The 144,179-nt window shown below is 45.3% G+C and overlaps 1 protein-coding gene across 1 annotated transcript; it reads right to left on the bottom strand.

The window, feature by feature from the left end:
- Positions 1–54,077: 54,077 nt before the first annotated feature.
- PGM2L1 (phosphoglucomutase 2 like 1) lies at positions 54,078–134,989 on the bottom strand. Its single transcript, XM_054015907.1, has 14 exons — positions 134,599–134,989; positions 105,115–105,282; positions 88,533–88,639; positions 79,412–79,496; positions 76,771–76,854; positions 75,579–75,772; positions 74,766–74,955; positions 74,492–74,589; positions 73,516–73,696; positions 69,723–69,816; positions 67,168–67,297; positions 64,387–64,576; positions 62,776–62,909; positions 54,078–60,074 (listed from the first exon to the last, which is right to left on the bottom strand). Exons 1-14 carry the CDS (start codon positions 134,695–134,697, stop codon positions 59,972–59,974), a joined length of 1,857 nt encoding a protein of 618 aa, XP_053871882.1. The 5' UTR covers positions 134,698–134,989; the 3' UTR covers positions 54,078–59,971.
- Positions 134,990–144,179: the final 9,190 nt, after the last annotated feature.

The following is a 144,179-nucleotide window of genomic DNA, read 5'->3' as shown; positions in this document are numbered from 1 at the left end:
AAAGACGTCATTTAGCACTTCTGCCATTTCCATGCTTTCGGTTGTTGTTTTTCCCCCCACATTGAGTAAAGGGCCTACCTACCCTGTCCTTGTTCTTCCTCTTGCTTCTAATGTATTGGTAGAATGTTTTCTTGTTACCCTTTATGGCTCTAGCTACTTTAATCTCATTTTGTGCCTCGGTCTTTCTAATTTTGTCCCTACATACTTGTGTGTTATTTGTTTATATTCATCCTTTGTAAATTGACCTAGTTTCCACTTTTTGTAGGACTTTTTTTTTTTTTTGAAAAGGTGGACAACAAAGAGTCTTGAAGGGTTTCCTTGAGTCTGAGGAGAGACAAAGTGGTCTTATTGGATAACCAGGATTCTAGGTTACTGACCTCTGGTTAAACCAACTTCCGTCTTCAGAGGGGTGGTGGAGCCTGGATTGATCCCAAGTTAAAATCGCTCTCCCCTGTGTTACCTTGGCTGGACTGCTTTACCCGACTAACAGAGTGCTGTCCCCGGCTTCAAGAGCCCACGCAAGTGTCTAGAACACTGAAATTAGGAGGCGTGCACACTCAGGGGTGGGGTAACTGGTAAATGTAAGTTAGTGATGTTTCATTTACTACTGTAAAGGGCATTTATTAACTGATGTATTGAAGTGTCCCCTACTGATTTAAAGTGGTTGTGAGATTTTCGTTAATCTCAATCTGTTATATCCTGTTTTTCTAAATTGTTAACTAAAGGTGTGTTAGCGGTAGTCTAAGAGTACATTGGTTGTATATTGTTTATAATTGGTACTTTTGGGTTAGACTCATAGCACAGACTAGCTCAGGTTTATTCCTGAGACACGCCAGTTAGTGCGTACGGGACCCAGCCAGGCAGAGGCACTTGGATACTCGGGATCTCCTTTGCTGTCAGCAGCATCAGGTGCCCCAACAACATGTTGCCTGTTCCTGAGTAACTCAGGCAGGAAAGGGGGGTTACAGATGTAAAACCACAACGTGTTTGGCTAAGCGCCTCTTTGGCTGTCTCTGCCCATACTCTGCACTCCTGCAAAAGGGCTGAGTGCTAAGTTGTTACAGCCTCCCCTTTGGAGCCCTGTGATGCTGTTGCTTCAGGACTTGTGACAAATCACTGCAGATTTCGGTGGGGTCAAGCCAACCAAGGTGTAGCGAGAGCAGACATCCTCTTGAGGGGCTGGGAACAGCTGATTGCAGCAGTCCCATTCAGATAATAGGGAACGCAATACCCCTCCTCAGAAAGGGAATGCACCAGGCCCGCACCTGGCCTGAGGTCCCTCAGGGAGGCTCTGGCATTTCGCCGTCTCTGGGTGGGTTCTGGCCACAGCCAGGCCTGTCTTCAGGGGCTAGCACAAGAGGTCCACTCTCCCGCCCAGCCTCCCCTCAGCTGAGCTGGCCTTCTCCTTTGAGCAGCCCCCTCCAAGCCTGACCGCTTCTGCCGGTGAAGTGCAGCGGGGCTGGCTGAGTCCACAGCAACTCACTAACCCCTCCCTGGCCAGTGTGGGGTTTGTTTGCCCCATTTTAGGCATTCCAGGGCTGCCTGCCGCCCACGCACAGAGACTTGCGGGATGAAGGCTTGGAGGTCACAGCTTTCATTCACTCCCAGCCATAGCAGGATTTGAGCTGTGTGGGAAAGGCTCTGCACCCCTTTAGCAATTCCACCCAACTCATGGCCCTTCAAGCATTTCCTAGCTAGACCTCGCCTTCCCACCTCCAAAGCACAGAGCAGCCCTTGTGCCTGTTTGCCCTGCAACTGCCCTGTGGGAGCCTTTGCTTTCCTAAGCAAGCCTTGGAGCCCAAGCTCTCTACTGGGTGAGCGATGCGTCGTGGAGGCTGGAGCTGGCAGAGGATGCCACGGAGATTAATTTCTGCCTATCATGTGGGCTGGGCACCTGTGATAAATGAAGGGGGTGTAGCCCCCGTTTATGAACACCCAGCCAGCCAGTTAGCTGCAAAATCCCTCTTGGTATCTGTTCTCTGCTTGCTTTACCTGTAAAGGGTTAACAAGCCCACAGGTAAAAGAAAAGGAAGTGGGCACCTGACCAAAAGAGCCAATGGGAAGGCTAGAACCTTTAAATTTGGGAAATAAACTTTCCCTTTATCTGTTGTTCTCCGGAGATGGGACTCGGAGCAGCAATGCTGTGTAAGGCATGAACCAGGTATGAAAATTCATCTTCCATACCTAGAAGAAATTATTTGAATAGGGAATGTTTAGTTAGACACAATCAGGCTTATTTATTTTATTTTGGCTTGTGGATCTCCTCTGTGCTAACCCCAGATCCTTTTGTTTGTTTGTAACCTTTAAGCTGAACCCCCAAGAAAGCTATTTTGGGTGCTTGATTTTTGGAATTGCTCTTTTAAAATCTAGCAAAAGCCTAAGTTCCAAATGTATTTCTTTCTTTTTGTTTTTAATAACATTTACCTTTTTTTGAGAACAGGATTGGATTTTTGGTGTCCTAAGAGGTTTGTGCATATGCTGTTTGATTAGCTGGTGGCAACAGCTAATTTCCTTTGTTTTCTTTCTCAGCTCTTCCCCAGAGGGGGGTGAAAGGGCTTGAGGGTACCCCACGGGGAGGAATTCCCAAGAGCTCCTTTCTAGGTTCAACGATGTGGGGGTTTTTTTGCACTTGGGTGGTGGCAGCGTTTACCAAGCCAAGGTCAGAGAGAAGCTGTAACCTTGGGAGTTTAATACAAGCCTGGAGTGGCCAGTATTAATTTTTAGAATACTTGCAGGTCCCCAGCTTCTGCACTTAAAGTGACAGATTGGGGATTCAGCCTTGACAGCACCCCATTTTGGAGCCCTCAGCAAGCAGTAGGGTAGGGGGTGAAACAGAGAGCGGGGGGACAGAGAAGAGACCAGCCCTCCCTAGCAGCCAGAGATGGGGCCAGAGAGAAAGCCGAGGCAGGGTTGTGTTTAGCACTATTGAATAGTCCTGAGACACATTAGAACATCAGCAGTTTATCAGTAGCACCGAGCCCAGAACTCCACTCTGCTGGGCCCTGTCTTTATTAGCCAGTTCCTCCCCACACAGATTGATGTCACGTCGGGCACAAACAAGGTTCCACCAGCCCTGTCTATCCTGGACCACACTTTGCATGCCCTCTGTGTGGTTAAGTCCCATTATTTCCCTCTCTGAGTAGCATTTGACAGAGGGATTCTTTTGGTTGGCCCCCTTGGCAGGTTCTAGTAGTAATGATTCCATAGTGAAGGTGTAACCAGATTTCTACTTTAAGGTAGATTTACAACACATGCTTCACAGCCACCTCTAACCTCTTCAAACAAGCTGCTTTTCACCTAAATTTTCTCATGCATGTTCTTTTTCCATGGGAGAATGGTTTTGTAAAGTTTGAAGCATCTTGGGTTAGGCATCTTGGAGCTAGCTGGGTACGGAAAATGAGAGTTTGCTTTCACTTTTGGAAAAGAAATTTTCAAGTTTTGGGGAATTCTATCTTGATGGTCTAGGAACTTCATCCTCCTTGATTCAGCCATGCTCAATGAGAACTAGCGCCTTGGAATACTTTTAGGAAAATTGGGTCACTTGTGTTGAGTTCTTTGAATCTTTGAGAGCTCTATCACGTCTGGGCAGAGTTTACATATTTGCATAGGTCTCCCTTGAGAGTTCAGTGAGAACGATACTGAGGCTACCACACAGCATTTTAGAAGACACTATTAGATTCTCAAAGCCACCTAGGAAACTTGGATACTCAAATCCAATTGAATCTGGTGGGAACTGGGCATCCAAATCCCTTAGATAGCTCTATAACTCTCAGCCTTAAGGCACAGATAGTGTTGTTTTTAAAATAGAATGATTAGTGCAGAGAACACAGGTCTGAGCATAGAGTTTAAGGCCGGAAAAGACCACTCGGTTTGGTCTGACCTCCTGTCCATCACAGGCTACCAACACCACCCAGCACCCACACATTAAACCCAACGACTGAAATTAGACCAAAGTATTACTGCCCACTTGGCTGCTAGGTTGGCCCATGACAGGTGATGGCCCATGAAGGTACTTTGCTCTCCTCTGGCACCCTCCACTTGAGGATCTCAAAGTACTCTACAAACTCTCATGAATAAAGCCACCCAACTGCCCTGGGAGATGGGGAAAGATTAGCCCCATTTGAGTTATGGGGAGATGAAAGATTAAGGCCAAACTCTTTTAAAGTAGTTACTGATTTTGGGTGCCCACCATGGGATATCATGGGCCTGGTCTTTAGAAGGTCCAAATCAAATATTCACCACTCTGGCTGAAGCCAAGTGGAGCGGCAGATGCCAAGCGCCTCTAAATATCGGGGCCCGTGGGGTCTCAAGCGAGGCACTCCAATTTAGACACGTGAAAACTTTGGCCTGAGTGATTTGCCCAAGCTCTCCCAGGACATCTAGGGTGGAGCCAGGGTCAGATTCAGGCCGTCTGCCTCCCTCTCCTGCGCATTAACAAGATTATCCTTCCTTCTACCAATTCAGGGAAAGAAAGAGGAATCAGGTTCGTCCTTAGGTGAGACTCATATACCTGCTGTCTCTAGCATTCCTCCTCAAACCCAGAGGTGTAACAAACAAACACAATAACGTAGTGTCTTGATCTTCTACAGCTTGACATTTTTATTTCCACTTAAGCAATACACAAGACAGATGATCTCAGCAGATACACTTGGCAGGGCTTTAAAATGAAATAATTGCACTATCAAATGAAAACTATTAGATCCACAGGTTAGTGCGGCACCATCTCTCTGGGAGAATGGGACTTTTTCTGCCAGAGGGGAATAAGAATGTTTCAGCAAAGCCGTTTATTACACAATAACACTCACTAATCACAGTCCGAGACACGCTGGTAAATAACCGGCGTTGGGACGAACGTGGCTGAGAAGCACCAGGGTTCCAGCGAGGGCTCTGCACTTTCTGATCCAGCTTATGGGTCATGGCGAGCCCTCTGAGTTCACGCTGAGTGTGCCCGAAGGACAGACGGCAGTGAGAGAGTAATGGGCCACAGACTGCTACAATACCCTGCACAAAGAGCCCCACTCTTTGGAAGGGAGCTCAAATGGGCCAGGGATCAAGAACCCTGGGGTCTAGTCCAAGCTCTGTCACTGGCTCACTGGCCTTGTCTACACGAGCATTTTTCTCCAGCTGTCCCACTGCTACACCACCACTGGCACAGTCCACTATCCTACACAAGCTGCCGGTGGGTCAGCCCCGGTGCTCTGCACAGGATTACATGACGCTGGGGTTAAGATGCTGAGGGCCGGTCCATTCTAGCATCCACTGCTGTTATCCCTCTTGGAGCTTGTGATGGGGCGTCCACCCCTCGCAAGGCTTGAGGGGGTTAAGGTGGCCAGGTGGGTCAATTAACTCCCTGGGCTGCACGTGGCAGCGGAGCCAGGGAGCAGGGGTTGATTAAATGAGGTTTAGCTGGCCAGGAACAGGAGGGGCCTGGATAAAGCCCAGGAGCTGAGACCAGAAGGAGTGGCAGGGAAGGAGTCTGCAGCCGCCCCTGGGAGAAGGGAGGTGTGCCTGGGGCAATAGAGCTAGGTAGCCTACAGTTACTCCCTGGGAGGAGGGAGTTTGGGCTGACAAACCGAGCGCAGGGGGAGAGCCAGAGAGGTAGGGAAGGCAGCAGAGTGCGGGGTAGGGCAGAGCTTGGCTGCTGATTAGTGTGCCCCTGAGCTGGAACCCGGAGCAGAGGGTGGTCCCAGGCTCCCCTACCAGCCACTGGGGAAGTGGCACAGACCAGACAGCGGAGAGTGGACTGCCGGGGACAGTTCACTCCGAAGGACTTGGATACCCTGGAAGGGGTGGACCATAGTGACCTGGCCGTGGGGGCCAAGTCACGAACAGGAAGTGGCAGCTCCGAGAGCGAGAGGGTGCAGGGTAAGAGAGAACGACGGGTGGTGAGATGGCCAGAGGAGGGCGCAGCAAAGAGCTAATCCTCAGAGCGGCCAGAGGAGGCGCCCTAGGGATGAGTGGACCCCATGACAGAGCTGTGCAGGTGGCGGTACTGTTGGGAAACTTCAAGAAAATAGTGTGATCCTGGACAATTCACCTGGGGCTCAGTTGTGTGCAGCTCCAGCTAGGGAGTGCTGTGGAGATACACACACTGAGAGCAGTGGGAGGTGCAATCCCTCTTGGAGTTCCCTGGAGGAGGGCGGGGATGGGGAGCATGTCTGCTTCTACACCAATACCAATGCTGGACACTTCCTCCTGCACTTCTGGCCAGCTCCAGCATGTGAGGGTCTGCGAGTCATGGCCCCACCTTCCCATTTCCTGCTTTGCAGCGACGAGCATCTCCGGGGCCCTCAGAAGAAGCAGTCACTGCATTCGTTCCTGGCCCCACTGCAGTGGGACAATGGAGAGGGAAACTTCTTGGCCCAGACCCACCAAGGTATCTAGGTAACTAATTCCCACTGATTTCAATGGGAGTGAGAGGCCTAAATACCCACGAGGAGCTGGGCCCTTGTGCCTTGCTTTCTTGTGCATGTGGAGAATGCCTGAGCACAATCCAACCCTTAGTTTCTCTGTGTCCTAGTTGACATGGGCCCACTTTGTTGCACTGGCAGAACTCCAATGAAATCAATGGGATTGCAGCGGGTCACCAAGTGATCAGACATGACAGAGGTGGCCACAAGGTAAGCACAGAGATAGATCAGCTCGAGGATTAGATACAGTCCTATGTGCTTCAGGAATGTTGGTAAAGTACGGAAAGAGTCTCAGAAAGGACATGACAACTTTGGTAAGTGCAAAATGTCCATCTCCCCCTCGACTAAATCTATCACCGGAAAATCCACGCTGGTACATTGCGTTAAAATACTGCAAACGACCAACATATTGAATTAAAAAAGGAATACGCGTTAATAAAATCCTGGCCTTAACAGTCTCTCGCAGTCAACTTCAAGTGGGTTCCACAAGTGTATTTCCCTTCTCGGACGAATAGATGATAGCTGACAAGGAAGCAGCCACTCGCTGAGGTTCTGCCAAGCGAAATTCATGTGCATGTCAGCTCCATCTTTCTATTAAAAAGCAAAACCACTGTCAATTTGGAAAGTGATTCCTCACCGGCAGAGCAGAGGTCAACGTCGTTGGCCAGGCCATCTTGGGCTGCAATGACAGTTGCCAACTTTCACGCGGTAAATAAGCACCCGACTTTCACAATAAGCCAAATCTCAAGCTAGCCCCATTTTAAAACAAGGCCAAAACAAGCCAATCCCTAAGAACCCCAACGCTCTATGTGACTAGATCCCCCCGGCGTGCAGCCTGGACTGTGGTGGACCCACTGTGCACCCATGACTCTCTCCCCCCCCCCCTTTCCCCTGCTTGCCCCTTGCCCCTGCTTGCTGGGAGCCAATCAAAAAACAGAAGCAACAAGCTACAACAAGCAACATGCTACAAGCCAAACAAGCTACAAGCCAAAAACTAGCCAACAAGCAACTCACAGGGCAATTAAGCCAAAAACAAGCCCAATTTCTGCATTTTTTCTGCAGGTTTGGCATATCTGGCTGCAATCTCCTCAGCTCCTGGAAATTCATTTGGGACAGTGCTTTGCGGGGACAGGACACCATGGCGCTGAAGGGAGCGGTGCTGGTTATTCGATACGTAGCGCCCCCCCTGCGGAGCCAGCACTGAGTAAATACCACAGCATGTTTCGGGGTTGCTGCACTGATGATAGTGCAGCCTCTTGGATGAGACATAAAAGTGAGGGCCTGACCACATATGGTCATTTCAGATCCCACTGGTCTTTTTATAAGAGGAAGGGTGTCAGCCAAATTTCAACCTGGATAATTACATCTTGCCTCACTGAATTCCCTCTGCAGTTCCAAACACAAAATATCTTCACTTCCTGTCCTAAACTACTGTACAGTGTTGCTGTGTGCTGTTAAAAAGCTGATGCATACTACCCCGATGCATACAGTGTGCCCTTGTTGCCAAGAAGGCTAACGGCATTTTGGGCTGTAGAAGTAGAGGCATTGCCAGCAGATCGAGGGACGTGAGCATTCCCCTCTGTTCGACATTGGTGAGGTCTCATCTGGAGTACTGTGTCCAGTTTTGGTCCCTACACGACAAGAAGGATGTGGAAAAATTGGAAAGAGTCCAGCGGAGGGCAACAAAAATGATTAGGGGTCTGGAGCACATGACTTACGAGGAGAGGCTGAGGGAACTGGGATTGTTTAGTCTGCAGAAGAGAAGAATGAGGGGGGATTTGATAGCTGCTTTCAACTACCTGAAAGGGGGTTCCAAAGAAGATGGATCTTCTCAGTGGTACCAGATGACAGAACAAGGAGTAATGGTCTCAAGTTGCAGTGGGGGAGGTTTAGGTTGGCTATTAGGAGAAACTGTTTCACTAGGAGGGTGATGAAGCACTGGAATGCGTTACCTAGGGAGGTGGTGGAATCTCCATCCTTAGAGGTTTTTAAGGTTAGACTTGACAAAGCCCTGGCTGGGATGATTTAGTTGGGGATTGGTCCTGCTTTGAGCAGGCGGTTGGACTAGATGACCTCCTGAGGTCCCTTCCAACCCTGATATTCTATGATTCTATACCCCAGAGGAGCTAAGTGACTGCACTGATGGGAGGGAAGGCCTTGCTTTGACATCTTGGGCAAACTATTTAACCTCTCTCTGCCTCAGTTTCTCCACCTGTAAAATGAATATATTTGCATACATAAAAGGGTCACTGTGAGGCTTAATGAATGTTTGTAAAGGGCTTTGGGACCCTGGCAATAAATGCATTATGGCAATGCAAATTATTGCAAATTGGGTTTGTTTAATCTGGAGGTTGTTACAAGGAGGAGGGAGAAAAATTGTTCTTCTTAACCTCTGAGGACAGGACAAGACGCAATGGGCTTAAGTTGGAGCAAGGGCGGTTTAGGTTGGACATTAGGAAAAATTTCCTAACTGTCAGGGTGATTAAGCACTGGAATAAATTGCTTAGTGTCCATCACTGGAGATTTTTAAGAGCAGGTTAGACAAACACCTGTCAGAGATGGTCTAGATAATACTTTGTCCTGCCATGAGTGCAGGGTACTGGACTAGATGACCTCTCGAGCTCCCTTCCAGTTCTATGATCTGCAGACAGTTATGTCCTTCCCGCTAGTCCTCGTTTAGCCAAGCTGTTCCTATTTACTGCTATTTCTTCATAAATTTATCCTGTAAGAGCCTTTATCATTTTGTTGCCCTTTTCCACAATTCCTTCCTGTCAGTAGACATCTTCCCGGTACAGAATAACCCATACCAGAAGGTAATGTTCTGGAATTGGTCTCCCCAGAACCAGAGAGAGATTTTACTTTAATTCCATTATCAGGACGTCTGGTAAACAAGATTTCCGCAGGGGAACATATTAATCCGTGTTAGAGTATCATGAGGCACTCTCAGCAGGAAAGGACATTCTATGCTCCTCAGAATGTAAACCAATGAAATTCCAAGAAGCAGCTGAAATTAGTATTAACTATAATATTGGTCCCGTTTATTTTAAGCCTAGACTACAGTATCAGAATCTGAGTTGGTACAAAAACAACAATCCTGGACAATCTCCATCATCACAGTGTAAGAATAATATTGTTGCAAATGGAAAATATGAGTGTCAACAAATTTAGAGAAGCTTACTTTGGAAGGGGACTTGGCCAGGATCGGACTCTAGGACTGTCCTAGATAGCAGTGTTCCCTGTACCTGACACTTGAAATGAGCCAGGCTGGTTAATGAAGTGCTTTATTTCTTATTTGCATAAATTCCTCACACGGGCCCCGCTCTGAGTCAAGTGGCATTCATTGTAAACCTCTAATTGGATTTCTCTTCAGATCGAAGCTCTATTTATTTCTGTAGTGAACATAGTGTTTTACAGACACACTATAACCTCCCAATGGCATCTTTTCTCACACCTTGATCCTGCAAGCACTCCCGAGGATACGTAGTGCTTATTACTTCCTTGGAATTAGTCCTGGCCATCAGGGTTTGCAGGGTCAGACCCTCTGGCTGAAGCACGCCAAGGAAGGAACTGAGGAAGGGGTGCACCATCATTTGAATGGGTTGGTGCAGCGGATATCTTGGTGGGGCTGGATTTTAGCGCCAGACTCTCTGGAGAGATAAGGGTGCAGGAACAGCTCTGGGCCTGGGAAGCCCCGCCCTGGCAGCAGGGGCTTAAAAGGGAGTCACGTCAGCACCCAGCAAGGAGGCAGGAAGAGAGAGACAGGAGCTACGCCAGGGGGAGGAGAGCTGCACCAAACCTGGATTCCCCAGCCTGCAGAGGCACATGGGCCAGGTCAAGGGACAACCGCCAGCCATGATGCACCCCAAAGATACCTTCCTTACCATGCCCAAGAGGGCCCCTGGGTTGTCACCCAGTGGAGTGGGAGGGCCTGGGTTCCCTTTCCCCTGCCACCACAGGCTCTAACCACTAGGCAAGGCCTCACCTACTCACACTAACCTAAATCTCCCTTGCTGCAGATTAAGCCCATTGCTTTGTGTTCTACCTTCAGTGGACATGGAGAACAATCGATCCCTGTCCTCCCTATAACAGCCCTTAACAGATCAGGTTCCCCCAAGTCTTCTTTTCTCAACACTAAACACGCCCCGTTTATTAACCTTTCCTCATAGGTCAGGTTTTCTAAACCTTTTATCATTTTTCTAGCTCTTCTCCGGACTGTCTCCAATTTATTCACAGCTTCCCTAAAGCGTGGCAGGAGAGGGTCGCGGCGCAGAGCATGTGCCGAGCCCTGGGATATGGCCCAGCAACGGGATGGCAACGGTTGTTCTGCGGCAGCCACAAGAGTCTCACTCTGCTGCATATCGCACAGTCAGACGTTTGTCCCTTCGGGCCTGGATTCCTGCAGCTCCCTCCCCACCATGGTCTCACTCGCTGCTCTCCACACAGCCGCCTGTTCAGAATGCTGCTCCCCCCACTCAGACCCTGCAGCTCTGCTCCCCCACACACACACACACCCAGCAGCTCCCTCCCCGCCATGGTCTCAATTGCTGATCTCCACACAGCCGCCTGTTCAGAATGTTGTTCCCCCCCACTCACACCCTGCAGCTCTGCTCCCCGCCCCCCCCCCCACACCCAGCAGCTCCCTTCCCACCACAGTCTCAGTCACTGCTCTCCACACATCCGCCTGTTCAAAATGCTGCTCCCCCCCACTCACACACACACCCAGCAGCTCCCTCCCCGACATGATCTCACTTGTTGCTCTCCACACAGCCACCTGTTCAGAATGCTGCTCCCCTCACACTCACACCCTGCAGCTCTGCTCCCTGCCCCCCCCACACACCCAGCAGCTCCCTCCCCGCCACAGTCTCAGTCACTGCTCTCCACACAGCCGCCTGTTCAAAATGCTGTTCCCCCCCACTCACACACACATCCTGCAGCTCTGCTGCTGACACACACACATACACCCTGCAGCTCTGCTCCCCCCACTCACACACACACCCTGCAGCTCTGCTCCCCCCACACACACACACATCCTGCAGCTCTGCTGCTGACACACACAGCTTGCAGCTCCCTCCCCTTCATGGTCTCAGTCCCTGCTCTCCACACGACCGCCTGTTCAGAATGCTGCTTCGGCTCCCCCACCCCTCCGCCACACAAACCCTACAGCTCAAGACAAGTCAACATGACTGTCCTTGTCTGCAAGGCCTCCCCTGCTGGACCCCTAGCTACCGCCATGATCTCAGCTTACCCAGCCCCTCCAGTTGCTCCAGTTCTCTCTGCCGTTCTTCTCAGTGCAGGGCTCCAGACAGTTCCCTTCTTTCCTCCTCTGCTGGCATCTGACCCTTAGCAGATGCCAGCCCACCTCCAGAGAGCATCTGCCACCCTTGCCAATTCCCCACCCCATCTCATCTCTGCTGCCTGTAATCCGTGCACTGTCAGCCACTTCCCCCCACTCTGCATCTATTATTCAAGCTTCTCTTCTCTGCTGTCCCCAACAACCCCTGCTGGGAGGTTACCTGGTAAGCTGGAACTGGAGGGGTTGTAAGAGATTTGTAGGAACCACTAACATTAATTCTTCCCATTCCCCTGGCACTTTCCAGTCGCACAAAACCAGAATTATTAACCCCATTTTACAGATGGTGAAACCGAGGGATTAGAGGTCAAGTGACTTGGCTAAGGTCACAAAGGGAGTCAGTGGCAGAGCCTGGGCTACAACAAGGAGTCCTGTGTGCAGCCCCACTAGGCCAGGCTGTTTTGCATTCTGCTCCCAGAGAGGAGTCCTATCAAATTTATTAGGGACTAATCCAAGCGGGTTGTATGGGCATGTAACAGAGTTCCATAACAAATATTCCAAAACTTCCCAGAATGACACCCCATTCCACTGGATGGGTTAAAAACTCTATAGCAGGTATATAGCGGGAATATAATTCCGTAGGGTTCAAAGCACTTTTGAAAGACCCCTAATTGGGTTTATTCCTACTAAATTCTATAGGACTTATGGAAGAGGGTGAAACAAAAATAAGTTAGTCTATACTTTTTCTTCTCTCCCCACAAGAGAGGGTGTCACAAATTACTTTCAGAACCTCAAGGAACGTCCATATACCTCCTGGCCCAGTCAAAGTTTTCTCAACTTCTGAAGGCTGTGTGCAGAGGCTTAAAATGAGAACGAAGGTTACGAGAGAGCGTCCTTTGCCACCCCCAGTGGTATCCCAGAATGCTTCCCGTACAAGACTAATGGTGGTATATGGTGTAAGTGACAGAAAACAGCAATAGAAAGACAATGCATGGCAAAGAGATGCCAATGATCCGTCACAGGAGAAAAGAGAGAGGTACAGACAAGAGACAAAAGAGGTGTTTTCACACAAGGTTTGTAAAGCGTCAGAGAGCTGGTGAAGCAGAGAGACTCAGAAAGGCTGTTTCAGATGGCAAACGCTGCTGGGGAGACGGCTATTGGACCAAAAGGACTGGAATTGTAGGATGGAAAAGTGAGGGGGCTGGGAGGGAGTGGGAGGGGCAGTGGGCTAAAGCCAGCCCACAGAGTTTTAAGGACAAGGAGGGGTAGGCCGTGAACCCGGAGAACAACTGCAAGGGGCCAAATTCACCACTGGCTTCACTGCAGCTCCAAATTCCCACCATTGACCTCTTTGGCATGTAAAATTAGAACCACAGAAATAAGTAGCAGAGGTGGAAGCTTGACATGATGGTGGGGTCTTGCCTTTAACCTCGCCCAGGTGTCCTGTAACCTCAGTTTCAAGGCTCCGTATGGCAGGTGACAATGAAAGAAGCAGTGAGATACCAGCACGTCCGCGTGAGACAGAGCACAGCTGAATGTCAAATGAGTGATACGCTTTGGCAGCTGAAAGAGTTGACTAGCATACACCATCTGTAGCCATGTCCTTGTGGCATAACACAGTGGTGTGGGCACAGTGGGAGTTGGAAGATCCAGAATGCAAGAGGATGGGGAAAGCTGATCGCTGGGAACTGTTTGTCTGAATCAAACGCCACCGTTCGCCGAACATCATATTTTATGGATGACCGGAGTGATGTCAGCTATGCGGCATATAGGTGCAAAGTTGGCTGGGGCATTACGTTGGTTTAAAAACATTATGTTCCTGCGATTAGCCATAAAGATTTGTTCATCTGAAATAGCTGTGCACAGCGGTGGCATATTGATTTATCCACCCAGCGATAGCAAGAACTGCAGAGTGAAATGCGTAGGAGACAGAAAGTTTCTCCCTTTTGACTTTTGGTTTTATTCGGTAGCTTTTTCATTTTGTTTGGAACAAGTGTAAGAGGCCTTCGGGAGCACTTGTAAGTGGTGTCTTAAGAGGAATCCTACAAGTTTTTAATCACACTTTCCCCCCTGTGGGTCAGAGTTTTAGACTCACTGAACCAGACCCCTGTTTATTATGATGGCAATTTCCCAAATGCAATTTGGAGCAGTTTAGGTATCGAAGGAATTGATTTGCAGATGGAGCCAGGTGCATTTCAAGGTCCGAGTTTCAAACAGACACACACGTTTTACCCCTATGATTGCTTGTGGGTACAATTTAAATACATAAATGACTTAATTCCCTGCATTCACCTACAAATTGGATATTCAGAGATGCTAATGGAGCCAGCAAATAATTGCAAGTGCAAAAATGGGGGCCAGAGTTTAGAATTCTGGCCCCAAATCTGCGAACTAATAAGCAGCATCTATTGCGTTTACATAGCAGCTTTCATCTGAAAACACAGACTTTACCCATAACTCACTGCAAACTCTTAACTAAGGGCTACTGTAGACTGAATCAGACTCTTGTGTGAATATGTAAGGGGCAAGGAGAAGGCACAAGGAGCACCCGTGTTCTCCTGAGCACAGGAACTGCTCCCTCCTAGCATGCTGGGGGCACCCTCTGGCAGAGGGAGGAAGAGATGGGAGAGGAGCAAAGCTGTCCAGGCACAGAGAAAGGAGCGGGCTTCCTGCAGCTTGGCACTGGAACTCCGCCCCAGCCGGAGGCTTTCACAGATGAGTGCAGGAAGCACCAGCCCATGACAGCAGGTATCTCAAATGAAAGCGCAGTCCCTGGAGCGTCGTTTCATCGGGGGGCCATTATGAAACAAGTTGCGACAAGTCTTCGAAAATCTGTGATCTGCCAATATCGTAATTCCCGGTGACATCACTGACCCAGATCTGATGGGGCTGTTTTGATCTCAGCCACATCTGGTTCCAGCTGGGAGAGCGGATGAAGGAAAGGGGATGCCAGGTGCTGAGTCTCGGTGACAGACATGGCCAGCAGATGTAAGAGTGTTTTGATCAGTGGATGTTCTTTGGCATAGATTTTGGAACCTATTGGTTCAGCAGATGAGGTCTGGTCCTATTTCTCACACAGATTGACCAAAGAGGTCGGACTCTCGCTCTGTGATCTGCTGCTAACCCTTCCCTGCTATGTGTTTGGCTCCCTCACTATTTCCTCCTGCAGAGGCACCATGGAGAAGACCATGACATTACGAGCCTATTGGAGTGAGGTACTTGCATTGTATAGACACGGCATTGATATGTCAACATCTTGGAGTGAACCTCTAGGGGCAAAAACCCCCTCCTGTTTCCTGCAGCATGGGCCAACCTGGCTCTATCTCCCCTGGCTTCAATGGCATTACAACAGGGATTAGTTTGGCCCTATAAATGTAGCTGAATTCAGGCTTTGGTGGTGGAATTCCCCATTCAGCTTCCAGGGCACAGCTGCCGTGCAGCCACTGACTCAAGTTTAAAGGCCTTTCAGTATCTCCTGTGTAAACGTGCGGGACTCACCACTGCGGGGCCTCCTGCTGCTCATCTCAGGGAATTAGCTCTTTTCCAGCCTGGGCGCCCTCTGCAGGCTGGTGTCCCACTTGTTTCCAGCCCTGTATCCCTCCCAGACCCCGGTGCCCTGTTATCTGGGGTGCTGCCCCTGGCAGTAACCCCTCACTCTTAGGGTCTCCCCTCCCCAGGGAACACCCCACTCCCTAGCCCCACCTCACCTCAGTCGTAGGCTACTGCCAGTCACCAACTAGCCTCCACTCCCTGGGGCAGACTGCAGTATAAGCCACTCATCACAGGCAAGGGTTTTTTTGGACCTGCTGCCTTTCTCTGCAGCCCAGTACCTCTGTGGTGCCTTGGACAAGGCCCTGCAGCCTGGGGAGTTGCCAGCCTGGAGTTCCCCAGCCCCTCTGGCCTTTCCACAGCCCTGCCTTACTCTAGTGTAAGCAGAGTCAGGATGAGCTCTACCCTGACATCTGGTGGTGAATTATGGCGAGTGTGGAAAAGAACTCCAGGGGCTGATCTTGTTTGCATAGGCACACCCACTCGCCTGGCATGAAACCACAGCAACTCAAAGTGGTTACTTTGGCTGGTGTGGGATCCCCAGTTTTCTCTGTTATTGGGGCAGGAAGAATAAAGTTTTGTTACCCTAATTCTGTGAATCAAGGCCAGTGGAACTGTTGTATGACAGAAGGACTGAGTGAGTCCTTCACCATTACCTAAGTAGCACTTGCTTGACAAGGGGCATGGATTACAAAACACAGTGACTTGAGAGAGGATGGGGGATAGGTATTTGTACTTGATGGTATATGTCCCCAGCTGAGGGTTTGAAACACCAATTGCACTACCTTTTCTCTCCACTGTTGAATGTCAGAGCTAACTTTGATTCCATTAGGAGTCTAGTTACAGGCTGCTGAGCTGAATTCACTTTGGGCCAATGGTGCACTAGCACTGGGGCTCCACTACTATGAGTTGAAATCACAAAAGAGCTGAAGTTATTAAGAACTGAGATCACTGAATGCTGTGTTAACTAGTGGGGAGCCTGAACCTATATTGCTAAGCAGCTGGTGGAGCCATTTGTGGGGATGACTGGAGGAGCAGCGAGCGGCACGGAGCCTTGCAGGGCCAGTTGGAGCGGCCCAAGGAACGGCGAGCGGAGCTGTTTGCAGGGATGGCTGGAGCGGCTCACAGTCGGTGAGCGGAGCAGCTTGTGGAACGGCAGGAAGTGGACTGGCTCGTGGTGAAGGCTGTGGCGGAACCCCACGGAGAGACGGCCGGCCGGCCTCGGATCACATAGGGTGCCCCTTAACACCTTGCGTGCCCCCCCCCTTTTACTCTGGGGCTGCACTGACCAGGGACAGAGACTTTGGGGTCTGTTGGACTTTTGGGACTTTGGGTGGTTGCTGGACCCAAGAGACTTTGGGGGTGTTGGACTTTGGGGACTCTGGGTGATTTTTGGGTTGCTGGATTCAAGAACCAAAGAGCAAGGACACAGCCCAATTTGCTGGGGTGGGCTTTTTGTTCATGATTTGTGTTATGAATCCTGTTTGTGGTGTTTTTCCAATTTAATGCTGATTGTCGTTTACCTCATGTTATTAAACATTTTCTGTTACACTCAGACTCCGTGCTTGCGAGAGGGGAAGTATTGCCTCTTAGAGGCACCCAGGGGGTGGTATGTAATTGTCCCAGGTCACTGGGTGGGGGCTTGAGCCGGTTTTGCATTGTGTTATTGAAACGGAACCCCTAGATACAGAACCCGGCTCTTGTTGCTGCCAACTTAGATGGGCAGAAGGATTACACTAGTTACCCTGAGCTTCCCAGCAGCCAGCCCCCTCTCTCTCTGAAAGCAGAGAGAGTCTGTCTCTGGTCCTGGCTTCCCTGGCCTTTATAGGGCCAGCTGGGTCTGTTTGGGGCGTGGCCACAGCTGAGACTGTTTCCCCAATCAGCCCAGCTTTTCCTCCTGCCCCAGCCCTCTCCAGAGCTGTCTTAAGCCCTTCCAGGCAGGAGCAGGTGACCACCCCGCTACATCCTGTCTGTGGCAGTTAGACTCCGGGCTGCATCATTATCTCCCAATTAGAAACGTCCATATTGGAACAGACTCTCCCCCGGTATCCAGGATACCAGCTGCTTCAGAGAAAGGTACCAAGCCTGCAGAGAGCACCCAGACAGCTGGAGACTGGGGCTAGGTCCACACTACCCGCCTGATTCGGTGGGTAGAGATCGATATTCTGGGATTGATTTATCCTGTCTCATCTGGACGTGATAAATCGATCCCAGAAGCGCTCCCCCATCGACTGCGGCACTCCTGCTCGCCGAGAGGAGGAAGCGCTGTCGACGGGGGAGCTTGCCTGCGCCGCGTGGACCCGCAGTAAGTAAACTTAATTCAATCTAGGAAACGTCGACTTCTTCAGCTACGCTATTCTCGTAGCTGAAGTTGAGTTTCCTAGATCGATCTCTCCCCCCACCCACCCCCAGTGTGGACCAAGCCTGGGGGACCTTTGTATCTGATCCAAACTAAGGATCGGTTTGTGTCCTGAAGCCTGAGGACCCGGAGCCCGTGACATTTTTGTCCTAGCTAGTGTAGGGCCAGATGCTCAGCAGGTGTAATTGGTGTAGGTCCATTGAAATCAATGGAGTTACAAGGATTTACATCAGCTGATGACGGCTCAGAGAGAGTGCCTGCAGGCGGGATGGGAACGGGCAGGAGGGGAATGCAAGTGGCAATGGCAGCATAGCCAGCCCCCTTTAAAGGGTTTTTGTTGCCTGCTTGTCCTCTATCCAATGTTTCCAGGCTTGAACCGGTGGCTCTAACAATATGCTGTGTTGCTCTGCGAGTCTGCAAAGGCCGATTGTGGCAAGTAGGTGAAATCAGCTCATTAGAGGCTCTTATTTCCAGCCAGCCAGGCAGTTTCTGAAGCCCGCAGTCCATGAACAACATCTCACTTCTCTAGGTGTAAGTGCACTGCATACCCTGTCTTGGTCACAGTCTGGAATGATGCTGCCCCCACTGGTTGCTCACCAATCCAGGATGGTGGATTCACCCTTTCCTGGGGCAGTTTGTTTCTTATGTGATTGTTTTCCATGGGCCTGTGTCGTTATACGATGTTACTGAAAGATGTACGCTGCTGATCTTCCTGCATGATCTTCCACATCATTCAATGCAGCCTGTTTTTAAAGAAATCACGAGTGTCCAAACACCTGTCAGGAATGGTCTAGATCAGCGGTTCTCAAACTGTGGGTCGGGACCCCATTTTAATGGGGTCGCCAGGGCTGGCGTTAGACATGCTGGGCCCCAGGGCCGAAGCTGAAGCCCGTGTCCCACCACCCAGAGCCGAAGTCTGAGCCCCACCACCCGGTACCAAAGCCCAAGCCCAAGTCCCACCACCCGGGGCCAAAGCCCGAAGGCTTCAGCATTGGGTGGCAGGGCTCAGGTTACAGGCCCCCCGCCTGTGGCTGAAACCCTTGGGCTTTGGCTTCGTCCCCTTACTCCCCCTCCACCTGGTGTGGGCTCAGGCTTTGGTCCCCCCTCCTGGGGTTCTGTAGTAATTTTTGTTGTCAGAAGGGGGTCGCAGTGAAAGAAGTTTGAGAACCCCAGGTCTAGATAATACTTAGTCCTGCCATGGATACAGGGGACTGGACTAGATGACCTCTCGAGGTCCCTTCCAGTCCTATGATTCTATAAGTGATAAAGGTTCTCTTTTTTGGAGCACTTACAAGCATCAGCAGACGTGATCGAGTGCACAGAAATGTCTAGCAAGGGGCCAGCACTGGCTGAAAGGAAGGCCTTTCAGGGTTACCGAAGGAAGGGTATTCACAGCATCATGAAGGCCGTTCATCTAATCCCATCACTTCCTGGCACATGTGCTCTAGGGCATGGATCCAACCAATTTACAGGCAGCATGCCATTCAGGCAGATGGGCCAGGGGATGTGTCTTTGCTAATCCAGCTCTGATCTGGATTATCTTTCAAAAAACTGCTTTCGTGGCCCCTCTAAGCACATTTTTTGCACATCTGGAATAGGTGGAATTCTGGGATATTGTGAGGATGGAGCCTGAGGGGAGGCAAATGGAGAGAAAGAGGAAAATAATCTCCTGTCTGCAGGTATGCTTGTTGTTTTATTTGGGTTCCCCCCACCTTGTTCTGGAGACTCCATCAGGAATGGTTTTATCGTCCTCCTCTCAAAAGGTCTAATTTTTTTTGAAGAGGGAGTTAAAGACAATTAGACGTAGTTCTGAACTAAATTGTCACAAAGGATGGGCATAAAAGTTAGTTGGATTTTCACAACTGCTGGGAACAAGTTCCATTTGCCTTCAGGTTGCCAGCAGGTGGCTGGGTTTGTCCCCTCCCCTCCCCACTCCCATTTCTATCATGTTCACCTTGCTGCTGGCCTGTTGTAGCGCTACTAATGTGTAGCATTAGTAACTCCCCAGCACCTCCATGACCTTTCAGTACATAAACACAACAAAGCTAGATACAGATAAGACAATATACTTGGTTCATCCATATAGTGTTAGATATTAAAAGAACACCTTCCGTGTTCTCTAATTTCTTAGGCACTCAGATACCACAATGATGGGCTCAGAGGAAGAGCCTAGACATAATAAATTAGATAGGGTAACTGGGAGTCTGGATAACGCATCTGGCAATGGATATTTGTAAGTTTGTGGCAGCTGTTTTTTACCTGACGTTTTCTGGTTTTCACCTCATGTGCAATTTTTGTCGATTTCTCAGACAGAGAGATCAGAGGTGTTCCGATCGTTGTGTGATGGGCGCTCGTATAAGAACATGACTGACAGATACGACTCTCTGAAAGGATTATCCTTCAGAACCATTCATTCAGACATGTTCACATTTTCCAACAACTCACCAGCTTGATTTTTATCAATTCCTATTTTTAGAAGATCTTTGTCACTTCTAATTATTCAAACTCCTTATCGACGCAGTGGAACAGATTCTGATCTTAGCGGGACATAAATCCAGAGTAACTTCATTGGGATGCATTATGCCAGAGTAATTGAGATCAGGATCTGACCCACTTCTATAGAGCTTTACATTAGTAGATCTCAAAGTTCTTTAACAAGGTAGGTGAATATTATCTCCATTTTGTAGCTGGAGAAACTGAGGCACAGAGAAGCTAAGAGACTTGTCCAAGGTCATATAATAGGTCAACAGAGCCAGGAAGAGACCACAGATCTGACTATTCCAGAGGTTTTCAAACTTTGGGGTGCACCCCTGTAGGGGGGCACAGAGGAACATTTGGGGGGGGAAGCAGCAACACCAGGTGATCTCGGGCTTCAGCCTGGCAAAGCGGGGCTCAGACTTCAGCCTAGCACAATGGGCCTCAGGATTGCCACGTCCACCCTGACCCACCTCTTTTAGTCTGGACTCGGGGGATAGACCAAAAATTGTAACTCAAAGAGGGGTCTCAGCTCAAAAAGTTTGAAAACCGCCAGACTATTCCATTGCAACAGCACATAATTTAACATCGGAAGTGAGTTTTTTTGTTCAGCATCTTGGGATTCCACCACATGACAACCCCGCGAGGCGTTTTCCATACAGTGTTCGTTCTGTTTGGACAAATGCCCCTGTGAGGTGATTGACTTTCATTCAATAGGTGCCATGCGTAAATGAGACACACAAGCTATAAGAAGGGGAGAAAAACAAATGCTCTCTTTCCCCAAGTCTAGCACGGTGTCCTCTTCTCAAGAGACTGTTAGCCCTCCACACTACCTGCCACCCAATCAAAAGACACATGACAAGCCCCACAGCAATCAAGACCACACACAACTTGGGTGTCCCTCAGTCACATTTCTCTGTTTCCACTCAGTTAAGTCAGTCTGAATGGGACTGGTCTGAGCTTCTCCAAGCAAACAGGATTGTCACAAGAATCATAGAATATCAGGGTTGGAAGGGACCTCAGGAGATCATTTAGTCCAACCCCCTGCTCAAAGCAGGACCAATCCCCAAACAGATTTTTACCCCAATTCCCTAAAAGCCCCCCTCAAGAATTGAACTCACAACCCAGGATTTAGCAGGCCAATACTCAAACCACTGAGCTATCCCTCCCCCAAGAGTGCTGTAAATGGAGTTCATGCCACACGTTTGTAGTGACGTCCCCCTCTGCCTCAGTCTCAGAGACCATCCTTACTCAGGAACAGCGTCTGTCTGTCTTTTGTCTGGCAATGAAACACTACAAGTTGTTAGGGGCTTTTCAGACTAACTTCAGTCTTGTTATTTTTCCTCTAACAAATGTACTGTTTCCATGACCGGAGGGAGAAGAAAAAGGCCCTTCATAACACGAGTCGTGTTAAGCACAGTACAAATGTCCATCTAGAACCGACGAGACTAGTCAGTGAAAAGGGCCACACGTATGCAAGACCAGGGTCTTTTCAGAGCAGTGTCTGCTATGGCTGCACATGCACCCTGTGCCTCCTCGCCCTCCCGTACAACGGCATAACGGGTGCAACCCTCCCTCATGTTGCTGGAGGGTCCAAAAGTTATAGGAGGGGCAGCTTTGTATTGGCCGAGGGTACAGGACTCTGGTGTCCTGACTGAGCCTTTCCCTTGTCACAGGCGTGCATGTGTTAGTGTCCCTGTGCCCCATTGGTCAGGGCGCTACTCCGGTGCTTTACTGACAATAAACCTGGCCGAGCGCCCTCGCCACCAAACCGTGCCTGTGATGTTTCTTTCTGAGTAATACTGAGTTCTGCTGAATCAGTAAACTGCGTCCTCTGCTCGTGCAGTGAACACAGAAGCTCCAAGAACAGCAGCACCGAGCAGCTGTAACAACGTCGCCACGGCAACAACACCGCACCTCACTAACAACTGTGTGGCTCTCACTGGCAGAGACTGGCGAACAGCCTCCCCTCTGGCTGGTGGAAATGAGGCTTTCCAGCTGTATCAGTCACCGTGTTCGCAGTACAGCTCTTCTCGATTTAATATCAAGCCTGGCTACCACATCAAGGTCATAATGTTTGCCAAAAGTAAATGGGTCGCTCCATATTGTTGCCTTGCATGCTCTCGGAGCCTGGCACGGTTCTGAAGAAGGCTAAAGATGTACCTGGGCCATGGTGGATGGTGCCTGGCAGAGGGAGAAGTTTACCAGCCATGTGATAGCAGGTGAAAATACACTCAAGAGACTCTCTGATCAGATAGCTTGGCCTTTTGATGGGCCAGATATGGCGACAAAGAGGCAGTGAGAGAGCCTGAAAGGTTTGGTCCCACTACGGCAGAGCTTTTCAAACTGTGGGGCGTGCACCCGTGGGGGGAGAGAGGTGGAGGAACTTTTTGAGGGGAGGCACAGTGTGCGAGGCATTTTTTACTTTTTAAAAATTATTATTGCATAATAAGAACAAGACACTGACAATTACACACACTGAAGTACGATGGGTAAACATTTTGCAACTGATTTACTCAGATGGACTTTTTTGGCCGATACAAGGCTGCTGATGCAGTACACAGGAGTGTGTTACAATGTAATTAATTCTAAGCCGACGATCATATCTATAGCCACAACTACCTTTCCCGCCTTCCGGTTTAGTATATCCTATCCTGTCGTTACAACCAGCAGCTCTGCAGTCCTTATTCCGCTGGTGAGTTTGATATTTTTTCATATCATTACGTGGTGAAAAATGGATCGGTACTTATCACCAAAAGCTGGTAGTGTTCCGAAACGAAAGGCAGAAGCTGAAGCGGCTTAACGTCGATACAGAGAACAAATCTGCAAAAACAAGAAAGCCTGATGAAGCATATTGGGATTTGGTTTCACTTCCATTGCAGATAACGGAGAAATTAGGCCTCGGTGGGGTGTGTGCAGTACCTTTAGCAAACGATAGCTTGAAGCCAACAAAATGAAGATTCCATTTAGAACCAAAACATAGTGAACTGGTAAGAAAGAACAGAGATGTTTTTGAATGAAAGCTACAAGAACTAACAAACAAAAAACACAATGAAAAATGTGGTATCCAGCCTTGCAAGTGCTTCAAAAGCATCATAACAAGTTGTGTACCACATTGCCAAGAATAAAAGCCGTTACACAACTGGGGAAAAACTGATTCTCCCAACAGCAATTGACATTTGCAGGACGATGCTTGGTGACAGTGTGGCAGAGAAGTTAAAAATGATCCTGCTGTCAGACAACACAGTTAGCCGCCGCATCTCTGACATGTCGGAAAATATCAATGCACAGCTGATCTCTCAATTGTAATCCAGTTTATTTGCAATCCAGTTGGATGAAACAACAGATATATTGAAAGAAGCTCCTTTAATTGCTTACATTCAGTACTCTCGCGAAACATCAATATTGGAAGATCTTTTTGTTCTGCAAGCCAATTAAGATGCATGCAACTGGATCTGAACTGTTTAACATTTTTAAACAGCTTCCTAACTTCTCACAAGTTGAAGTGGGAAGCCTGCATCGGAATCTGCATGGATGGAGCCCCTTCTATGTCTGGAGGTACAGCAGGCTTGAAAGCCAAAGTGTTTGAAATTGCTCCACGTATCCCATGGACTCATTGTATGATACATCACGAAGCCCTTGCAACTCGAAACATGGATCAGGAACTTACTGAAGTCCTGAGTTCTGCTATTAAAATAGTGAATTTTATCAAGACACAGCCCACAAAGGCATGTCTCTTTGCAATGCTTTGTACAGAAATGGCAGCGCAGCACAATGCTTTGTTGTTTCATGTGGAAGTCAGGAGGGTAGCCAAGGGGGAAAGTGTTGCAACGCGTTTATGAATCAAAAAACAAAGTTCAACTTTTCCTAATGGATTTGAATTTCAGCAACACCGAGACATCATGCGATTCCCCGCTGGCTTGTGCTTTTGGCTTACCTTGCTGATATTTTTGACAAACTGAATTTGCTAAATGTCTCATTGCAAGGAGCAGAAAGTACCATTTTTGACCTGCACAACAAAATATCGGCATTCAAGAGAGAGCGAGATTTCTGGAAAACAAAGATCAAAACTGGCTTAAGCGTTCCCTTCACATTGTTAGCTGACACTGTCGATGAAACAGAACCTGAACTATTGAGTGTGATGGAGCCAATCAAGAATCATTTGACTTCTCTCAGAGCCAGTTTGGGTAGATATTTTCCCAAAGGAAATGCACCCTGAATGACTGGATTATCCAGCCTTTTGTAGCTGAGGCAGTGACCTTGCCCCATCTCTCTGACATTCAGGAGAAGCTGATTGAACTTCAGAATGAGAGGACACTGGACATTCAATTTAAAAAAACAGTCTTCGGGGGATTTTGGTTGAAAGTTGTGTAACCCCTTTGGGGTTTAGAGAGCATGGCCCTTTAAATCTTTTTCCTAACATGGAGGGGGAGAGTAAGAAAAAAGAAGGGAAACTCCAGGGGGCAGCGCCGGAGCTCCAAGGAGAGGGGGAGGCAGCTGCAGGCCCTGGAAAAAAGGAAGCAGCAGAGAGAACCTGCCCGAGGCCTGAGACGACCGGGCTGATCGGGGACACCCCAGGACAGGAGCCAGGAGGAGCACTGGGCCAGGGAGGAATCGCCCGAGAAGGACAGGCCGGAGCTGGATCCAGTATCACTGCTGCCCAGAGCTGCATGGGGCTGTGAGTACTGGGGCTTGGGACTCTGCATTGGGGACAAGGAGGGGCTGTAGCTGGTTAAGTGGGGCGGTGGTCGCTCTGTGTGGCTTTGCAGAGAGCGGCAGAAGGGGGCACCGGAGGGGTTTGTTGGGGGAAGGTTCACTGGCGCCGAAGACGACCAGGAGCACCCAAGACTCAGGACTGGACTGCAACTTTGCTCAGGGCTCCTGAACTCTGTGTGCAGACACATTGCTCAGTGTCTGCCCTTCCAGACTGTGCTACCACTGGGCCTGTGGGGCCTTGGTTTGGATGCAGCCCTGTTCTACTGCTCCCCCTATATTTCCCCTTGTTGTTTTTCTCCTCTCATCCCTCTGTAAATAAATATTTCCCTTGTTACATCCACTGTACTTTTCCTGTGGGGGTGTGTGTTCACTCTGGGGGTTTGGAACAGGTGCCCCTGGGGTGGAAGGGATTTCTCCTGCTGCATTCCTGCGCACGCCTTCTCTTGGCCAGAGCTGCCTGCAGAGCAGACTCCATCTTGGCCACGAGGGCGCTAAAGTTACGGTTGGCTCAGAACATCCTGCTTTGTCAAAGTGTGCGATCAAAGCTCTTTCACCATTGGCTGTGCTAAAGACAAAGTACCATTCGAGCCTGGAAATGGAGCCCGACCTCAGAGAGTCGGTTTCAAAAATCTACCCACACATTGATAAACTGTCTGCAGAGAAAAAGCCACACCCTTCACATTAATTGGTAAGTATCTGTGTATTTGAAACCTACATGTGTAGGTAATGTAATTAAAGTTGTGTTACGGTCTCTGTTAGGTTAATGAGTAGGCTATCAAGCACACTTTTGCATGTGTCTATTTTTTGTCTGGATTGGGGGGCACAACCAAAAGTTGTAACTCAAAGGGGGGCGTAGCTCAGAAAGTTTGAAAACCTTCATTGAGGCAATAAAGCAAAGCTCTGGATATGTCCAAAGTACACCTCTACTTCAATATAACGCTGTCCTCGGGAGCCAAAAAATCTTAATGCGTTATAGGTGAAACCAGGTTATATTGAACTTGCTTTGATCCACCGGAGTGCGCAGCCCTGCCCCCCCAGAGCACTGCTTTACCACGTTATATACAAATTCGTGTTATATCGGGTCGTGTTATATCGAGGTAGAGGTGTACGTAGCGTCTTTTCTCCCAGTGTCATGTGTGGCTTCGGGAAGAAGACAGGCGAGTTAATCGACTGGGTCAGGTAAAATTTTGAGACCACTTTAGGGACCAACTTCAGGTGTGGTCTGAACACCACCTTGTATCTTTGGAAGGAGGTCTGGTCGGAAGGTTTAGAACTCTATCCTCTGTGCTAAGGTAATAGCCACTAGAAATACCATCTTGAGTGTCAGATGGGGTCCTGAGCAATCAACAGCAGCTCAAAAGGAGACTCCAGGAGCGTTAGGAGGAGAATAGTAAGGTCCCACGTGGAAGCTGGGTCTGTTACCAGTGGGTGAGTATGCAGGAGGCTCTTGAGGACTTTGGATATTATTGGATGTGAAAAGATAGAGCACGACTTGCCAATATTGCTGCAAGGTGGATCTTGAGAGCTAAATGCTAGTCCAGAATGTTTCAAGTGCAGCATGTAGTCAATGAACTTTGGTATCAGGCCCACGACTGGGTCTAGATTGTGTTGGGCTGCCTAAATGGAGAATAGTTCTTCTTAGAGGAAAGTTTCCTACTGGGTATGAGACTCTCTTGAACCTGTAGGGATCAGGCTGTGTCAGTAGTGCTCAACCAGCCATCATCCAAGCTGTCAAGTGTAATGACTGCAGCTCTTGGTGCAGAATCTGGCTATGGTCTGAAATATGATGTCTGGACAGGGTGGGAGATGTATGGACAGCTGCCTGGACAGCTGCAACAGGTGTGACAGCCAAAACTGTCTCAGCCAGTAAGGAGCTATTAGGATCATTGTGGCCTTATCCCATCTGATCTGGGATATTTCCCTGGGGATCAGAGGAATTGGTGGTAAGGTATAGAGGAGTCCTCAAGACTATCATAGGAGAAAGGCCTTTAGCAATAAGCATGGGCTCATGCCTTCTCTGGATCAGAAGTTTGAGGATTTGCTGTTGTCCTCTGTGGTGAACAGGTCTATTGTGGGAATTCCCCATTGATGGTCCATCTGCTGTATGATGGACTTCTGAAGTGACCACTCGTGTTTGGTTATCTTGTGTCCGCTCAAGAAGTCTGCCAGGTTGTTGCTCATTCCTGGAAGATGCAGAGCCAATGGAGTTACTCTATGTTGATGACATCATGGCAATAGCTCAGAGAGGATGAACGAGTGCCTCCTTGCTTGTTCATGCAGTGCATTGCGGGTGTGTTGTCTGTCAAGGTCTGCATTGTGGAGACCAATCTGATGGTGGTGAGCTCCAGGACATCCATATGTAGTTTCAAGTCATCCTGGAACCAGGTCTCATGCATCTGCAGATGGTTCAGGTGGCTCCCTAACCTGTCCCTGGGGTGTTTCTGGCAGCTGACATCATCACTGAGGTGGCCAATAATGGAATTCCCTTTCTCAGGTTCTCTGAGTCCAGCTACCAGTCTGAGTCTCACAGGGCTTGGGCAGGACTCTGACAATCTTATAGATTCATAGATTCATAGATTATAGGACTGGAAGGGACCTCGAGAGGTCATCGAGTCCAGTCCCCTGCCCGCATGGCAGGACCAAATACTGCCTAGACCATCCCTAATAGACATTTATCTAACCTACTCTTAAATATCTCCAGAGACGGAGATTCCACAACCTCCCTAGGCAATTTGTTCCAGTGTTTAACCACCCTGACAGTTAGGAACTTTTTCCTAATGTCCAACCTAGACCTCCCTTGCTGCAGTTTAAACCCATTGTTTCTGGTTCTATCCTTAGAGGCTAAGGTGAACAAGTTCTCTCCCTCCTCCTTATGACACCCTTTTAGATACCTGAAAACTGCTATCATGTCCCCTCTCAGTCTTCTCTTTTCCAAACTAAACAAACCCAGTTCTTTCAGCCTTCCTTCATAGGTCATGTTCTCAAGACCTTTAATCATTCTTGTTGCTCTTCTTTGGACCCTTTCCAATTTCTCCACATCTTTTTTAAAATGCGGCGCCCAGAACTGGACACAATACTCCAGCTGAGGCCTAACCAGAGCAGAGTAGAGCGGAAGAATGACTTCTCGTGTCTTGCTCACAACACACCTGTTAATGCATCCCAGAATCATGTTTGCTTTTTTTGCAACAGCATCACACTGTTGACTCATATTTAGCTTGTGGTCCACTATAACCCCTAGATCCCTTTCTGCCATACTCCTTCCTAGACAGTCTTTTCCCATTCTGTATGTGTGAAATTGATTTTTCCTTCCTAAGTGGAGCACTTTGCATTTGTCTTTGTTAAACTTCATCCTGTTTAACTCAGACCATTTCTCCAATTTGTCCAGATCATTTTGAATTATGACCCTGTCCTCCAAAGCAGTTGCAATCCCTCCCAGTTTGGTATCATCCGCAAACTTAATAAGCGTACTTTCTATGCCAATATCTAAGTCGTTGATGAAGATATTGAACAGAGCCGGTCCCAAAACAGACCCCTGCGGTACCCCACTCGTTACGCCTTTCCAGCAGGATTGGGAACCATTAATAACAACTCTCTGAGTACGGTTATCCAGCCAGTTATGCACCCACCTTATAGTAGCCCCACCTAATTTGTATTTGCCTAGTTTATCGATAAGAATATCATGCGAGACCGTATCAAATGCCTTACTAAAGTCTAGGTATACCACATCCACAGCTTCACCCTTATCCACAAGGCTCGTTATCCTATCAAAGAAAGCTATCAGATCTTAGTCATGTGGTGTTTGGCAAGGGAATACACCAACCTCAGCCATAGGTATAGAGGCCACAGGTGAAGCCTGGTAGTGTCAAGTATGTATAGACCAACACGTGACCTAATAGCCCTGGACAGATATGCACCATCATCGTCAGATTTGATCTTAGGTCATTCACCATTGACCGGAGGGACTAGAACCTGTCCTCCAGGAAGTAAGATCTTACTGAATGAGTGTTGATCAGGATCCCTAGGAACTCTATCGTCTGGGATGGGGTTAGAGATGATTTCTTGTAGTTAACCAGGAGGCTGAGCTTGGTGAAGACGTACTTCAGGGCTTTTGCAGTCTCTTGCTGGGATCTGCCTCTGATCAGCCCCCTCATTTAAGTATGAGTAGATGTGAATGACCTTTCTACTTATATGCGCCACCACCACTGTCAGCGATGGACAGGAGGAGTAGACTTTTCTCTAGGAGCCATACCAAAGACTATGGCACTCTTGGTACCAGGCTCTCACCAATACCAGTATTGTCTTGATACCAAGGTCATTCACAATTTTGGGAGGGGGATACGTCCAGCAGCATCAGCAAACTCTGCTGGCAGTACTGAGGCCAAAGGTTGCCTTGCCAGTGCTGGAGTCATTGCCGGGGAGCTTCTTCTCTGTGCTGTGATGAGAGATGGTTCACTACATTGCTTGGGGCTCAGTGGCTTTGTCCCTGGAGGCCTTACATGGCATGGTCTTTACAGGTGGGAAGGAACAGAGCTCCATCTGGAGTCTCTGACCCTGAATTCAGGATGGCCTCTCCCAGTGTGGGGTTTCAGTGCTGATGTTGTTGGTTTTGGTAGCATTTATTTTAGCAACTGGTCTTTCCGTGCAGGCTTCTCTGCACTGGAGATCAAGTGACACTTTTGGAATCGAGTGGCCGCCGGTGGGAAGTTCCAGTATGTTGCCTTGTGTGGTTCCTGGAGTCATACCTGTCTCTTCAGGATCTGAAGACAGCTTCATAGATTGCTCCAGCAGGTGATGCTTCAGTGGAGCATCTTGTGACTTGCGAGTCCTGAAAGAGAACAACCAGCTTGTCAAGCATCTGTCCAGTACACGGCTCCCTGCTAAACAGAGCAGGCATCTGCTGCGCCCATCTTTTAATGGGATCAAATCGCCACAGAAAGGATAGGGCTTAAAACCTGAGCAGATCTTCTATAGGTTGGAGCAGATCTTCTATAGGTTGGAATTGAGGAGTTCTGATCATTTTTTCAGGATTTAGAGATTAGCCAGCGCCAAGGACAAGCAGGTTGGCCACTCGCTAGGTTCCATCTCACTGCCACAGGCAGCAAGAGGAACTGGAGGAAAGCAATGGCTATTCTGCCTTTTGTGCCCTCACAAGCGAGTACAAGGATGGACACGGTGCATGTGCAGCTCTGATGGCCACTGCTATTCAAAAGGCTCCAATCTCGTGTGCACAAGGCACATGTGCACCCACCGCAGGATCCACACGGACACGCCCTCGAAGAACTCTCTCTACTGCAGGAATCAGGGGGTGAAATTAGACAGCCTGTGTTATGCAGGAGGTCAGGGTAGGGAATCATAATGGTTCCTTCTGGCCTTAAAAATCTATGAGTTAACATGAATGGAGCTGGCAGGTCAAATCTAATACAGTTCCTGGAGAACTGTTCATACCAAAATGCTTAGCAAATTATACTCACAAAGGACCATTACAAGTACGACCCTCTTGAAGGCACAGTGCTCACTGGGCAAGCTCGTATTCATGTGCAGCGTATCCCCCGCCCTCTCAGCAGCAGTCTGCGCTCACTATTGCCTGTGAAAATGGCCATCTCCCACTGCAGACTGCAAGCTCTGTGACATGTAAAGGGTCACTGTGCAGAAGCTGTGATTTAGTTGGGGATTGGTCCTGCTTTGAGCAGGGGGTTGGACTAGATACCTCCTGAGGTCCCTTCCAACCCTGATGTTCTATGATTCTATGAAACCAAGTCACAACAGACACAAGCTACAACCACCATGGTCTGAGAGACCTCCTGACCCTGTCTGGACGGAGCCTGGCTTATCTGCCTTGGACTGAGCTGATGCTGCCAGTATTTGAAACCAAGTGAGACGTACTGGGCCAGCCTCTCAAGCCTGTATTTTAGTGCTACCGTGTTGCCCACAACTGGCAGCTGACAGGCCTTCCACTTCAAGAGCATTTACTACGTCTTCTGCTTCACACTGCCACATGCAGCTGTGTTCGTTCATAGTGTCAGTGGATGCCAACTGAGAGTTGACTGAGATCATGCTTGGCTCCCATACACCAAATCTCTCTCCTCCCTCCCCCTTGGATGACAAGTAGACTGTGCCACATACGCTGGCTGAATCAGAATCATGGGACTCCTAGCTGCTGCCTGTCTGTGTCATCCCCTTCACCCATGTCAGGCGATGGATATAGCCTGAGATAAAGGGGGCACCACGGACCCCCCCAAGTGACTCTTCTCCTCCCTAGATCTTGCACTGACAGCTGAGCAGTGACTCCTGCCCTGTTCCCTGCTGCTTATCACTGTGCTGGTGCCCCTTCCGCCTGTGGGTCCTAGACCCCAGGGATCTTGCCTTGGTCCTCTCTTGATCCCTCTGCTGGCTCATGACTGGGATGGAGAGTTGTAAGGCCTGCTAGCTCCCTGCTCCCACACTGGCAATGTGAATGAAGGTGGAGAGATTAGCATTTGATCAGCCCACGAGGCCCAGCGCCAGGGGTCAGGATCTGGATTAGGAAAGCACAGAGCATGTGAGCACATGGCCAGACAGCTGGCCAGCAGGGCCCAGCTTATGACAAGTAGCGACTGTAGGAATGAAACATTCCTATTTCATGAGGATGACAACGCAGAGTGGAAGGCTGTCACGTCCTTCCTACTAGCTGGCATTTGGATAGCCCAAAACAGTGAGCCAGGAAGGATGGACACATGAATTGCACCTGCTGATCTACAGCATCTGGGCTGAACTTGGCCCATGATGTTCGTCTGGTGATTTGGGTTCAGCTCTCCGTGCAAACAGGGCCAGCATGACATTTCACCTCGTCACAGACCCACCTGATCACTCTAACCTTCTCTCCAGTCTCATAGAATCATAGAATATCAGGGTTGGAAGGGACCTCAAGAGGTCATCTAGTCCAACCCCCTGCTAAATTCCCAACTAAATCATCCCAGCCAGGGCTTTGTCAAGCCAGGCCTTAAAAACCTCCAAGGAAGGAGACTCCACCACCTCCCTAGGTAACCCATTCCAGTGCTTCACCACCCTCCTAGTGAAATACTGTTTCCTAATATCCAACCTGGACCTCCCCCACTGCAACTTGAGACCATTGCTCCTTGTTCTGTCATCTGCCACCACTGAGAACAGCCGAGCTCCATCCTCTTTGGAACCCCCCTTCAGGTAGTTGAAGGCTGCTATCAAATCCCCCCTCATTCTTCTCTTCTGGAGACTAAACAATCCCAGTTTCCTCAGCCTCTCCTCATAAGTCATGTGCTCCAGACCCCTAATCATTTTTGTTGCCCTCCGCTGGACTCTTTCCAATTTTTCCACATCCTTCTTGTAGTGTGGGGCCCAAAACTGGACACAGTACTCCAGATGAGGCCTCACCAATGTCGAATAAAGGGGAACGATCACGTTCCTCGATCTGCTGGCAATGCCCCTACTTATACAGCCCAAAATGCCGTTAGCCTTCTTGGCAACAAGGGCACACTATTGATTCATATCCAGCTTCTTGTCCAAATAACCCCAACTATACATACACTATGATGGGGGCTAATTTAGCTACAACAAGTCAGGAAAAAGATCTTGGAGTCATTGTGGCTAGTTCTCTGAAGATGTCCGCGCAGTGTGCAGAGGCAGTCAAAAAAAAAGCAAACAGGATGTTAGGAATCATTGAAAAGGGGATAGAGAATAAGACTGAGAGTATCTTATTGCCCTTATATAAATCCATGGTATGCCCACATCTTGAATACTGCATACAGATGTGGTCTCCTCATCTCAAAAAAGATATACTGGCATTAGAAAAGGTTCAGAGAAGAGCAACTAAAATGATTAGGGGTTTGGAATGGGTCCCATATGAGGAGAGATTAAAGAGGCTAGGACTTTTCAGCTTGGAAAAGAGGCGACTAAGGGGGGATATGATTGAGGTATATATAATACCTCAATATATAATACCGAGGAAGGACTGCTAGGCAGAGATGGCGTTCACCTTTCGAGGAGAGGGAAGACCCTATTCGGACACAGACTGGCTAACCTAGTGAGGAGGGCTTTAAACTAGGTTCGACGGGGACAGGTGAGCAAAGCCCACAGGTAAGTGGGGAACATGGAGACCGGGGAAATGAGTCGGAAACAAGAGGGAGTGTGGGCTATATTGGCAGAGAGAAAGGAGAGTCAGGAAAAAACTGGGAGGAAAGATCAAACCAGTATCTTAGATGCCTATATACAAATGCGAGAAGTATGGGGAATAAGCAGGAAGAACTGGAAGTGCTAATAAATAAATACAACTATGACATTGTTGGCATCACTGAAACTTGGTGGGATAATACACATGATTGGAATGTTGGTGTGGATGGGTACAGCTTGCTCAGGAAGGATAGACAGGGGAAAAAGGGAGGAGGTGTTGCCTTATATATTAAAAATGTACACACTTGGACTGAGGTAGAGATGGACATAGGAGACGGAAGTGTTGAGAGTCTCTGGGTTAGGCTTAAAGGGGCAAAAAACAAGGAAGATGTCATGCTAGGCGTCTACTACAGGCCACCTAACCAGGTGGAAGAGGTGGATGAGGCTTTTTTCAAGCAACTAACAAAATCATCCAAAGCCCAAGATTTGGTGGTGATGGGGGACTTCAACTATCCGGATATATGTTGGGAAAATAACACAGCGGGGAACAGACTATCCAACAAATTCTTGGACTGCATTGGAGACAACTTTTTATTTCAGAAGGTTGAAAAAGCTACTAGGGGGGAAGCTGTTCTAGACTTGATTTTAACAAATAGGGAGGAACTCGTTGAGAATGTGAAAGTAGAAGGCAGCCTGGGTGAAAGTGATCATGAAATCATAGACTTTGCAATTCTAAGGAAGGGTAGAAGGGAGAACAGCAAAATAGAGACAATGGATTTCAGGAAGGCAGATTTTGGGAAGCTCAGAGAGCTGATAGGTAAGGTCCCATGGGAATCAAGACTGAGGGGAAAAACAACTGAGGAGAGTTGGCAGTTTTTCAAAGGGACACTATTAAGGGCCCAAAAGCAAGCTATTCCGCTGGTTAGGAAAGATAGAAAATGTGGCAAAAGACCACCTTGGCTTAACCACGAGATCTTGCACGATCTAAAAAATAAAAAGGAGTCATATAAAAAATGGAAACTAGGACAGATTACAAAGGATGAATATAGGCAAACAACACAGGAATGCAGGGGCAAGATTAGAAAGGCAAAGGCACAAAATGAACTCAAACTAGCTACGGGAATAAAAGGAAACAAGAAGACTTTTTATCAATACATTAGAAGCAAGAGGAAGACCAAAGACAGGGTAGGCCCACTGCTTAGTGAAGAGGGAGAAACAGTAACAGGAAACTTGGAAATGGCAGAGATGCTTAATGACTTCTTTGTTTCGGTCTTCACCGAGAAGTCTGAAGGAATGCCTAACATAGTGAATGCTAATGGGAAGGGGGTAGGTTTAGCGGATAAAATAAAAAAAGAACAAGTTAAACATCACTTAGAAAAGTTAGATGCCTGCAAGTCACCCGGGCCTGATGAAATGCATCCTAGAATACTCAAGGAGCTAATAGAGGAGGTATCTGAGCCTCTAGCTATTATCTTTGGAAAGTCATGGGAGACGGGAGAGATTCCAGAAGACTGGAAAAGGGCAAATATAGTGCCCATCTATAAAAAGGGAAATAAAAACAACCCAGGTAACTACAGACCAGTTAGTTTAACTTCTGTGCCAGGGAAGATAATGGAGCAAGTAATTAAGGAAATCGTCTGCCAACACTTGGAAGGTGGTAAGGTGATAGGGAATAGCCAGCATGGATTTGTGAAGAACAAATCATGTCAAACCAATCTGATAGCTTTCTTTGATAGGATAACGAGCCTTGTGGATAAGGGTGAAGCGGTGGATGTGGTATACCTAGACTTTAGTAAGGCATTTGATACGGTCTCGCATGATATTCTTATCGATAAACTAGGCAAATACAAATTAGATGGGGCTACTATAAGGTGGGTGCATAACTGGCTGGATAATCGTACTCAGAGAGTTGTTATTAATGGTTCCCAATCCTGCTGGAAAGGCGTAACGAGTGGGGTACCACAGGGGTCTGTTTTGGGACCGGCTCTGTTCAATATCTTCATCAACGACTTAGATATTGGCATAGAAAGTACGCTTATTAAGTTTGCGGATGATACCAAACTGGGAGGGATTGCAACTACTTTGGAGGACAGGGTCATAATTCAAAATGATCTGGACAAATTGGAGAAATGGTCTGAGTTAAACAGGATGAAGTTTAACAAAGACAAATGCAAAGTGCTCCACTTAGGAAGGAAAAATCAATTTCACACATACAGAATGGGAAAAGACTGTCTAGGAAGGAGTACGGCAGAAAGGGATCTAGGGGTTATAGTGGACCACAAGCTAAATATGAGTCAACAGTGTGATGCTGTTGCAAAAAAAGCAAACATGATTCTGGGATGCATTAACAGGTGTGTTGTGAGCAAGACACGAGAAGTCATTCTTCCGCTCTACTCTGCTCTGGTTAGGCCTCAGCTGGAGTATTGTGTCCAGTTCTGGGCGCCGCATTTTAAAAAAGATGTGGAGAAACTGGAAAGGGTCCAAAGAAGAGCAACAAGAATGATTAAAGGTCTTGAGAACATGACCTATGAAGGAAGGCTGAAAGAATTGGGTTTGTTTAGTTTGGAAAAGAGAAGACTGAGAGGGGACATGATAGCAGTTTTCAGGTATATAAAAGGGTGTCATAAGGAGGAGGGAGAGAACTTGTTCACCTTAGCCTCTAAGGATAGAACCAGAAACAATGGGTTTAAACTGCAGCAAGGGAGGTCTAGATTGGACATTAGGAAAAAGTTCCTAACTGTCAGGGTGGTTAAACACTGGAACAAATTGCCTAGGGAGGTTGTGGAATCTCCGTCTCTGGAGATATTTAAGAGTAGGTTAGATAAATGTCTATTAGGGATGGTCTAGGCAGTATTTGGTCCTGCCATGCGGGCAGGGGACTGGACTCGATGACCTCTCGAGGTCCCTTCCAGTCCTAGAATCTATGAATCTATGAATCTATGAATCTATAATAATGAATGGTGTGGAGAAAGTGAATAAGGAAAAGTTATTTACTTGTTCCCATAATATAAGAACTAGGGGCCACCAAATGAAATTAATGGTCAGCAGGTTTAAAACAAATAAAAGGAAGTTCTTCTTCACACAGCACACTGTTAACCTGTGGAACTCCTTGCCTGAGGAGGTTGTGAAGGCTAGGACTATAATAGGGTTTAAAAGAGAACTGGATAAATTCATGGAGGTTAAGTCCATTAATGGCTGTTAGCCAGGATGGGTAAGGAATGGTGTCCCTAGACTCTGTTTGTCAGAGGCTGGAGATGGATGGCAGGAGAGAGATCACTTGATCATTACCTGTTAGGTTCACTCCCTCTGGGGCACCTGGCGTTGGCCACTGTTGGTAGACAGGATACTGGGCTGGATGGACCTTTGGTCTGACCCAGTATAGCCATTCTTACGTTTTTATGTTCTCATGCTCTTATGAGCTTTCTAATGACTAAAACTGAATCTTAGCAAGCTACAATCTTTGCCTAGGCAGTTTTCTTACTTACATCAAGTTACATCAAAATGAGTGTTCCCATACTAACTATAATGCGAGTAATCAATTAAGGTGGGCTATTATCAGCAGGAGAAAAAAATTTTTGTAGTGATAATCAGGATAGCCCATTTCAAACAGTTGAGAAGAAGGTGTGAGTAACAGTGGGGGGGGGGGAAATTAGCATGGAGAAATAGGTTTTACTTTGTGTAATGACCCAGCCACTCCCAGTCTTTTATTCAAGCCTAATTTAATGGTGTCCAGTTTGCAAATTAATTCCAATTCTGCAGTTTCTCGTTGGAGTCTGGTTTTGAAGTTTTTTTGTTGAAGAATTGAGACTTTGAGATCTGTAATTGAGTGTACAGGGAGGTTGAAGTGTTCTCCGACTGGTTTTTGAATGTTATAATTCTTGACGTCTGATTTGTGTCCATTTATTCTTTTGCATAGAGACTGTCCAGTTTGGCCAATGTACATGGCAGAGGGGCATTGCTGGCACATGATGGCATATATCACATTGGTAGATGTGCAGGTGAACGAGCCCCTGATGGTATGGCTGATGTGATTAGGTCTTATGATGGTGTCCCTTGAATAGCTATGTGGACAGAGTTGGCAACGGGCTTTGTTGCAAGGATAGGTTCCTGGGTTAGTGTTTTTGTCGTGTTGTATGTGGTTGCTGGTGAGTATTTGCTTCAGGTTGGGGGTCTGTCTGTAAGCGAGGACTGGCCTGCCTCCCAAGGTCTGTGAGAGTGAGGGATTCTCCTTCCACAAATCAGATGTCAAGAATTATATAAGAGTTCAGGCAGGGCCGAAATTGCTCCCTGCCTGCAGGTTACTTTTATTGCAGTAATTGGACAGCACTGTGTATTAGGTGATCCATAAAAAGGTTAGTGAGAGCTCAGACATGGTTAAATACCAGTGTCTGTCCTTAGATCACTAACCAACCGGTATGTAGTAAAGCCTAGTGGATCCAGCACTAGACTAGGACAGAGGAGATTTGGATTCAGTGCCTGGCTCTAGCCTGCTGTTGTCCGTGGGCAAATCACTTCTTTCCCTATGCCTCAGTTTTCCACTCTGTAAAATGGGGAGAATGGTACTGGCATTCTTTGTAAAGCACTGTGAGATCTAAGGAAGAAGAGTCTGATATAAGAGCGAGGTGTGGTTATTTATTGTAAGTTGCGCTGATGATGTAAAGCTTCCATCTTACATTTCATTGGCTGAATGTACTGTCATTCAATATAAGAAACCCCTGACGATTTCTGCTCTTTCCGATGCAGATAGTTGAACACAGGTTTTTAACAGAGCCGTCCTTTTCCCAGTTGGCCTCCACACTCCTGCTATTAATTCAGACCCACCAGGCAAGTCCCCTCTCCCGCCACACGACAGCACCCAGTTTGGCAGCGTGGCTGCTGGCCCCAGTGCTGATGGAGAGGGGAGCTGAAAGCCGTGCTCCGTAAAATGCCCTGTGCAAATATAATTGCTCATCTGCTAAAGCAGATTTCCCTCAGTGATTTTAGAGTCACTGGAAATGGAACAACTGAAGGGATTATTTCATTAACTAAATCAGGCGTGCGGCATTTCAAAGCACATCTTCCCCCTACAGAGGACACAGGGAGCTGGAGAGAGCTCGAGGGGAGCTGCCCTTTCCGACCCCGCTGGCAAAGGGAGATTACAATCTCCAGTGTTGTGGTTCTCCAGTGGCAGAACCTGAATGGTGATGAGCAGGAACTGCTCCCCTTGGCTGGAGTGGGGCTCCGGGGGTCGGGCTCTGCTCCCAGCTCAGGAAGGCAGGGTTACGCTCACTGCATCACTACAGGCTGACGGAGCCATTTGCTAGTCGTCTGGCGAATGCAGGAGGAAAAACCATCACTGTGACTCCTTGCTCTCCACTGGCGTGTGGGAGTATCAGCTCAATCCACACAGGTAGAGGTATGAGCAGCAGGATCAGACCCCAAAGCACCACGGGGGACCAGACTAAGGGCCATTCCTGGAGCCTGCCAGTAAAATCTAAAGGGAAAGTCTCAGCTCTTTTGAAACTCCGCCTCGAATCGGGCCACGGCAAAGCTGAGCGAGAGGGAGGGGACACGCTGGCCGGGGTTGACCCAGGCATTTATAATTCATTTAAAAATAATACGGCCTCAATCCAACCCTGGGCTCTGCCTCCAGCCCGCTGCAGTGTGACACTTCCCACACCTGTGGGGCTCCGAGTGGCACCCTGAGCTGTCTTTCAGCTGAACGGCAGAGTCCTCCAAGCTCCCCCTTTCCCTGGTCCAGGTAACCGCACGTGCTGGAAAGATGGGCATGAAGGGCAGTGGGGACACGGCCCAATCCGGAGCCACGCTGGAGGAGAAGGGCCTGGAAGGTGGCTGGTTTTCACATGGTCACGGTGGAAAGAAGCCTCGCCTGAGAGCAGCCCAGGACCCCCGCTCCATGCACTTTGGAAGCATCCCCACCCGGGCCCGTCAACGTTATCTGCTGCAGCCATTAAGAGGAGACCTGAGCTTTCACTGCTTCCCTTGTAGCATTGTTAGTGTAGTCCAGCCCCAGAGGTGTGCGTGGCACTTACCGCCTCGGCGTGATCGCGCCCTGCCCCAAGATGCTTCACTTCAAGGGCCCAATCCCACTATTCATGATTTCAGTGAGGCCACTCCCGTGAGCAAGGGCTGCAGGATCAGGTGTTAAGTTAGACATGACACCCCACAATAGCCAGAGGGCAGTGAGGGGGCTATAGGAGCAGGTCCCCAGGTATGGAACATCCCACTGGAGACTAGATCCAGTCTGGCCCTAACAGATCCAAATGCTAGATTCCCCTCTCTGAGTCCTTCTCCCAGAAGCTGTCTCTCCTTCAGCCTGAGAGTAGAAGGCAGCAGTGACACACGTGCTCCTTATTACCTAGCCCATGCAAACTAGATCACGGCTGAGCACTGAGCACAGGGAGTGAAGCAGACCCAACAACAAGGGGGAATCCAAGATGCTGCAGAAAAACCCAGTAAAATCCAGAACAAGGGGGAATCCAAGAGAGCCAGGAGGCTCGATGAGAGATGTGAAACCTCATCAGCAGAACTGTTTTAGGGGAAGCGGGGCAATAAATAAAGATAAACAGGCAAATGGTCGTTAAACAACCACCCAGGGCTAGGAAACCTCATCTCAACTCTTCACTGAGAAATTCATTCTTGAGAGCAGAAGTAATTCTGTAGCTACTGGGGTGCCTGCCCTCAGAACCAGTGGTTGTGCTTTGGATGTGCCACTGAAAGCCCATAGGAACCATAACGCCTTGGGGACATCCAGCCAGATCCCTGGACTCTGGAAGAACCCCAGGAGAACTTGGCTTCAGAAGATCCAAATAATTTTGCACAGTGCCCACTGCAGGCTAGGTCAGGCCTAAAGGGAGTTCTATGCAACTGCTCGTAGGGTGCAGGCATGGGCAATTAAACACTCAGTGATGTATCTCACTATGGGGCCCCAGTGCTTTGCCCTATGGAGCGCCCAGTCCATGGGGTCACAACAGGAATGCTGTCATCAACTGGGAGAAGGGGCAGCACTAGAGGGGTATTTTGATGGATGTACTTTGTGTTTTGGACACCAGCCGGGTGGCCAATATATCCTATTGTCACGGGGAGTTCCAGAGCTGCATTGTCAGGGTTCTTTCCAGGGCCCTCCCAGGGCAGCTTTGGCAAGAGACACGCCGAGGTGACAATTAAAAGGACACTGTCTGCTGGGGAAAAAAAACACACTTCTCTCTGAAAAAACTTTTACCTACAGTTGAGTGGATAATGACCACATTGGGTCAGACCAAAGGTCTGTCTAGCCCAGTATCCTGTCTTCTGACAGTGGCCAATGCCAGGTGCCCCAGAGGTAATGAACTATTACACACACCCATGGTGTCATTATAGTTTTCTGTATTTCGGTATATTCTCTACTACTATGTACCACTGATCTGGAGATGGAACTAGGCCTTTAGCAGGGACAGGAAGTGATCTCAGGAGAGATGGCTGGAGCCCTCTAGTGGCTGTAGTAGGGGAAAAAATTGTAATCACGCTGGTGTTATGTTAGTGAGTCTTTAACAAGGTGGCTATGACAAGTTCTCTTTGCTTGCGGCTCAGATCTGAACGGGGCTCACATGAACAAAAAGAATATGATCGGAGAGAAGTTAGAAATACACATTTAAGGCACAACTCAAAGTAAAGACACTCCCCCACCCCTTCAAGGAAAAAGTGTTCTGCAAATGTGCCCCTTTCTTTAATACACATGTAAGCAGGGTCTGAATGAGGTCTCCCCTGACCGCTAGCTGGGAGGGGGAGAGACTTTATGTACATGAACACACCTACTCTGCCTAGATCTCCAGCAGCTAGAGCTGTGGTCCTCAACGTGATCCACTTTGGCCGGTGATGCAGGGGTAGTGGATGCTCCCTAAAGGTCCCCGGTCTGGTTTAACTGTCCTCCCCACTGCTCAAAGATAACGCTAAATAGGCTTCATTTAAATGTTCAACCAGAGTTGAAATCACTTGTGGTGGGACCATGGTTCTGCCCAGCCTGCTAAGAGCTAAAAAATCACGAAGAGCTGACAATCACTAAAAGACTGATCTGCAGGGTCACAGCAGAGAGGCAGGTGGCAGCAGCAGGTGATTGATGAGCGGCCGATGGGAGCGGCGAGCGGGCAGCTGGTGAGCAGGTGGCCGGTGGGAGCGGCGAGCGGACGGCTGGTGAGCAGGCGGCCGGTGGGAGCGGTGAGCGGGCTAGAGTAGCTGCTCCAGACGGTGCAATATTAGAGCAGGTTTCAGAGTAGTAGCCGTGTTAGTCCGTATCCGCAAAAAGAACAAGGAGTACTTGTGGCACCTTAGAGACTAACAAATTTGTTTGGGCATAAGCTTTCGAGGACTAAAACCCACTTCATCGGATGCATGCAGTGGAAAATACAGCAGGAAGATATTAATATACAGAGAACATGAAAAAATGGGGGTTGCCATACCAACTGTAACAAGAGTAATCAATTAAGGTGGGCTATTATCAGCAGGAGAAAAACAAACTTTTGTAGTGATAATCAGGATGGCCCATTTCAAACAGTTGACAAAAAGGTGTGAGTAACAGTGGGGGGGAAATTAGCATGGGGAAATAGGTTTTACTTTGTGTAATGACCCAGCCACTCCCAGTCTTTATTCAAGCCTAATTTAATGGTCTCCAGTTTGCAAATTAATTCTAGTTCTGCAGTTTCTCGTTGGAGTCTGTTTTTAAAGTTTTTTTGTTGAAGAATTACCACTTTTAGGTCTGTATTAGAATGTTCTAGATCTTGACGTCTGATCTGTGTCCATTAATTCTTTTGTGTAGAGACTGTGCGGTTTGACCAATGTACATGGCAGAGGGGCATTGCTGGCACATGATGGCATATATCACATTGGTAGCAGTGCAGGTGAACGAACCCCTGATTCTGTGGCTGATGTGATTAGGTCCTACGATGGGCTGAAAAGTCAGTTTCTCTGAGGCTGGGGGAGTGAGCCAGCCCTGCCAAGGCCTGAGCCAGCAGCTGTAACATGCACTTCAGTTTCAGACTGAAAATAAGGTGTACATTTCGAAGTGAGGGTAACTAGGCCCTGGAACAATGTACCAAGGTCACAGTGGATTCCCCATCACTAACCATTTTTAAATCAAGATTTTGTTATTCTAAAATTTGCTCTAGCCATTCTTTGGGGGAAGTCTCTGGCCTGTGATATACAGATCAGACTAGACAATCACAATGATCCCTCATGGCCTTGGAAGCTATGAATAGCCAGGCGTTGTTTCTAGAGAATCCTTGCACTTGTGTCTTACCCTTTGAAAGCACATCAGCATTATTGCAATTACCCGAAACCCTAGTGTAACATTAGCGCAAGGTGCAGGGTTGCGTTCGGATCTCATTGGCAGTGGTGAGTTAAGCTTACTGGAATTGCCCTGTTTACACTGGTAACAATGAAACCAGACTCCGTCTCACAGGGTTCCATGGTTATTGGAATGCTTCTCTCAAGCTGTAAATGGCACTTCACCACTGAACGTGCCCACGGTCCTTGTCCTGAGGCACTTGCAGTCTAAATGGACATGTGACAGGGCAGGGGCCCAGCAGAACATGCGTGGCTGATGGTGGGATGAAGCAGGTGTATAAGCAGCTCTGCGTGTATTTGCAGGAACAGTATCTTGTCTATGTTGATAATGCTCCTCTGAGGAGAGGAGCAGGCCCCCTTCCCCACAGGAGCGGTGTTTAAGGAAGGATTTGATGGAGGCCTGGCAGACGGGGCCCAGACGGGGCTTCCAGATGTAGCAGGCCAGAGAAGGGGTGTGTGGGGATAGGAGGACAGAGAGAAGAGCTGAGAGGTTGACTAGCTAGGTCACGCAGGGCCTCACAGCCCAGAGTAGCATGTTGCCACAATGAAGCAAGCAGATATATTTGAGCAGCCTTTCAGGGTGAGTTAGAGTATGGGGTGGCCTGGTCTACACGGGGGGGAATCGATCTAAGTTATGCAACTTCAGCTACGTGAATAACGTAGCTGAAGTCGACGTACTTAGATCAACTTACTGCGGTGTCTTCACCGCGGTGAGTCGACTGCTGCCACTCCCCCGTAGACTCCGCCTGCACCTCTCACGGCACTGGAGTACAGGAGTCGACGGGAGAGCGCTCAGGGGTCGATTTATCTAGACACGATAAATCAGCCCCCACTGGATCGATCGCTGCCCGCCGATCCGGCCAGTAGTGTAGACATAGCCTAAGGTGCCACAAGTACTCCTCCGCCTCCTTTTTGCTAATATTAGACCAGTTACACTTGTACATTTTCTGGGGTTGTAGTGACACCCAGTGACCACCTTGGGTAATTACAGGTAAATATGTCCAAGAGAGGATCTGTTCCTACATCTTTTCCTACAGATTGCTGCCTCTGCCGGGACAGTCTCTCTTGGTACCCTGTCTCTCCTGCGTTGGCCCAGAGGTATCAGAGCTTACCCTATTCCCAGAGACCTAGTGACCCCACAAACTTTGTATCATCTTCCTTTTGGCTCAGTTGATAATGTTAAATCAAAATGTTTCTGAAGACAGGAAAGCCTGCAGGTGTGTTTTACACATTTCCATTGTGCCACGTTCCCCATTAGTCATTCTAAGTAAGAAGTCACTCAGCACAGAGTAATTTCCAGCCAGCTTGCTTCCTCTGGAGCATTCAGGTCCCTAGCAGAATGGGGCCCCGTTCTTGGTTGCCCTTAGGCACTACCAAAATAATCATGTTTCTTATTACCATTACTCACCATCATCACTATCAAAACTGCTATTGACTTCTGCCAAAACGGGCCTAGGCCCAAAGCTCATAACATTTATTCAGTTCCTTAGAAACTTCCTAATCTTTCAGGGTTTGCTTTAGATCCCACTGATGATAGAACAGGTCTCGCTCCGCTAGCCAGTTGGCCTAGAGATGGATGCAGGCATCATTAGGAACCAAATCCTGATTTTTAGCTTTCACCTCAAAGTCTGGGGTATTCCTGGGCTCTAGGCCTGTAGCTCAGCCCCCTCTCTGTCTAGATCGCACTGCCCCCCTCTGGCTGTTTGTGTATCTGTTCAGGAGAAAGAGATGCTTTGCACTGGGGTGGGGTGAGCACTCTCCCTCTCACATCTATTAGTTGCCTTCATTACTTTGTCAATGGTAAATGAATATTGGGTTGAAATTTCGTTCTCACCCGGAGCTGAGTTGCCAGCTGTGGGCAGGGCCAGATTCAGGCAATCCAGGGCCCTGGATACGCTGTGATTTGATGGAGGGCTGCCCAAGCTGCGCCTGTGGTTTGCCCCCATGCCTCGGTCCCAGGCGGCACGTGGCTGACATTAGGAAATGGTCTCTCCTGCCCAAGGAGGGGCGGGCACCGCTGCAGCATGGGGTCCCCGTTCCTCGGAAATGAGCAGCAGAGGTTCTCTTTCCCCACCAGAGAGACAGGGACAGCAACACGGGTCCCTTCACCCACCTGCCCCCGGAGACGGATGGACAGTGACAGACAGGCTCTCCATACTTACTCCAACAACTAGGGTGTGCCTGCTTGAGTGGCGCACCCAGAGTGATGGGCCTTGGTGTTAACACCCTACTGAAGAGCATGAGGCATTTCAGCCCCCTCCGAGCGGTCGTTTCAAGCTGTCTCGAGACCCAGGGAGCCAATACTGCAGTGAGGACACGGGGGTTAGGGCAGAAGAATCAAGTTTTGAAAAAGCAGCGAAAACTACAGAGTCTGATGTAGTCCTGGGATGGCAAGAGCTGAGGGTGTGACGCAAAGTTCCCCCATCTTCACACCTTGCACGCTAGTGTATTCATCTTTGTACAAAATATGCCTTGTGTGGGATCATCTGGAACGAATAATTCCCTGGTCAATGACATTGTGGTGATATGTACTTAGCAACAGCAGGGCCAACGAGGGGGGGGGGGAAGCTGGTACAAATTACCGGGGCCCGGCTTCCCCGGCCCTCATCGGCCCTGTTTAGCCGGTCCGCCCTTGCTGGGGTGCCCGAAAAATTTTTTTCACCGGGACTTGAACCCGCTCTCGGCAGCCCTGGCAACAGTATGCGTAAAGTTATGAATTCCCCCTGTATGATGTTATTAGCACATGTTCAAAACCCATCCAGCCCTGCCTAGGCAAAAGTTATTAAACAGGCCTATCCCAAACATAGAAACGTGTGTGTACCGAGCACGGGGCTCCTTCATCCCAAGACTCCATGTGCCTTCTTCACTGCTTGAATAAACTTGGCTTTGAAGGGTCACCCGCAGAAGAATCCACTTCAAAGATTCACTGAAGTATAAAAGAAAGGGGGCAGAGAATCGCAAGTCAACTCTTTCACCCAAGAAGATACCAGCACCTTTGGGCCTCTGCGAGAGATCCTGGCTGAGAAGAGGGTCAGTCACCATCTTGCTGGAAGACTGGGAGGGGGGGGGAAAGGCCATCACTTTTATTTCCTTTGTAACCCTTCTGCCAGTCAGAGTTGGTAGTAACAAGGGCCGGGTTCAGTATCTAGGGGTTCCTTTTCAACCGTACAACACAAAACCGGCTCAAGCCGCCACCAAGTGACCTGGGACAATTACACACCAGCCCCTGGGCACCTCTGAGAGGCAAAACTTCCCCTCTTGCAAGCACAGAGTCTGAGTATAGCAAAAAAAAATTAATAAAAGGAGGGAAATAATGTGGCATTAATTTGGGGAAACACCGCAAACAGGGTTTATAAACATAAACCATGATCAAAAGACCCACCACCAAGTAAGTTAGGCAGTGTCCTTTCCCCTCAGGTTCTTAAATCCAGCAACCCAAAAGTCCCTTTAGCATCGCTTCTCTGCATCCCACTCATAGTTCCCCTCACTTGCATCTGAAGAAGTGAGGTTCTTACCCACGAAAGCTTATGCTCCCAGTACTTCTGTTAGTCTCAAAGGTGCCACAGGACCCTCTGTCACTCATAGTTGTTATCCTGGGACGGTGCATCTGCAGAATTCACCCCCCATCCTGGAGAGAGGGTAAGGAGGCATCTTACTCACTCCGCTGCTTGGGTACTCACTCGCCGCCCCTCTCTGTGGGCCTCTACTCTTTCATACTCCGCCAGCCACCCTGCTGGCCCCACCTCTCCACCAGCCACCCTGCTGGCCACATCCAAATGTTTTCAGGGCCCCCTAATTAACACAGCTCTCTCTTGCATCAGAGACACTGTCCCAAAGCAGGACTAATACTTAGACCTAGGTATCAGTGATTTCTGCTCTGCAGTATGTAACAAGACTCTCAATTGAGTCTAAATTAGCTCTGTTATTACAGTGGAGAAAGGCAGGGTCAAGTAGTGTCTGAATAGTTCAAACTTTCCCTTCCAACGTGTGTTCCTTTTCATGGATCAGCACTGAACTCCATCTGCCATGGTGCTGCCCATGGACCCAGCTCAGGTCCTCACTGCCCTCTGGGCTTGACTCACTCTGAATCCCTCACCGTCTCTTGGACAACTCCTCTCCTCTTTCACATCTCCCTGTATAATCAGTTCCTTCTAAGCTTCTTGTGCTCACCAGGCATCTTTCCAGACCTAAACCATTGCCCTGTGCTGTGCCTGGTTTTGATGAGAGTGGAGTGGTCGCAAAGCCATAGTTAAGTTCGTGTCAGAGACTTGTGTTTAATGAGGAAGAAAAACATCTGCTAAATATTTAGCTTCAGTAAAAACACCAGAGGATCCAAACTAGCGTGTAGGAGGGCTTTGCATTTCCTGAGCTGTGGGGGCGTCGGGCATTTGCAATTATTTTGGAAACAAAACCAGATGGTTTTGGAAATTGGCTTCCTCGGGTCTCACTTTTTTCCTGAACCCGGGTACAACGAGCTCATGGGGAGACTCCACACAAAGTGCGTGGGTTAGGTGAGCTCTGGCTCTCTGAGCGTGCAGAACACCACGCCGGGAGGTTTCCAGTTGGGAATGTCTATGACAGAAATGACTTTGCCGCTTTGAGCTGTGCCCTTTGAAAGCGAGGCATTAACAACGTGATTACATTGGTTGTTAGGAGCCAGCCAGAGACTGAGCCCTGGTCTACACCTCCTACTTACGTGGGTAGAACGACGTTGCTCCGGGCTGTGGAAAAGCCCGTCATTATACTGACCTAACCCCTAGTGTAGACAGCGCTACGTCACTGGGCCTGGGACAGCGTCTCCTGCCGACAGACCTACCGTCTCTGGGGCAGGTGGAATCCCTACGCTGACAAGAGCAGCTCTCCCGTTGGCACAGGTAGCCGTCTGCACTCTGCTACAGTCTGTGAGTGCAGACGAGCCCTGACTCTTCAGAGCAGCGGCAGAAGCGGCTTAGGCCGGACCTGACAGACCCTGATAATACCTTCCGCAGTTTTGCCTGGACTTCCTCTGCCCTGGACTGATTGGCTGTTTGCTGCAACATCCTTTAGGCCTTTGTCTCGTCCTCTTAACCTCATGCCACACCTAACCCTGATACTGTCCTCCCCCACCTCTTCTGCCTTGCCCTGAGCCCCTCCCCCAAAGTCCCTCACTCGCCTCCCCACCCCCATGGCACTCCAGTATTTGCCATCATTGCTTTGTTCACCCTGCCGGGAGCTCTAACCCTTTCTCCGCCTTTTATCTAGCCTGTCTATTTAGATTGTAAACTCATTGGGGCAGGGACTGTCTCCTACGCTTTGTTTTACTGCGCCTGGCACAATAGGGCTTGGCTCTTGGCTGGTCGCTAGGCACTACCGTAATAAACATGGTCATAAGGTCAATGGCCACTTCTGCAAATGTTGGCTCTGGTGTTTACATGTGAGGCTTCGTGGCCTGTAGTCATGTCAGTAACACCAGCAGCCCCCTGAACGCTGCCCTGGCACCCAGCCCCTGAGTTAGGGACCAGAGACCTGCTTTCAGAGCGCATGAGGGGAGTTGTTCGCCCTGCTCCTATCTGTACAATGAGCTGACTACAATGGGCCCAGATGCTATGGCGATGAGCACGCACAGGCGGCAGCTTGGGCTTGGTGTGTGAGTCCAATTGTGCCTGATGCCCTGGGCATGCACAGGGGTGGCTAGACTGAGCTGTCGCCCGTGCTACTGGGGCCACGGGATTTTGAACACATCCGCTCGGGCAGCCCTAGCGCGTGTCTGGGACGCACGGGCCCAGCTCCCGTGCTGACATAGCCGGGATCACTCCTGAGAGACCAGGTGAAATGCACAAAATAAAAATCATTTCGTTCAAGTAACCCCAGAGAAACCTTGGGCTGCAGTTTCCCGCAAACCCTGAACCCGGTGAGCTTCTTGGGGGCATGTATTGACTGTCCCATCTCCTTTTGGCAGACCTTTAAGGTTTGCATTCATTATACCACAAACGGACGTTTAATGAACTGGCTCCAGTGGAAATTAGCAATAACAACACAACAACAAGAAAAAGCCACCCTTTCCCTTCCTATTTATACTAGCTCCCCTTTTAAAAAGAATGCCCTTGATTGTGTCACTGGCATTTGTTGAACTATATTCCTTTAACTTACATCCAGGCTTGCAAGAAACTAAACCTTGCATTAGCTGTTAGTGTAATGAAATGTTTGCCACCCCTACCCTTCACTTCCTCCTGACTTTGCCGCCAGGATGGGGACGTTGGATACATTTAAAAAAATCCCACTGGAGAAGGTTGTAAAGCTTTGATTAGAGGAAAGAGCTAAGTGATACCATGTTTGGGCCTTTTCCTAAATCCCTCAGTTTCTCAGGGGGCTTTTTTGGACTCTTTCTTCCTCTGGGAATAAGACATTGCTCTTTGTCATGGTAAAGGCGAGGAAATGCAAAACGTGCCCCAGTAAAGGCCAGATACAAGCTTTTGTTCTTCCTAGGGGTCCTTCATGCTTTTGCACCAGGTTGGATTTTCATGGGGCATGTACAGATGTTTGATCAGCTGGAAATGGACACGTCTGAGTTCCTCCTGCAGCAGCTGAACTCTGCTCATGTACTGAATCTCAGATGGTGTCACACCTGGCCGTAGGAGCTACCACGCTGAAACCTGTCACCAAGACAAAGGAGCGAGACAGGTAATTTGGTAGACTGATAGAGGAGACCCCTTTTCTTCCAACAAATTACCAGACTAAGCAGGCTTGTCCTCCTGTGAAGTGTCCCTTATTCCTATGCTACATAAAAAACAGGACGCGGTTACTTTTTCTGCCTTCTACAGTATTTTCAAATGAATTATGAAAAGACCAACAAGGCTTTTAATCCACCTCTGGCTACTCTAACTTTCAATGGTTCATAACCTTTTTGAGCAAGTTGGCCAGTTTATCCACCTCAGACTTTGGCATAGGCAGTGTTATCCAGTGAGTAGAGAACTAGGCCTCAGCCGACCTGGGTTCTGTGTCTGGCTCTACCACTTGCTTCCCTGGGGGGGACCCACCCTGTTCTGTCTTGCCTATTACGACTGTAAGCCTCCTGGGGCAGTGACTGTCACATTACAGCGTCTAACACACTCGGGGCCCAATCTGCAGCAGCGATTCCAGCCGCAGCTGTAACGCGAACAACATACACCATTGGCATAAAGAGACTTTTGCCAACATGGGATCCTTAAACAGTGCAATTGTGAGGATGTTAAGGGAGGGGCTGAAAAGTCACTTTACTGAGGCTGGGGGAGTGAGCCAGCCCTGCCAAGGACTGAGCCAGCAGCTGTAACATGCACTTCAGTTTCAGACGGAAAAGAAGGTGTACATTTCGAAGTGAGGGTAACTAGCCCTTGGTACAGTGGATTCCCCATCACTAACCATTTTTAATTCAAGACTTTACATTTTTCTAGAAGATTTGCTCTAGCCCTTCTTTGGGGGAAGTCTCTGGGCTGTGATATAGAGATCTGACTAGATGATCACAATGATCCCCTGGCGGTGGAAGCTATGAATATCCAGGACCTGCCTCTAGAGCAGGGCCGGTTCCGGGCACCAGTGGAGGAAACACCTGCCTAGGGCGGCACATGCTAAGGGGCGGTATTCCGGCCAGCACGCTACGGGCAGCTTTTTTTTTTGCTTGGGGCGCCAAAAATGGTAGAGCCGGCCGTGCTCTAGAGAATTCTTGCACTTGTGTCTGTCTTCCCCTTTGAAAGCACATCAGCATTACAGCGATTACCCGAAACCCTAGCGTAACATTAGCGCAAGGTGCAGGGTTGCATTCGGATCTCATTGGCAGTGGTGAGTTAAGCTTACTGGAATTGCCCTGTTTACACTGGTAACAATGAAACCAGACTCGGTCTCACAGGGTTCCATGGTTACTGGAATGCTTCTCTCAAGCTGTAAATGGCACTTCACCACTGAACGTGCCAACGGTCCTTGTCCTGAGGCACTTGGAGTCTAAATGGACACATGACAGGGCAGGGGCCCAGCGGAACATGCGTAGCTGATGGTGGGATGAGACAGGTGTATAAGCAGCTCTGCGTGTATTTGTGGGAACAAGATCTCGTCTGTGTTTGGGAAGGCTTAGCCTCCTCCGGCCTGTAATACCCACCACCCAGGCTCATGACTCTGGGTCCTTGCTCTGACGACTAGGTCTGGTGGCCCAGGACCTGATGCTGCAGAAGTGGGGATAGCTTGTAAAGGCAAATCAAAGTCAGCAGCATGGGTGCTGTCCTTATCACATGTTCTTCAGTTTCAGTCACCACCCTGAACACGATAGCTTGTTATATAATTAAGATGGAGTTAAATTACTGACATGTACACGCAATCTTAAGGGCAGGGGTGAAAGTAGCTTACAGGACTTACCGGTACTGCCTGAGTCCTGAGGGGGGCGTGGCCTCATCCAGAAGAGGTGAGGCCTCTCAAGCTTTAAAGAGAATCTGAAGAGAGGAGCAGGCCCCCTTCCCCCCAGGAGCAGTGTTTAAGGAAGGATTTGATGGAGGCCTGGCAGACAGGGCCCAGCCGGGGCTTCCGGATGTAGCAGGCCAGAGAAGAGGGGTGTGTGGGGATAGGAGGACAGAGAGAAGAGCTGAGAGGTTGACTAGCTAGGTCACGCAGGGCCTCACAGCCCAGAGTAGCACGTTGCCACAATGAAGCAAGCAGATATATTTGAGCAGCCTTTCCGTGTGGGTTGGAGTATGGGGTGGCAGTGATGAGCAGCCCATCTTTGAACAGGAGCCTAACCCCGAGGCAGAGGTCAAGCCCATGGAATAAGGGGGTGTGCTTGCCCAGAGGATGGGGGACTGCAAGAGCTATGGTTGGAATGCTGGGACAACTCAAAACTACTTTCCTGTCACCTCAGCCAAAGCAGGACGCAGCCCCACTCGGCAATCACACGATCAGTCGCTTCACTCCAGCCTGCAGAGCATGGAGTGTGGGGAGAGGACGGGGGAGGTGGGGAGGGGGAGTGCAGCCTGGCTACAACTCTGGGGCCCAGCCTGGCCGTAAAGCAAATCAGCTCCGCTCAGAGTCAAAAAGGCTCCAAGCAGTGAAGAGAAGCATGAACTACAAGCTCTAGTAACTACATCACCTTATGGATGTAGCCCTCATCCCTAGAAGGACAGAGGTGGTTTCATTTTCACCCTGCTCTTCTGTTTCTCATTGCTTCCACCAAAGCCTCTCCACCTACCACAGCTGGAGGGTTTTCAAACTCCAAAGCCCCAGAGGATGTTTCTTTCAGCCACTTGTGCCCTCATCCTGGTCTGTACCAATGTTATGGGGGCTAGTGCCTGCGGGGTGGCTTATGATCTGTGTGATCACTAGTGGAACCACATGACAAATTGTATTCATCACCTCGCCTGCACTCGGCCCACCCACCTGGCCCCAACCCCAGGGCCTCGTTCGAACATTCCAGCTCTTGGAGCAGCGTCAAGCATTTGCCATAAAAAATTAAAACATCCAGCTTCCCAGAGAAAAGTTTCTGCTTTTAGGTATTCCTCCTCCTTCCCCTCCCCACCCCCCCAAAAAAAGAACAGTGGCTTCTAAGGTAGTTCAGTATCAGCCTCACTTCACAGAAGGGAAACTGAGGCACAGAAAGATTAAGTGACTCTCCCATGGTCATTAAGGAAAGTTTAGGGTGATGGGAGCCCTGAGTTCAAAACCTAAGTCCCAGTGCCCTGACCGCTATCCTGCCTTCTTCTAGGAGATCATCCTGCCTTCCATCTCCCAGTAAACAGCTGCTAATCTGCTGCCATGAGACCTTACAATTTACCTTCAGGAACTCAGGGCAGAGGATCCAATCAGTTTTCTCCCTCCCCTGCCCCCACATATGATTGCATCTGATTGGGAAGAAACAAACATCTTTATACACACAGTGGTTCTGCTCTTTCTTGCTCATCGCAGCCCTTCAGCCCCTAAAGCATTTGTCGCTCCTCTTTAAATGTTTCTCAACATCCGTCTCTCTGGTGTTGACTGAAATGCTTCCTGCTAATTCAAGTTCAGCTCATTACAACTGGTGCAAGAGAGAAGCAGAGAACGCAGATCACAATGGGCAGAAGGGTTCTCACTAGACGAGGCTCAGATGTGACGATACTCCTGGATCGCTGCTTTGCTTTTGGTCAAGGTGATAAGCTTTGTATGTGATAGTCTTACATTTATTATAGCATTCGGCTCATCCCAGAGGGTGACAAAAATCATTTCATCACAAAAAATTAAGACCCTTCTAGCACACTATGTGCGTTAGCCAATACATATATTAGGGTGGTATACGCCACATTAATATACAAAAAAGTGTTGGGAAGTTATGCTAACAATGTATTACGCTCTCCCTACAATTCTGTTCACCCGTGTCAAGTATCCCTCAATACTGTGCAAAGCTGAAGTCAGCTTTGGCATTAGAAAACAGGAAACTTGTCCGACAAGGCAAAACATCAGTGCTCTGCCTCCGTACAAGCGAGGGAGGTACATTTGCAGACCAGTATCTGGAATGTAGTATCCAAAAGAGATTAGGAAAGTGCAGAACAAAACAAGACAAGGGACTGTTATGAACTGGCGGGTTGGATTTTAAGGGAGGTATCAGGAATTTTGTAACTTGTCAAACCATACCATAAATATAGCTAGTTTAAATGCGTATTTCCAAAGTACACCTTCTAGGTAAGAAACACTGCAAGGATTTGCTTCCCAGAAGGAGAGTATGTGTGTCACCTTTTTGTATTAGCTCAAGACAAAACAGTACAATATATTTGATTATTTGGACTCTTCAACATTTTAACGAGTGAACTGTGAGTGTAATCAAACAACTGGCTACGTCGTGCTATGCAGCAGTGGAAGGGAGGAAGACTCAGTCGAGAATAATAGGCAAATCCTTTCCCTATTTGGTATGCAAGCTCTGTGGGGCAGGGTCGGTCTTCATTGGGTGCATGCAGTGCTTAGCACAATGAAACCTCCTGATTCTTGCCTGTATTTCAGTAGTGCCCAGAAGCCTTCCAAAATGTTTTCATTTGCGAAGAAGTGCCATGGCAAACTACCATCCCAAGACCTCAATTTACAGTCTCTTATGAAATACCCTACTATGTTAAACTTCACAGAACAGGTTTTACCTTGATCAGAGGGGAGGATGTGTTGATTAGATCCTGTTGGGATTTGAACCAGTTGATCCCGGGAATCTAAATATTTCAAACCTGATGCTTAAGATCACTAAACCCTCCCCTTGGGTTGAGAATAAGACATTGTGTTAATTTTCCACTGCCTTCCAGTTTAAACTAAAATCAGAAGGCAGAAATGGAAGACCCCTGCTGGGAAAAATTTTCAAACATGCTTAAGTCTCACTGAATTTCAGTGGGAGTTGGACACAATTTTACCCATCATGCTATCTAATCCAGCTCCCTGTTCCCTATGCTTTTGCAGGGCTTTGTCCAGCCTACCGTAAAATGACTCCACTGATAGGGGTTTCTACCACTTCACATTACAAGCTATTCCAGTCTTAGATCTGAACCAGGAAATGATAGAGTATGTGCTCTTCATTTCAGCCCACCTTTTTTTTTGGAAAGTCAACTATGTCTGTTATGTGCATGTTTGTTTGCTTGGTAACAAGTACCAAAGCTTTTAAAATTACCTCCATTATTACAAAACAGATGTATCGAGAATAAATTCTGTTTTCACCACTGTAAATAATCTTGTCTATTGTATCTTAGATTGGAGCTGGTCAAATATTTAGGAATTGTTTACATGACAATTTTCCCCCTTGATCAGTTAAAAAGCATTCCTCAATAACACATATTATTCAACACTGATTCACACGCAGCATTAAAGAAACGCTCCAATAAACACCAAAGAATCACACAGATTTGCTACTACGAAGAGAATGCTTTATTAGTTACAACACTTCATTCAGCTAAATCCACATAGTAATCCATACAGAAATACTACAGAAAAAAGTGCAAATTCTCAGTCTGTATTTATAATACACCCCGGTTTCTTAAAAGAAAAGGCATTTGGAGTAACAAATGGAACCAGACTAGGTAACAGATCTAAAACGCTCCTGGGTTCTCAATCGAGAGCAATGACTTTAGGTATTGTGGGTGCAATCATCTTGGAAGAATCAGCCATTGAGCATTCATGGGAAAAGCTGCTATACTCACACTGGGAATCTGAGGCGCTCGGAATGCCAGGGCTTCCCCATGCAAACTGCACCCCTCTTCCCTTGGGCGTGGTAAGAAGTGCTCACAAATGTTTGTGCCTAAGTTCTAGGTCAAAAATCAATGAAAGAAATATCCACCAACTCCTTACTTGATCTTTTAGGATCAATAGTTTCCTGAATAATGGCAAAAATCTTCCCCCTTGTGCTGAGGCCAACTAGCTGGGCTGGGCGTGGAGGACTGGGATCCTTCTGTCCCTCAGGCTGTGAAGTGACAGCAGACTCCCTACAACCCAGACTTTGCAGTAGCCATCACTGCTTCTGCACTGCACTCTGGTGTGGGGAGCTGAGAGCCCACTCACATGCTCCAGACACCTCCCTGTAGCAGAACACTGAGCTTGGGGCCTTTCATGGAGAAAGGGAGACAGGATTTGGCCCTCGATCTAAACACAAAGGAATTGCTCCTGTGGTAGAAGAGCAGTGGCTTGGCAAATGCCTCTGCCATTTCAGGTCAGACACTGTCTAGATGGAGGCTCAAATACATCTCAAAGCAAGAAGCGGTCAACCCACAGGGCCCTGATCCTACAGTGTGTGTGTGGGGAGGCTCATCTCACTTTAACGGGGCTGGGGGGGAGGGGGGGGAACAGAGATATGCCCCCACACAGCCAGTTTTAAGCGTAGGCCTAAACTTTACTCATTACTTAGCACTAGGGGCTTGGCCCTGCCTGAAGCTAGCAGTGACCACGCTCTTGCTTTCCATGCAAAAGCATCAAGGAAGTTCCTAGAACTCAGGATGCTTCATAAAACATCCCTCTCCCCCAGCTATAGGGAGCAAAAGCCAACACCGCTGGAGAGGCAGAGTTCAGGAATACTAAGGGGGCACTGGCTGAGAGAAGAAGAATTTCAGAGGAGGAGAGGGCATGTTCCCCCAGGTAAACACATGGCGGTTTTCTTAAAAATTTCCAATCTCTTTGGCCTTATTTCCCCCCCCCCCCTTTTTTCTTTTTAAATAAAAGAGAGAGAGAGAACACTGAAATTGCTGGTATCCTGGCCTATGTGAGAGTGGGGGATAAAGGTGGTACCTGAGCATTGCAGTACCAGGGATAGCATTATTGCCGGCACCTCCGCGGGCAGGCACCCTATGAATGAAGGAATGCAACGCTTAAGCCCACTCCAGAGCTGCATGTTGCCGGTAAGGGGATGTTGCTGCTGTGTGTTATCACAGACTACCCCAGACTTCAAAGCAAAGTTAGCCAGCATTTAACCAACCTGCGCCAACCACACTGAGGGAGGAAATGCCCTCTTCTCAAGCCACAAAGCAAAAGTGCAGAGCAATCTTGTCGCTAATGGGTTACAAGATCAAGCCAGAAGAAGACTGTCTCCTCCTCAGGTCGCTTCCCTTCACTGAAGTCCTGTCATATACACAAAAACAAAACGCCCTGGGAGTCCGTGATTGGGCTTGCATTCTAAGGGCACATCAGTGTATGCCTTCTCTTGTGGGCTTCCCTCTGCCAAAACCCCAGGTTAAGTTCCTTAATTCCCATTCAAGTCTTATTGAATCAAAACAGGAGCCGTGAACCCTGCAGGTGAACTGTATCAGGTTCAGCCGTCAGCTGAGAAAGATCATTTTAGTGTATTCCATTTATTCAGTCCCATTTTCACGGGAAAGCATCCTGACCGCAAAGACAGAAGAGGAAGTAATTGTACTTCTGACTACAGTAAGAGGTTCACCTACGTTTTGCTTTAGGACATACCTGTAGTCATTCAGTGCTGCACTGCCAGGAGAGAGGGGAAGCACGCATTAACAACTTTTGCTTTCCACTCCTTCTGCAGCTCCAAGTTTCCTCCAGAGCTGTGCCAAGCAGTGATATTACTACTGAGGGAGGTGGATAACAGCTGTCGATTCCCTTTTACTAACTGAACAGCAAGCACTTCACATTCGGAAGAAGATGGTGCTTATACAAAACACAAATAGAAGAGGTGTATTATAAATCGTGTCAACTTGCCTGGCAAATTTCTTATGCTTTAAAGGATCATATCCTAGTCCCATGGAAGTTCTGCCACAGACTTGAATGGGATAGAGAGTAGGCCTCTGTATGCAGCAGTGCAAAAAAAAATAATAGTAATAATGAATGAAACTACTCAAACGCTAGACACAAATAATCACTGGCTCTATCATACCTGATGAATCGCTCCACACCAACCTTTAAAAATGCATCTTAACAGGAAGCGCCGTAAGTCAGTAAACATCCAGACCAAAAAACTGGTTCGGTTTAGAATTAGTCCCCTCCCCACACACAGTTTAAATATTTCTACAATGCAAACAAAACTATTAAAAACGCCCATAACTGAAACTAGATTGTGCACAAGTTCAAAGTGCTGAGGAAGTAGGTACAGCAAAAAGTTACTCAGCAGTGAGGTAACAAGGTGATCATCTTTCACAGTAACAAAAGTAGGGGAGGGAATGCAGAGAAAGGAAAGAACACAACTTCTCCAAATGGAATAGTAGGGATACTTCAAGCATTAGACATATCAATGGAAAACAATGGTAGCAGCAGATCAAACAGCAGTAATTATTATACCCTTAGAATACAGTCATTCTGGTGGCTCACTTGCCCACCTTCCAAAAGCACTTCATCCATGATGTACTGCTTAAGAACTAAGGGCCTAATCATCAGTTGAAGAAAACCACTGATATTCAGCTCCGCCAGATTCATCCAGTCTCAAAAGCATTTTAAAACCTACATCTTGTAAGTGTTCAATGGCCTGGTGCTCATGTTCAGATTTACCTAATACTGGATGAGATTCAGACTAGGGATGTAAATAGCGTGTAAAAAAAAGTAACCGTGTAACCTATTAAAATTCTGTTGGTTAAACGTTTAACCGGAGAACTAGGGATGCGGGGGGGGGTGCTGTAGCATTAGTCTGCACCCGACTGCTGGCCCTGTACCCGGGGTCCCAGCTGCCGCTGGTGCCCAGCATTTGGGTGTGTGGGGCGGCAGCTGGGATCCCAGGGCGGCAGCCAGGACCCCAGGCACGCGGGGCGGCAGGAGAGTTTAATCGTTAACTGAAACCGATAAGCATCAAGCCTATTGATTATCCAGTTAAACTTTTGCATCCCTAATTCAGACCAGGCTCGGCTAACCAGCTACTAGGAAAGCAGATCTGAAAGCCTTACACAATTGTATGTGCTACACCATACCCAGAGCTGACCTATCCACATACACAACTCCATACACCTTTAACGTTTAGCTTTGTTCAAACCACGCACACAAAAAATGAATTGTTCTCTTCTGAATTACAAAAAAAAAAAAAAGATTCAAAACCCCAAGGACTTGATCCTACTGCCAATGAAATTAATGGCAATGCTTCCACTCACTTTAGTGGGACCAGAATCAGGTCTGAAGTTTAACTTCCATCAGGAAAAAAAATGCCAAGTCCAAGCAGCAACTTAAAAAGACTTGCCCCACATATCTTTGGATACTTCCAATTCTGTGCAATATTGTGAAAGCAGTAAAGCTTCATTGTTTTCACCCATTTCTCCCTCCCCCCAACCATCGCACTCACAAATATACAATAATCAAGGGAAAGAACCCCTTTTTGGCATAAGAGAAATTTCTCTCAATTGTGAGGACACCTTGGAAATCTCTCTTAAAATAAAAAAAATAAATAAACATTGCTTGTAAATAAGAATCTGTGCGACACAGACAACTTCCTGCAGTACATGTACATTCATATATAGCTAAAATATGTATTTATGGTCATAGTGCAAAGCCTCTGTCAGCATGACATATCCAATATCTGCACAGAAACAGAAAACATGTTGTCCTTTATATCTGCCTAGCTGAGATATGTACAGCATCGTTCTGCACTGTCCTACAGAACTTAGCTACAAGGGTATAATAGAGGACAAATTCAAAGGTTTAACAATAGTGGCAAACAATGGTTTAAACAAGTGCCTCTTGGGATTTATGAACTCCGCTAATCACGGATTTGGAGCTGATTAATCAAAAAAGATATTACTAGAGTCCTATAACCGTGTTTGGGCATTACACACCATAGTATGTAGTTGTGTATTCAATTGTTCTACTTAGTCTATATTAGTACCATAGTGGCTAGATGTCCAGAGCATCACAGTTCTTATTCTAGAGATTTCTATCACCAGTTTAGAAAGACAAAGTGTCAAGCATTAGTCTGCACCCAGGGACATGAACATCCAGAGGACGCCAAACAGGGAAGCAGTATGCTTTTTAAAATACACTTTTCCCAGACCAGGTGCTCACAGCAACCTTCTGAAGACTTTCCACATTAAGAAAACCAGGTTCTAGTCAAAGCAGAGTAAGGGACTAGTTAGGAATTATATAATTAGGAATAACAGCTAAAAACTTACACAAACAGATAATTAAAGTGAGTTTAGAGGAAGGATCGAATATTTGCAGGCAGGTAACATCAGGAGCTAATTTATAGATGCAACTGTAAGTGAAGAAAAGTGAGAGTAAAGGGGTGAATACACAGAGCCCATGTCTCACCTCCTTTAGCTTCCTTTCTCATAAGTGAGCAGAGAACACGGACACTGTAGTTTCAAGATGTTAGAGAAATATTAACTGGATTTTCACATAGTCCTCCCAAAACTGCATTCACAAGGCATCTATATTTTAGAACAGCCTGCTTTTAGAGGTTTTAATTTGAGATAATGTAGAATGAGATCCAGAATATTTTGGGAGAGTTTTATAAAATGAAAGAAAGCTACCTGATTAAACTATGCTCAATGGGCCTCTGGTGGTTAGAATCACTAATTTAAACAAGACACAGAGATTATTTCCCCTGATTAGGACATCCTGGAAAGGAACTGTTTGATCAGTCAAAAACCAAGCTGCGAATCAAATTGCATGGAGTTGCCACGATTGTTTCACCGTTAAGTAAACATCAGTATTTTAAGATACACAGGAAAAAATACAATGCACCAAGAGCCCCTCTAATACTAGGATATTTAATTGGCTGAAAACCATGTACTAGAACAACTTGTCTAAACTAGACATTTTAAATACTAAACTCTATTTTAAACATACTTGTAAATTAAGACCTGTAACAGTAAATTATACCGACACACTCCACAGCAATGAAGAAGCCGGCTCATTTTGTCAGTCTTATGTGATTGCTAATTCCCTTCAAATACACTTAGAACTAACAGAACTTTTTGAATTCAAGTCTTTTCAAATCAAAGGTGCTAGGTATTAGTTCATTCAACATGAAACTCAGTGACATGCTACAGCAGAGTTTAGCAGTCTTAACCCTCTGGAGTGCTACATTTTGAACTATGGGAGTTGACTTCATTATGCTAATGTACATGTGTCTTTTGGTCAAAAGAACATGAAATTGTAGATATTAACTCCCCCAAATCAATTTGCCAGCCATAGCTTTTTGCTGGAAAACTGACAAAAAGATGCTGCCTCTTTATTGGTTTTTAAGAATTTAGCCAGTTAGGTAACTGACACACACACGCACACACAATTAATGCTAAATGGAGTTCTGATCTTGGTTCCTTTGTTCCACATGATACAGCGCAAGGAGAGTCACTTCTATAACAAACTGTTGGAGGAGATCTACACAGAACGCCAGATCAGTCCATTCTTACTGGGCTCCAAAAAATTCTCAATCAAAGCTTCAATGACTTTCTGTAGTTGTTCTTCCAGAAAGGTTTTGTCACTAGAAGGAGAAATCAAATGGCTGAAGTTAGAGTAATATCAAGTGATCTATCCCCAAAAAGGCAGCTCCAACACTTTAACAAACTGAGTTTGATTAGATTTCAAAAACCTCAAAAGTCCTTCAGAAGACTTCTTGCCATTCAGCTAATTGTAATGTTCCTACTTGCTGAGTTTATAGACTTAGAGTCAATTTGTTTACTTTACAAAAAAGACGATTGAGAGGTGACCTTGATTACAGTATACAAGTACCTTCCTGGGAAGAAAATATTATGTGCTAAAGGGCTCTTTAATCTAGCAAGGAAAGGCATAATAAGAACTAATGGCTGGAAGCTGAAGCCAGACAAATTCAAATTAGCCACAAATCTGAAACACTGAGAGGGATTAACCATTGGAACAAACTACCAGGGAAGTGGTGAATTCTCAGTGTCTTGGAGTCTTCAAATCAAGAAGACCTTCTGGAAGATATGCTGTAGTTAGTCCAACAAGTTACTGGGCTCAACATAGTGGTAACTGGGTGAAATTTAAGGGCCTGTGATAACAGATGGTCAGAACAGATGATGTAATGTTCCCCTTCTGGCCTTAACTCCTATGAAATCTAATTAATGAAAGCAGCAAGGGAAGAAAATCAAGACCAAATCCATTAAACAGAACAGCATGTCTCTCTCCTGCTACTCCCTGTTGTACAATATATTTCCACTGGACGCAAGAGGAACTGACTCACTCAATCGGATATTAAATTAATTTGACCTATTTCTACTTATGTCCTGTCTAGATCAGTTTTGGCCATTTTGACCGTGCACAGGAACTCACAAGAGACTGGTTGCTCTTTAACCCTTGAAAACTTAAAATATAAACTACCATTGAAACAGAAGAGCACATCATCTAGCATAGTATAGTACGCAGTTCCTGATAGAGACCAAAGAATAATGCTTCAGAGGGAAGCATACAACCTCTATCATTCACCTAGCTGAGCAGTGCTATTACAATCGGGGAGGAAGTGCCTTTCTGATCAGCAGCTGCTGATCATCTTATGCTCTGGAGTAGAAGGGCTTGATAGTCCTTCTAATTTCTATCCTGAAGAGTAAATGCAGATGTTCTTCCTATCCATTTCAATGTCTAATCCTTTACAGAAAATTAAACTATTTCTTTGTATTGGTTACTAAAACCAAACAAAAAACAAAACCCAGCAAGATGTGCACACACTTTAGGGGTCTGAGCCAAAGCCCAAACAAGCCAATGGAGTCTTGCCATTAATTGCAGTGGGGTTTGAATCAGGCCTTTACTAAGTAACTGGTTTATTGTCATTCCTCTTTAAGCTGCTCACTGGCACCACGTATGTCAGTATGCTCTTCAGGGCAGGCACAGTGCCTTTGCTGGCAGATTACTGGGTATACAAAGATAGTTTGCCTTAGTTATTTTCTGCACCTTCCTCTTTTGAGCAGTTAAAACAGATCAGAAGTATAAAGGAAGTCAGACTGTTGGCCCAGTTCCAGATTTAAAGAAAAAAGTCTTAAACAGATTGAGAACTCCCAAACTGACATGCATTAAGAGAAAGCATCCACACGAATACATAGAAAGAGATCACATGCACCAATCAAAGAACTGGCAAGAGCTGACATTCAGAAAATTAGCATTCACAATGCCTGCCACTTCGAGTTGCTATTGCCCCAGCTCTAGTTAAACAGAAAATCTATTCAAGGACCTCAGTAAGGTCCTACTAACTGCAATGTGTAAACTGGAAGTTAAATATATTCAAACTTGGGGACCAAAAAGTATCTGCATAAATTTGAATGTAGGTGCCTAAGTAACTGACCTGACTTTCCCAAGGGCAGAACATCCATTGCTCTGATTGACTGCGTGGAATGAGCATGCTTGGTACCCTGAAAATAAGGCCACTTGAAGTGTCCGTCTTTAAGACCTTCCCAAGTTTGAAAAGTAAAATTAAGTGTTGAGAGTGGCTCTCACTTGGGAGTAGTGTGGCCACCCTAAACCCCTTCCTTCCAAGAGTAATAAACACTGATGATACAGATGCTATGTGGTGGTATAAAACGTTTCCCCCCCAAAAAGGCACTTGGGACACTAAAGAGGAGTGTTTTTTTTTTTTTTTTTTTTTAAAGTGGGAAGAGATGAACCAGATTGGCTATCAGAGGGAGGAGAGTTTCATATGCGCAACTTACCGACACAAAGATTTCATCGCCAGATAACCTAGGGTGCAATAGTGTGGGTGTTTACTACAGTTCATGGACCTCTCCGAATGAGCAGAGCTTGACTAGGAGGGAAAGAAAAGTCTTTGCTCCAGGATTAAAATTTTTTGTGGGGAGGGGGTCTGCAGCAGCAGACTTGTGAAATTCAACTCTTGTCCATTTTATCCACTGCTAACGGAGTGCTAGCATCAAGCCTCATGAGCCGATCCATGCACGCCAGTGGCTGGGAGCAGCTTAACAGCCCGAAACCCTCAACACCTGTCTGTCAAGTCATGTGCATTACACCCAGCTACTAGGGTGGGGAAGCTTTTATCTTTGCAGAATGCGTCTCTCCTAATGCCTCTTCACCTACAGGTCTGTGGAAATATTTTGAATGAGACGGGTGCAGTTCCAATACTCACCATGCACAAGTCAAGCGAAAGGAGTAAAGATTGCACAGAAAAGACACAGATTCAGCAAACCAAGCGTTGACACAATGTGGAAAGTGGAAACCCTCACCTCTGCTCAGGCCGCGCACACATCTCTGCATAGTACTTGATCTTTGGCTCAGTTCCACTTGTCCGGAGGGTGGCAACACACCCATTTTGAAAGGTGAAGGTGATCATCTGACTGTTTTTACTCGCAGGCAACACCTAATGGAACATCATCATCATTTTAATCTGTACAATCAACATGCATCTCCCCTCCCTGCTATACTAAGTATTATGCATTGCATACAAACTGACACAATGCGAACAAGTGATCAATATGAAAATTAGTTTCCGACGACCTAGTGCTGTCTACATGGGAACTTAAGCCAATTTAACAACACTGCTCCGGAGTTCGGATTTTTCACATCTCTCTGACCGATGTAGTTAAAACCAATCTAATTTTCTAATATAGACCAGGCCTTAATTATCCATGTGTAAAACTAATTTTAATTAAATTATGGATATCTTAGTGGAAATTTAAAAAAAAATTCTTTGGTGAATAATTTAATTGTTTAATTAATATTAAGATTTTATCCACTGATGGTATCCTTTAAATCAAAGGTGTTTAAATTACCTTGAAGGTATTGAGCTTTTCTGTAACTTAAAAGAGTTTCCTTTAATCAGCACCTTGAATAAAAACTTGGTTGTAAATCTCTGCGTTTCATTTACAGCTATTTGCTTTTCAAAGTTGGATAGGGAACATAGCTGAAAAACTTCACAGGATGGACGCTTGTTCACATCTCCCCAAACATGGTTCAGTTACATTATAATGAAGTCAGTACTTTAAGCTAACGGCCTTCTGCTAATGCTGATAGATATTAGCATTATTGTGAAAATTGTTTAAAGTCGTTCTAGTTTTTTATTTATGTGGAAGCAGCAAAAAAAAAAAAAAAAAAAAAAAAGCGCCACCCCGCCGAAACCCGCCCCCCCCGCCCCCGAGCGCTGCGCCCCGCCCCCCCGCGGAATGCTGCACCGCGCTGCCCCCCGCCACCCCAAGATTGGCCGCCCCTTATCAGGTGCTGCCCCAAGCATGTGCTTGGTTGCCTGGTGCCTGAAGCCGGCCCTGGGTAAGTGGTAAGTGGGCCAGGGGGTTGTATAAGGGGTGGGGGGGGGTTGGATAGGCGTGGGACCCCAGGGGACCTGTCAGGGGACAGGGAGCAGGGGGGTTGGAGTCCTGGGGGGGTGGTTAGGGGCAGGGGGTCACAAGAGGGGGTGGTTAGGCGAGGGGGTGGTTAGGCAACAAGGAGCGAGGGGGGGGTTGGATGGGTCAGGGACTCTGAGGGGGGCAGTCAGGGGGCTGGAAGTGGGAGGGGGCAGATAGGGGTTGGGGGCCAGGCTGTTTGGGGAGGCACAGCCTTCCCTACCCAGCCCCCCATACAGTTTTGCAACCCCAATGTGGCCCTCGGGCCAAAAAGTTTGCCCACCCCGGTCTACACTGAAGTGTTACAGCCATGTCACTGTGTTTTTTTAAGCATACAGACAAGCGCTACGTTTATATCCCAAATACTGGATGTTTGGCATCGTTCTGTATCATAAAATCAACTTAATGTATTCATTCACAGGCTCAGAAAACACCTTGTCAAAGGGTTAAAACGTTAGCCACGAGACTAATTTTTTCTCAAAGTACTGTGTAACTCACCGATTTCTTATTAAGCTGGCTGCTGTCATAGCCAGTGGTAACATCCCGTACGTGTAATATACCATAAGCGCCACAAGACTTTGGATAAGATTTTGGGAAATCAAAATTCCGAAGCTTTTCGAATACCCTTTTGATAGTAGGAGGTTCATAGCACAAGAAATAGGAGGTCTTTGAAATGTGATATCCATACCTACAAGGAAAAATATTATTTTAATTACAAGAGTCACAGTCTTCTGCACACTAAGTCTACAGAGCGATCAGTGATTCAGAACATGGTTCTCCATATTCATGAGCATGCACACAGTATTATGCAGACTGGATCTTTCAAGCAGATTTCACTGCATTTTTTGAAAACCAAGCTTACGTTTTAGAATATTTCACGGCCTTCTGATTTTAAAGGCTAGCTTAGACAATGTAAAATGATTTACGATGGTCTCAGCCTGTTTGCAGACCCCAAACCACTGAACTTCACCAATTCACCCTAAAGGGAGGGTCAGTAATGCAAGTAACCCTTCATAGTCACAGAAATGGACTGAATCCAGTTGAGAAAAGGACTTGAAACTCATGCCACTAAAAATACAGGATCCCCGTTTGGAGCCTGAAAAATTGTGCCTGGAGCGGAGACCTGATCCGATGCCTACCTCCATGTTGCTATCCCTGGTCTGGATCCATAAGCCTTCTCTATTCTTCCTTAGGCCCCCAGCCTCCACACACTCCTCTAACTGCTCCTTTCTGGACCCACAGAGAAGCCTAATTCTTGCCACATCGCTTCTTCCTCACCGTCTACTACAGTCTCCTCCATTTTCCCCACTGTGCCTTTGGAAAGACACTGTAAATTTCCTACCTCTGTTGCCCCTTGCCAGTACTCTCCAAACCTGCTCTGCGCTGAGTTAGTCCTGCCACAGTCTGCACGTGACAGAGTGAACTCAGTCCAGCAGCAGTCAGAACAGTGGCCAGAAGCAGCACTGTGATGGGAGATATTTCAAACAAAGGGTAATCCACAGGCCATAGCAAAGACAGCAACTTGATTTTCAAATTAAACAGATGACTACCACGTCCTTTTTAGACCAATGTGTTTATACTGCTCCTAGCATAACAGAGCCTCAAGCAGGACTGGGTATATGGGAAAAGTAAGATACTCGTGAAATGTTGTAGGGAACCAAATATTGATAGAAACCCAGAATTTCAGATCTTGAAACAAAAAATGCGTCAGTTTCCCTGGGATTTAACTGCAAATTCCAAGGTTTTCAATTATTCCTTTAAGTGGTCACTGTATGTGATAAACCTTAGCTCGCCATAGGGTAGAGCCTAACTAATCCAAATCAAACTCTTTCAATCTAACTAGCAAACACTTCAAATAAAGAGGTATTTTCTTAGCACCCCCCAGAGTATTTTTTTTTTTTTACATTTCTATAGCATCTTTAAACCCTGATAGGATGGGAAATTATGGAACAAAATGGAGATGGAGAGGATACACAGGGAGGAAAGAACCAAGCAACATAGCAAGACAGATGCTGGACTGGAATCCCAAGAGCAAAAAGACGATGAGGTAAACCAAGGACAACTTAGAAAAGCACAATGAAGGAGAACCGAACGCTATTAAAGTGACATGGGCAGAAGCTATGCCTGCAGCAAGAGACTGTCAAAGATGGAAGGCAGCAATGAAGGTCCTGTGGTCCGCATGGAATAAAGAGGCATAAGTCAAGTTAGTTTACACTCCACGCAGTTTACAAAGATATACGCAGAGCACCACTAAAATACAGAAGGGAGGATAACCAACACAACCTAACAGTGGGAGAAGAAATCATTTTTTCTCAGGACAGACCCAGGGCAAACCTCTTTCTTACACAACTTTTTAAGATGCCAATTCAGAGCTGACCAGGCTTCCTCCATTCTTACGGACTATCCTCCAACGGGACCTGTATGCAATTCTGTATCTACCTCAAGGACAGGAAGAGTTGAAGTGACCCAGAGAGGTTTTTAAACTGTGATTCCAGCAAGTCAAGGCATTTTATATCTAATGCTTTTCACTAAAACCATCCTTCAGTAAGGTTAAAGGAACCCACACCGTAAAGACTAATCAGATCTAATTACAAGTAGTTAACTTTAAAAAAAAAAAAAAAAAAAAAAAAAGCGTGTCCCAAAGAACACTTCTTTTAGAATAAGTTTTCAGATGCAGAGCTCATTGTTAATTTTAAAAACCTTGTGATTTTCTGGAAATCACGAATATACTCTAAATATGCCATTGTATTTAGTCCCTCCACACCTTTTGATTCTGCCTGGACTTCTATACTTCATTTGCCCTCCCTCCTTAAACACAACATGAAAAGAACCTCAACGAGAGGTCAGAACTTCTTTTGCAAGATGTTTAAACAAGCAAAAATTAGTAGGTAGAAGAGTATAATTTAACTCATTTAACAGTAGATTGACTAAGATGACAATTAACTAAAAACACAAGGACTCTTTCTGATATTTATTCTAGCAGCCAAGTTTTTATATCCTCCCCTTTTTCCCCTCCTAATCACCATGTTATCTGTATCGAACAGCTGACAGGCATCGTATTTCTCTGAACAGTGCATACATTTAATGTACATTAATCCAGTTTACATTTATATGGTATTAATGTTTTATTTTGACTTATTTTGTACAGAAAAAAATGTGTCCTATTAGCAAGTGACAGATACTGTTCTGATTTTGCTAGTGCTTAGGAAATTATGTTTGATTACGCAAAGCTCAGAAAAGAAATCAAAGGAAAGTAGAGCATGTTAAAAAACAACTTACATTTCATATATTTCAGTTAGTTGCTGTGCCAATGTTAAGTTCTTGGTTTCCAGGTAAGATGCCATTTCAGCTATAACCACAGCTGCACTCACGCCATCCTTATCCAACACTGATGTGCCACACATGAAACCTGACAATCACAAGACTAGTGTTCAGAGCAGTTCTCTCCATAGATTTCCATTTGTTTTACTCGGATGAAGTGTTAAACTTCAGATGCCCTTCGTGCACACAAGACTAAACACGTGTCCAACGGTTGCCACTCTATGTATATGCTACACCCATCTACCCAGTATGCTAGCCAGCCTAAGAGTCATGGGGGAGGGAAGATGTATGGAACAACCTATCGGTTTCAGGTAGACAGAAGCCTATAGCCTTACCATGCTATGTTACAATCCCCCTCAGATCTCACACACTAAGCAGGGTTAGTGTGAGCAAGGACACTTGTGTGCTGCAGGGAATGTTGCCAGTGATTTAGTAAGCAGCACTAGTCCCACAAATCAATCATGAATCAATGCCCCACAGTGCTGCCAGATGTGTAATCTTTTGGAGGACATCTAAAATCAAGGTCTTGACTCTTTGCAGTTGTTAAAGATCCCTCTACATTTTATGTAAAATCAGGGATGTTCAATCCAATTTGGATAATTGCAATCTGCTTCCCTAAACTCCACTTTTAATTGGATCTACTTCCTGAGCTAAACTGATATGTTACTATGTGCTGCTAATCAGCTGCCATGTTGCATTTAAGAGATGGATGAATTTCCATAGCTGAAGTGCACCCTATGTAGTCCTTAACTACCTCTAAGGGTTATCAACCGGCTTTGTGAAGTGCTCAGAGAGCCTCAGATGAAAGGTACTATAGAAGAATTGCCAACTATAAAGGGATTATAAATTACCTAACAGAAAGTTAACAGTGTTTTAGGCTAGGTCTACACTAACCGCTTGAATCGGCGGGTAGAAATCGACCTCTCGGGGATCGATTTATCCCGTCCCGTCGGGACGCGACAATCGATCCCTGAATCAACGCTCTTACTCCACCAGCAGAGGTGGGAGTAAGTGCAGTCGACAGGAAGCCGCAGAGGTCGATTTTGCCGCCGTCCTCACAGCGGGGTAAGTCGGCTGCGATATGTCGAATTCAGCTACGCTATTCACATAGCTGAATTTGCGTATCTTAAATCGACTCCCCCCTGTAGTGTAGATGTAGCCTTAGAGATGTTATAGCTGTGTTGGCCCCAGGATATTAGAGAGAAAAGATGAAAGAAGCATTTGAGTTACACAGACTCTTCTTCAGGTCCAACTCCATGTAGCTTATCTCTTTCACCAACAGAAGTTTGTCCAATAAAAGAGATTATCTCACCCACTTTGTCTCTCTAGTATTTCCATGGAAGATAGGTCCATCAATGGCTATTACCCAGGGTTGGGAGGGACAGTGTCCCAACCTCTGTTTGCCAGAAGCTGGGAATGGGCAACAGGGGATGGATCACTTGATGATTATCTGTCCTATTCATTCCCTCTGGGGCATCTGTCAGAAGACAGAGTACTGGGCTAGATGGACCTTTGGTCTGACCCAGTATGGCCATTCTTATGTTTTAAAGAGTGCTTTACAAACATTGTTACTCTACAGTCTGCTATCCATTGGAACCTTAGATAAGCTTTTGGAAGGAATACTCCCTTCAGCTTATTTGAAAATACCAGGCATTAACCAAACACTAAACGATTATTGTGTAGAATACACCTCCCCGCCCGATTACCACGAGCAGGCTACTTCATAACTGTACTCTACTGGGTTTCTTGCATCTTGCTCTGAAGCATTTGGTACTGGCCACGGTTGGAGATGGGATACTAGACTACATGGATCACTAATATGAGCCAGTATGTAGGAATTTCCAAAGTAAAGTGGACCCTGCAATGGAGACAGGAACTTAACACAAGGATGCACCGGTATGGAGCTTTAGTTGAGCTGGCAGTTAGTTATGTACTGTTGGGTACAGTTAGTTCTGGGAGGATACATCAACTGTCAGACACTACAAATTTCTAAAGTCCTCTCAAAGGACTGTGTTAAGTGATGGTATCTGAACATATCTGGCAAGTAGATTAATTTACTTTTCAGTAAGGTGATCAAAAATAGAGTCAAGCAAAAAAGTTTGGTTTGGTAAGCAAAAAGTTTAAAAAAAGCAAAGCAAATCAAAAATTCAACATCCATTACAGAGAATGTTATCAAGTGAACTGAAGACTGGACATTAACTCAATCTGGTCCATCAGGATTCTGTATGAATGCTACAGATCTTCCGATTGTCTTGTTAGAAGTTTAAACAGTGCCACATTCCTCCACTGTGACTCAACAAGGAGCATCCACACAGCATGTGATATGACAGTGACTGCCATTCTGTTAACTAATGTTGACAACAACATGCAGTTCAACAAAATGCAAAGAGGAAAACTAAAGAGAAACAAATCCTACACGATTCCTTGTCAGAACCAAGGTACATTAGCACAGAAAATATTGTTTACTAGCGTTCCACATTAAGATATTTTAGAATATATATTATTGTACATACCAATAGACTCTTCAAACGCAAAAAGAACTTCTTTCCCATTGTCTAGGAGATCTTTTACTCTACTTCCAATCCATTTAAAACCAGGCAGTGTTTCCTGAAAAATGAAGAGGCCACGCTGTAAAAGCTACTTTTTCAATACAACAGTATCATGGAACAAGGGGAATATTTGCTGCTTTCACATAAAAATAACACCTTTCACCCCCAGATACTTTCTTGTAAGAAGTCTTAAGTATGAGGCCTGGAATGTCAGAAAACCCAAGAAAGGTAAAATGATGCAAAAGGACCTCACGATCAACAGGACCAAAGAATGCTGGTAAAATCAAAAACATAAGAATGGCCATACTGGGTCAGACCAATGGTCCCTAGCCCAGTGCCAGAGGCTTCAGAGGGAATGAACAGAACAAGGCAATTTATCAAGTGACCCATCCTGTTGACCAGTCCCAGCTTCTGGCTATCAGAGTTTTAGGGACAACCAGAGCATGGTGTTGCATCCCTGATCATCTTGGCTAATAGCCATTAATGGACCTATCCATCAGGAACTTATTTAATTCTTTTTTGAACCCCGTTATACTTTTGGCCTTCACAAAATCTCTTGGCAACAAGTTCCACAGTTGACTGTGTGTTGTGTGAAGAAGTACTTCCTTATGTTTGTTTTAAACCTGCTGCGACTTAATTTCCACTGGGTGACCCCTGGGTTCTTGTGTTAGATACAACTAACACTTCCTTATTCACTTCTCCACACCATTCATGATTTTACAGACCTCTTATACCTGCACCCTTAGTCATCGCTTTTATAAGATGAACAGTCCCAGTCTTTTTAATCTTCCCTCATACAGAAGCTCTTCCATACACCTAATCATCTCTCTCTCTCTATCTTTTTTGAGATGGGGTGACCAGAACTGTATGCAATATTCAAGGTGTGGATGTACCATGGATTTATATAGAGGCAATATGATATTTTCTGTCTTATTATCTATCCCTTTCCTAATGATTCCCAACATTCTGTTCATTTTTTTGACTGCTGCTACACATTGAGCGGCTGTTTTCAGAGAACTATGCACAATGATTCCTAGATCTCTTTCTTGAGTGGTAACAACTAATCCAGACCCCATCATTTTGTATGTATAGTTGGGATTATGTTTTCCAGTATGATTACATTACATTTATCAACATTGAATTTCATCTGCCATTTTATCACCTAGTCACCCATTTTAGTGAGATTACTTCGTAAGGCTTGGCAGTCAACTTTGAACAATTTTCTTGAATAATTTTGTATATTCTGCAAGCTTTGCCAACTCACTCTTTACCCCTTTTTTCAGCTCATAATTATGAATATATTGACTGGCACAGGTCCCAGTATAGATAGTTGGGGGACCCCGCTATTTACCTTTCTCCATTGTGAAACATGACCATTTATTCCCACCTACCCCTTTATTTCCTACCTTTTAACCAGTTACTGATCCATGAGAAAACTTTCCCTTTTATCCCAGGACTGCCTACTTTGCTTAAGAGCCTTGGTGAAGGACCCTGTCAAACACTTTCTGAAAGTCCAAATACACTATATCCACTGGATCACCCTTGTCCATGTTTGTTAACCCATTCAAAGAATTCTAATAGATTGGTGAGGCATGATTTTCCTTTACAAAAGCTGTGCTGACTCTTCCAACATATCTGACACATAGGTGAAAAACAAGTCTGTTCTTTACTACAGTTTCAACCAATTTGCCTGGTACTGAATGTAGGCTTATTGGTTTGTAATTGCCAGGATCCCCTCTGGAGTTTTTTTTAAATTCAGTGTTACATTAGCTATCCTTTCAGCCTCTGGTACAGAGGCTGAATTAAGCAATAGGTTACATACCTGAGTTCCTTCAGAACTCTTGAGTAAGCCATCTGGTCCTGGTGACTGTTTAAGTTATCAGTTTGTTCCAAACCCCACTCTATTGACATCTCAATCTGGAACAGTTCCTAGGATTTATCACCTAAAGAAAATGGCTGAGGTGTGGGAATCTCCCTCATATCTTTGGCCTTAACTGCAGATGCAAATAATTCATTTAGCTTCTCTTCAACAGCCTTATTTTCTTTGAGTGCTCCTTTAGCACCTCCATCAACCAATGGCCCCACTGACTGGCAAGATTCCTGCTTCTGATGTACTTAAAGTTTTTGCTGTTAATTTTTGTCCTTAGCTAGTTGCTCTTCAAATTCTTTCTTGGCCTGCCTCATTATACTTTTATACTTGATTTGCCAGAGTTTATGCTCCTTTCTAAAGCGAAGATTAAAATCAATAAGAGACCCCAATCCAAGCTGTCATGTCAATTAACCATGCTTAAACCCAGCAAAATCTGTTTAAACCCAGCAAATACAGAGGCCAACACACTCAGTTTCAATTACGAATCTAAGGCACAGTGTTTCAGAATAGCATTCGCTACTGCATACATAAGCAAACACAAAAATAAATACTTGCTATAGCCCCCCCGAAAAATATTTAGCTCTTATGAGGAGCCTGGTGGAACAGGAGCTGGCAAACATGCACAATAGAAAGCTAAAATGTCCTTTTAAGAGATCTGACAGATGTATAAGATTAACAGAAGGACCAGTGGTAATGATATAGTAGCAGTCCTCGGTGAGAGAAATATTATTCTCTACGTACAAAAAGGAAAAATTCTGTATCATGACTGATATTGAAGGATAAAAATTTCAAACCAGATTATAATTTCTTTCAAGAGTTGAAAAATACTAAAGACTGGTCATATATATTTCTAGAATCAATATTTTCCCCAACTCAAAATACAGTATTTAGTAACAGACTCCAACATTTTCACTAGAGGGCAACAAAACTTAAGTTGATTAATAGCACAATAGTCCAGTCATTTTATACATTTTTTAGGATTTTTTTGCTCTTCATTGTTTGGAAAAATTGATAGAAAAAACCTTCCAGGGTTTTCATATGGTCTCAACTGATAACTATATTAAACAAGACCTGACTCTTATTTAGTATATTATGTCAAACCTGTTTTTTATGTGCTTGTATTTTTATGTGCCTGCTGATATTCACAGAGCTCTAGGAATCTGAGCAAGATCCATTGCTGGTGTAGGATCTACAAGGAAAGTTGTTCCCTTCACAGCACCCCCACATTTTTTTTTATTTAGTCCTTGAGGAAGTGACACAAAATAAAAGGTATTTATACTGTAGAAGATTCCTAATCAAGTTATGACAATTTTTAACTAAAACCTAGTTCAAAAACCTCACGTGCCAAATTAAAATTCAAGTACTGTTCAAGTCAATTTAAACCCCACTGAGTAGGTTTCATGTCATAGATCTAAGGAGGCAACAGTTTTTGCAGTATGCTTCTCTCCTTCACCCAACACAATCAAAAGGGATTCCCCTCCTCAAGGCAAAGCTTTGAGTTATTAAACCCATTTTAGACCTAAAAATTAACCTTGCAATTCTTTAAGGCTAGGGGGCATCACACTGCTTCACAAGACCACCTCCCAGCTCTTCACAGACAGACATTACAGTCTGCATACTCTGCAACATGGATTAGCAGGCACAGCACATGCTAATCTGCAAGGTAGACAGATGAGATCTAATGGGTAAACTGGCAGTGTCAGAAGAAACATTGAGTAAAAGTCCTCAGGCAACAGCAGCAAAGAGTAATTTGTGTCTGGACTTTTCTGGAGGTGGAGGTAATGAGGCTACACAAAAACGTGTAGCAATCAGTTATGATAGCAATGGCTATTATATTCTTCCTGAATAGAACACCTGAGGATTATAACATACACAAGCCACCCTTACTTCAAAGTGAAATCCTTCTTTAAGTGCAATCGCCTTCAGAATTTTAGAGGAGACTGTGGTTGCTAACATGTAAACGTTCTTCACATCAGCTTCTCTGGAACCGTTCGCCTTCCAGCTCCTGAACATCCACCACCCAAACAAAGCTGCCAGCTCGTTGCCGGTGAACACTTTCCAACGACCACTGCAAACAGGATGGAAACAACATCAAAAACAGTTCCTTCAAGTTTCTGAGGAGCCTGCATTAAGATTCAAAGACTGTACAACATATTCTGCAACCACTGGAACAGTGAACAATCGAATAGGTCATTCGACCATGAAAAGCAGCTCCACGAACAGCACACTAACAGGGCTCTGTTACCTTGTCTCAGTGTTTCCAGACCAAATTTGCTGTTTACAAGTAAAAAAGTGTTGTCTCCCTGTTACCAGCCCTTCAAGCAAGATAAATGTACCAGAAAGAACCTATCACCAATAATAATGCATCGGCAATTCACACGCCACCCTCAATTACACCTGTGCAACCCCTTTGTCTTCAATGGGGTTGCACAAGCGAAGGGGCGGCCCAGGATTTGGCCCCGCTGTTGGAACGAAGTTAACAATTCTGTTGAGAATTCAAGCGTGTTGAATAGCATCCAACTCACTCGCCCATAACTGTATTGATTCAGCAGGGCGTGCAGGAGTCAAAAGGCAGGAAAAGTAGATCATCATCAAAAGTGCTTTGCTTACAATCACTTTTCATGACAGATCTTTAGTGAAAGGATTTAACTAATCTTGCTTAAAATGCATCATTTAGATAAAAATGTCAGAAAAAAGATGAAGACTAAAAAAAATCTTAATATGATCAAATGTCACGTTGTTAGGGATGGTGGAATAAAGTGGCAAAACTAAGTGACAATCAACATCAGAGGCTGGAGCAGTTAGTTCCCCTTCCCCCTCTTCTCTCAAAGGCAAGGTTAAAAAGAAAGGTCCCGTTTCTTACTTCTCTTGTCGTTCTGCCACCGCCAATCTGTCTGCATCAGGATCAGTGGCCACCACCACCCTAGCGCTTTCTTTCTCTGCAAGCCTCAGAGACAGCTCCTGAAAAAGGCGATTGAGCCATTATATGCAGATAGTCAAATTCATTTGTAGTCCTCAAGTGTATTAACTCTGCTGAAATTCCACACACCCAGGTCTCTGACTTTATTACATTAACATTTCAAAACAAGTGGAAACCCAACTAAAAACCAAAGTGACTGAACTAAAGAAATAAATACCAGCACACATTCTCCTTCCTCAGGATTTGGGCATTTAACGGTTGAAAAATCTGGATCTGGATCCTTCTGTTCAGGTACTGGAATGGGAGGCTTAAAGCCAAATGCTTTAAATGCCAACTGGACATAGTCATGACCAACGCCATGGAAAGATGTATGAATGAACTTCAAGTTGGTCTTGGTGTTCAGTTCCCTGAAAAAGAAAAGCAGCCTTCAATTAACATTATAGGTTATTTCACAACATGCTGCGACATCATGAACCATGGTGAAATGCCAAGACAAAGCGACTGAAGTTTACAGTAAAGCTGCCTTTCTGCAGATGTCTAATGTGTCTTCAAAGAAAGTGTGAAAAAGGAAAGTTTCAACTGTAGGCATTCAATAAAGATTGCTGGCTCAATTCTTCCTCACTCTGGACACTTGGATCTTTACTCTACCTCTGCTACTTGGAAGTTCCTAAAAATGAGACATTTACTTCCCTCTGCATCAGACTCGGGCTCTTTATCGGAAAGAGTGATCAGCCTGCTGTGCCTGGCAAAAGCAGAAGGCAAGGGCTAAATCACCTCGTTTAAGGTAATGAAATCACCTACATATGGGGCAAAAAAATGTATCACAGAAAAGATGTAAAAAACCCCCTTAATTTAGTCCATCCTTTACCCCCACTCCAAGTTGATTGCATATAGTACTTTTCCAACCCTTATTTTTAAAGTTTGACTACATTTGTCATTGCTGGTCAGAAACCATTACACTTTGACAAGTTTCTGACGTGAACCCTGCATTAGAGTGTGGGAGTTAAGTTATATACTTCTCATACAGCACCTGTGATAGCAGATCTTTTTCAGGTCTTCCATATAGATTTTAGAAATTTCCTCCAGAGGATCTCGTGTAAGAGGACTGGTGTCTACTAGATTCTCATTCCAGGAACCATTCCATGGTTCAACACATTCTTCTATACATTTCAGGATCTCTTTGTCATGAGGAGATGTGATCTGAGCTCCATTTTCCCAATAAACCTGGCATAAAAAAACCTGACACTTAGAACTGCATGTTACATGGATGAAATTGACCCATTATAAAGCCACATGATCTTATGGTTACATAAGGTCCTATAATAAGCAAGAAACTTGTAGCAAAGCACAGTATCAGACTGGTTTAGTTCTCTGGAACTTTTTTGGGATCACTCAGGCCAAAAGTTTTCAAGTATCTAACTTTAGATATGTAAATTCATAATTAGGTGACCTGATTCCAGAACTGTTGAGCACCCAGGCCCCGCACTGAAATCAGACTATGGATGCCTAAAGTCAGGTACCTATGTTTTAAAATATTAGCCTCAAAGTCTTGCATGAAGAAAGCCAACTACCACTTTTATAAAATCCTACTTCCTTTAAAAAAAAAAAAAAAAAAAGCAGCAACTTCAGGCTCCCTCCACGCACTGGCAGGCTTTGGTTTCAGGGTCTGGCCCCAGGCTCTGGCCCCAGGCGCACCAGCCCTGCCACTGTCCCTCGGCCTTGCTCCTCCCTGCCCGCCTCCCTATCCAGGGCTTAATCTGTCCCAGGGTTTGCCGGGGCTGAGTAAGTCTGCTGTGAAAAGTGATATTAACAAATGTACAAAGATCACTTTTCACAGCAGAAGACTTACCAGCTAGCAAGTCTTAGAAGGAAAAAAAAAAAGCAAAAAAGACACAATAAGACAAGAACATGCAAAGCACCTTATTTGTGTTTCTATTCTGTTTAGGCCCATAAAGGAGAGAGACAACTGTAAATTATTTTTACTACTCTACATAAATAGATTACAATGATTTGGACATGTGCATATTTGTTTTTCCTAAAAAGTTAATTAAGAATTTTAGGAAAAATTGTCAGTGCGGCCACCAGCAAGAGTTGGTGGCCACACTCTGAGGCCATCAAAATATGTGTTGTGAGAACCCTTGATCAAGGGGACATACAGTGTATACTTGGTAAATCAACTTATTTGTCACAAATTAAAAAAAAAAAAAAAGCACAGGGCTTACCTTGTAACCATTGTCCTCCTTACGGTTATGGGATGCTGTGATCATCACACCAGCTGCAGCTTTGAGCTGACGAACGGCATAGGGCTGAAAGACAAAAGCAATTTAAGTTCACTGCTTCTGAGCTGACATAAATACATAAAGGTATAAAGTCAGTTAAGGGGTAAGTAATACAGGTTCTTAAAATTTCACAAGCTGATTTCAAAGGTATCATTTGAACAGTCGGACAACCAGCTCACTGTGTGTCCTGTTATCAGCAATGTGTTGTGCAAGAGAAAGCATGATCAGAGTTACTCTGCTAAATAAATATTAAACTTCCAAAACAGATAATCTCCTGGAAGTACTCCCAAGCACAAAACTTTTTAATGTCTTATGGTGAAGAAAAGCCTCCACTTAGATTGCACATATTGGAGGAGGACAAACGACTGGAGTAACTATCAAGAAGTCAAAAACCATTCGTATCCATGAAGGACTTCACCAAAATATTTGGTGAGCTAATACATACAGCTAAAAAGAGATTTTAAAAGTTATAGAAATGAAAGTCCACAATCCAGAAGGCAGAGAGACGCCATCCATCATGGATCAATAGTAATTTTGTTCTTCAGTATGGAGGAATTAATTCACAGGTTCTCAAACTGCGGTCCACGGTATTCAGGTGGTCCGCAGATAGTTCCCTCTAAGGTGTGCGCCTGGGCAGCTGCACATGAGAGAAAAAAGGGCCACCCACCTAATTAGTGGAGCTACACAGGCATGGCTCCACTAATTAGATGCCTGCACCCTGGAGAAGACGCACATGTAAGGTAAGGTGGCCTTGGGGAAATAGAGGGTCGGTGGGAGGGGGCGGTGGGGTGAGAAGAGGGGGTGGGGAGAATTTGGGACAGGCAGGGCTGTGGCACTCAGAACGAGGTGACTTTCCCCAGCTCCAGGGCTGCGGCTGCTGGGGAGAGACCCCCCTCCTTCCCAGCCCCAGCTTAGGGGCTGCCACGGCTGGGGAGAAAGGGAGAGACCCCCTCCTTCCCTGCCCCAGCTCTGAGGCTGCCGCAGCGGGGGAGAGAGGGAGAGACCCCCCCATCCTTCCCAACCCCAGCTTGGGGGCTACCACAGCTGGGGAGAGAGAGCAAATCCATCTCATTAAAAAGGTAAGACTACTGATATTAAAATATGAGTTGTGTGCTTTTATTTGTAGAACAAAAGAAGCTTTTATTAAGCTTTTTTAATTACGGTTTCTATCCAAAGTGCTTTATAATAGTTAGCTAACGGTACAAACATCATTTGGAAAGATCACTAAATGGTCCTCCGAGACAGTCAGCAATTTTCAAGTGGTATGGGGAGGAAAAAAAAGTTTGAGAACCTCTGAATTGATAATACCAAGGTTACAGAAGCTTGTGGTTGCTACCATCTGTGTAACCTAAATTCAATATACTAGGAATGGAGTTCATAAAAACACACTAGCAAAATTCAGGAAACTGAGAAACCTAATGGGAATATTAGTACCCATAGTACTAGTCATACTCACAAACTGGGGCCCAGTCACTAAAATGACAGTCACATTACAAATGCTGATCCAAGTGGAAGCCCCAGTGCAGAAGATATTTAGAAGTTTAAAATGAAAAATACACTGCAGTGAACAATCCTTCATTTCCTCTACCAACCCCTTGGAAGAGTCTACAGGTCCCAATCCTGAGAATGCTCAAACACAAGTAGACCCATTGAACTCAGTAGAACTACTTATGTGTGTAATAATTTGTACAATAAAGGTATAAGGGACCTGTTTTCCATCTTGAATTATGGGCCAAATTTTGCTCAGTTATACATTTCTCACTGCAGTAACTCTACTTAAAATCAATGGAGTTACTATGGATTTAATACTAGTGTGACAAAACCGAATTCAGCCCTATGATTTCTTAAGTCTTCCTAAGGAGTGTTTAGACTTGAAATTAGACAAAGGTTTCTAACCATCAGAGGAGTGAAGTTCTTGAAAAGCCTTCAAAGGGGAGCAGTGGGGACATATCTAGCTTCAAGACTAAGCTTGATAAGTTTATGGAGGAGATGGTATGATGGAATAACCTAATTTTTGCAATTAATTGATCTTTGACTATTAGCGGTAAATATGCCCAATGGCCTGTGATGGGATGTTAGATGGGGTAGGATCTGAGTTACTACAGAGAATTCTTTCCTGGGTGTCTGACTGGTGAGTCTTGCCCACATGCTCAGGGTTTAGCCATATTTGGGGTCGGGAAGGAATTTTCCTCCAGGGCAGATTGGCAGAGGCCCTGGGAGTTTTTCACCTTCCTCTGCAGCGTGGGGCACAGGTCACTTGCTGGAGGATTCTCTGCACCTTGAAGTCTTTAAACCATGATTTGAGGATTTCAATGGCTCAGACATAGGTTAGGGGTTTGTTACAGGAGTGGGTGGGTGAGATTCTGTGGCCTGCGCTGAGCAGGAGGTCGGACTAGATGATCATAATGGTCCCTTCTGACCTTAAAGTCTATGATTCTATGAAATGTTCCACTTCTAGCCTATTCTTCCATTTACATTCTGGCATTCTGACAAGAAAAATATTTAGCTAAAATTAAGATGACAGCCTTGATGAAATGCTAAAAACATTAGCTGTGTTAGAATGAATGAAGTGTGAAAGACTTACCACAAAGGGCGTAGGAACGTATTTTGAAAACAAGTACACAGGTACACCTTTCGCAAGCAGGACTGCTGCAGTAAGCTTTGCAAGTCTATTGAACAGGAAAAATATTCAGTGAATCAGGGGAGGGATAGCTCAGAGGTTTGGGCATTGGCCTGCTAAATTCAGGGCTGTGAGTTCAATCCTTGAGGGGGCCATTTAGGGAACTGGGGTAAAAAAAAAAAAAAAAAAAAAAAAAAAAATCTGTCTGGGGATTGGTCCTGTTGTGAGCAGGGGATTGGACTAGATGATCTCCTGAGGCCCCTTCCAACCCTGATATTCTATGATTCTATTATCCACAATACTGTTCTAAAAGCCAATATCCAAAGAACACGTTCTTTTTCTGCCTTCTCTCAAGATGTTCTTATTATAGAATCATAGAAATGTAGGGCTGGAAGGGACCTTGAAAGGTCATCTAGTCCAGCCCCCCTACATTGGGGCAGGACTAAGTATACCTAGCTAACCCTGACAGGTGCTTTGTCTAACCTGTTCTTAAAAAGCTCGAGTGACAGTGAGTGTCTAAGGAGCTGCTAGAGAGACAAGGCAGGTGGGGTAATATATCTTTATCAGACCAACTTCTATTGGTGAAAGAGACCAGCTTTTGAGCTTATACAGAGCTCTTCTTCGGGTCTGGGAAAGGTACTGTCACAGCTCAACACAAGATAGAATAGACTGTTTCACATAAGAGAGTTAGGGTAAAGTGGGCAGTTAACACCTCAAAAAAACACCCAACAAAAGAGGGCTGGTTAGTAGGTTACAGATTGTAGTAATAAACCATTCATCCAGTGTCTTTATTCAGTCCATGATTACTCTTGTCTAGCAAAGTTATGAATTTAAGCTCCCAGGCTTAAATTTTGAAGGTGTTGTGATGGTTTATTTTGAGGAGGACAACTGATAGGTCAGATATAGAATGATCATTTTGTGACAAGCGACAAAGGGTCCTGTGGCACCTTATAGACTAACAGACGTATTGGAACATAAGCTTTTGTGGGTGAATACCCACTTTGTCAGACACATTTTGTGGCAATTGTTCACCCACAGGTGATATGGTGTTTTTGTCTTAACATTTTTCAGCGTGAGTTCATTCGAAAAAGTACTTGTCTGGTTTCACCCATGTAGTTGCTGTTGGGGCATTTAGTGCACTGGATGAGATATACCATGTTGTGAAAGACATGTGAAGGACTCATGGATCTTGAAAGGTGTGTTTTGGGGGTGGGGGAGCAGAGAAGAGAATTGATTGTTGTAGGACTGGAGATACGTCTATAGGTTTTGCATCTGTCCTGTCAATGTCTAATGCCACTTTGAGATGATGTGTCTCGGTCTGTGGGGAGCTTGCTTCTGATGAGCTTTGCAAGGTTGGGGGGGGGGGGGGGGGGGTTGATTGAAGGCCAGAAAAGGGGGTTTGAGAAAGATTTCTTTCAGGATGTGGTCATCATCAAGTATGGGCTGCAACTCTTTGATGATACACTGTGTGGGGTGGGAGGTGACAACTCAGAGCGTAGGTGCCGACTCCATAGGTGCTCCGGGGCTGGAGCACCCACGGAGAAAAATTAGTGGGTGCTCTGCACCCACCGGCAGCCAATCTCCCCCTCCTCCCCTGAGCATGCCACGTCCCTGCTCCTCCACCTACTTCCCAGCGCTTCCTGCCTTGCTGCTGCCAAACAGCTGTTTGGCAGTGTGCTAGGAGGGAGAGGGAGGAGGTGGCGCCAGGGGCAGAGGGAGGGGTCGAGCACCCACCAGCGGGAGCAGAAGTCGGCGCCTATGACTCAGAGGGATATGGTCTGAGGGTTTTTCCCATATCAAAGGAGGTTCCCATAGACTATTTGGGTGGCCTGTTCCATGATGCTACCTACTTCTCTGGTGGAGTGTCCTCATGTGACGGGGTCCTGGGGTGTAACCTGGATTGCAGGACCACTGATGTCCTCCAAACCCACCAAGCTGGGTTGCCACTCACACTGTGATGCTGATGTCAAGCTACAAACTTCTGAAAGGCACTGCACTTACACAGAGATCCACTGGCACACCCAACTACTGTGTTACACGAATGATCTCACAGCCACTCATGAACCAATAGAGAGGCGCCAGCCAATTCCCCCCAGCTCCAGCTCTACACCCCAGAACCTTAACATCTAACAATTAGTTTGCCACTTCTTCATAGGAAAGGGGACATGCACCAGCCTTTGTAATCTGAGCCAATTTCCCAAGCACTTTAGACAAACTCATTGCTAAGGATAAAACATTAAAATAAGTTTATTAACTACAGAAAGATAGCTTTTAAGTGGTTATAAGCGGTAGGCATAAAAGGTCAGAAATGGTTACCTTAAAAAATAAATAAACATGCTTTCTAAAACGCTCAACTTTTAGTCTAAGCAAGTGTTGAAGCAAACAGCTTCTCACCTTGAGAGATGGTACAAGCAGGTTACAGTTCCTCAATACACAGGCTGGGACTACCTTCCAGCCTGGAACCAAATTTCCCCAGTTCCAAGTCTTTGTCCTTCAGACGTTCTTCCAGGTGTTGAGTTGGGGAGGTTAGAGAGAGGCCAAGTGATGTCACTGTCTCTCTTTCATACTTTCTTCCAGCTTGCTGGAATGATCTTTGCTGTGACGTGGATTAGCCCACTCCCATGGCGTACATGCCTTCTCCGAGAAGTCTTAGGATAATGGATTGTGTGTTGATGAGCCATTAATGCTGTCTGGCTATTGATGGCTTCTCCTTTGTTATAATAAAGGCTGGCTGTGGGTGTTCCCAACCTCACAACATAGGTCAGTAACATATATAGTAATACTTCATAAATTCACATACAATGATAGTACATACAACCCAACAGTTATTATTCAACAGATCAAGATTTACAAAATGACATCTCACAAGGCATACTTTGTACAAAACACACCATAATATCACAGTGGTGAATATGGGGGTTCCAGGGTGATACTTTGAGGTACAGAGTGTCATATCTTGTTTGAAGAAGGTGGTTTAAGGGCGTGTATTGGACTTTCTCCTTGGAGCATATTTTGGGGTACCTGAGTACCTGGCTGTAGGTAACAATTCTTGGTGTGGGGGGGATGGTTATTAGATCTGTGAAGGTAAGTGTGGTGATCCATAGGTTTCTTGTATATAGTGTTTGTAGGGTTCCATTGCTGAAGTTGATCATGGTGTCCAGGAAGTTGACGCTGCTTTGGGAACGTTGTAGAGAGTTTGATAGATGGTTGTTGAAGTTATGGTGGAAATTTAGGTCAGCTGTCCAGAGGATGAACACATCATCAATGTATCTCAAGTATACAATTGGTTTCATGGTGCATTTGTCCAGAAATTCTTCCTTGAGGTGACCCATTATGTGGCTGGCATATTTGGGAGCCATCCCAGTACCCATGGTTTGAACAAAGTGTCTCTCATAGACTCTAAGGTCAGAAGGGACCATTATGATCATCTAGTCTGACCTCCCGCATGATCCGGGCCACAAAAGTGACCCACCCACTCCTGGAATAATTCTCTCCCTTGACTCAGCTGTTGAAGTCCCCAAATCATGATTTAAAGACTTCAAATCGCAGAGAATCCTCCAGCAAGCGACCCCTGCCCCATGCTGCGGAGGAAGGCGAAAAACCTCCAGGGCCTCTGCCAATCTACCCTGGAGGAAAATTCCTTCTCAACCCCAAATATGGCGATCAGCTGAACCCCGAGCATGCAGGCAAGATTCTCTAGCCAGACCCTCTGGAAAAAGTTCTCTGTAGTAACTTTTAATATCCCATCATTGACCATTGTTACTAATGACTAGCGATGGCACGTTATTGACCTATTGACTAAAATCACTTTATCCCATCAAACCATCCCCTCCATAAACTTATTAAGTTTAATCTTAAAGCCAGAGAGGTCTTTCGCCCCCACTGTTTCCCTCGGAAGGCTGCTCCAAAACTTCACCCCTCTGATGGTTAGAAACCTTTGTCTAATTTCAAGCCTAAACTTCCCGACGGCCAGTTTATATCCATTTGTTCTCGTGTCCACATTAGTACTGAGCTGAAATTATTCCTCTGCCTCCCTGGTATTTATCCCTCTGATATATTTAAAGAGAGTAATCATATCCCCCCCTCAGCCTTCTTTTGGTTAAGGTAAACAAACCGAGCTCCTCGAGTCTCCTTTCATACGACAGATTTTTCCATTCCCCAAATCATCCTAGTAGCCCTTCTTTGTACCCATTCCAGTTTGATTTCATCCTTTTTAAACATGGGAGACCAGAACTGCACACAGTACTCCAAATGAGGACTCACCAGTGCCTTGTATAACGGAACCAGCACCTCCTTATCCCTACTAGAAATACCTCGCCTAATGCATCCCAAGACCGCATTAGCTTTTTTCATGGCCACGTCACGTTGCCGACTCATAGTCATCCTGCGATCAACCAGGACTCCGAGGTCCTTCTCCTCTTCCGTTACATCCAACTGATGCGTCCCCAGCTTATAACTATAATTCTTGTTAGTCATCCCTAAATGCATAACCTTACACTTCTCACTATTAAATTTCATCCTATTACTATTACTCCAGTTTACAAGGTCATCCAAATCTCCCTGCAGGATATCCCGATCCTTCTCTGAATTGGCAATACCTCCCAACTTTGTGTCATCCGCAAACTTTATTAGCTCACTCCTACATTTGGTTCCGAGGTCAGTAATAAATAGATTAAATAAAATCGGACCCAAAACCGAACCTTGAGGAACTCCACTGGTAACCTCCCTCCAACCTGACAGTTCACCTTTTAGTACGACCCGCTGCAATCTCCCCTTTAACCAGTTCCTTATCCACCTATGGATTTTCATATCGATCCCCATCTTTTCCAATTTAACCAACAATTCCTCATGCGGTACCGTATCAAATGCTTTACTGAAATCGAGGTATATTAGATCCACCGCATTTCCTTTATCTAAAAAATCTGTTACTTTCTCAAAGAAGGAGATCAGGTTGGTTTGGCACGATCTACCTTTCATAAAACCGTGTTGTAATTTGTCCCAATTGGCATTGACCTCAAGGTCCTTAACTACTTTCTCCTTCAAAATTTTTTCCAAGACCTTGCATATTACAGATGTTAGACTAACAGGCCTGTAGTTACCCGGGTCACTTTTTTCCCCTTCTTGAAAATAGGAACCACATTAGCTATTCTCCAGTCAAATGGTACCACCCCCGCGTTTACAGATTCACTAAAAATTATCGCTAACGGGCTTGCAATTTCTTGCGCCAGTTCCTTTAATATTCTCGGATGAAGATCATCCGGTCCGCCCGATTTAGTCCCGTTAAGCTGTTTGAGTTTGGCTTCTACCTCGGATACAGTAATGTCAACCCCCCCTCCTTTATTCCCATCCGTCTCACTTCCACTATTCCTCAGCCCTTCATTAGCCTCATTAAAGACCGATGCAAAATATTCATTTAGATATTGTGCCATGCCTAGATTATCCTTAATCTCCACTCCATCTACAGTCTTAAACGGTCCCACTTCTTTCTTTGTTTTCTTCCTATTTATATGGCTATAAAAGCTCTTACTATTGGTTTTAATTCCCCTCGCAAGGTCCAACTCTACTCGGCTTTTGGCTTTTCTCACTCCATCTCTACATGCTCTGACCTCAATAAGGTAGGTTTCTTTGCTGATCCCTCCCATCTTCCACTCCCTGTACGCTTTCTGTTGTTTCTTAATCACCCCTCTGAGATGCTCGCTCATCCAGCTCGGTCTAAATCTCCTGCCTACGAACCGTTTTCCCTTTCTTGGGATACACGCCTCTGACAGCTCCTGCAACTTCAACTTGAAATAATCCCAGGCGTCTTCCGCCTTTAGATCCCTAAATATGTTAGTCCAATCCACTTCCCTAACTAGTCCCCTTAATTTATTAAAATTAGCCCTTTTGAAATCGTAAACCTTAGTCTCGGATTTAATTCTGTTAATCTTTCCATTTAGTTTAAATGGAATTAGCTCATGATTACTCGAGCCAAGGTTGTCCCCTACAATCATTTCCTCAACGAGGTCCTCACTACTCACCAAAACCAGATCTAAAATGGCATCCCCCCTCGTCGGTTCAGCAACTATTTGATGAAGGAATTCATCAGCTATCACATCTAGGAAAATCTGAGCCCTATTATTGTTATTAGCATTTGTTCCCCAATCTATATCTGGGAAGTTAAAGTCTCCCATGATTACACAGTTCCTATTAGTATTTACTTCCCTAAAAACTATTAATGAGTTCTCTGTCCATATCCAGGCTAGATCCCAGCGGTCTATAGCACACCCCAAGCACTATCCCAGGGGAGGCTCTAGTAGTTCTTTTACCCAATGTGAGTAATGCCCAGACAGACTCCGTCTTATCCATTCCATCGCTTATTATTTCTTTACAGTTTACCTCATTATTGACATACAATGCTACTCCCCCACCTTTACCTTTGATCCGGTCTTTCCTAAACAGCACATACCCTTCCATTCCTGTACTCCAGTCATGACTACCGTTCCACCACGTTTCAGTTATTCCCACGATATCCGGTTTCGTTTCTCGGACCAGGAGCTCCAATTCCTCCATTTTGTTACCTAGGCTTCTCGCATTGGTGTATAAACATCTTAATTTATGTCATTTGGCCTCTCTCACATTCGTTATCCCATTTGGTATGGACACTGTACTGCTAGTATGACCTATTAGTCTAGTATCAATTCCCCCCCCCCTCCTTATGTCCAATCTCTTCCCCCCGGCTATATCCGTTCTTATCTCATCGTCCTCCCTCTCAATGTTATAATCTGGTGTGGAGATTAACTGGACATCTCCCAACCGTCTCCCCCAAATTCCTAGTTTAAAGCTCTTTTGATGAGATGAGCCAGCCTCCCTCCCAGAAGTCTATGTCTGTTGAATGTAAAGTGATTGTAAGTGAGGATGAAATGGATAAGTTTGGCAATGTGTTTGAGGTGGATATCTGAGAGTTGTTCATTGGTCTTGCAGATATTTGAGGCAGGCAGCAATGCAATCAGGGTTACAGATGTTGATGGATAGGTGGTGACATCCATGGTGACACGGACAGTGTTGTGAAGGAGGTTGTTAATGTTATGGAGCTTCTGGTGGAAGTTGGTGTGTCCTGGATAAAACCGGCCCTTTGTGTGGTGAACTGTTTGAGGATGTTTTTTGATAGTCCTGATATTCCTTCAGTAAGAGTGTTGTAGCCAGATAAGATGGATCTGCCTGGTTTTCCTTATTTATGTATCTTGGGAAGCATGTAATAGGTCCCTGGAGGGGAAAGGGTTCTCGAACGGTGAGGCTGTAGAGATTCTCTTGGAGTGGTTTGGGGAAGGAAGGATTTGATGACATCCTTAAACTCCTGGGTGAATAGTAGTGTGCAATCTTCTTTGATTTCTTTATAGTAGGTGACGTCAGAGTTGTCGGTTGGCCTTGTTGATGTAGGTCATTGAGGTTGAGGATTACAATAGCACCTCTTATCTACTGGCTTGATCACTATCTTGTGGTTGGATTTCATGGATTGTATAGTTATCCTCTCAGCAGTGGAGAGATTGTGGTAGATATATGACATTATTGTAACCCTCACTTCACTGGTCTCCCACTTCCGTCCACTGTTTGATCTTTTCACTAACTGCGACATGCCTATAATTAGATTGTAAACTCTTTGAAGCAGTGTTTTGTCATTTTATTTGCTTGTAAAGCGCCTTGCAATCAACATCAGTCAAAAGACAAAGGTTCAAAGCCTCCGGTTGTTTGAGAACCATATCTGATCACAGAAGCACAAATCTAAGTTCTATGGTACACGTTTCAAAAAACGCCAAATTTCTACAACAAAAGCCTTTCGAGGGGTAAAAATAGATCTTGGTAACCAACAAAGGTTGGTGGTTTTTAATGCTGTTCAGCAGTTTCAGATGATTCCGATAAAGTAGATCAATATACTACTCCCAAAATAAACTTCAATAGGCCAGCAATCTCCCTTATTCCAATCAGTCTAAAAACAGCTACAGAAATTCACACAGTCATTAGCTTTACTGCCAGACAGACAGAACTTACTTTAAAATAATCCTTTCATTAGGGCTAGCGGGAACTTTAGTTCAATTTCATCAAACAGTTTCTTGTCTTTGAAACAACAACAACTTCACAGGTATTTATAACCAGAAAATTATTGGCACTTTGATCATTAAAAATGATGGGAGGGGGGTCATTGTAAGTGAACAAACAGGCTATGAAAATTAAGGATCCATACATACCATGTTTACTTTGTTCACTTTGACAGTGAAGTGTAATTTAATTATTTAGTCACATGATAGTGTAATAGTAAGTGTACTGTAACATACTGAAAAGCAAGAGTCCCAGTGATATGATCAAGTGAGAATTAATGATGTTACAGGAATTCTCTCTCTGCATTTCAAACCATCTATTACCCAAGGAAAACAAAGGCAAGGATACTAAATCAGGTTTTTTAAAGTAGTCTACCAGCCTGACTGAGCTAGTTTAGTAAAATCAGCAGCATTAAGCACCTTTATATTTGTAGAAGTTTGGATATTTTTTAAGCATGAAATTAGAAAAGACTCCTCATTTGTGTGACTGCGTTAATGGCTGCATACTGCCGAGACAAATCAGTGTATGATGCTACAAGACGTATCACAATAGTTACATAGGGTTGAAGGAGGAATTACTCCTTTTCCACGTGAAAGTTTAAATCAGATGTGTACTTTGACAGAGTTAGGACTACAGTTTTGCAATAAAACTCAATACAGACACACTGATAACCAGTCGTGCAGTTTTTTGATGTATTCAAGTTAAGGGCTTAGTATTTTAAGTTTCCTTTCACACTTAAGTCTCACACACACATAGTGATTTCTGCATCATGTGACTGTCTTGCTGTTTAGAGTCCTTGTGCATTTACATGGTATACTCTTTTGGGACAAGGACTGTCTTTGTTATGGGTCTGTACAGCGCCTAGCACTAGGGGTCCATGATTAGGACTCTTAGGCACTACGGAAATATAAATAGAGAATACACTAAATTCCTGATAAATTCCCCATATGAAGAGAAACATTCTAAGCCACACTTAAAATTCTAGTCTTTCAAATGGAATCAATCCTCATACCTCTTACTGCTGCAGCTGCTGGTCACCTGACCTCGCGTGTCATATCCAACAACGAAGCCTCTCTGCCTGAAGTCTGAAAAACACCTCTCAAGGTATTTGTACATTCCCTGCAGCAAAACAGAAGCATGAAGAGTTAGGTCCATGATAGTGCACACAGCTCAAAGATTACGGTTTAAAATTCATTATGCCACAATAATGGGAATAAGACGTGCTTCACTAGAGCTGGGTTAATGATTAAAAAATGAGCATGAATAAGCATTGGTTCAAATCAGACAGAAAATCTGCTTTAATGGCATTTGCAATACAAGTACATTTTTATTCCTAGAGTATTCACAGGAAGAGAAAGGTTGCAAATACCCATGAGAATCTAGTCAGGGAGCAGAAACAGATGACCAGACAGAACAGACAGAAAATTAGGTAACAAATCCTTGAAGCAGCAAATACTTGAGATTAATCCACAGGATGAAACATGCTCAAATCATCTGTCAGATAATTGTAAATAATGAACCAATTCATAAAAGAAAAATCTGAATAATTCACACACACAAAAGGGCTACCTTTGTTATATAAATAGTTCACTTAAGTCTTCGTGCTTGTGTTTAGAGCACAATCTATGGAAAAGAATATGTACTAGTTCTCACTTCTTATCTAAAGTAAATTATCCTTTCAACACTGCACATTACTTTAGAAAATGTGACTCCGTATACAACAGTGTCTCATTACAAGTGAATTTATACACCTACCCCAATGGTGAAGCAGTTATCTCATAAGTGTATTTAGTTCACCCTGTTTATCTTTAATAGGATATTTACTACTGATAATGCGAACATTAAAAATATGTCTAGCATGGTCTGAATATTAAGTTATTTACTATTTAGATATTAGAAGTTGTTTATGGCAATTGTTGCTATGTAGCAAATGTATCTAGGAGCACTGATGCATCCAGTAAGCACCATTTTGATCCCCAGTGGTGAGAGGCCCTCTCTTAGAATGAAAATGAAAAGCTGCCAATTCCAAAGTGTTTTCTATAACATCACCATCTTATTGGAACTGCTTTTCTCAAAACTTCCAGTTTCCTTCAGACAGTGGAGGATATGGGAGGTGGCACTGCCTACACTAGGAGACAGAATGGTTACTTACCTTATAGTAACTGTGGTTCTTCAAGATGTCAGCTAAGATGCATCTCCAATTCTAAATGACTGATGAGCAGAAGCCCATTTGGAAGATGGGATTGAGGAGTCCTGCTTGCCACTAACTGCCTTACAAAATTCAGGTATGTGGATGTTTCTAAAGCACACTTTAGTGGAATAAGCTTTGATACCAGCCACGTGATAGCAGCCTGAAATGCACTGTAATCCACTTAGGTTCAGATATTATCTCGGAAACTACTTGTCCCTTAGAAGCACAAGAAATGGCAACAACAAAAACAACAAAAGACAGGAAGTGTCTTAAGGGCTCTGTCCTATCACAGGCCTAAAAAAAACCAAACATCTAAAGTGGGGGAATTTCTTCTCCACTGGAGAGGAATGGGGTTTTGGAATGAAGACAGGTAGATTGGTTCAAATAAGTGTGAGAAGTTCAGAAATAAATTTGGGATGAGGTCTCAACAACCACCTTATCTTTACGGAATATTGTGTGAAGGGTCAGCCATTACAGCTTGTAATTCGGTGGCGGCGGGTTAATTTGAAGAAACAGCAGTTGACTCCTGGAGAGAGGGAGAGAAGATTCTTTGGGTGGCTTCTGTGAGGAGAGGAAGCTCCACTAGGTTCTCTAAAGCGTAGAACGTCTCTTTCAGTGCAAGAACTAGAAACGTTACTGACCATTGTTATGTCTAGTCAGGTTAAATAAATTTACTGTTTATCAAACCAAGCAGTTGGAAGTGTAGTCAGTTGGTGGGTTTTGGAAGGGAGTTGCAAGGCCCTCGAAAACAGAATTAGGATAAGCAGCCAAGATAGGCACATATAACGAGAAGACTAGAGAGGTTAAATGGCTGCACTAGTGATCCACAGACCCTGATAAATATGGTGTGCGCCCAGGAAGGGGCAGGTCATGACAAGAAGGTTTTATGTGTAGCTTCATGCCCTTTTGGGATGCAGGTCCTTGTATATGGAGGTGGTCCAGGTATGCACTGCACCCTGTTCCTGATGCAGCTGTGATCAAGGTCTTTGTAGGCAGTAGTGTGGAGAAGGGTACCAGCTGGTTTGACCGCCTGTTCGGTACTGACAGACTGGGAGCCCAGAGTAGAACTGGCATGCTTATTTGATGTTTTGCAGTGTGATACATTAATGCACATAGATGAAGTCTGCTTAGTAATGTCACATATGTGCAAGCTAACATGTGGCTCAGAAGTTTGTGGCAGGTTTTTTCTGTGGTGTCAATCATCTGGATAGAGCAAAATCTATACTTGGGAAAATATATTTTTGCTGATTTTGAATAGATTGACGTTTCTAAAAAGCGATACGCAGAGAGATTTTTCATTGTTTACCATGTGGCTCAGCTGTCTGAATTCAGCCAATCATCCAGATATGGAAAATGTGAATGTCATCTCTCCTTACACGTGCTGCCACATCAATAAGGCATTTTATAAAAAAAATTTACTGTGGAGAGACCAAATGGCAGCACTTCATATTGGTAATGACTGGGCCCTCCTGTGAATTGTAGATGATCTACCACGAGTTGGATGGATTGAGATATGAAAGTGAATGTCATGGAGGCAGAGAGCCACAAACCAGTCTTGAGTATGAAGAGAATATATGGTGGAAAACACTACCATTCTGAAACACAAAACTGGATCAGACAAGGCTCCCCTTTCTTCTTTGGAATAAGGAGATCTCAAGAACAGAAAACGTCCACTGAATTCCAAAAGGGTACCTCTCCTAAACCTCCTAAAGGAATCAGAGAAGCCACTTCTAGTTTATTTTCATCAGAAGGGTCCCTGAAGAGGGATAGGTAGGAGGCAAGGACCAAACAGGATGGAATAGTCCTACGAGACAACTTTCAGCACTTCTTTTACTGCAGACAAAGCCTGATGGAAGAAAGCAAGCCAATATCCAAAAGCTAGGATTTGGGGATTGCTTGTCTAATAGGTATCAAACCTGCAGTCTGAAAAGCAGATGAAAGTTAACCAGAAACTCAGAAAGATGGTTTCCTCCAAGAGAAGCTCTACTTCTTTCCAGGTGGGTATGCAGAAAACCATTGCTAAGAGTATGCAGGTGTCTTCTGTATAGATTGGCCTTGGTATTTAAAAGCTTGCAATTTGCGGTAGAGATGTAGATACCCAATGAGCAAAGTGTAGCCCTGGTGCCTTTTAAGAAATGTAACTTCATCTGTATGTGCACACAAGGGTCTGTGCTCTTAAAGGGTTAGTCCTCAACTGTATTTTGCAGCTCCCAAGGGATTCCAGAGGTCTGTAACCATGATTCTCTGCACATAAGTCTCCACCATGATCAGGGATCTATGGCTGCCTGTACAGATGCTTTTGCCACAAGCTGGCCTTCAGCAATGATGGCTTTCAACTCTGGATTCCTGAAGTTCAGCCAAGAAGGGGATACAGTTATCGGATTTAGGATAGGGTATTTTGTAAATAAGGCTTGATAACTGATGACCAAGTTGAGTGTTGCTGACAAATAAGCCTCTCTTTCAATGGCAGCTGATTTCTTTGGGTGCTTGCACACTGGTCTTGTCCTGGACTGCAGAGACCTCTAAAGAATCCAGTGTTGGACAGATGCTCCAACCATTTTGTGGTATTTGATACTTCATTTCTGCTCTTAGTTGGTGGTGGTAAAGTTGCTGGTATCTGCCACAGGGGTCTAGGTTGGTTCTAAGATGCCCTCATTAATTCACAGTGCTATTCTTGAAGGAGTGGAAGAATACAGTATTTCAAAAAGCTCACAAGTTTTTGCTTCAATTACTGGGTCTCTATTTTGAGTGTCTCTGCAACATGAGGGTGGCAGCTTCATGGAATGCTCTAAAGTCATCAGAAGTCAGTGCAGGAGTTGAAGAAACTTGTCAGGAGAGGACAGCGATGGGTCTCTGGGAGAACATGAAGGGTGTTGCTCAGGATGCTTTAGACCTGTCTGTTCCTCCAGCAGAAGGGGAGTGTGACCTCTAATTGCTGACATGGTAGGAGGGAGATTGCCTCCTGGCTGCTCTAGACTGAGATCCCCAGTATATGCCTATGGCTAAGGTGGAGCATTGTAGGGACAAAGCTGGTTCTGGTAAGGCTGACCAGGCCATTACCATGGCTAAGGCAGAGGAGTCGAAGCTCTGGAGTGTCCCTGTATTTAGGCAGAGACCTTCCCTTGTGCTTTAGGATTGAAGAGAAGACTCCCTGCTGGACAGCAGAAAGAAGGTGTGTCCCTGGTGATGGAGATGAGCAATAAGCTTCCTCCAGAGGTGGTGCCAATCTTTGAGGTGACTTCTGTATCATAATGCTGGAGAGGCAAGTGTAGTGTCATCGGTGCTAAGGGCCATGTCAGAAACATGACAAACATCCTCTAACACTGAATTAGCCGGTACCATTCATGCTTCCATTGTCTGTACTGGAGACAGTACAATGTCTATGCAGGTGCCAATGGCTAACTGCCACTAGTATTGTCAAGTGTAGGCACCAAGTAACTTGTGCCTCTTCAATGGTGAGCTGGAGATAGAGCCAGCATCCTCTGCCCCTATTGAACAAGCGGGATTAGTGCTCTGTATCTCGGAGGAGAGCAAGGGTTTGAACTTCTTGTGGGAAGAATGGGAGGGGGATCAGTGCAAGGAGCCATATCTATCCGATGTTCAGATTTCCCTTGCCTCGGTGAGGTGGTGGTACTGGTCCTCTGTGCTCAAATGGCTGTTGGTACCAAGGTGGTCTTCAGAGGTCCCATATCAGGGCACAGAAGAGATCAGATCCATTTGGAGGTTGATCCTTGCTAGTGTCTGAATTCCCTTATTGATTGTTTGAGAAAGCATAGCTTAAGCTGAGTGTCCCGAGACTCTGCTGCTCGGTGTAACACGGTTCCTTTTCAACCAGGACAATCTGGCACATGGCTCTCACCAAGATAAAGACAGTTGCTGTGGCAGTCTGTAATAGGAATGAGTCCTTGGCAGAACAGACACTGTTTGAAACCAAAGGATTTTGAATGTACCATTTTAGGCCCAGACAGGGATGCAAAGAGCTGAGGAAAAGTTAGAAATTTAAATCTTTTGTGGGATTTTTTGGTAACTCAAATCAAAGAGGGAGCTATTTGAAGGGAATTAATCCCAATTTATGAGAGTAATTCTGCTAAGGGGTTTTGGACGGACACAGCTTGTTCCATCTTATCACCACAGGTGGTAAGAGAAGAGAGGGATAGTTGCAGCTGCTCTGCCCTTAAAGTAACATTCATGGCCAGGCATGGCCCAATTGACACTGCTATTCACAGATCCCAATCTCGTGCACATAATGTGCAGGTGCACCTAGACTGGGATTCACACAAACACATACACTAAGAAGAAAGTTATGGTCTTTCTGCATACTGATGGAATCGTAGGCCACGACATCTCAGAGTCACGCTCTGAAGCTTCACAAATGCTGAATAGAAGCAATGTCAAGATTGAGCCCCATTCGACTTCCGTAAAGGATTTTCACTTAGCTGTGAAGGGGGTGATCATGACCCACTGGAAATTGTCAAAGAGAAATGAGCAAAGCTAATTTAAACCTCACTCCATCCACCCAAACGAGATCACATAAGCAGGTCAGCAGTACCACCTATTATTGCTTGCATTATATGAAAGTAGCTCCTACAGAACCCAACAGATGGGAAGATTAAAATAAATGTTAGACATTGTCTCTGCATTAGTCAAACTCAGAGGTAAAATGCCCATCTTTGCATAACTGACACAATGATACATAATTTCCATTTCACACTTATAAATCCTGAGATCCTGGCCTCTGCAGTCTTTGGACTGAGATTTTCCTTGAACTCTTCAAAAACCCTGATATGTTCAGGGTTCTGTATATCAGCTGCCCTCCCTCCCCCATGCAGAAACTGACACAGCACAGATGCTGACAAGCTCAGGATAGTTCAGCCAGCACAAATTTCAGTCATGGGATTTCTGACGGGCTAGTTAACATGCTTATCTGATGCTCAGTATGTTCTGTTCACACAGCTTTTCTCTTTCTCATGCTCTTGACTGCACTATGAATTTATGTTCTCTCACAAAGGGGTTTTGTTTTTTAAATCGCTTTGATTAAGAGACAATTGCATTCATCTATTTGAGTGCTGCCAACTCTTGTGATTATGATGAACCTCCATGTTCTGGGTTTTCTTAAAGCCCCAGCTCCTGGAGTCATGGGATTGTGAGAATCTCAGCTTCCATGCAAGTAACGATTTTAAAAAGTGAACCCTACATTTGCAAAAGCCCAGAAGACAATTTTTTTCTTATTATTTTGGGGAATGGATTCATTTTTGAATGCTTGGGATTGACAGTGCTGCTACTCTATAGCAGTGGGAGAATATGTATTAGGCGATTTCTTGGCCACTAGGAGAAGTGGTGCAATTGCTCACTTCCATTTAAGTAATCTCTAAATTAACTGAATTTGCCATGAACAACTGCACTTAAGCTACGTCTACACTAGCAAGTTTACAGCAGCACAGCTGTACCAATGCAGCTGCGCCACTGTAAAATCGTTCGTGTAGCTGCTCTTTGCCGTCACCATAAGAAAACCACTTCCAAGAGTTTCAGTAACTATGTTGGCTGGAGAAGCTCTCCTGCTGACACAGCGCGATGCATGCTACCATTTAGACTGGTGAAACTTGTTGTTCAGGGCGGTGGTTTTTTTCTATACTCCTGAGTGACATAGGTTTTGCTGACATAAGCGGTAGCCTCGACATGGCCTAAATTCCCCTCCCTATCTTGCATGCCACCATTTATCCCTTTTGCTTCCTTCCACCCAGCAATGCCCAGCTCCAGCATCCTTAGGCCACGCCCAGCTTTCAAATCCTTCTTTGCACATATGGCAGAATGATGGGGGCCTATCACTAGCCTGGTATGTTACATCCCCTCTCCTCTCTCCCACATCTGCCTCAGGCCATGTCTATACTGCCAAGTTTTTTCGCCAAATGTTAGACCACTTTTATTAAACCACTTTAATTAAACTGCTGTTGCATGTCCACACTGTGCTCCTTGTGTCGCTGGAGCCAGAGCCGTCCCTTGAGTAGGGCAAATCAGGGCAACCACCCCGGGCCCTGCGTTTTGGGGGCCCCCGTGCTCTGATAAAATAGGGACTGTCCCGATATTTAGCCCTTTGTCCCACATCCTGACCAATGTACAATCGGGACGCCATTTGTCCCAATATTCAGGTGAGGTGGGAGGCTGAGCGGGGTGAGGAGGCGAGTGGCAGGCAGGCGGAAGGGGAGTAAGGAGGGGGAAGGGTGGGCGGCCGGACGGCGAGGAGGAGAGCGGCGGACTAATGGAGTGCTGGACAGGTGGCAAGGAAACTAACGGGGAGGCGAGAGTCAACCAGGCGGGTGAGGAGACAAGCGGCAGGCAGGTATGCGGACAGCGAGGAGGCGGCAAGGGATGGCCCGGCGGCCGGCAAGGAGGATGATTTGTCCTAGGCCCCGCACCCCCCTAGGGACAGCCCTGGCTGGAGCGCATCCACACTAGCAGCTCTTACAACGACAAAGAAAGCAGTGCACTGTGGTAGCTATCGCACTGTGCAACTGGCTGCAGGGTGCTTTGGGAACGGTTGCAATGCCTCATGGGACAGGTACAGCATCTCATGATGCAGGTTTCTCAATCCCATTGTTCCATGGGCATCCTACTAGATTGCCAGCCACACTTTTTAACTGAAGTGCGGGGGGGGGGAGAGGAAGAAGGGTGTGTGACGGAGTGTGTGTGCATGAAGGGGGAGAGACAGACAGTGTGTGCTAGGGGAAAGTGAGTGTGTTGGAATGTTGTGTCCACGGGCGCCGACTCTGTGGGTGCTCCGGGGCTGTCCTGCCCTGCCCCAGCTCACCTCCGCTACACTTCCTCCCTGAGCGTGCCGCAGCTCTGCTTCTCCCCCATCCCTCTCAGCACTTCCCGCCATAAAACAGCTGATTCGCGGCAGCAAGCACTGGGAGGGGAGGGGGGAACGCAGCATGCTTGGGGAAGAGACGGGGCCGGGATTTGGGGAAGGGGTTGTGATGGGGGCGGGGCAAGCGGGGCTAGGGGTGAGCACCCACCGGCGCCTGGAAAAGTTGGCGCCTATGGTTGTGTCCTAAGTTCAGACAGCTGCCAAAAGCAAACTGTCCTGAGGCAGGGGGAAACCCCTGACACCAGCCCCTGGCTCCCTCTCTGGCTCTGCACAGCATGTCTCTCACACACACACACACACACACACACACACCTGCCTCTGTGTACGTATTGTGGGAGACAGCAGGAACATTCCACGTTCAAGATTTGCTCTATGATTCCAGGAGCAGCACAGCACGCCAGCTGTCAGAAGGGAAGAGACACATGCCTGCAAGACTGCAGAGTTCAAAACAATGAGCAGCACCGTCACTGCAGGCATTGTGGGACATCTCCAGAGGACAATGACAGTGATAATCGCAAGCAAGGTGTTTACACTGGCACTTTGGCAATAAAACTTTTGTGCAAAAAGCCTTATCATTCTCATGGAGATGGTTTGATTACAGCGCTGCAACGGAGGAGTTTCGTCGCAAAAGGTGGCTTTGCAGCACGTACACTTCTGCTGTTTCATTGCCAAAAGCTGCCTTTTAGCAAAAAAACTTGGCCGTGTAAACCAGGCCTTAGTCTTTGCAGAGTATGAGCTCTCTAGGGCAGGGAGCTCATCTGTCTGTTTGGAAAGTCCCTGGCACGGTTGGGTACTACCACAATCTAAATGATAACACTCTCCTCCAAAGTGTGGCAGGTTTTTCATACTGCACCTACTTCTACAGACTAGAGATTCAACCTACAAGAACTGTTTACCTACTAAAACTTTTCATATGGAGCATATTCACAGTGTGGTAAAACAACAGTTGTTTTATATCTTTACAAGTCAGGTGGGAGTTTTACCTGCCACTTATGACATGTTACAATATCCACTAGAAGGGAAGTCTTTTCACAACCTCATTTAAATATCATTTAGCCAGTAAGAGACCCCAAGTCTGAGATTTGAGTTGACTGAATCGCTCCCACCCTGTCAACATTTGTACTTTGTGCCAGTGCTACAGGAGAAAGCTGACAGGGAGAGCCCAGAGTATCGCCAATATTTAAACTACAAGAACCATTTGAAATCCCATTCCCTTTTGGAACTTCTCTCTCCTTTCCATTCCCAGCATCCCCACTGACCACTTTCAAACACTTCCATACTAATTACCGTATATGGACCATTAACCATTTAGTTATGATACTACAGTTCTCAGTGTACCACAAAGTGGTGTGAGAGCAGAGACCACTGAGGCCCTTAGAGCACCAAAGCCATTTGATCATACATGAGGGCAGGTAGCTTTGGAAAATATCGATTTGCTGAATATCTAATGTTTATCCAGACATACACAGGCTAGAATTTTCTCCTACTCTGACGCAACCCCCATGTGACTCAGCATTTTGTCTTTCTGATATTCGTTTTAAAAGAGCAATAGTGTTTCTAGCACTGTTGGAAGAGTCTTTGGATGTAGATTTCAGTAACATACTAAATGTAATCATAATGCCTAGAAACTAATGCTTTTTGCAGATTTATACTGCATTCCTGGGCCTAATCCAGAAAAGTGCTAAACATTCACAATCCCCCAAGAGCGAATAGTAGTGGGTGCCGGGCACCCCTCTGGATCAGGCCTTTGTGTGATTGTATGACCTCCAGTTCAATCACAAAACCTCAGTGCCAAGGAGTACAGGGTATACTTAGAACAAAGACTTCAATGGAACCCTTAAAAGGAAACAAATTTAATTACACTAAAGGCCATTTAAAAGTACTGCTATGGGAATGAAGAAGTTAAAAATTTTTAGTAAATCAGGATTACCCATTTAACATACTCCCATTATACCTTATCTCTAATGTACTGTAGTTAAAATCCCAAAGCAAAGAAGACTGAAAGTACTCCGCAAACAGAGATTAAATCAAAAGCCTTTCTGCTTCAGAAGTAAGTTTTAGCTGGCTCCTCCAGATCACCACAGTAGCATACCTAACCACAGAAAGTAAACAACCCAAAACAGAGTCTTTACAGAGTAAATACCAACCAGTTTGACTTTCAATAACCCACACACAAAACATAATTCACACGATACAGCACTAGAAAGAGACTGATTCCCTAGTGCATAAAATGAAACTTTACACTTCCTGCCAAGACCGTTTATTCTGTCAGCCAATCCAAGCTCACTCACACTTTCAGCAGACCAATACACAAAGGCAGCATGCAGTTTTCAGGCCTTTGGAGCGTGAACAGCTCCAAACTCACCACCACACAGGTCAAAAAGTGAAGTGACTAATTAACTTCCTTTGCATCAACAAGACATTTATTTAGCAAACAAGGCCACTAGACTTTTTTCCTTCAGAAGTTTCATCATCCCTATCACTACTGTAGCTAAACCAAGTGCCAACACGGATTCTGCTCTACAGAAGCTTTTATACTGCGCTCATTGCCATAGTATCTGAGCATCTTCCAATGAGTGTGTTAAGCAACATGACTATACATCTGTCATGTGGTTGTTCGCTCTTCTCTCCCCAGAAGAAAGTGTGTGCAGTGGAGTGTTGTTTTGGTAGGAGTTTTTTTTTAATTAACCAAATATACCTTTTGCTATAGATTTACATTAGAGAAGGCAAGGTCAAGAAATGCACCTGGCACTTCACGCAAAACGCTGTGCAGTTTGTGATGGTTCTTAGTTCCTGGGGGAGCTCATTTCCCAGTCCTGGACCACTCCTGGAGAAGATTCCGTCTCCCGCACAGATAATCTTTATACTCTTACGGTTGAGTATTCCGGTGTGCCAGAGGAAAGCAGTGGTCAACCATGGCCTTTGGCCTAGAGCTTTAGACAATCTTTTCAATGCCCTGGGCCCAGGCTGTGTAACACTTTCAAGGTTCAATGGCAAAAAAATGTTAATGCAGAGTTAAGATTGCTTGGCAGTATATCGTCCTCTTGCAGAATACTGAAATGAGCAAAACTCAAACTTCCGAGAACCAGGAAATGCACAGTTAAGATTCAAAGAGAGGCCCCATTAATTTTGTTAGGCCCAGGTTAGGATCCAATGGGGAAACAAATACTTGCACCTGAAGCTATAATCTGTCCAACCCTTTTAGAAATCTGATAGTTATGGGGTTGGAGGGTGGAATGCTGCAATGGCTGCCAAATGTACTTTAATGGAACTAACTGTTAGGCCTTGATGTTTTAGGTGCAACAAGTAATCCAAAATGTGGTTAATGGAAGCATGCACTGGAGACACATTCCTCTACTGAGATCAAATAGAGAAACGTTTCCATTTGGCCAGGTAAGCATGCCTAATTGAAGCTTTCTGCTGTTCAGAAGCACCTCCTTCATATCTTTCAAGCAAGTCATTTCTGTTGTGTTAGCCACAAAGCATCGCCGCTGTTCAGTGGAGGGTCTGCAGATCTCTTCCCTTGAATGTGTAAAACTGCTGCCATCCTTTTAAGCAGTTCTTAGTGAGCCTTGTTATCTTCTTGTGGTCAAGAAAAGTTCACCACCTCATCTGGTGATGAGGAACACAAACACACCAGGACACTGAGACAATGGCTAGTCTGCCTCTTGTAGCGGAGGAGCTGTCTGAACATCTTCCAGTTGCTCAGTCCTGGTCAGAGAATGTTGTCTGCAGTGCAGATGATCTTTGATGAAGCCAGCTCAGACAAGTGAGGAGAAGTCCTAGCAGCAGGAGAGACACCCCACCATGTCCAGAATAGCCACTGACATGGTGATGGAAAGTCCCATGGTTACACAGGCCATTGCCCCTTGAGATGTGCCCACTGCTGGGACATCCACAGACGGGGCTCTGATGCAGGGAAAGCTTCCCACCTGGTGTGGGACACAATAGAACCCATTTCCAGATCCAACGAAGATGACTCAAGCATGCGATAATGGTGGAGCAGAACCCTGTGGACAGGAGACCAGTAAGCCAAACCCAGAAATGGTGGCAACAGGGATATTAACGGTGGCAAGCCCCTAGAATGTACAGGCCTCCTAGGCACCAGAAGTAGCATCAGTACTGTACGCTCTTGCAGAGGTAGTGTAGGGACCAGTTTCCAGTGAGGGCTGAACCCTTCCTGAATCACAAGGGACACTGGTACCAAGAGGTTCGGTAATTCTCTAGTGGCGGTGTACCCTTCTGGTGTAGTCAATATCGAAATTGGATCTTGGGTCCGACACAGACACTTCAAGAATCGGCCTCAACAGATCTGGCACAGGTTCTGAGCTTGACAAACCCTCTTTTGCAGCAGATGAGCATGCTGGAGCTACTTCCCCATGGCCTCCTCCAAACACCTTCCTTATTTTCACCACAGGACCTTCCTCCTGGTGTCTGGTAACGCTGGTGCTCCTCAGTCCTCCAGCAGCACACCCTCTCACTCTCAGTTCCTTGCTCCCAGCTCCTCACACTCTTGCCACAAACTGAAGTGAGCTCCTTTTTAAAACCCAGGTGTCCTAATTAGCCTGCCTGCCTAACTGGTTCTAGCAGGTTCCTGATTACTTTAGTGCAGCCCCTGCTCTGGTCACTCAGGGAACAGAAAACTACTCATCCAGTGACCAGTATATTTGCCCTCTACCAGACTCCTGTACCCCACTGGTCTGGGTCTGTCACACAGGGTTCAAAAAAAGAACTAGATACATTCATGGAGGCTAGGTCCATCAATAGCTATTAGCCAAGATGGGCAGGGACGGTGTAACTGGCCTCTGTTTGCCAGAATCTGAGAATGGGCAACAGGGGATGGATCACTTGATGATTACCTGTTCTGTCATTCCGTCTGAAGAACCTGGCATTGGTCCTGTGGGAAGACAGGAACCTGGGTTAGATGGACCTATGGTCTGAAGTATGGCCATTTTTATGTTTTTAATGACTTAAACCCCAGAGAGAGAGACAGAACGAGAGGTATGACTCTCTCTACCAGTTCCGGACCAGAGAATCAAATTTGGTCCAAAAGAGACCAAAAACTAAAACCTATCATTAACTATACACTGTAACTAACTACTGAACAAGAAACAGACTTTATGCAAAGAGTGAGGGAAATAAACTGACAATAGCAAGACTTCCAATACCATCACTGATGGTAAGAAGAAACTGGGAGGGGTTAGGGGCAGCTCTGCCCTCTTACACCAGCATGCAGTGGCGTGCAGCAACAGAACACTCAAACCGCTTCAACCGGTACTAGGGAAGGGAAAAGTTCTCCAACAACCATGCACGAGGCATGCACGGATCTAAAGTGGAATGGACATGTGCAATCACTCAAAGAATAATGTTTTTGTGTCATACAATATACCAGGGGTAGGCAACCTATGGCACGCATGCCAAAGGCAGCGCGCAAGCTCATTTTCAGTGGCACTCACACTGCCTGGGTCCTGGCCGCCGGTCCCGGGGGCTCTGCATTTTAATTTAAGCTTAAACATTTTAAAAACCTTATTTACTTTACATACATTAGTTTAGTTATATATTATAGACGTATAGAAAGAGACCTTCTAAAAACGTTCAAGTGTATTACTGGCACGGAAAACCTTAAATCAGAGTGAATAAATGAAGACATGGCACACCACTTCTGAAAGGTTGCCGACCCCTACAATATACATTTACTGGGTAGCCACACACCTGCCCATTTCCTGATTAATATTGTTCTGACTCTTAACAGCTTTCATATTGTCACTGTATTGATTATTCAAATGTTCAGCCAAATCAGAGAAAACTATTACACAGCTCCTGGACACACATTTCTGATGTCGTCCAAATCTGCTATCAGACATGGTTTGAGGTGTATACCAGGAATTAAAACAAAAACAACAAGAAAAAACACAGATTATTTCCACCTGAGTGAATCACCATGAGGTCCAATAGATCACAACCTCTTAAGTCACCAGTTAGATGCTGCAGGGTGGGTAAAACATGATGCTAATGCAAGCCAACTCTCTTCACCCAGATCAGCCTGTAGCCAGCAATCCCCATGCCATGGTGTACTTCTTGCTCTCCTGCAAACTTCTGCAACCTCATGATCCAGGAATCACCAAGAATCCACATGCTGCCAACCTAGGCAGCGCACATACTTTTCCCTCAGCGATCAACTTCCATGCTGTGCGTCTTTGAAAACACCACATTCATCTGTCCAGAGATCAGGAAGTAGCCAGGACACTACTACACACAGAAGAGGCAAAAAGAAGGCAGGGGGAATTAAGGCAGAAGTTGACGCAGAGCCAAATACAGCAAAGGAGTGGGTCTGTTGGGGCAGCAATTTTTCCCAGAGTCCCCCAGAGAATTAGCAGGTGCCATGTAAAACCTGAGATCAAAACTGACAGACCATTTTGACCTGCATCACAGCAACAGTTTGATCTCTACCTCGGTACAAAAAACCCCAAAACACACCAATTTTTTTTAAAAATGGCTATTTTCCCCTCCCAGGTTATATCTCTGGAAACCCTAGTTCAAGTGACCCCAAGTTTGAATCACCAACCCTACTCTGCACTCCCATGAGTCACAGGTAATTTCAAGAAACCCAATGCAAGCATGCAAATTTTAGAGCAGTCAGACGTGTCCTTTAAAGAGGAAGTGAGGATGGGAAGGGCTCCTTTACACATCCACTGACAGCATAGGAGGGTCTGAAAGGTGTGAAGTGGCAGCACATTCCTTTCAATGTGATGTTCTCAGCATGCAAACACCCCAGGAGATGAATATAATCTAAAACACCGAGCTATCCCTCCTGACTAGATCTGAGACATGTGAACTGCTCCATGCATCTCAATGAGTGTTCCCATCCACCTCCTGCTTTACAGTTTGTGATATGCATGAAGATGCATGTTCTCAGCTCCCCATCCAAAGGGGCAGGACTTTTCCAGATGCTGGCTCAAATAAGGGGCAAGGAGAGAACCTCAATGTTAAGGCTCCACAGGTCTGGTGCCTTGCACAGCTCTGGAAGAGTCCCTGGGAGAAGCCCTTTAGTGTGTTAACCCCTTGGCCTCACTGCCTCCTGGGTCCGAGCTTCAGAGCCTTCAGCATCCATTTCACTCAGTGAGTCCACTCGAATTGGCCACCTGGGGGGAGACTTGCACATCCAAAGGAAGCAATGCACTCCCAATCTCAGTGACTCAGAGAGCATTGTAAAAATAGAAGGGTTTATTACATGTCTGGAACACAGCATAGAAAGTCCTTACTTAGCATCGAGAATGGAAAAAGTTACAGCATAGTCCACTTGGGTCAGTCCTGCCCCTCCTCCTTTGTCCCCAGTCCAGAAGCGTGTCTCCTGCTTCCAGCAGCCCACACTATACAACCCCAAGGGTCTCTCCTCCATCCTTTGTTCCTCTTCCTGGTCTGAACAAGGTCACCTGGTTATCTACCTTAGCTCTCTGTCCCGCACCTGGACAAAACCAGCTGGCTTCCTGCGAGGGTTGGGGACAGTCCAGGGTCATTAGTTGCCAGGCACCACATGTCCAGCCATTGGAGTGGCCATATTCTGCTGAGACTCTGCCAGAGTAGAATCATAGAATATCAGGGTTGGAAGGGACCTCAAGAGGTCATCTAGCCCAACCCCCTGCTCAAAGCAGGGCCAATTCCCAACTAAATCATCCCAGCCAGGGCTTTGTCAAGCCGGGCCTTAAAAACCTCCAAGGAAGGAGACTCCACCATCTCCCTAGGTAATGCATTCCAGTGCTTCACCACCCTCCTAGTGAAATAGTGTTTCCTAATATCCAACCTGGACCTCCCCCACTGCAACTTGAGACCATTGCTCCTTGTTCTGTTATTTGCCACCACTGAGAACAGCCAAGCTCCATCCTCTTTGGAACCCCCCTTCAGGTAGATGAAGACTGCTATCAAGTAAACGACTCTTCCCAGCACCTAGTTCAACATGCAGCACATAGGGCAAACTGATCTATGCACAGTAATCATACAAAATATTAAGAAACATTCCCACTTCAGCACACTCAGACCCTCTCAAAAGGGCAAGCCCCCCCCCCACCAGATTGCTGCTCACATGATGGGGGAGGAGGGGTATAGAAACCCTGAAAATAGAGAATATAGAAAATTCCTTCTCATTTATATCTTTCAAAGACTTGGAAACGAGCATTTTGGTTGCTCATGTAATGTCAGATGAGTCCCCTGAAGTTAACACAAAAAGCTTTAGCTCACTGGCAAAACCTCACTTTAGGTAATTACATCTGGCCTACCTAAGATGCCTTGGGCAGGTTTACCTGGATGAGTATTTTTACACTTCCTGTCCTTTTGGTGTTGCTGCGTACTGTTGAACAGTTGCCATATTCCACCCATGAGGCTGGATTTCAGTGATGGGTGACGCAATTCACATATATAGCTTCAAGTAAGTTTAAATGCATTGTGAATTTTGAAGATGAAAGGCATAATTTGAAGTGATCAAGATGATTACTATGAAAGTATAAACAAAAAAGTCTGACTGTACAGTGCTACCCAAGTTACCTGTGTTGACTGGATCACTGTAAGGTCATTAATGTAGCAAAAGCCTGCTCCCATGGCAGAACGAAGTCCAGCAGTCCCAAAGGTCAGCCTGCAACAGAGGCGATCCCGCAGCTCCTTGTTCATCCCATTCCGTACCAGGTTTTCAATCTGCTCTTTTGTTTTAGGATTCTGCAAAAAAAAAACGAAGGTTCTGTTCCCACTGCTCAAGGAGGATCTGATGGAACAATTACTGCTGCAGTGCAGTTTGTGTTAAAATAATTCTCACTAATTCACAGGATAGGAAGAAGTGGTCTCCGTATCCATAACCCAAGCTCTTTTAGAATAGAAGTTCTACGTTGGTGTAAGAAAGGATCATTCTTTGCTCTAACCTTTGTCACTTCTAACATTTCTCTATTCAAACATATTTAATTATGCATAGGCTTGGAAGTAGTAGATTTTTATTGGTAAATGTCAATTTCACCATATACACACAAATCAACACAAATATTCCCATCTATAATAATCAAAATGTACATATAGGCAAAGAAAGCAAAATGCTGCTTGAGAACTTGCTAGAATTTGAGTCAAGGCTCAAATTTACTTTGTATATTTTGACAAGTGATGTTGACTAGTTGTGTTTTAGCACTTACAAAGCTTTAACTTTCTGAATCTCAACATCTACAGTGATTAATAATTATTCGCTGACCTTCCTATTGTCTGAAATACCCCATAATTTCCTGCCGCTGTGAAAAGTTATAGATTAAAGTCAGAAAAATGCTTAAAAAACAAACTTTTTTTATATTGTCCATCAAACTGACAAAGTCAAATTCTGCCAAGTCTAATTATGCATGACTTAATTATTAAGGAAGTGAATTGTACTCCAGAAGGTGTTCCTTTCCAAAGTTAAGACCCAGAGCCAGACAGCTTAGAGTAGCTTATATTTCAAAGAGTTGCAACAAAATTGCTTGTCAGCTGCACCAGGAATTGGGAATTTAAAAAGACTTGAGTAAATTTTCAAAGGCACCGTTAGTCAGTGGGAGTTGGGCTCTAAGGGTGCCTTTCAAAACACTACCCCCTACAGTATTAGGTAATCTTATTAGTTTCTAGCGGCTAATGCAGAACCATTCCCTAGTGCTTTGTCCAGTTTAGCTTTAAGTTACTCAAGCAGAGGATATGCCGTATTGTTGTAGCTGTGTTGGTCCCAGGATATTAGAGAGACAAGGTGGGTGAAATGCTATTGTTCATTGGACCAACTTCTGATGGTGAGAGAGACAAGCAGAGGAGTCAAGCAACAATTGAGTCGGTGTCACAGTCAGGACATGTGCGGGATATTCAAGTTACATTCAGCCTCAGAAATGTGTTTGGATCTGTGAGTACCCACAGTAGTCAAAAAAAGGATAGGACAAGATTTGTTTTTATGTAGGGGAATGTAAATATGAATGCACAAGCAGCTTCAGTGTCTTTAAGTAGTGACAAAATTACTACTATCGTGTACCAATAATTTAATCAGAATTGTCAAAAATATTTTAAAATATAAAACCCAGCATTCATGCAATGTGAAGACTGCACAGTTCATTAAACACTCTGGCAATGCAAAGCAGAAACTGCAGTTCCAACAGCAACTTTTATTGCTTGATTTGAAGCAAGGCTGAATTATATAAATTAGAGGTTTATCCAGAAGAAGAAAAGAGTGTGGTTCTCAAACTATTGTAGTGGTGACCCCTTTCATATAGCTAGCCTCTGAATGTGACCCCCCCTTATAAATTAAAAACACTTGTTTACATATTTAACACCATTATAAATGCTGGAGGCAAAGCAGGGTTTGGGGTGGAGGCTGACAGCTCATGACGCCCCATGTAATAACCTCACGACCCCCAGTTTGAGAACCCCTGGTGTACACTGTATTTGCACTACATGGTACATATGAACCATTTACTATTCCTCTTTGGGGTAAAGTATTACTGCTCATTACAAAAGGCACATCTCTTTAGGTCTTATGCTGCACAACAGCTGATTAACATTGAAGTTGGACCCTTTTTATTTCTAACTGTGCAATCTCAGCAGGTTTTCTGCATTGATTTTCCTAGTGTTTTCTGGGGGAAGCTGGAAGTGTGGAAGCTGGTTTTAGAAGACATGTCTCCAAATTACAGGCTCACTACTCCATAGCTATTCTATTTGCAACCCTTACAAGTTCGGCTTTCTACTGCTGAATTCCACAAACCAATACATGTGCACTTCCATATTTGTATTGCACTAGCATACATAGTATAGTCAAGTGTGCGTGTGTAAACTTTATTTTGCTACTGCACATATCCAACATTCAATTTTGAATGATTAAATCAAAACAGATTTTGTTCAATCTAAGCAATGGTAGTCATCCTCAATAAGCACAAAGTCCTTATCAACTTTTAAGCTTCAGAGCTCAGCTGTTTCTTTTTACAACTGGGGAATGGGGAGGAATGCTTCACTCTCACCCAACAGTCAGACTGTCAAATGCAATTTGACTTTGGGTAGAGACCAGTATGGGAAGTTTACAAGAATGCTGCCAATTTAAATTCTCTAAAATAGACTTAAACAGCATGCTCTGATTTTGTCTCCAATTCCTTTAATAGCGTATTTCTTCTCCCCTGTTTACATTTATGCAAATCTTTTCTGCAAGGGAGAAGTTTTGCAGAAGAACGATGAAACTGACTAGACACAAAATAAAAAAAGATTGAGAATTTTTTTGCTAGCTTTTAAATTACAGTACTTTTAGGTGTGACCTGTCACTATAGTACGTACAACATTCAGACAAATGATCTTTCAAATCATGTCCCTTTAAGCCTACAATTAGAAAATTCTATACATAAAAAAAAGATGCAATTGAAACTAATATGCAACTGAAGTCTAGCCACACACTTATGCACATGATTAACTTTACCAATGGAATAGTCCCACCAGACTTGAAGTGTTTGCAGAATTGGGCCCACAGCCATTATTTAGATTATAGTAGCATCCAGGAGCCCCAATAAGAATCAGGGTGCAATCTGAACATATAAGAGGTGGTTCATACAATGAGGAGCTTACAAACTAGCTTAAAACAAGATGCAACAAGTGGGCATAAAAGAAAGGAATGAACTAGATAATCATAGGGGTATATGGTCACAGACTAACCATATGCACAATTTAATTGCTCCAACTCATTGTGCTGAGATATTTTGTGGGGGGGGGGGGGTTTAATTCAGAGATCGAAAAAAGTAAATAAGATTAGCATTCCTCACTGGCCATGTACCAAGTGAACTATAATAGATACAAACAGTACCCAGACAATTTAATATTTTTAAATAGGTCAGAAAATCCTGGTCAGAATTAGAGACTGTAGGCAAATATTTGCCATTTATAATGTAAGACTGGCAAGATGGGAGATCTCTGTGTAAGCTTGAAACTTCTCTCACAGAAGTTGGTCCAATTACCTCTCGCACCTTGTCTTTCTAGTATGGGCACTGACACTTAACCAGAAGAATGACTCCGAGGTCCTTGTATGTAACCATCATACAACTGAAGACAGTGTCAAACTCTCTCTCATGGTCAAAAGCCTCCAATCCATTGTCCAACCTAAAAAGAACAGGAGTACTTGTGGCACCTTAGAGACTAACAAATTTATTAGAGCATAAGCTTTCGTGGACTACAGCCCACTTCTTCGGATGCATCGGTTGCATCCAAAGAAGTGGGCTGTAGTCCACAAAAGCTTATGCTCTAATAAATGTGTTAGTCTCTAAGGTGCCACAAGTACTCCTGTTCTTTTTACGGATAAAGACTAACACGGCTGCTATTCTGAAAATTGTCCAACCTGTTATTTGGAAAAATCCCATTTGATTGACAGTGAACTGACTCATCATTATGCTTGCCAACAAGTGGTCCATTATTTCAAAGATTCATGCTGATGATCAATAGGGCTATTGAATAATAATTGACATGCTCCTCATTGAGTATACATTCTGAGAGGATATTTCCTTCAAAATACTTTCCTTCCATGACAGAAAAATCCAGTTAGATCTAAATAATTTAACTGGGCTTAGATATATTTCCTACCTGATTCCTCAAAACCAGTACAAATCTAACCCAGGAAAGCTGAAACTGCTTTTATTTAGTCGTTTTTAAACTGCTGGCAGTACTTTTTTCTGCCTCTGCTAGGATTATTTGTATGGCAACTAACAATGTCTAGTTTGTTGCTTCTTTATTATGGAATTAGATTAGACCCAACTGCTGAAATGACTGGGGATACGAGTGAAATTAAATGCAGCGCATTTAACCAAGGACTCTATGGTATGTCTACACAGCTGCCGGGAGCGAGTCTCGACAGACTCACACTTGCAGGGCTTGGGCTAGTGTGCTAAAAATAGCTGTGTAGGCACTGCTTTGACATTTGGGCTCCCTAGGCCATACCCGAACAGCCACACTGCTATTTGTAAGCATGCTAGTGGAAGCCCCACTAAAACAAGTCTGTCCACGCAGGCTACAAGACTTGCTCCCAGAAGCTGTGTAGACACACCCTCCGAGGTCTATGTCAACTAGAAAGGCTTGCAATAAAATTAAAAGCAAATCAGATTAAAAGTTGATTGTTTTTTAATGGCCTAGTCTCTAAGAGGCCAAGTATCCATGAGTTTTATCTGGATGCAGAGTCAATACGTGAATATCTATGGTAGCATACTTCTACAGAAACCACAAGAACACAGAAACAACTTCCTTTGAAATAAACAGTAGTTGGATGAAGTCAGCTGCCCAGCATGTTTTGCAACTAACTATTTTAAATTTAAGTTTGACTCAGTTGAGGTTGGTCCTGCTTTGAGCAGCGGGTTGGACTAACTGACCTCCTGAGGTCTCTTCCAACCCTAATCTTCTATGATTACAAGTGAATTTGATGACACAGAAGTAGGTTTGTTGTCTTGTTACTATGGAAGTCAGCAACAAAAGCCTCTTTCTTAAAGTGGCATTAATTTGGAGTTATCAAGAGCATAATTTAAATACTGTACCTAACCTGCAGTTGTATCCTCTCAGGCAGGCCCTTTTACCCACCTGGAGCCCTACTAGTTCAATGGACTCTAAAAGTGATCGGATAGCAGATCTGTTAGCTTTAGCCAATATAATTGTTACTCAAGAAGCTTTCTAATTTGTGCACATTAGAGCAGGGTTATAGTAATGGAAGACTTAAGTTACAGGATGATGGACCTTGATGGCAGGGAGAAGTTTGAAGAAATCTGCTACATCCTCTACATTCTCAAGTAGGCCATGCAACGTGCCTAAATAGCTTCATAGCAACATTGCGATTTTGTGGTTAAAGAGCAACGTCTTGTTTCATTCTCCAGAATGAGGAAGCTCATGACTTTCAATGAGATAATCCACATGGTCTCTGAGACCAACTGTCACTTACTACACAAATTAGGTTTGACTCAATTTTTTTGTTTGTTTTTAAGCCAAGGTTTAAAGACCAACAAGTGATGCTTGTGCAATATTATCGCTGTGGTAGAACTGAAGTGAGGAAAGTCAAAGTTATGGTTCCAACTTCAACAATAACTCAGCTGCACTAAACAGAAGTCAGATATGAATGGGTAAACTATACAAATGCAGTCCTACCAAGATAGCCCAAAATGCTGCTTCCTGAAATAGCTATCATAGGACACGACCTATAACAGTTTGGCATGCGGCTCGCCAGGGTAAGCACCCTGACGGGCCGGATCAGTTTTACTTACCTGCTGACGCGGCAGGTTCGGCTGATCGCGACCCCCACTGGCCCCGGTTCGCCGTCCCGGGGCGATGGGGGCAATGAGAAGCTGCGGCCAGCACATCGCTCGCCCGCGCCGCTTCTCGCCGCCCCCATTTGCCCGGGACGGCGAATCGCGGCCAGTAGGGGCCGCGATCGGCCGAACCTGCCGCGTCAGCAGGTAAGTAAAACTGGCCCGGCCCGCCAGGATGCTTATCCTGGCAAGCCGTGTGCAGAACGTTGCCGACCCCTGACCTATAACAATGACCATTCCCTCTATTATCCAAAAATTAGATTCACTGTCCCCCACTGTATCAAACAATGGATGTTATATACATGTATGCAAGGGGATTAAATGGATTGATGCTGTAGGAAGATATAAGATCCAACTATAGCACTGAACATGAAAAAACCTTACAAGTAATTATATTGAGCTTAGCTGCCTTTGAGCATTTGATACACACCATGTTTACTACAGAGCACCCATTCACCATGACTCACAGACAGCAACATCTTTCTGAAAAACTGATGTTCTGCCTGGAGCAGCTGTTCAGACAAAGCACTCTGACAACAAGAAGTAGTGTGGTATTAATTAACTGGAGACTTCCATTTTTATTAGTTGTCAACCAAGAGTACACTTTGTTAACGCTTGGGACAATTTTTAATAGGCATTTAGCAAAGTGAATTTTCAAGTTAAGACTGGATTTAAAACAATTCAGGAAGATGTTCAAGGTCAGAAACATTTAATTCAAATTAAAGTGGATGCAGTGACCCAGGTACATTATACTTTAAACAAACTACAGGGAGGAGCCAGCCAGAGACTCCAGCTAGTAAAAGTGACCAAAGAAGGGACCCACAGACACTGATATCATCAGAATTTTCTAGTTTTGACTGGACCTTCTCCACTCTGTGCTAACTGGCTATTTGTTCCAATGCTTCCCCTCCCCCCCGTTTTCATCTCAGCCTTATACCGGCCTTTCCTGGCCTTCACTTCTCCCCTGCAACGCACATACACCATTTGTCCTTTAAAGTTATTCTATGCACAAGGTAAATATGGATGGCCCCATTTTCAGAGCTGCTACAACTGGCTTCAATGGGAGCTGCAGGTGCTTGGAACACCTTTAAAAACTTACGCCAAGAAGTTACTTCCTCGGTGAACCTTGATGTAAAATTTGGGCCCCTTTAAACAGACTTTTAAAGAACGTCAGTAAGGCATTCTGAATACACTTCAGCTGAAAAACTAGCTGCCCTATTTCCTTGACATTTCCCAAGACTTTCTTAAAGATTTCTCCCCACCTCCTGAGGTTTGGCATCAAAGACACTGAAGAAATACCATGGTTGGTGAATAAGGAAAATTCTTTGGGGTTGCCCCTTTCTCTCTCTCTTTTCCTCCCCCCCACCCCCCCCGCCCCCAAGGAAAGAGTTTTATCAGTCACCTCTCCCCACAAGGTCATATGCTCTACAAGATCATCAGGATCTTGTCCGTGGTAGATTTCCTCTAGGTCACTAGGATATAGCAGGTTTCAGAGTAGCAGCCGTTTTAGTCTGTATCCACAAAAAGAACAGGAGTACTTGTGGCACCTTAGAGACTAACACATTTATTTGAGTATAAGCTTTCATGGGCTACAGCCCACTTCATCGGATATAGCAGTATCTGAATTGGCATCTGTCCACTTCAGGGATAGTCCTTCAGTACACGTTCTCTGGAATTCTTAATCAGGATCAGTGTGCTTACAGTACATTTGGTACAGTCAAAATACACGTATGGAAGGAGGTGAGGACTGAACAGTTTCAGCTTTGTTATCTATAGCAGACAAACTAAGAGAAGACAGATTCACATTCATCCCCATCATGCTATCTTGGACAGACTGCAGATAAAGTATTACATACACAAAGTGAAGGAAACAGGTGAATAAAATGGGTTAAAAGGAAAAAAATAGGAGGGAGCCATGGTCAAAACAAAGAGCTCAATGAACACTACTAGAAGAGCAGTTCCAGTGCTGTGAAAAGGTGGAAGTCAGACTGGAAGTGATCCAAGTACAGTAGGTTATTTTGGGAGAAGTGGCTGGATAAAAATAACTGATGTGCTTCAGAGCCCACCTATACTGAAGGATCTACAAAGACTGTGTGAGTATCAGGAAATGCAGTACCGTACATCTATTTCTGATTTTTGGACAACAGGGTTAAATCCATCTCAGTTGTAAGTACACTGAAATCAGTAGTGCTGGTCCAAGGATGAATTCACACCAAGGAGCTTCTGGGCTTACCCCTAAATTCCATGAATAATGTTACCTCAGTATTGGATTTCACCTGCCAGCACTAGTCTCACCCTCTTTACTACCACCTTTCAGGATACCAGATAGTTCAGTACTCTCTGGTCTCTGGTGATTTGTCAGGGCTCAGCCCTGCTGGGTGTAGCATATACAAAGACCAGCTTCCAGTGGAGACAAGTTTAATACAGAGCCCATGGCTAGAAGGAGGTTCCATTTTGTCTCACTTAGTATGGCTGCGGTCAACACCACGGTGAATCTCCGTATAAAATTTCAGCTAAACAGTTAGTGAGTCTAGCCACCATGTGTGATGCCTTAATAATTGCTGTTTAACTCTAGACCCCAGTTGGCAGACAAGACTTGGCATAACTCCAACACTGGTTTTAACTGACCTCTGGTTAGTGCTCACTCAAGCTGTAGTATTGCAAAGCCTCCTTACGTGTGACGTTCCCCTGGTGTTATCCGGACTGGTGATCTGCTAGGTCACTCCAAACCTTGACTCTGGGGGCAGCCTGACCCTGCTCTGCTGTGAGAACCCCCACTCCTGGGCTGTTCACATACAGCCTCTGGCATGTAAACTGCTCCTTAGATTGTGCAACCAAATGACACTAGCCAATATCTCCGGTCCCAGACCCAATCCTAGAAACCTTCGTCTTGCAGTGTCCAGTTATGCCCACTGGATGCTGCAAGCTTATGAGAGTTTGTCAATTTAACAAAGAAATTGATATGTACCAGGCTTTTATCCCAAGGGGACTCTCTAACATGCTTCAAACCAAATGCACTGCTTCAGGTAGAACAAACAGATTTATTAACTACAAAGATAAATTTTAAGTGATTACAAGTCAAAACATAAGTCGGATTTGGTCAAATGAAATAAAGGCAAAACGCATTCTAAGCTGATCTCAACACTTTCAGTGTTTCAGTGTTACAAACTTAGATGCTTCCCACCACAGGCTGGCTGGTTGCCCTTCAGCTAGGCTTTCCCCTTTGATCAGCGCTTCAGTCGCTTGGTGGTGATGTCTGTAGAGGGAGGTGGAAGAGAGAAGAAGAGCATGGCAAACGTCTCTCCCTTTTATCATGTTCTTTTTTCCCTCTTGGCTCTGCCCCTCCCTCCCCCCCGAGAGTCAGGTGAGCATTACCTCATCCCAGTCCCAAACTGGGCAAGGAAAGGGCGATGACTCACTTGAGAGTGCAACAGATCCTTTCTTGCTACCTAGGCCAGTGTCCTTTGTTCCTGTGAGGCTGGGCTGGGTTTGTCCCATACGTGCCCTGATGAGGTATGAACTGCCCCTCTGCTCTTGGAGAGTTTTTGTCTGGGCTTGTTTTAAGCTACGAGGACACATTTTCAGTTTCATAACTATATACGTAAAATTACAACCTATAACATTACTAGAACAATAATTACTATAACATTACAACAATGCTCAGTGCATCATGAGCCTTCCAAAGACACCCGACATGACAAACTTTGCATACCACACTATCATATTACAAGGATGAACATGGGGGTGCAGGGTTTTCCCTCGAGGTACAGAACGTCAGTGTATTCAAGAATTTGAGATATCTGGGTGTGCATGCAGCGCAGAGTACATTTTTAAATGTAAAAAAGAATTTGAATTTGCTGCAATTACATTGGCCAGTTTAAATGAACTATAATGGCCCTCCCCTATCATCCCTTGATGACATTAAACTAGGCAATCTAAGCCCTCATTATTTCACTGATCACTGTTAAGAATTCTTTGCCTCCTCTGGCTGTCCATCCACTGTGGCCCCCACACTGGGATCAGTGGACAAGTCCCTTGAAAGGCGAGTTCAACATTCTTGAAGGCTGAATCTTAATTTGATACGTGGAGGAGTCTCTGCAAGTGTTTTGGGCATAGAAAGGTATGTGATTGGGGGGGTGGGGCGCAGATGCTATGGAAAGCCTCAACTTGCTCCAAATCCCGACAGTAGAACCTCGGCGTTACCGACACCTCGGGAATGGAGGTTGTCCGGAACTTTGAAATGTTTGTAACTCGGAATGAAGCTCCGGATCCAGCAGCTGACACTCCAGGCCACGCTTCAGCAGCCGCTGAGCTGCTCCCTACACAGCCCCTGCAGGAGTTCACAAGCTTGTCCCCCTACCTGCAGAGGTGTGTCTGAAAACAGCCCCTCCCGCTCCAGGCGGGAGGTGGGGTGAAAGCAATGCAGACCCAGCGCTGCTCCTGCTGCCTTGGACTGGCAACCCCAGTGTCTTGCTGTAAGTGGCTGCCCCGTGCGTGGGGGTGGGAGTGGGGTGGAGACAGATGGCCCAGATGTGCCTACCTTTAAGATGTAATACAGGTACAGTACAGTATTTGCTTTTTTTTTTTTTTTTTTTTTGAAGGGGTGGGGTCTCTGCTGCTGACTGATTGGTTATTTACGGCTCCACTTGGTGTCCAGTTGACCCGTCAGTCCGTAACTCTGGTGTTCGTATCTTTGAGGTTCTACTGTATTTAAAAGTCCAGTGACACGTTCTGTTCCATGAAATGAGATACTGGATAGAGTATGTTGGCAGGAGGCCAGAAGTCTACGTTAGGGGGGGGCTTTTTGCTTGAAGTATGGAAGTGTGCTTGCTTGTAGTTTATTAGTTTAGTTATTACAGAAAGTAGGTTGGGAGGGGGAATGTTTTTTAAATCTTGCTTCTCCAGCCCTCTGCAAACAACACTGCAGGTAACAAGGGACAGTCAGGGCTGTTTGAGGTGCCCCGTCCATTCAGAAACTCAGCATAAGGACAGTGTTGAGGCAGATGATCAAAGAGGCAAAGGATATGATGCTCAAACACTCCTCCTCCCCCACATCTTTTGCTGGAGGAGGAGGACGCCCCCCCCCCCCAACATGTTCATGTGTATTTATTAAGAGCCCTGTCCCACAAAACTCATATTCAGTGGCAGCAAGTGGCAAAATCTGCCGCCATATCCCTTGGTACTACTCCCTCTTTTACAACAGCAGGGGACAAAGCTATCTGAAAAAAGTAAAGTATTTAGAGAAATATGCTGAAAGGAAAGTTGAAGAACAAAATGATCACAGAGCATTCTCACCCAGTGTCTCCTTGGATTAACAGGATAGGGAGAGTCAGGGCAGAAAGAAGGTTGAAAACATTATTTAAATTAACTGTTCAAAATTCTGTTTCCTACTGTTGTAAACGTGGCTATAGTGACAACACAGGAAACAGATCTGTGGAGGAAGAAGATGAGACTCTGAAAAGGACACCTGGCCATTTACTTAGGGCAGAATTGCCCCATACATGAGAATAACCTCCATAAGCTATAGGGAACCGAGTTTGTACTTCCAGTTTTCACCTACTCATATGCCAGGGCAAGGAGAGGGCAGGACTGTCCTCCCTGAGAGTCTGGAATGGGGCTCCGTCCTTTAATCGACACATTTTATGAATGGTAGCAAGGAGGCTCAGTACCTGTGCACTGCCTCCTAGAGCTCACTACAGGACCCATGCCACCACAGTGGCCCTTATTATTGCTAAACATCCACTCGGAAGTGGTGCCTCACATCGCACTGGGGAACGCCTAGTTTGCGATTACTAATTATATCCGGTTTAACAGTTTATAAAGTTATATTGACTATAGCACCACCAATTTGTATGGTACTACCTAGAAAAGGTTCTACCCCCTGGAGTCTAGCATTTACCCAAACAAAACTACAGATCATCAGACCCTTAGATTATAAAATACTTAAAGTAGAAAACTGATCCTCTTACTTTTATAGCACTGTTCAGACTTCTTAGTTTATACAGTGTTGTAAGGATCCTTCTATTTTATGAGGCACCTTGCAAAGCTTTTTAGCCCTCAAATACAGAGGAGAACCAGTTCAAGAGACAGAAATGAAAGTTCCTTCCAGGCATCTTGTAACGAGAGCACGGAGTAAGGAAGCCTTTCAACACAGTTGAGCAGTGAACACCATGAACTCGATGTGGTGGTGTAATTTTTGATAGTTATTTCACTCAAGCTGGAAGAAAACAATAGTCACTGAAAATGTGCAGATGGTAAACAATGAAGAGGACAGGTCACTGATACAGAGTGATCTGGATTGCTTGGTAAACTGGGTTTAAGCAAACAGCATTTTTAATATGGCTAAATATAAATGTGTACATCTAGAAACAGGGGGGGAGAAAGTGAGCCAAAAACTTACAGAATGGGGAATTCTATCCTGGGAAGCAGTGATTGTCCACCACAACCTCCAAATCATTTTTCAGTCAGCTGAACATGAGTTCCCACTGTGATGCTGTTTCCAAAAGAGCTAATGCAATCCTGGGATGTACAAACAGGGGAATCTCAAGTAGGAGTAGAGAGGTTATTTTATCTCTAGAGCTGGCAACAGTGCAACCAGTCCTGGAATACGGTGTCCAGTTCTGATGCCCGCGATTCAAGAAGGATGTTGATACACTGGAGAAGGTTCAGAGATTTGATTAGACACTAAGAATCTACATGGGGAAATAAATATTTAATAGAGGGCTCCTCAATCTATCAAAGAAAGGTATAACATGATCCAATGGCTAGAACAGGGGTCAGCAACCTTTCAGAAGTGGTGTGCCGAGTCTTCATTTATTCACTCTAATTTAAGGTTTCGTGTGCCAGTAATACATTTTAACGATTTTAGAAGGTCTCTTTCTATAAGTCTATAATACATAACTAAACTATTGTTGTATGTAAAGTAAATAAGGTTTTTAAAATGTTTAAGAAGCTTCATTTAAAATTAAATTAAGAAGCAGAGCCCCCTGGACCGGTGGCAAGGACCCAGGCAGCATGAGTGCCACTGAAAATCAGCTCGCGTGCCGCCTTTGGCACACTTGCCATAGGTTGCCTACCCCCGGGCTAGAAGTTGAAGATAGATAAATACAGACTGGTACAGAGTCTAGGTTTATTAAAAAAAATACAGAGGTACTTGAGGGTACTCATTACTGCTGCAATGGAAGGGGTTTTCCCATCGCTGTAGTAAAGGTCTACACTACAGTAATACAGCAGCACAGCTGCGCCACTGCAGCATTTGTAGTGTAGACACAACCCAAGACTCAAAACTGACTCACCAACAATGCAGATTGAGCTGCAATACAATTAATACACAGCTATAAACACAATTACGTCTTGTGATAATCAGACAGCCCAACTGTATGTATACACTGGGTACAGTATGGCTTAGACTAAAGAAGCAGTTCTTCAGAGTAGCTTAAGGCAGTGTCCTGAGCACAGGTTAAAAAAAGGCAACTGGAATCTGAAAGATTGAGTGAGCACCGCTGACATTTACCACACGAAGGTCAGCCAGTTGCTAGAGCTAGCACTGCCTGGCACGGCTCGGCTTCTGCTACACTTAAGAGAAACGCTGTAGAGAGGATTAAAATAACAGTCTAACATTTTGCTCCAATCAAAACGAATGATCCTTCATTAGACTGTGCAACCAATGGGAAATAAGCCCTGAACGGTAGAGAATAATGTAACGTTTAGTTTAAATGCACAAAAAGACGAATGCCACAGTGCGCGAGTTCTCTCAGCTGACTGTGCAGCAACAGCTGGTTCGCTTCGAAAGTGTGCCAACACCAATAATGCTGGTGCACCAAAAAGGAATTTCATCTAGTTTAGATTCATTTTTCCTATTTGAACTGGTTGCCGGGACAGAGCCAATACTGGCCAAACGGCAGGTGTACCAAAGAAGAGGGTTTACCTTTTGAGCTAAGAGAGAATTTCATTTCATGCTAATTGAAAGACTCCTTGCAGATTACCACATTTTTGCTTGCTTAAGGTTCTGCAAGCCAGTCAACGCTAAGAAGCTGAAAGACGCTACATCACATAATACTATTTAGTCATTTATTCTGATAAATACTTTAGTTTTATCATAAAACTTGACAGCATACTAGGAAATGTACTGTAGTGCTGAGACACTTTGGGAGTTCCCCCTGACCAGTAAGAGGTTTTGTCCCACCTGCTCTCTAACTCTGGATGCCTCTGGGCTGCGCAGCTTTGGCACAGAATCCTGACACAAGCAGCACGCTCACAGCACAATGGTTTCACCCCTGCTTCCACCAGACCAGCTACTCCTTGCAGGGTGACCCCAACACCTCTTCTGGTCCCAATTCTCCCCAAAACTGTCTCCCCTGCAGCGTCCAGTCCCTCTGACCTCTGAGTGCTCAGTAACACCAATTTCACTACCTCCAAAAAGCCAGGACACACACCAACCTGTTAACTCAGCTGGAGTTATACACTCCACCCCAATACACAGCACTGAGATGATTTGCAGTAAAACTAAGAATAGGTTTATTAAAAAAAATCTCTTAAATTTGTTTGTTAAAGTGCAAAAGATCTGAAAGGATTATAAACAAAATAATACTCTAGCAAGATACATCTTTTCCTAATCTAGTTTCTTATTCACATCAAGGGGTCAGCGTTCTCCAGCTGGATTAGCAGGAGAACCCATCTTTCATAGGTCAAAGAACGTAGCATTTTGCTTCTCTCACTTGGTAGATCCCCCAAAAGTCTTTCAAGCAGATCTTTATATCCCCAAAGTTTTTGTCTTCAAAGTCAGAAAGCCCTCCTGGAGGCTCAGCTTCCCATATCCACTAGGGAGCAGACACCACATTACTTTTGCAGTCTCTTGTGGCTTACAATGCAAATGGTCTTCCTGCAATCTCCCAAGCAAGTGAACAGCCCATTGTTCCAGTCCCTGGTCACACCTGGCTCTGTTTGCAATTGAGACAGAGGTTTTTGCCCTTCTCCTTTGTCTGGAAACAAGCCTGCTTTGCCTCCTTTGTCTGTTTACAGTCTCCAAAACAGTATTAGAGCATCCATAATTTCACACACAATGTTATTACATACATTTCCCAGTGATATCAACAACCAATGTGATATTAGTTTTCAAATGATATATTACAAAACAACTTTTAAATGAATATCATGGCAACAGTGTGAGGTGCATTGAGCTGGTCAGGCCAGTTGAGATTTACTGTTAAATACCAGAGAGCCCTTTGCTATCTGGCACTGGGGTGCTCTTTTACAGTCACAAGTACATTCTGTAAAATTAATTAGGTTTTAGTATTGCAACTTAAACCATAGCACGAATGCAGATTTTACCAATACAAGTGTGCCATTCCCACAAAAGCCTGCTAAAACCAATAATGCTGGTGCACCAAAAAGGAATTATCCCATGTGTATTACACAAAGAAAAGCAGCCAAGAATTTCCAAAATGAATTCTAAATTTGTTAGGGTCTTGTTCAATAGCTAGGCGATTACTAGAATATTTTTTAATTTACCAGTTATGAGCCAAAAATTAGTAAATCCCAAAGCTTTCAATAGCTGTTTATCATAGCCCTAGGGGGGTATGGGGCCCAGGACATAGAAACTCTGGGCCTATCTGCCAGGGGGTACTCCCACCTGGATTCACCCCACCTCTTCCCCACCAGTTCTGCCCCCTCCCACATTGCACCCTCGCTCCTCCCTCCTAGCACCTCCAGACACCGCAAAACAATTGATTAGCAGTAGGTGCTGGGAGTCAGGGAGGGGGAGGCGCTGATTGGCAGGGCTGCTGGTGGGCAGGAAGCACTGGGGAGAGGAGGAGGTTGGTGGTGGGCTCCTCCTCACCCCCACCCCTGCTCTCCTTCCCGTCTCCTCCTCACAAAGCATGGGGCCCCTCAAAGCGCAGGGCCCGGGGCGGTCGCCCCGATTTGCCATACCCTAGGGACGGCTCTGGCTGGAAGTGACCTCAAGCGCTTATCTAATCCAGCCCCTTGCGCTGAGGCAGGGCCAAGTAAACCGTTCTACACCATCCCTGACAGGTGGTTGTCCAAGATGTTCTTTAAAACCTCCAATGATGAGGATTCCACAGCCTCCCTTCATAACCTATTCCAGTGCTTAACTACCCTTATAATTACACCATTTTTCCTAATAGCTAATCTAAACCTCCTTACCGCAGATTAAGCCTTAGTTCTTGTTCTACCTTCAGTGGACGTGAACAATCAATCACTGTCCTCTTTATAACATATTTGAAAACTTATCTAGTCCCCCCTCAGCCTTCTTTTCTTGAGACTAAACATGCCCAGGTGGGTTTGTTTGTTTTTCAAACTTTCCTCATATGTCAGGTTGTCTAAACCTTTTACCATCTCTTCTGGGCTCTCTCTACTTTGTCCACATGTTGCTTGATGTCTGGCGCCCCAAACTGGACACAGTACGCCAGCTGAGACCTCACCAATGCCTAACAGAGGGGGACCATTACCTCCCATAGCTTACATACAACACTCCTGTTACTACACTCCTGAATTATATTAACCTTTTTTTGCAACTGCATCATCATTGTTGGCTCATGTTCAGTTTCTGATCCACTATAGGTCCCAGATCCTTTTCTGCAGAACTACTACCTTGACAGTTATTCCCCATTTTGTAGTTGTGCATTTGATTTTTCCTTCCTATGTATAGTGCTTTGCGCTTGTCTTTATTGAATTTCATCTTGTTGATTTCAGACCAATTCTCTTAATTTGTCATGGTCATTTTGAAGTCTGATCCTGTCCTTCAAAGTGCAGCTCCTCAGAACTTAGTGTCATTTCCAACTGTTATAACCATAATCTCCGCTCCATTATTCAAGTCATTAATGAAAATACTGACCAGTACCAGACCCAGGACAGACCCCCAGGGGAGCCCACTAGGTAAGTCCTATTAATAAACTACTCTGAATAGGATTCTTCAAAGAGTTATGTGCCCACCTTACAGTAATTTCATCTAGATCACATTTCCCCAGATTGCTTATGAGAATGTCATGTAGGAATGTATCAAAAGCCTATTAAAACCAAGATACATCACATCTGCTGCTTTCTCTCATCCACTAGACCAGCGTACTGTGGTTTAAAAATGGAAAGATTTGTTCTATTAATGAGTCATCTACATCAATTTATCCAAAGGCAATTAAAGCTATGATTTTATGGTCAACATTACACATACCTTGAAGGTAAAAACCATTACATGACTCTACATCAATTTATCCAAAGGCAATTAAAGCTATGATTTTATGGTCAACATTACACATACCTTGAAGGTAAAAACCATTACACCATTGTACGCACAGCTGGCAGCATTTTAACTCTAAGGACTTGTCTACACTTAAACTGCTACAGTGGCCCAGCTGCAGCTGTGCTGCTGTGGTGTGTCGGCATAGACACTACGCCAATGGGAGAGGTTCTCCAGTTGGGGGAGGTGGATTACTTATGCCAAGAGGTAGTAGCTAGGTCAACAGAAGAATTCTTCCATCGAATAAACTCTGTCTACATCGAGGGATAGGCCAGTGTAGCGATGTCTCTTAAGGGTGTGGATTTTTCACACCCCTGAGAGATGTAGCTATGCCCATGTAAGTTCCCACTGTTGACTAGCCCTGAATCTTTTTCAGGGATCTCAGACTGCTATAAAATTGTGGCCTGGGATTGGAACGTTTCAAAATCTGGTTAGCCATGTTTAATTCCTTGTATGTTGGCATCAGGGGGCACTACTACCCCTGAAATGGATCTTTAATGGCTCCCATTGGAGCAGATTACTGTCAAACCAATGAAAGAGGTCCACAATAATTATCTTGCATGTGCAGCAGTTTATTGAGAAGGAATTACACAAGCGGTAAAGGGTTACATTATGCACATAACTCCTATGTTAAACATTAAGAACTATATGTTAAGAGCTATACATTCCTCTTAGCGAGCCTCTCTCTCACAAACATTCACAAACAGGCCCTGCGCTAGCTTCACGCAATCCCTGCTTCGAAAACAAAGAAGGTGGTCACCAATTTTATGGACGGCTTCTTCTCTCCAGGTCTCGTCGTCTCAGCCCTCTGGTCTGTCTCAGATTCCCTGGAGGCAAGGCCTTGGCTGCCTGGAAACCCTTCTGGTCACAATCCTACTCAAGCCCATAGAGCAGAGTTTTGGCTACTCTGTCTAGCAGTTTCTTCAAGCCTCAATTAAGGAATCCCCAACACTAATTTAATTGGTTTGATTTTCATACTTTTTCCTCAATGGATTCACATGTCTTAAAAGCATGCTCAATGGGAATGTGGTTATTAATTTTTACCTAATACTTTAGGAGGAGACTGCAGATTGGTGCCAACTGAACATTACCTCACATTCACTCCCTGATGAATCATTCACTTTAGCCCTGTCATAACTATAAAGGGACGGGTAACAGCTCTCCTGTGTACAGTATTCTAAAATCCCTCCTGGCCAGAGACTCCAAAATCCTTTTACCTGTAAAGGGTTAAGAAGCTCAGGTAACCTGGCTGACACCTGACCCAAAGGACCAATAAGGGGACAAGATACTTTCAAATCGGGGGGGGGGGGGGGGAGGAGGCTTTTGTTTGTGCTCTTTGTTTGGGAAGTCATTCACTCTTGGGACTGAGAGGGACCAGACATCAATCCAGGTTCTCCCCATCTTTCTAAACAAGTCTCTCATATTTCAAACTTGTAAGTAAACAGCCAGGCAAGGGGTGTTAGTTTTACTTTGTTTTCTCAACTTATAAATGTACCTTTTACTAGAGTATTTATCTCTGTTTGCTGTACTTTGAACCTGAGGCTAGAGGGGGGTCCTCTGAGCTCTTTAAGTTTGATTACCCGGTAAAGTTATTTTCCATACTGATTTTACAGAGATGATTTTTACCTCTCTTCTTTAATTAAAAGCCTTCTTTTTAAGAAACTGATTGATTTTTCCTTGTTTTAAGATCCAAGGGGGGTGGATCTTGATCCACCAGGAGTGGGTGGGAGGAAGGAAGGGGGATGGTTAATTTCTCCTTGCTTTAAGATCCAAGGGGTTTGGATCTGTATTCACCAGGGAATTGGTGAAGAGTTTCTCAAGGCTTCCCAGGGAAGGGAACTAGTTTTGGGAATGGTGGCAGCAGACCAGATCTAAGCTGGTAGTTAAGCTTAGAAGTTTTCATGCAGGCCCCCACATTTGTACCCTAAAGTTCAGAGTGGGGAAGCAGACTTGACAAGCCCCCTGCGTGATGTCTTTCTACAGGGTCAAGATGCCCCGGTCAGCCCAGGCTCCACTCAAGATGTTCTACACGTGTTGTTTGCTTTCAAGTGGACATATTTGCTGACGCAAAGATCAGTATTCATCATACACGCAGCATGGAGCCAGTCAGTTTCACTTCTGGCATCTGCCTGATGCTAAGAAAAGGATTCTTCTCCCAGAATCCTCTTTCACAGTTCAGTCATGTCAAGCCATGTTGTCACCGTTCATTCAGTACGGTCACACCAGTATGGCACCATCCCAACACTCAATACTGTACTGTACACGATATTCAAAAAATATACACACAAGTGTATTTTGTAAGAGCAGAGTCTTACACTATTAATCCCTCACCACAGCTTGTGTTATTATAGCTTCACTGAGAAGTGGAGTGAGACCACCAGGTTTTTGTTGTTTGTTGTTGTTTTTAAAGAGATGTGTATTAAATAAATTCTACTGTGCTCAGTTTTTCAGGTGTGCAGTGGCTCACTTCTAAAGGTTCAGTTCTTAGATCCATAAGACAAACAGGAACCAGCAATCAGCATACTCATTGAAAATTAAGATTTGTGTGGCATGGATTTAACATCGCAGACTGCGAGTGCATGAAGTAAAGGAAAAAACTGACACACCCTATTTCAAAGGCACTGTATTGTGCAGGAAAGTTTTCAGCATCACTGCACCATTACGCTTCCCACGGAGAGTAACTTTAGCACTGGCTGAAAATGAATATAGGGCTCAGGAAAGATGTAGGGGATTAGTAAAACTACGTAGCATTCCATTATATTTCTGGGGTACAAGTAAACCTTAACTCAGACTAGACACACAGCTGAGAGATGCTTGGATGAGAGCCAAACCCTTTGTACAAGGGACCTTTTTCTATAACAACCTTTATTACGTTTATTTATTTTAAGTTAGAGAATACCTTTTACTGAACTAAACAAAAGCATAGAGGATGTTGCTACTTAGAATCATGCTCTTCAGGCTACAGAAAACAAGTATTGTAGAAACAGACACAGGCATGAATTCAGACCAAATTCAATTAAAATAAAATAGAAGGGTCAGAAGAGAATAGTTAAAATAAATCAAATACAGCTGTAGACCGACATGCCTTCTCTTGACAGCTGCCAGAATTACTATGACAGGAGGCTTTACTGAAACCCTTTAAAGTGAAAAAACCTAGCTTGTTTTGATATAAAATAGCAGTTGCTCCTCAATGATTTTTACATTTTCCTTGTTTTATAAAACAGATGCTCCGGGACGCTCTAGCATCCTTAAAGGCCCCAACTGAGCAACTTTCCTTCTGCTAAGGACTTGGATTCAGCTATTTGAAGAGTTTGTGCTGTTCATTCGGTTGTCTAAACATTGTTGGGGATAAGGGGTCTTGTTCAAAGGCAGTGCAAACATGACACCCCCACAAAGCAAATGAGCATGCTGCTCTCAGCACTCCCACACCCTGCCTGGTCAGCAGAGATCAAATCCCTGCACGGGATCAAGTGTTCCCCTCCCAATGGGTTTTGTGCTCCATTCCCTCTGATAAGTAATTCTTTCTGTCCAGGTTTGCAGTTAGACTAAAGGTTTGGATTAATGGAGAAGCCACCTAGCATTCTATTACATAGTTATTTTAACCCTACTGTTAAGATTTGTTTCAAAACCTACTATGAGCTATATAAAATCAACAATGTTTATCTAGAAAAGCACAAATTAGTAATAAAAATTCCTACCATTTTCACCTTGTAGGTATTCTCAGTAAGCCCTCCAAACAAGATCTCAGAAAGCTAAAGAAAAAATATTTAAAGAATATTCTTTGGAAACTGAAGGGAAATCCCATTTGGAAGAGAAGAGGAATAAGACTGAATTGTTAGGCAGATATAATCAATAGTAACATAAAAGCTACTGGGAACTGTTAGTCTTGAACCAACAAAACTACAGCAAAATGTAATACATTTATCTAACACCACACAGCACCACAGGAGCCAACAAAGATGATTTCCTCTCTAAGCAACACCAAGTTTGAATATTGTTCCTGCCAACATATTTACATTGACTTATATGCCAATGCCTCTGTCCTATAATCGTCTGCTTTCACTGCTGCACTGAACTAGCCGAACTTTTTTTTTTCCTTTTAAGAAGGCTCTCGTCTCAAATTGTTTTCTAAACCAGATTTGAGTGTTTAATTGGACAAAACCAGATAAGGTGTCTTAAACCCATTTTAACTAAACCTAATTTTAATTGAATTTAACGTTCAATTGAGTTTGCATGGCACTTTCTAGTTCAAATGATGTTACTGGTCTTATCAGACACTGACAAAGATTTCATATTAAAGACAAAATAGTCGTTCCAAGAGCAGGGATTCTGAGAGTAAAAGCAAAGACAATAATTCAACCATTGTTAGAATCTACCAAGTTTTACCCCTTTCAAAACAGTTTTCAGGTCTACTGACATCAGGATCCTTTGCAAATTTCATCAGATTCTCTCCCCGAGGTTTGCAAATTGATGATTCTGGCCTTTTACTCCATCCCACTGACTAAGCAATAGCGTTTTTAATAGCTCATTTCATGTGGACTCTGCTATGGATGCTCAGAAAAATCTTCCAACATCAACTCGGGAAAGAGAAGCATTTTGCATCGTCACCAAGTTTGCTACTTGACAGTGTGAAGAAGGCGGCAGAAGTTTCTTCTCAACAGACCATGATTAATTTCAGGTCTGATGTAAACAGAAGAGCGCAGGGGAATGAATTAGCACATGAAATGGAAAAAAAAAAAAAAAACATGGGGCAGGAGGATCAGTGACAGGATACAACCTTGTCCCTGGCTGTGAAGAAGGTATTACAAAAAGAAAGATGTGCATTACCTGAAAGTGTTCTCTATGTAGGAAGATATTAAATCCTCTGTACCCTCTACACATCCAGATTTTGTCCAGGGAAGTTAGAACATTTGCAGACAGTATACTGCTCTCGACTGACATGCTGAAGCCCTATTCCAAGACTAATGATCAGGAGGAGCAGACTTACTGTTTTCATTCTTCAATACAAAATTACTTTTGCTGACGTTGTAGGTATTGTGGAACTAATTTTGAAGTGTGACTCTACAATTGACAGTAGATGTATAGATCCCTTCTCCCTCCTCACACACGTAGCAGGTTTAAATGCCCACTTATGAAACCCCCCAAGCAGTCACATATTCCATGGCAAAACCACAGAACCCTGAGACATTCCCGGGTTGGAAATTCTGTGACATCTTCAACTTCATCCCCCCCCCCCCACACACACACACACACACACAGCGCCGCAATCCCGATCTGCGGTGGCAATTCAGCGGGAGGTCCTTTGCTCCCAGCGGGAGTGAGGGACCGTCCGCCGAATTCCCGGACGTGCCGCCCCTCTCAGGAGCGGCCGCCCCAAGCACCTGCTTGAGAAGCTGGTGCCTGGAGCCGGCCCTGCTGAAGACAAATCGATGAAGTATAAATATCAGGGGAAACCTGAAGGTTTTGGAAGCAGAGGAGACAATTGGGACTTTTGGCACCTGAGAAGGTGAGTGATGCCAACATTATCAGCAGTGAAAGTTGCATTTTTAACTGCCATAATTAGGTTTCAAAACAAACACTAATTGAGATAATAGGACAGTTCACACCTCAGAACTATTGTTCCTATCGTTCTGCAAACACTACATTAGATACACTGTTCGCATTTATGTTTTCTTCCCATCCATAAAGGACTAGAAGCTTTTTGTTTTTTAAAATAAATAAATACTCAATCTAGAACACAATTCTACAATAAATTGCACAGCCACAGAATTTCAGAGTACATAAATCCATGGCCACCAGCCTATACAAAACTTACAATTCCTGCTACGAGGGTAGAGCCAATTCCTGCAATTATTGCAGGTCAATGGATGTTTTATTAATGTTTTCAAATGGAAGCAGGATCAGCCCCTAAAAATCCAATATGACTGTAGTATGGAAAGTATTTTATCAATGTTCCTGAGCGACAGGGAATTTAAAATTCTGTGACAACTAATTAATCTCTAACATATAATTTAAAGCATTATCACCCTGATAGTACCACTTATACCACGCTCTTGATTTTTAAATTCTATTGTAGAAAAAAATCCAAAGACCTGTTTATTCTTTATTAATCATCTCAACTTACTAGCATTTGCACCTGGACAATAATACAAGACCTACGGTTAGGTTTTTAGCCTATTAAAGTTTTATTTAAAACAGCTTATCTCATGAATGCAAAATGCACTGTTCTTTTTGCTTCCTCAGCGAATGAAAACAAAATGACTTTGTGCATTTCCCAAAACTCATTGTTTTTGTCCCCATGGTCAGGATGACCCCCAGTGATTCCGTTCCTGGTGTGCTGGCTTTAAGTTGCTTTCACATCCTCCTGTTGACACCATATACAAAACAGAGCTTCCAATGCTTAATCTACATATGAATCAAGGCCGACAGCTGAATCTACATCCATTTTGTCTGGCAAAACCTGTTTGCCCGCAGATTTTAAAGCTTTTTTCGAGTACATATACACAACTCAAATATCCCATGTACATACATCTTGCAATGTATACGAGAATCAGTATGACAAATTTTTATTAGATGCCTCACACTTTACCTTCTTTGGATAAATACTATGAGAGCAATATGTCGGGTGTAGTGAGTTTGTCAGATGTGCCAGAAGGTACGGTTACAGAACAATGAATCCTTTACCAGATTTCAGAGTAGCAGCCGTGTTAGTCTGTATCCGCAAAAAGAACAGGAGTACTTGTGGCACCTTAGACTAACAAATTTATTAGAGCATAAGCTTTCGTGGACTACAGCCCACTTCTTCGGATGCATAGGCTATATGCATCCGAAGAAGTGGGCTGTAGTCCACGAAAGCTTATGCTCTAATACATTTATTAGTCTCTGAGGTGCCACAAGTACCCCTGTTCCTTTACCAGAGGGATTCTTAGGATCTCAGTAAAACCTAAACATTGCTGTATTGAGAACCCTGAAGTGAAATTAACAATGAAAGGGAAATTGGTTTCACTGATTGTCACTGAAAGAGCTGAAGGAAATGAAAAAGGAAGTTGCATAAAGACTTAAAAAGCAAATAAGATTTATTTTTAGCTTTTTCTAGTATTTTCACCTGTTTTAAACTGTGTATTATTTCTGTCGATGAAACTAAAGTATCTCAACTCCTACATTTACTTCAAATTACTCTAGTCAGCTTGATACCTCCATCTCTTCCTTATTCTGTTTAAGCTAAATTATTCTACTCTTTTTAGTTTCTCCTTGTATAAAGGATCTTTGTAGACCTTTTCTATTTCTGTTACAAGATGTCCTCAGAGATAAAGTGCTATTTAGTTCTCAACATCAATTTTAGTTCACTACATCACCTGAATCTACACAGAACAGCAGTTCTTTTAACCAGGGATCCTTATGGACTCTGTTACAGATCATTTAACATTTGTCCTTTTTACCTCAGAAAAAATTCAAAGCATCAACATGTTTGCCTAAGTTGACATGGCAGACATCTGTTGACTTGTACACTCCAGTGTGCAATAGACCATAGTAATGCATTTTTCAAGCCTCTCCGCAAGCCTGGCTTAAATAGCACCAAGGATTCTTCACTAACAAATACTAATAGTGTAGCGGTTTTAATTTTTTTGAAGATTTGGTTTCCAGTACATCTTAGGTTCAGTTTTAAGAAACTAATACCAAAGTATTGCCTTACCTTACAGCCTCTTATTTCATTGAACTGCTAATTCTGCAATAAGCTCGGTGCAAGTGCACCACTATGCTGGCAGAGCCCCCACTGAAATCAATGGGACTGCTCACAGGGGTCTGCACATCCAGAATTACGGCAGTTCCACAAGTCAAGCAAGTTTTCGCCACTTGCTGTTCAGATAACAGCTTTGCAGTTTGTGCTGCTTGACACCAGTATAATAATCCCTCTTCTCAGGCACAGAATGACAGCCATATTCCCATTATGGAGACTCTCCATTTACCCACCCCCAGAAATTAATATCACATATCGCCAACACTGATAAAGTTAAGACTACTCCACTGAGCATGCTCAAGTAATCAGACATCCATTAGAGCAGGGGTGGGCAATTTTTTTGGCCCGAGGGCCACATCTGGGTATGGAAATCGTACGGCAGGCCATGAATGCGCACAAAATTAGGGGTTGGGGTGCAGGAGGGGGTGAGGGCTTCGGCTGGGGGTGCGGGAGGATTGGAACGGAGGAATTTGGAGGGTGGGAGAGGGATCAGGGCTGGGGTAGGGGGTTGGGGCACAGGAGGGGATGAGGGGTGCAGGCTCTGGGCGGCGCTTACCTCAAGCAGCTCCCGGAAGCAGTGGCATGTCCTCCCTCTGGCTCCTATGCGGAGGCACAGCCAGGCAGCTCTGCGCGCTGCCCTGTCCGCAGGAACTGTCCCTGCAGCTCCCATTGGCTGTGGTTGCTGGCCAGTGGGAGCTGTGGGGGCAGTGTGCAGAAAACCCTGGCTGCCCCTACGCATAGGAGATGGGGGGGGACATGCTGCTGCTTCCGGGAGCCGCACGGAGCGGGGCAAGCACCCAACCCCACTCCCCGGCTGGAGCATTGCTCTCCACAACAGGTTCTCAGACACTATGGTGACAGGGGCCTTATAAGAGGATTATATCAGATCTTCAGTGAAAGAAGCATACCACTCGAGAAGCATATTCCGACACTATATAAAGTCAGCTAATGAAAACACACAGCCCACCTACTCCCAACTGAGGTTGGGACCCTACAGTGAGCTCCATGTGGGAGATGTTCTGCTCAAAAAAACCCTGTCCTGGGACCCCTTTTTGAGAAGTCTGTACATGCCCATACTCAATCTTGGGAGAGCAAAGAGAAAATAAAAAGAATTCAGACATGAAAAATGGGACCAAGGAGAGGGGGGGAAATGCTCATAGCAGAATAGGCTAGCGTTTCATTTAGTCAACTATGTGGCCTACAGATGAGGAGGAGTGAAGACGGGGGAATAGGATGCTGTTGTACCTTGTAAACTTGAAAGAGCTAATTTCTCAGCAATAGAAATATGAGACGGGATCAACAAAAAAACCTGACAAAAAGAGAGGAAACTGAGGAAAAAGTAAATGAGCAGAAAAGGAAACAAATGGAAAACCATGATGGAAACAGAATTTAGATTAGTGAAAGTTGCCTTTGTACAAACGCCTACGTGTGATGTTATTCTTTGGAAAGCATCCTACAGCTCTTAATCTGAGAGGAAAAAAAGGAAAAGTCAATATTAGCAAGCTAGTGCTATTTAGCCTGGAGTCAAATGGTTCCCCGTTGTTCCTCTTGGGCACTGCAGATTAATGGCTAAAGTGGGTGTTTGTTAGCCACAGGCAGTTGCAGGTACATTAAAAACCTAAAATGATAACAGTCCAAAAGGCTGAGGGTTGTGTATTAATTAGGCTCCAAAAACTGGTTTTAAAATGGAGACAGCAAGTATCTGTTTACAATGACAATGCTATGGGATGAAAGCTTCGCAGAAGTAAATTAATCAAGTATGTGCAAAGCATGTTTTGCTTTGTCTTTGGCATTTGGCCAAAGGAAAGCTATCATAATTAAGGAGTTTAAAAGCAAAAACAAGAGAAACCATATATATAAAGATTATAATTTAAAAAAAAATCAAATTCACTATATTCGTTTTTGATAAGGATATCATACTACATAGCTGCAATAGCAAAAAATCTTATCAAAATATTTTCCCATTAAAATTTAGTATTTAAAAAACCTGTTTTTAATGTTCTTCTATCTAGCATCATTTCAGGAGACAAGAACCAAAAATCCTGCACATTTTCCCTTCATGCTTTGTTCAAATACATTCATTCAATGAGATGTTTGTTGAATAAGGTCTGGTGTTTGGATTTTAAGATGTTGCACTTTGGGCTGCAGTTGCATGAGAATTCTGGAAATCAGACACTAGCACAAAGTGAAACTGACCTAAAAGCAAGTGTAAACCAAGCGATTTTGACACTTTATTCCCACTGTCTAAAATTAAAAGTGTAAACTTCATAAATTAGATGTTTTTAAAATTCATTATTAATCTTAGGTATTTAGTAACACAGGTCAGGAAGCTTTTTAAAAAGCAAACCATTTTTAACCTGACAATGTACCTAGGAATTACTTTGTGGAAGTTCTATGCCCTGTGCTATACAGGAGGTCAGATTAGATGATCACAATGGTCCCATTTGGTTTAGAATTGATGAATCTCTACAAGAAAAATGATTAGCCACATAATCCACAATATTGGATCCTGACTACATTCTAGAATGAAATTTTAGTGTTTTGTGAAAACTGGAATAGTTGTGCCGCCCTTTTGGTGCCTCGTTCTATTTTCAAATAGCTACAACGCCAACCTCCATGTTTAAGGTTGAAAGAATGACGTAAGTCTATGTTTACACGTTAGTTTTCTAGATTCAGAAAGGCAAGACAAATAAAAAAAGTTACAATGGCCTCACATACTTCAGTGTAAATATACTTTAGGAACATGGATAATTACCAGTATATTGTTTTTAAACTCCTTTAATGTCAATACAAGGTATTCTTCACTTCTTGTCCCAAGCAGCTGTGCATGTGCTATGAAGCAGTTGCTAGGTTTCAGGTGACTACATTCAGTACTAGCCAAAATATTCTCTTTACAAAGAGTTCTTACAATCAATGACATTTATAAGAGCTTTGATATCCTAAAACGAGCCAAATCCTTCAAAAGCTTATCACACGTATGCAATTTTGGCTTCAGCAGGAGACAGGTCTTTGCAGGATCAAGCCTAACAATGGAACTCTCATATCAAAACAAATTAATAAGCCATCTAGTCTGTTATCAGGGACAACAGCCAATATTCAATGCTTCAGATGAAAGCATTCCAACACCATAATGCATCTAATTATGTAATACCATTGGATACTCTGGCTCATTGACCCCAGCTGGTGGTGAGCTTGTGCCATGAAGTATTATAGCCTTTATTTTTTTTAGGCTAGACAGAGTAAGTGTAAATGCTATCCCTATTTATACAGACGCCTAATCCTTTTTAGGATTTACAACACTATATTCTACGGCAGTGTATTCCTTTAGGTTAGTTACACATTGCATTAAAAATATGTTTGCCCATTTACATTTTTTGCCTTTTTCATATTGAATTCCCCCCTCAGAACCTGTCAAATCACCACAAAGAGTTTCTTATGTTGACTTCTACATTAGGACCAGATTAATTCTCTCTGGGATTTATCTGAAAAGAGAAACCATTGAAGTGTTCGCTTCGCCACATAAAGCAATGCATTCAGTAATTTATCTGCCAATCAATGCATTTATTGCCAATCATCAACACCCCCCTTAATATCTTCTTATAGGCTGCATTATGTGCTAAACAGATTACAACAGAACATAGTGTTTACTCCCATCTGTGATTCCAGGATCTTCATAGGCCACATTCCTCCCCCCATATATTTTTCAAATGACTGCTCTCACCCTTCTCCCTTGTTGCATGAGAGCTCAGCTCAACACCATCTGAGCAGTTGGACAACCTCATAAAAGGAGCATCAGTTACTGGGCAAGGGAGAAGGAGAACTGGAATGAGATGTCACGAGACCAAATCTGACACTTATTGGCAAAGAGAGATGAGGAGGATAAACACATTACCAAGGGCAAAGCCAAATAATGCCAAATTAATGTGTCCACAGAGGGAACAAAGACACCCACACCCACCCAGAGTGGTCATGTTTGTTTTTTAAATGTCTCAAGACAGCAGTATCCAGTGGTGACTAAAATACACTTTTTTAAAGAACAGCAAAGTGCACCTTAGTGGGATAATCTGCAAAGGGTGGGGGAATGTAACTCCCATCGGAGAGCTATCGGCCAATGATGGGATAACCAGTGATCTGAGAACACGGCATGATGCCCTTTTGCGCAATCCAGTCACTCCAAAAGGCAGACACGCTGCCTCTAGCGCATAATAAGTCTCCCCCCTGCGGGCGGTCATACTCGGGTCTAATTCCGGGGGGTTGGGTTTAGTGCAGGGCGGGGTGTGGGGGGGAAAATCTGTGGCTTTTGATTTACAGGGGGTCAGACCACAGGATCTGGTGCTGCCTTCTGGCATGAAGCCCCCCCCCCACCCCCCAAGCCACGCGCGCCCCCCCGGCAGCCCCCCCCCACCCCCCAAGCCACGCGCGCCCCCCCGGCAGCCCCCCCCCACCCCCCAAGCCACGCGCGCCCCCCCCGGCAGCCCCCCCCACCCCCCAAGCCACGCGCGCCCCCCCCGGCAGCCCCCCCCACCCCCCAAGCCACGCGAGCCCCCCCGGCAGCCCCCCCCCAAGCCACGCGCGCCCCCCCGGCAGCCCCCCCCCCCCAAGCCACGCGCGCCCCCCCGGCAGCCCCCCCCCCCAAGCCACGCGCGCCCCCCCGGCAGCCACGCGCGCACCCGGCTCATCCCCGGCCGCTCCCGGGCAGGGCACACAGCCGCAGACCCCCCCGCCCATCGGGTACCCACCTTGTCCCAGCTGAGCCATTGCCCCACCGCCCTGTCCAGCTGCGCGTCCCCGGTGCTGCGGGCGATGAGCAGGTTGGAGTTGACATCCCCGTCCCCCATGGCGGCGGCGGCGGATCGCACGAGCGACGGACGCTGGGAATCACCTGCCGGCGCCCAGCCCGGCCAAGGGCATCGCCCGGGAAGGGGGGGGGGGGGCGCTGCTCGGTGCCTCAGCCGGGGACGAGGCGGCGATGGCGCAGGGACAGGGACCCGGACCCCGGCGCGAGCCGGGCACTGCGGAGCGGGGGGTTGTGCGCGCGCGGGGACAGACCCCACCCAGTGCAGCCCCCGGCCCTCACGCGCCCTCCCGCCGCCAGGCTGCGTCGCCTCAGGGTAACGGTCCCTCCACGGCGCACCCCGCGAGCCGAGCACTATCAACAACACCAGCCGCAGCCCCGCCCCTTCGCCGGCCCCGCCCCCAACCGTCGCCGCAGCCGCGTTCCAGGCCACGCCCACCCAGAGCCAGCGGCACCATCCCGGCACGCGCGCTCCTGGCCCCGCGCCCCGCCCGCCTCCGACTCCGGCCGGCGCTGCTGCGTGCCCGTCCCTGTACGGCCCCTCTCGCGGTGCCCGACGGGAAATGTAGTTCTCCCTCCCCCCGCGGGTCGAGATGTGGGAGGAGAATCGGGAGAGTAAGGGACTCCAGTTCCCGGCAGTCCCTGCTCGCTCTCGCGGAGTTGGACGCCGCCCGTGTTTAGGCGGCTAGGGCTGACCCACTGTGGGTGCCCACCAAGTGTTCCCCTCTTGGTCAGAGACCATCTCACGCAGCCATGGCCCTCTCCGGCTCCCAGTGACGCCAATGGCAAACCCCACCTTGATGGCAACCCGATGGGGACTAGTGAATCATGGAATCTCAGGGCTGGAAGGGACCGCAGGAGCCCGCTAGTCCAACCCCTGCTCAGAGCACAACCAATCCCAACTAAATCAAGTGCACACACCAGCAATGATGTGCAGCCACCTCTGGGGCAGGGAGCAGCTGCTGAGCACTAGCCAAGAGTTTAGGACAGGAAGTGCAGGTCACAGAGCAGCTGAGTGGGCTCAGCGCTTGGCAGGCAGGATTCCAAGAGCCCATCCCACTTAAGAAGGAAAGCAGAAGGGTTTGCCATAAGTAAAGCATAGCTGTTCTTCTCACAAGCATGCCTGCCCAGCAGGTGCCCTGAGCCTGGGTATCGAGATGTGTGTCTAGGGGGGGATATAATAGAGGTCTATGAAATCACAAATGATGTTGAGAAAGTGAATAGGAAAGTTATTTACCCCTTGGCATAACACAAGAACCAGGGGTCACCCAATGAAGTTAATAGGCAGCAGGTTTAAAACTAACATAAGGAAGTACTTCATACAATGCACAGTCCAAACGTGGAACTCATCAGGGGGGGTTGTGAAAGCCAAAAGAATAGTGAATCAGGTTAAAAAAAGAATTAGATAAATTTCTGGAGAATAGAGCCTTCGGTGGCTATTAACCAAAATAGTCAGGGATGTAACCCCACGCTGTGGGTGTTCCTAAACCTTCAACTGTCAGAAGCTGGGACTGGACAATGGGTTGGATCACTTGATAAATTGCCCTGTTCTGTTCATTACTTTTGGACCATCCGGCACCAGCAACTGTTGGAAGACAGGATACAGGACCATGGGTGTGACCCAGTAGGCCATTCTTATGTCCGGAAAAGCCACATCTATGAGCAAAGAAAATCCTCTCCAGTTGCTTCATCATTCCTTCCTTTTATGTTGGCTCAGAACACTTAGTAGCCAGTTGCTAGCTAAGGAAAATGAGCATTTATTGCCAGTTACACTGTCATCTGTTCTACTTGCAAATCCCTAGAACAGCTCTGTGATCCAAATAGACTGTTCTCATCCGCCTCCCAGCAAGTGAGGAAAAAGCCCTTCGTCTAAGGAATAAACCCTTTGTTCAGCAGCATTTCCAGCTGTGCCTCAGCTGGAGTTAAACCACCACAAAAAGAAAAGTATAACTGATGTCCCCTCCACCCCTTCCCACCCCGCTCAGGTTGACTTTGCTCACATACCCTATCAATTCCCCACTACGCCATTGTAGTGATCACATCTCTGCAGCACATTCTGTTTCCATAGCGATAGGAGGCACTGACTGCAGAGAAATGTGATGGTTTCAGTCTCTGGCCAAACCATCAGTGCAGGAGGCGGCAATTGCGGTTTATGAGCTGTGCAGGGAAACAAAAGCCTGACCTGGTAATGTCAGTCTAGGGACTGGTTGAAATCAAGGGAGATAAAAAAGAACGGGGATATCACAGTTGTGGGTGTAAGAAATTCATGGGGGGGAGCTAGAGAATGAGGGGAGTAGGGAGGAGAGACAATGGAGGGATGCAGTGTGGGTGGAAGAAGAAGGGAACAGGACCAAAGAAATGTGGGAGACAACTCAAATGGGACGCAGGCAGCTTCAGTTAAATAATATGTACCAGGATAACAACAGAAGCTATTTAAAAGCTTGAGATATAGGAGGGAGCTATCCTAATTTTACAGTGGTTTGGACCAGTCTCAAGGATTTTGAGTCAGCTTCCTGAGACACCCTGTTTTCTGGCTGCTGGATACAACTGATTCCCATTCCAGGCAATGAATGTGGCAACAGAGTCAGGCCGGAGGATTTTGGTCAGCTGAAGTTATAAATCCTGGGGGAAGCTACCACACACACCCTACAACTAACTTGACAACAGTTAGGCCGCTGGTGTGCTGAGAACATTGCCTGTCATTCTGACTTCTTGTGCTCCTCATCTGTTTATAGCTGTCTGTTGTCTCTTGGTTTGTACTTAGACTGTAAGCTCCTTGGGGCAGGGACCGTCTATTTGTTCTGCCTAGTACAACGGGGCCCTGGTATATGACTCGGGTTCCAAGATGCTACAATAATATAAATAATAATAATAAAACATACCACTGTAGGAAACTCCAGAAATCTAGACCGTCCCTTTCCCGTGATGTCTTGCTCACAGAGCCTGGGGTGACACGCCTGCATGTGACAATCACCTGGAAAGCAGAATGTCATTTATAAATAAAACAACTCAACGGAAGAGGAAAACTCCGGTTTATTTTTATATGCTCTGTGGACATCCGGGTCTCACAGCATTTACCCACAGCACTGGCCACAACATCTAGGGTCATGTCTGGAACTCCTGGGAGCCGTCCAAGTGTCTCCAATACTAGAATATGGCCCTTGGCGTTGTTAATGGAGCAATGGTTTCTTTTTCGAGAGCTTTGGATGTGAAGTACCATGCACAGTTTGAGGCTCGCTGGTAGAAAACAGATGAAAGCCATCTGGAGGGACTCCAAAGCAGGGCAATAAAATAAAAGGCTTTCAGGCTGTAGCGCTTGGAAGGGATTAAGGGGATTTTATATATTCATCCTAGAGAAAAGAAGACAATGTGGGATATGACAACTGGCCCGATATATGTCAGGGTTAATAGCACCAAAAGGGGGAGGAATTGCTGAAGCTGGTTAAGAGGAGTAATGCAAATAAGCTATCCTAAGGCTAGATTGCATCTGTCCCTGTGTAGATGTGCAAGAGAGACAGAGGATGTAGCATTTCCACTGTCTGGCTTGCCCTGTTTAGGGGCCAGACACAATCACAGTCCTTGCACTCAAACAGGACACGGGCTGCCTCAGGCTAGTGACCACATTGGTATTAGCCTCCCCAAGCAGGGAAGAGATGGCCCCTGATCCTTCTCCACGCTAGCCAGGGACTGACCCCATTCAGGGCAGAGCGTATGCTGCACCTTGTAAAAAGGTGTAATAGAGGCAGCCTGGAAGCCCTGGAAGAATTATTCCTATAAGAGGGGGAGGGGTCAGCCAGAGGGGACTGGTGCTGCCCAAAAAGGGCGATGCTGGTCAAGTAGGGTGGCCCACGGGGCTGGGATTATGCTGAGTCAGTATATCTCTGCTACAGCCTCCACCAATGGAGCTTCAGCAATAGGAACACCCTCTGCCCCTCCCCACAGACACCTCCCCCAGTGTGGTGGGTGAGGTCAGTGGTGCAGAGAGATGCAACTGACTCATTTTAACCCAGTGCTGCAAACTCTAATGGTTTTAGCTGGAAAAAGTGAACGCTAAATGCTCAGAAACCAAAAGGCAAGTAAAAAGAACCCAGCTTTTATTATTTTTGTAAATTTGATGATTTTTAACCTAATCTTACAATTTTTGGAGTCCGACACATGGTTCTGAATGTTGGAGATTGGCAATACGATAAACTTGTAGAGCTGAATCAAGCTATGAGGGGAAAATGTAACAGTAAAGTCCATTGTCCAATGGGACAATTAACTGAGAAAGGCCAAGGAAGCAACATCCCTAGAGACAAACATGAACAGACTAATTGGTGTGAAAAGGTATGTACAGCCTGCCTGGGTAGTTGGGAAAGTAAAGGTTCATTGACTCTCTGTCCCAGAGCAGAATATACAGCTGCCAACTCTCATTCACCAGGAATTGCCAAGGAGCAAAGCCACTGTAAAAAGAGTGTGTGTGACGTCTTGCTTTCTGTGGGTTTGGATCACTCTGGTACCAGGCACCCTATTGCTAGCTACTCCGATGAAAAGGGAGACTGGCCGGCTGAAAGGAGCCTTGTATGGATGTTCAGCACCTCTAAAGCTTCTCCTTCCACTTGGTGGCAAGTGGCTTGCATTTTCACAATAGGAGGATGTGAGGTCTGGCCTTGTTGTCATGAAGCTAGGAGTGGCCATGGTGTGTAGTGTAATGACAGCTGCAAAGAGGTAGGTGACCATCGTTTAGGCCAAAAAAAGTTTTGTTTTAAAATGCAGAGAAAATAATATCTTTGAAAAATGAAAGCTAACATATCATTTAAAATAATAAACTTCAGGATTTGCAAGTATATGATCTAGAGAACAAGTGCTTACTGCTGTTCCTCAGTCAATGGGAATTTTATCATGACTTCAGTGGGACTACAATTAGGCCGAAAGGTAGCAGTATCATATAACTAACCATTCTGAATAGTGATGCATCATTTTTTAAGTTTTTAAAATGTATTTTACTTTTCGATAAGTGTAATACATATTAACAACACAGTGATACGGTCGTTAGTCAAAATTCAGTGGTACATGCAAAATCAGTTAGTGCAATCCAGATAATCATTATTATGGGCTGGATCCCTACATCATCTGGGGTAAATTGGGATAGCACCATTGACTTTAATTAAGCTGCTCTGATTTACATTTACGGCTGAAAATCTGGTCCTGAATTTACTAGGTACTTTTTTTTTTTTATTCTGGCCAGTGTTTTCATTATAATCCCTCTGTATATTGTTTATTCCAGATTCTTTAAATCCTATTCAGTATTGGTCTCCCATAATGTTTCCATTTACTTCCCTTCCCACCTTCAGATTTTCTTAGCAATCAAGATCATGCAAGATAAGCACAGTGGGTCTCTTGAGAGATTACATGCCAGCAGAGTCAGCAGTACTGTACATACCCATGCCCTTGTTCTGCAGTGCTCCTTTTGTGTCTCATCATTATTTATTTAACCTGCGTGCCCCATGCTCATTCTGTGCCTCTCAGTTTACATGGTAATGATATTGTGGTAACACAGTTCCTTTCTTTGTCTCTCTAACAGTAATGTGTTTCCAGAAACCCAGTGCAACCTTAAACCCAGACTGTAACAGCATCTCAGCCAAATGACTAGCACGCTGCAGAGAGGACTGATGTCACTTGGTTTCTGAATGAAGCTTCCAATCTGATCTGGGGTCAGATCATCTGTGCTTTGTCTCAATGAACCAGCAAAGGCCTGGAGGGTGCATCACAAACAAAAGGAAGAGGCAGGGAAATGTGAAGGACTCTATAGTAATGGGCAGAGGGATTAGGAAATAGCTTTAGAATTCTGCAGTTTAATTCTGATGGGCTATTGATGTCAGCCTGCAAAGAACTAATCCTGCCCCCATACTGCAGCTAATGACAAAATACCCACTGACTTTGCTGAAAGCAGGATTGGGACCTAAATACACAGATCCAACAGAATATATGAGGGCCTGTTTGAATCCACCAGTTAATATTCTGCCACCAGATTGCAAGGAAGGTTGGGATGATTTCCCAGCCTGTGAGTCAGTCGCATCTGCTTTCTAGATACTGGTAATCACCCTGCCAGAGAGGATGTCTCCTGACAGCTCATACCAATACGTCTCAGGAGAACTGGGGTTTTTTGCTTTTTGCTTAACACCATGAATTACATTCTGCTCTCGCGTAGAGACCTGCAACCCTGCCAGCAACAGAATGTGACCCTGACTCCTCAGGTTAAAGGCAGTTAGGATTCAGGATCTCCCTGCCTCCTAATCCTGTGCTCTAACCATTAGCGTAAATTGCATTTGATAGGTTAGTGTGACTGAGTATTTAATCTAGGCTTTAATCAGTGGCCTAATACGTGGACTAGAAGTATTTACAGGGAGCTAAATAGTGCAGTAGGCTAGTGTGCTAGCCTTTCACCTCTGGAGACCTGAAAGAAGACTTGGTTTAGGTGACAAATGAGTCACACTCTTACTAGCAACGTAGTTCTTAATGGCCATTTTGTCCACATCACAAATACCACACAGTTCAGCGTGAGGCCCAGTCTCTGCTGAAGAGGCCTAGGAGTGGAATGGCAGGGGGAGGGGTAATGTAGGTTATATGACTGAGGTGCATAGACAGAGCAAGGTGGAGATTCAGAGTTGGTTGTTACAGATCATGGCACAATGATGTGGAAAGGTGACACAATACCTTTTTCCTTCCTGCTCCGTTTATCTTCTTCCCCTCACTCTTTGCACTGTGCCTTTTGTCAGACTGCCCCTGTGCACAGAGCAGTCTCCTTGGATTCATCTGACTAGAAATCTCTTTCCTTCTGCAAATTCCTCCTTAAAACCCAGCTCGCCACGTAATCCCTCCCATCTCCTTGTCATCACCAATAACCCTCACACCCTCCCTCACCTGAATTGTTGCCCAATGTCTTCCCCTCTCCCAGGGCAATCAGATGGGGTGGAGAGGCAGAAGCCACTCCCTCCTGGGATTCCCCGCAATCCCCCACTTATGGGAAGTGTTCTGGGTTACATAGCCAGGCTCCTCTTTTTGTCACTGGAGGAGATGAGGTAAAGGAGAAAAGAAACCACCCAGGTGGTAAGAGATTCACATAAAGGAGTGTATGAGGGGGCAGAGCTGCACCGCTGGAATGGTGGCAATGCATAATGGCTTGGAACCAAATACTTTCCCTCACTGCCCAAGTCAAGAGGGGCAAGAAAGGCCGCTGAGAAGGCACACTCAGCTTCAGCATAGCCACTCCATGCATCGACTCCCTGGGGAAGCCTGCTCCACTAAGTATCTTTGACAGCTTTAGATGCCAGAAGGAATGCTCTGTCAGGCATTTCCAGCGTCACTGGTTTCCCAGTGCAGGCTATTGCATGGACAAGCTTCTGGCAATATTACGCACCGCAGGGCGGGGGAGACACCACTGACATACAGGCATAGAAAGCTTAGTTTTCATCATTATATTTTCCATCCTGCATTTAGAAACACTTTGACAGCCCTGGCTGTGATGTGGCTTGACCAGATTAGTGCAAGATTGTGCCCTAGATTAGAGGGGGGTCAGAGGAAGGTGAGGAGAAGGACCAAGGGCCTGGAAAAACTCTCCTATGAAGACAGATTGAAAACACTGGGCTTGGTACCTTAAAAAGGAGACTACTATGAGTGGGCATGATAAAAGTCTATTAAACAATGAATGGCCTAGTGAAGGTAGATCAGGAACTCCTTTCCCCTATCTCCATAACACAAGGACAAGGGGACATTCAACAAAATTAAAAGATGGGAAATCTAAAGCTGATAAAAGGAAACACTTTTGCACACACTGTAATTAGACTCTGGAACTCCTTGGCACAGGAAGTCATTGAGGCCAAGAACTTAACAGGATTCAAAAAAGGATTGGACATTTATATGGATAACAAGAATAGCCAGAGTTATCTTGATTAATAATAATTTTTGGAGGGGATAGCAAACTTCACGATTCAGGGTTTAAAGCAATCTCTATTAGAGACCAAGACAAAGCCTAATTTGGGTAGGGCCCTACCAAATTCACAGGCCATTATTGTCAATTTTCATGGTCATAGGATTTTAAAAATCGTAAATTTCATTATTTCAGCTATTTAAATCTGAAATTTCATGGGGTTATAATTGTACAGGTCCTGACCCCAAAAGGATTTGTTGGGGGAGGGACGACTTGCAAGGTTATTGTAGTGGGACTGTGGTACTGCTACTCTTATTTCTGCACTGCTGCTGGTGGCGGCGTTGTCTTCAGAGCTGGGCAGCTGGAGAGCAGCGGCTGCTGGCCGCGAGCCTAGCTCTGAAGGCAGAGCTGCTGCCAGCAGCAGCACAGAAGAAAGGGTAGCAGGGTATGGTATTGCCACCCTTACTTCTGTGCTGCTGCTGTCAGAGGCACTACCTTCAGAGCTGGGCACCTGGCCAACAGCCGCTGCTCTCCATCCATGCAGCTCTAAAGGCAGCACAGAAGGAAGGGTGGCAATACCACAACCCCTCTAAAATAACCTTGTGACCCCTCTGCAACTCCCTTTTTGGCAGAAACGCTGGTCTTCCCCCATGGAAACTGTAGACAAGCTGCAGGAGTAGAAAGAGAATGCAGGCAGAAGTCCAGCAACAGAGTGGGGGCTATCCAGTTTATTGCACTCAATGCAGCATGTATGATTACCTGCCCTATGGCCGGTGGCATGTGTGTGCATTTGGTGCAAGGAGCTCCTGGCTCCTGGCTCTCAGAGACTGTGTACGGGCCTTGGAGACCAGAGTGACTGAACTGGAGGAACTAAGGGAGACAGAGAAGTACATAGATGAGACTTTCCGGGACACAGTAGAACAGTCCCGTCCCTTCCCACCCTGGTCTGACAGACTCTGTGCTGTTGAGGAAGATGAAAGTCTCAGGGAAGGAGAACATTCAACTGGAGCAGAGGGAAACGATCCCTCCTTCCAGATGATGTCGTGATATCTTCTTGCACTGAGGATACCTCTCCAGGGAAGGGAACTTCAGTTATTAGGAAGAGACCGGTAATAGTAATGCAGGATTCGATCATTAGAAACATAGATAGCTGGGTTTGCGATGACCGGGAGAACCGCATGGTGACTTGCCTGCCTGATGTGAAGGTTGCGGATCTCTCGAGACATCTAGATAGACTTATGTGTAGTGCTGGGGAGGAGATGGTGGTCGTGGTACATGTAGGTACCAATGACATAGGGAAGAGACGTCCTGGAGGCCAAATTTAGGCTGCTAGTTTAAGAGATTGAAGTCCAGGACCTCCATTGTAGTATTCTCTGAAATGCTTTCAGTTCCATGTGCAGGGCCAGTTAGACAGGCAGAACTGCAGGGTCTCAATGCGTGGATGAGATGATTGTCTAGGGAGGGGAGGTTTAGATTTATTAGGAACTTTTGGGAAAGGGGGAGCCAATATAGGAAGGATGGGTTCCACCTAAACCAAAATGAAACCAGATTCCTGGCACTTAGTTTAAAAACTGCTCTATGACCTTTTTAATTTTAAGGGCTGGGGAAAAGCCGAC

The sequence above is a fragment of the Malaclemys terrapin genome, chromosome 1, assembly GCF_027887155.1.
Source record: "Malaclemys terrapin pileata isolate rMalTer1 chromosome 1, rMalTer1.hap1, whole genome shotgun sequence".
NCBI lineage: Eukaryota > Metazoa > Chordata > Testudines > Emydidae > Malaclemys > Malaclemys terrapin.
Note: the sequence above shows the minus strand (reverse complement) of the source record. Positions and strands in the feature narration are given on the sequence as shown.

Coding starts and splice junctions, on each gene's coding strand:
- PGM2L1 (XM_054015907.1), bottom strand. CDS start 134,697: ATGGGGGACGGGGATGTCAACTCCAACCTGCTCATCGCCCGCAGCACC. Junction 105,283..134,598: donor AATGGCTCAGCTGGGACAAG/GTGGGTACCCGA, acceptor TTTTTTTTGCAG/AATCCTAAAACAAAAGAGCA. Junction 88,640..105,114: donor CAGTGATCCAGTCAACACAG/GTAACTTGGGTA, acceptor GTTTTGCTGCAG/GGAATGTACAAATACCTTGA.